The sequence below is a fragment of the Haliotis asinina genome, chromosome 2, assembly GCF_037392515.1.
Source record: "Haliotis asinina isolate JCU_RB_2024 chromosome 2, JCU_Hal_asi_v2, whole genome shotgun sequence".
Taxonomy (NCBI): Eukaryota; Metazoa; Mollusca; class Gastropoda; order Lepetellida; family Haliotidae; genus Haliotis; species Haliotis asinina.
The window spans coordinates 84,189,878-84,334,056 of NC_090281.1; the positions used below are offsets into that span (position 1 = coordinate 84,189,878).

The 144,179-nt window shown below is 37.9% G+C and overlaps 2 protein-coding genes across 6 annotated transcripts; both read left to right on the forward strand.

The window, feature by feature from the left end:
- The first annotated feature begins 8,812 nt into the window (after positions 1–8,812).
- Positions 8,813–106,309, forward strand: LOC137274468 (transient receptor potential-gamma protein-like). Of its 5 annotated transcripts, XM_067807669.1 has the most exons (13): positions 8,813–10,415; positions 37,671–38,099; positions 73,434–73,952; positions 74,514–74,748; positions 87,088–87,225; positions 87,535–87,674; positions 89,770–90,122; positions 93,122–93,323; positions 95,905–96,099; positions 97,359–97,400; positions 98,945–99,134; positions 104,101–104,710; positions 106,259–106,309. In XM_067807669.1, the coding sequence occupies exons 2-13, from the start codon at positions 37,686–37,688 to the stop codon at positions 106,275–106,277; spliced, it is 3,057 nt and encodes a 1,018-aa protein (XP_067663770.1). In that variant the 5' UTR covers positions 8,813–10,415; positions 37,671–37,685; the 3' UTR covers positions 106,278–106,309. The 5 variants fall into 5 exon arrangements, with proteins under 5 accessions (XP_067663770.1, XP_067663766.1, XP_067663768.1 ...); XM_067807665.1 differs by lacking the exon at positions 106,259–106,309 and having other exon boundaries at positions 104,101–105,347; XM_067807667.1 differs by lacking the exons at positions 93,122–93,323; positions 106,259–106,309 and adding an exon at positions 91,289–91,490 and having other exon boundaries at positions 9,635–10,415; positions 104,101–105,347.
- Positions 106,310–115,663: 9,354 nt separating this feature from the next.
- On the forward strand, positions 115,664–118,441 carry LOC137274469 (uncharacterized). The gene is made up of 4 exons (XM_067807670.1): positions 115,664–115,866; positions 116,369–116,505; positions 117,198–117,360; positions 118,229–118,441. The coding sequence occupies exons 1-4, from the start codon at positions 115,715–115,717 to the stop codon at positions 118,359–118,361; spliced, it is 585 nt and encodes a 194-aa protein (XP_067663771.1). The 5' UTR covers positions 115,664–115,714; the 3' UTR covers positions 118,362–118,441.
- The last annotated feature ends 25,738 nt before the right edge of the window (positions 118,442–144,179 follow it).

Below are 144,179 nucleotides of genomic sequence, written 5' to 3' on the forward strand. Positions count from 1 at the left end.
ATCAGAACACTGGAGTGTGAGCAGCAGCACTTCTAATGGTTCAGACTTATGCCCCTTGCCGATATGGATTTGCCAAGCAGTAACGTTCCAGATTTAACTGAATTTTAAACGTTTTTTTGAGAGATTTCTTCACACGAAATGTTAACACACTGTTATATGGTTTCACTGCAATCTTCCTTGAACTTGCCAGCATCAATTTCTGCAGTAATACAGTAAAATCTTTTTTGCAGGTTTACATATTTTATAGCCTATGAAATGATACTTCCATGTTGAGAAGATTCTGTAATAGAATTCTGAATTTAGATTGTCTTCATCCTGCTGCCCACTGGAATATGACCAGCGAAGCTATCCAAATGTTGTAATGTCTTTTTATGACATTTATCGCAAAATTAAATGTCTGTTTTCTGTTAAATGTATTGGGATTTTTGTAATATTGAATTTGACAGTTTTGCTGATGTCTGTAACATGGTGTCTTCTAGCACATATATTATTTCCTCTTATGTACAGTAACATTCTGTTCAGTAAACCCTCATTAGTCTGGACCCTGATGCTTAGAGACCTCTCCATCTGGGCTATTTTGAAAGGGCTGGGGATGTTTTAGAGGAAAGTGAGGTGAGGTGAAATGGTGTTTAATGTTCTAGGGAATATTTCACTCATGATGACATGCAAGTGTGTGTATCTGTGGTTGCTTGTACTAGCTGGTTTTATAGTGCTAGCTCACTGAGGCACCATGCTGCAGATAAGCCTGATTATCAGTCTGGCTTGCATATAACAGAGTGTCTCAGACAATCTTATCAAGACCATATCCTACATAGACACATCATACTGAATCTAAGACGACCAGTCCTTGTTATGCTCGTTAATGCCAAGCTCCAGGTAGGGACCAACAAGTACCAGATTTTACCATCTTTTAGTATGACATAGTGGGGGATCACACCCATGACTTTCCACTCTCTCGGTGACAGTCTAACCACTACACCACAGAGGTGTTCTCACCAGGGAAGTTGGAGGGAGTGCGAAATGTGATTAATGCACACACAAGGACAAGTTGTTTAAAAGTCTCCAACCTGCAATACATTCCCTTTTGCACAGCCCTTTTGGCAATGCTCAAGTGCTGAAATGAAACAAGTCTTTGTTATCCGCAGGTTCTGAATTTACCATACTAGGCCTCCTGTTCAGTTAAATGGAAGTATTATTTTCTATCAAAAATAATAATTTATTCAGAGACTGTGAATTAGTTGGAACTAGATGTAGCCAGCTACATTATGATACTGTTGGACTGTAATCCAATCTATGGGGTTTTATTTAAAAAGAATTATCAAAGCTATTTATATTCAGAAACCAAGCATAAGTCTGAAAGCAGTGCGAAATGTGATCATAGAATGGGTCAGAGGAGGCCACCATAGCTGAAGAAGATGCTTATAGAGTTACATTCACCTGGAGGGCTACCCAGGTAAATATATCACATTAGGGACCCACAAATGTACTCACAAAACTACTTAAGTACCTATTATGGCAGATACAATATGTTGAATCTTACACAAGCATATTGTGTGAATAGACTGGATCACCAAGAAACAAACAATCCTAAAAATGTTAATTGATTTGCTAATTGTGACAGGAACGTCATTGCCAGACCAAACAATCTTGTGCCAGACGTTCTTGGACATCTGCAAGAGATAACAGCAGCGATGGATGGAATCAGATTAGTTGCATGGTCAGCTATGATGTAATAGTGGTCCTGTTTGACCTGATACGGTTTACTCAATCATTATGGATTTTCTGCATGGGTGCGGCAGGAGACTAGACGAGCTGACAACTATTTGGACATACAAATGACTTAAATACTGGATTTTGGTAGACATAACAGCCTCTTTGCATGAGCAAGCATCAGACTGTAATTATGTCTATAATCATTAGTTTATAGGCTTGGCTTCATGGGAAAATTGCTGGAAGGAACTTACTTGTCTGTGCAGGGGGGAAAACTGTCTTGACCTTGTTCATGTATGTGGTGCCATACTGGGATTCTTACATTATGCTCTAATTGAGCAAATTGATACGATGCCACACCCATGTTACTTTGGAAACTCAGTACTGAAATGTGATATGCAATCATTTTTAATTCATTAAGATCTAAATATGTTTTCTTTTTCAGTCAGTCTGGTTGCCAGTGATTAATCATACCTAAATATGCAACACTATGGTAACAATAAGTACTCTTTGAATTGTAAATGGTATGTAAGGTATGGTACCTTTCTTCAAAAATTGTAAAAAGTGACTCATGATTGTAGCTCTTTGATAAAGGTTACAGAATTCAAGCCCTTAGTAAAGCTTTAAAAAATGTTTTGCATACGTAGTTGATATGTCTAGGATGTTTTCAATTTGAGGTGTGAATTACAAATCATATTAATGGCCTTCTTTCGATAAGGGGAATGCTCCACTCAGTGTTTAAAGAGAATTTTAATAGTTACTTTTATTATGTCATAGATTGATTATTATTAAAGATCTAAAAGGGCTTGCTTGAGGGGCATATTTTTGAAGTTGGAGGTAAATAGAATAAGTGTATATGGATGACAACTTCTTTAATTCTTTAAAAGGGGTTGAGACATCCTAAGAAAACGTTGTCTTTAAAATCCAAGGGGTCCATGCAGAATAAAAAACTTCAGATTAGGAGGATGTCACATAAGACAGTATTTTGGTGGCTGAGTGCTCATTTATGTCACAGTCAGTTCTTTGGAGTGGCCTAGTGGTCACTGGTCATACCAAAGATGCGGGTTCAATTCCCTCTGTGGGTAAAATGTGTGAAGCCCGTTTTTGTTGTCACCTTGCTCTGATATTGTGGGAATATTGCGCAAACCGGAGTAAAACCATACTCACTCACTTATTTACTTTGTCATAGTCCCTAAGTGACACTACTTTTTTCCCTTCACCTCGTCATTTATTCAGTGCAAAAGTCCAAATGAAGCAAATATAGATTTTCCTCAGATTCGGAATAGCCAGTCTAACTGGCACTCCTATATTTGTTCCTGTCCACTCAGGAAGTGCCTAATGGTTAAGACGTTTGCTTGTCATACCTAAGACCCAGGTTTGATTCCCTACATTGCTCAACATGCGAAACACATTTATTGCGTCCCCTCCTGTAATATTGATGGAATATTGTTAAAGCGGCATAAAACCAAAGTCACCCACTGTCTCACTTTGTACCAAATTTCTCTTTGGGAATCACTTCATGGATCGGTTATTTGGAAATGTTTTTCAGGATACATTTAAACCAGCAATACTTGTTCCTGATGCATATGATCATTGTTGACACTTTTAATCTCACCAAGAGAAACACTGATATTTAATTTCAGTTAAAGGGTGGGTTACAGGCCAATCTGTGGAAGCAGGTGTTGTACTGTTCAATGCTACACTGTTACACATTGCTATGAGCAAACACAGCTATTGACATGGTGATGTCAATCAATGTTGACATTGACTGGGATATATCTAAAGTGTTGTTTTTGGTAACAGCTGACCATTTTTTTTTCTTAAAATGAGCAAAATGAATATATTTTTGTTATTTGTTAATGTAACATTAGTTCATTAGCATACCAATTCATACAGTATTGATAATGTTGAGGGTAAAAGTAGGTATCCAAGTTACAGTATGCTGTGATGAAGGATTTATACTGAGGTGATAACTTAAGGTTTACAGCAAACATGAAGCTTACAAGCAGTGATTTAACTGGAATACTGAATACAGCAATGTTAAACCCACACTCACTCACTCACTCACTCTCTGCCCTCCCCCTCCCCCTCCCCCTCCTAAAACCTAACCACTGTTTCTTCTTGGTCAGTTTCCAGTCTCACTCACTCACTCAACCACCCACCCACCCATACTATTACACGTGAAAGGTCCATGTAGAAATGGCCTTCAGCAACCCATACCTGTCTTAAATGGGACTATGCTTGTCAACCAACAGGATCGGGTGGTCAGACTCGTTGACTTGGTAGGCACATGTCATCTGTTCCCAACTGCGCAGATCGATGCTCATGTCGTTGATCATTGGATTGTTTGGTCCAGAATCGATTATTTACAGACTGCCACCATATAGCTGGAATATTGCTGAGTGCAGCGTAAAACTCACTCATACTCACTGTGTTTTTTCTGCCAGTTTCCAATCTCTCTTTCTCTCACATACATGCACACACACACTCACACACACACTCACACAGCAGGAATACTAAACTATTATCAGCTACCCCCTTTTTACCTTTTTGTCAATCATGAAAACCATGCCGAGGCAGCATGACCTGGTGTTGAAAACCTAATTTGTAAAATAGCTTCGTTTTTTGATGCAATAGAACTGTCAGACATGAAATTACAGTTCAAGGTAGTTGAGGGAGAGATAGTCAGTATGTGCAATTCAGCGCTGCAAATATTTAATGCTTTGAAAACTGACAAAATATTTCACATTGTAATATTTTGTTCTCATTTATTCCCCAGGTCTTGATAGACCATCCATCACATTCTGTCACATCCACCAGAATTATCGTAAATATTTTGTCAGTGCACTGTGTAGAGTTCACTGTCCATTACCGAACTGAAATGTATGATTTGCTAAAATATTTATCTTAGCAAAACATTTTATGGAACCCTTTCAATGCTGAATAGTTTTGTTTGATTTATAAAAGGTGATTTTTTATGTTGTATTGATTGATATGGAGAATTCAAAAGTATTTAAGATTAGAGAATGAAATTGACCGATTTTTTTTTTCATATTGCACCTTCGCAAAGATCTTGTGATCTTCTCTTCAACATATCTCTCTCTTGAATCTTTGGACTGCCTGTGTAGTCCAGTTGGTGAAGTGTTTGATCAGACAGAAAAGGTTGGGTTTGAGCCCAGTCCCCATTCTACTTCTTGTTACCCTACATGACGATCAGCATTAAGGGATTGTAGCTAGCCTAATGGTTAAAGCATGCACGTATCACTCTGAAGACCCAGGTTCAATTCTCCATATGGGTTTAATGTGTGAGGACAATTTCTGTTGTCGAATGTTGTGATACCACTAGAATATTGCTAAAAAGGGCATAAAAATTCATTCTCTCACTCTGGTAACAGGTGACCTGCTGTGATATTGTTGGAATACTGCTAAAAATGTCATAAAACCATGCTCACTAATTCTTGCAGGGATAAAAGCACTGGTTGGATTGGCATATCTGTTGAGGTAGCCATATCAAGTTGTTCCTTAGCGGTTGAGCACTTTTAAACCAGTCTAGTACTAACAACCACACTCATCACTTTATACAAGTGCAGTAATTTTGAACGTGGCCTTACCCTCAATCACCATCTCACTTCTGTGGTCTTTAACTTTAGCTATAAATTACCTCTTTTGGTTTATTGGGTAATGATGGTAAGCTTCATGCTGTCAGCATCAATCCCAACCTCATTGTCAATATCATCTCTTTCAATGACCCATGACTTCCTTTAAGTTGGATGTTCTCCCCATTACTTCACAATTAATTCGCCATTAGATGTTCATTCAAATTTTACCAAAATGTATTGTATTAATAATTCATTGTTGTTTCTTTAATATTGCATTTGTTTGTTGTTTGTTAATTCAGGTTTTATTCATTTATTCATTCATTCATTCATTCATAATATAAAACTGTTTCAATTGGTAAGATTTGTCTGTTGAAAAAATAATGTTTTCCAAAAGTTTCTCTTTTGACTGTGTGAACATATGGATTAGAGAAATCATGAGACGTTTTTTGTGTTGGAAGCAAGGGATAAAGTTCTTATAATTTAGGTTTCTATTGTGGACTTTAAAGCACAATTTCAAGACATATGCCTCATTCAACTCAGGCTATCGAGTCCATCTTGTTTGGGGCGTTGTTGTATCCTAATGGTTAAAACATTTGCCTGCCATGCTGAAGACTTGGGTATGATTGCCCTCGTAGGTGCAATCGGTGAAGGCCATTTCTGACACAGCAGCCCATTGGTGATATTGGCTGCAATACTGACAACAGGAACAAATAAACATATCTTCTTATGAACATACCTATTTTTCTAGATATTACCCTACTGAAAAAGAGAAGGGCTTCAAAACTGTGAATGGTGAAGAAATCTCCCCCTCAGTTCTCCTCAGTTCCTGTTGATATGTCACATGCATTAAATATTTTTACACATGAAATAAATCTGACAAATAAGTAAACATTAATCAATATATCTGTACCATTATTGATTCTCCAGAGCAGTATTTTTCACTGTCATTTACAGCTTACAATCTAAGAACAATACAGACTTCCCACAATCAATAGCAATATACTGGAAACTCCTGTAGCGTGGATCTTGCCTGGGTGGGGCAGCAGTCTGAGATATTAAGTAGGCAATGACTACAATATAACTAGTATTTTAGCCAAGGTGAATACATGCATTATGTGGGCTTTATCAGCATGTGTGTTTTTTTTTGCCAATTATTTTCGCTTCATTGTGATTTACTGTATAAGCTGTTTTGGTCTTATAGAAATGTTCTGAGAGTAAATATATATAAACTGCTAGTGATTATGTGTCATTTTATTGACAATGCAATGTTTTTTTGTGTGTGCCTGAAACAGAATATTAGGCCACACCCACTTGCTATTGTTTAGTGATTGGCTGATAATACAATGGGTGGTGCTGGTATTGTGTTACTTCTGAGAAGGGTGAGTGTCACTGATGTCTGTATTGTATGTATTTTTGTGTGTTGCCGATTGATTTTTGTGTGTTAACAATTAAAGAAGCTGAGTGTGGAAGTATTGTATCTGACATAATGTCATTTTAAAAATTGTTTTCAATAGGGATTTATGTTTTGGAAACATGTCAAAGCCCCAGGTTTAATTCCCCAAACATGTACAATGTGTGAAGCCCATTCTTGTGTCCCCACCATGATATTACCGGAATATTGCTAAAGGCTGAGTAAATCCTATTCACTCACTAACTTTTATAGAGATATGAATATATACATAGTACCCACACTTTGTGTAAATCAGATACTAAGTTTGCTCATCTGTCTTTATGCATATTCTTCCAAAAGCTTCCAAATTCCTGATGTGGCACAATGTCCTGCTCACTCACTTCAGTGATTTATTGATGTCTTTCACCAATTCAAAAAGCATGAAATCATTATCTGATATGGATGCAAATGAGGTTAATGGATGCACTAATTTCAGTACAGCCTGAATATAGATGTAGGTTTACTTTCTTAGAAACTAGGGGCTGTGGGGTAGCCTTGAGGTTAAAGCGTTTCCTCATGATGCTAAAGACCTTGTTTCGATTCCCCATATGAGTACAATGTGTGAAGGCCATTGTGTGAAGGCCATTTCTGGTGTCCCTCACCATGATATTGCTGGAATATAGCTAAAAGTGGTGTACAACTATTACTCACTTACTCATTTGCAAAAACTGTTGTATGATAATTCCAAACTGATGGGATGTATGTTTCCTGTTGTTGGAGTTCTTATGTAAACAGCAGTGACAGGAACTCATTTAGCGCTGTTATGAATGTTTTAGTGTCTAATGGTTATTTCATTATATGATAATATATTCATGTTTCTTTATCATCAATATGATATTGATCTGTTATGAATAAAGAATATAATTTGGCTTGTTTTAAGGCTCTGATTACACCAAATTATGTTGTAAACATTCCCTCTAGATTATGGTTGCCTGACTCCGGTGGATTCCACAGACACATACAGAAAGGAAATGAAAATTTTAACATAGCACTCCCACGTTATACCATTTTAATCCAAATGTGTGATATTTAATTACAAAACAGTTGTTGAAATCATTGTCTCAATCTGACAAGGTGTCAGTGACCGGCACCCAGTGATGCATGAGAACTCCATCTTTCTCTCTACAGTTGACCGACAATGAGATCCTACATGTCAGAACAGATGCTGTGTAGAAAATCATGATTACATTGATTGGATGCTGAGATTATTTTCTTTCATTTTCTTATCATCATTTGTGTGGTTTGTGTAATTAAAAATATCCATCAAGATGTGATAATGACATCAAATGCTAACCATACAACATGCTATCAACATGTTTTCAAGTAATGTGTTGTTGTCAGGAAAGATAATAATTCATCTTAATAAGTGTTTTGTCAGTATTACATGCTGTCAGGAAGACATTACACAACTGTTTTTGCTTGGTCAGTAACGTTAACGTTATCAACATAGACCATATGTCTGTGCACAATCTCTGTTTTTAATGTTGAATACATTTTAAAATGTTAATATAATTGTTGTTGGGTGTTTTTAAAATATCCAAGTTTGAATCAAAACTCAGAAACACTGGAAAAACTTTAAAGAGCTTTTGCTGGTGAATAAGCTCTTGTTGTTGGAAAACACTGTCAAACCCTCAGCCATGCTGCTCACTGAGTTTGTCTCACTACAGTGGAAGAGAAAGGGGTTCTCACTCCATCAAATTCAATCAGCTGCTATTGTTCCTATGAAGACGTACTAATTGGCTGAAAACTTACTCCAGCATTGTCTTTGAAGACTAGCCACCAGGTGACATGACATTACCGGTCCAGCCTCTGTTCCCGTGCACAGAATCCACACATCTTCATTTATTTCATATCAGACTAAAATAATTCAATGGCTAAAAATGGTACTGAAATGCTTCAAGCATCAAGCTGTGTGAATCCACGTGGAGCCTGTATTAAGCATCCAGAATGGCTATATCCTCCTGTCGGGGGTTGAAATGTAAATGCAGATATTGACCTGTAATGATTGATTGGTCCACATGAATCACTCCAAACCTTCTGTACACATTGCTCAGTCTCTCTCGTGTTCGCAACAGGAGCGGAAGCATGTTGGCAGTGTAGCAGGATTTCCAGGCTGACCTAATTGGTCGTTGTTGTTCTTTTTTGTGTTTTTTGCTTGGATAAGTTGGTCTGGGGGGAATTATGTAAGCCTATTGTGATAATACGGAAATATGGACATGGCGTCTTTTGTCTTGGAAGCAGTATCTTTTTAGTGTGGTTGTTACATCAGAGAAGGCTTAGGCAGCAAAGACATTTTGTGGCAGCAGTGAAATGTTTGTTGACAACTGAAAAGTATTTGGAGAAAATTATAAATCGAAAGCTTTTTGTACATTTTTGCAATAAGTTAAGCTTTGTGAAATTGTAATAATAATTCAAGCTCTTGACAAAAGTGTAATGGTGGAACACAATAGATTTGTTTTTTAGATAAAATAGGACATATCAACAGCATTTGGCAGCATTAGTTTTTGGCCATTTGGTTCTTTTGAGAATTACATTGATTGTGTTGTGATCATCTTAGCAACAGCAAAATACCTACAGCTGTAGCAACAGTTACCATCATTATCAACAGGAAATAACGATCATGAAAGGAAAGAAAGGAGAGAATTAGCCTCCTAAGATGTACTTGAATCCAGACATATGGCTGCTTCATTAGAACATGTTCATTAGAGTGAATTGTCAGTGATGATACAGACGCATTGTGTTGGCCACTGCCGTGTGATATCATCAATACTGGCCTCTTGGCAGCAGAGCAACAGAAGCGAGAAGAGTCAGCTTGCCATGGCATGCATCAATACTTGTACCACCAGGGTATAACGCTGTGAGTAGCACCTCCGTTAGTTGAAGCAGTACACCTGTGGCAGCAGGACTGGTTCTGACGATCTACCACAGACTGCTACAACACCTGTCCTGGTACTGGAATACAATACATTGGTGTTGGATCGTTTGTTAATCCAGACTCCGAAACAACCTCTTGTTGAAAGAGGACACCTGTATGAGTCTCACAGAGGATACCGCTCAGACTGTTTAGAGCACAGATGCAGGATGAGAGCGGCTCCTTTCCCAGGAGAACAAGCTGGACACTGACTGCTTTTCACCTGACTGGGACATTCTTTGTGGCGGACTATTAAGGTTCATCACAGATGTATGCTGTAGTCAGTAGATGTCACAGCAGGAGTATTGCCTATGGGACATGTAAGGAACAACCGGTTTTCATTTCAAATGGAACAATTTGTGGAAGATCAAAATCAATGATGTTCTGGAACTGACTGTGAAATAGCAGTTGAATGGATAGAATAGTTTCCTAATTGGACCTCCATATTTCTATGGTGACACTTTGTCAGGAAATACATTTTAGTGGTGGACTTTTGAAGGACTCTTATCCCACCTTTCTGGTGAATGGAGTACGTAGATAAAGGGATTTAGATTCTCGGATACTAGTTTCCCTGTGTGTAGTTTGTCATCACGATTTAATGACATGGATGATATGTCAAGGCAACTGTGATACCACTGACAGCTTAAAATGACCTGAATAGATGGCTTTGTGGATTGCTCTTTGAAGACAGTGATAATTAGTAGACCAGGGTGGATATATCTTCTTACACATCAGACACAGTCCTGTAAGTTGATTTCATTTGCATTGACATTTTCCTTTGATTTATGCACAACCGTTGACAGGGTAGACATGGATGGTGAGCAACAGGCAATCAAGTCAAGTCCACTTTGTAACAGCTGGTAACATTTTTGATGATTTCATTTTCAGGTTATGGGCATGAGGACATTTTATTACAGTAAATCAACATTTGACTGGATCAATACTGTCTCTACTCACATAAATCACTTTTTTAGCTACATGAAATTTCATGTCATTTCGTGCCATGTCAAAACAATTGGTGAAACTATTTGGTGTTTCATATAGAGGTCTATAAACCTAACCAGAAATACATTCAAGCCTGTTACCTATAAATAAAATTTGAAAGGTTTAAATACTAATAACTGACAAACATTTACTCTCAGAAATTTATACATATATTTCTTAAATATCTATCTTCAAATTCCATAGATCCATACAATACAGTGCTATGTTTAGTTTCAGAGGAAACAACTAGAGAGTCTAATCTTTTGAAATCATTCTATACTTTGAGTTGGATTCACTTCTTGTGGGATACACATACAGAAATCTGCCCTATCAAGGACTTTAATGCTGATGTTTTAGCCCTGTATGATACATATCATCTTTGAGGAGAGATTAAATGGAAATATATTTTGTCATAAAATAATACAGAAAGTGAAGGTAGTTGCTTTAACAAAAAAAAATTACTTTTTTCCTTAAAAATCATTTTTTAAAATCTCATATTAATTTTTGATATTAAGTTCCATGACTCAGGATTAGATTGTGGTTTGATAAACTACTCCATTGTTTTTACAAGAATGATATTTTGCTTTCTATGACACACAAAAATGATTCCGATTGTCTGATTATTCCTATCATGGAGGAGTATACTTAAGACTACATGAAGGTTAAGTAAAGGAATATGAACAATGCTCTTCTTGTATTTGATTGAAATCTTTGCATTCTTTGAGGAAAGATTAAGACAGTTTGTATGAATCTTCCAGCCTTTTGCTTGGTCTTCAGTGTGTTCAATCTGCAACACTGTACAATGCCTCAGCAAACATGTTGCTAAATGACAAGGATTAATTAAGATTAGTGAACAAGATAACTCAGAGAATGTGATAAAATGGTTAATCAAGACATTGATCAAGATGGCTGATCAAGAAAACTGGTCAGGATTGTTTGTCAGACAGCTGGTAAAAATGCTTTGTGAAGAGGGTTGATCACAATGCTTTGTCAAAATTGTTGGCCAAAAAGATTCATAATGGCAGTTTATCCAAATACTAGTACTTGATTTGTGCTTGTTATCTGTGGCTATGAATGTACAAGGAGACCAGGACACAACCATGCTTTTAGTGAATAGAATTTTCTGTTTCAAATGTTTATCCCACACAATCAGGATGTATGATAAAAAAGTACATTAAGACTTTAGAAATCCTTTAATGGACATTAATTGGTCGGATTAAGCATGTACTGGAATGTCCCCAGATATTTATTGCAGTTGCATCAACACCTTAGTCACTGAATCCACAAATCTAGAAATGTAAATCACATTGTACCATCTTTTGAAACCTGTACCAAAGCCTTGAATGTTATAACCTCAATGAACAACTTTTGCATGAAAGTCTTGTAACATACCTTGAAATCTTTGAATGAAAGGTAAACTCTTATCATTCATAAATGAAACAGTATGTTTCTTATGATTGCTGCAAGATTTTTTTCTCTTCTCTTTCTAGAATAGTAACATTTGTCCATGCATGTTACATATAGCCAGGTATGTACAGCTTTCAGCCTCAAGTCACATCACTGAAGTATTGGACATTAGTCTGAGATATGTTTCATAGTATTGTTGGAGTAGCCTAGCGGTTAAAGCATTTGTTTGTCATGCTGAGAACCTGAGTTCAATTTGCTACATAAGTAAAATATGTGAAACTCATATCTGGTGTACCTAAAATCATTCTCTCAAATCACAGTGTATTGCTGAGGACAAATGTAAGATTAGAATTCGTCATGAGCATACTTTGCTGGACGAAGGAGGTGATCTAGTAGATGATGGTAGTTGTGAGACATGGTAGCTTGACCATACTCTGTCAGCTTGATGTGACACAATCGATTCTTACAGATTGTATCACTGGATTGTCTGGCCAAGATGAAATTATCTTTACATCATTATCATGTAGCTGGAATCATGTCGAGTGTGGTTTTAAACAATAAACACACACATAATGAAATTTAGATTTTCACAGCCTTTGAACTGCCATGTCTGAGAGCTGTAAATTGATTGGTTGGAATGTCACTCTCCACTTGCACTCACGTCACTAGGCTGTCATTGACTGTGGGTATTTCTGGAGCTGAATAGCTGTGGTACAGCACAAAGGGACAGGGTGTACAAGTGAAAATGCTGTCACTAGTAAGATAATGGGATTACAACTGATCTGCAGTCAGACGTTTAACAAATTAAAAATTGAAGCTGAAGGACTCAATTACATTCACAGTGATCTGAAATAACAAGATTTATCTGTGATGAAGCTCGCTTCACTATTTGTGTAGAACTCCAAGGATGAAAGAGATGATTTTGAGGTTGAGTTTAACACTGTAAACAGAAGGGACAGGAATCTGCCCACAGACCGAACCCACAGGGATGTTTCCAGACTCAGAGTTTACATTTTCAGCCAAGAATTGAGAAGTTTTTACCTCATGTATAAACCATCTAAATTAGAAACCCTTTCATACTAACCAGTGTTATTTGAGGTTGTGGGTTGATTCACATCATGGGAGTGAGTGAGAGAGTTTGGTTTTATAATGTCTTTTGCAATATTCCATCAATATCATGAAATGATCTTCACACATTGTACCTATTTTCCAAATCCAACCCGGCTTTTTAGTATTGTAAGCAGATGCTTTAACCACTGGGTTCCCTGACGGACTATCATAGGCTCAGAGGAGGCCTGACAATTCATATATGAAACATCTCAGCTTGTGTCACTTGAAAGTGCTACCTCTCGAAAGCTTACTTTGGATACAGATACTCTATTGTGTGAAAGAGAAACAGCAGGTTTAAACAGATGTTTCTGAATAACCTTGTCCCATCCTCAGCCATCAAAGGATGTAGAAGGTGAAAGAGTTCACAACGGGAGATGATTTTCCAGTCTATGCTGAACAGAATGCTGTAAGGGTCATGGATGTCTGAGGGATATTTTGTTTTGTACTTTTCAGTAATATTCTCTCATGAGAATATTCAGCATCCAAAGAAATATTTGTTCAGTGTATATCTAGGGTATATAATATTTCAGACAGAGGCTTGTGATAGTGAAAACAACCATCTAATCAACCAATTTGTTCTGAAAACAATTATCACTTCCATATAGCTTCAGCTTGAGTTATCTGAAAATGCATTTGCTCAGTGGAAGTAGAAGCCTGTACATGAATCATACTAGGAGAGGTATGTTTCTTTCAAAGTTGAAAGGATGTCATTTATCTTAACTGATCATATCAAATATTTAACATATATTCACAAAGAAATCAAAAGAAAATGTGTGTCTCATTGACAAATAAATGACTCTGTAAGTCATGAAGCCCCAAACACAGTTTAGAGAGGAAACAGTTACATATGAAGTGTTGCTTGTGTAGTATGTGTTTGCTTGTGTAGTGTGTGTTTGCTTGTGTAGTATGTGTTTGCTTGTGTAGTGTGTGTTTGCTTCTGTAGTATGTGTTTGCCTGTGTAGTATGTGTTTGCTTCTGTAGTATGTGTTTGCTTGTGTAGTGTATGCTTAAAGAGCTCCTTCAGTGTGAACTTGTGAGCCGGCTAGAAGGTTAAGTTTCTATCGGGTACCCAGTCACTGTAGAAAGAAATGTGTTTGACATCCCCAAATATGCACACTGACTTACTTGTCAGACAAATCGAAAAGGCCCTTTCTGCTTCTTCAGTATTCAACACCTATTGACACGAGTTAGTTTCTGGAAACAAAACTTCACCTTTAACATGTTCATCCCATTTCTTGATACAGCAAGTTTTATGACTGACCTAATCCAGAACTGTTTTCTCTTACGTAATGTAATGACAAGTACAAAGGTCAAACCACAACAAATCCTCATCATGAATCAAATGTTGTTACGATTGTGCATGCCATGCTGATCTGGAACGTCTCCAAGCAATGTCCTCCCTGCTCTGAAAAACAGCAACGTTATGAGGAACCATGAGATAAAATGTCCTAATGGCATATTCTGACATATTCCAGGGCCATGTGAGCCTGCGGCAGGAATGCTCAGCAATGCTGAGGCAAACACAACATTGCAAGTCAGTAATTGGTCATGTTGGCCATGTTTCAAATATATTTAAGAGGCAGTTTGGGTGAGGTAGGAATTTCAACATTGCTTTATGTCTTCTCTTGACATTCCATGTGAAATTACCTTGCCTTGCTATGATGTTTAGTATTGTCAAAGGTGGAGTAGAACCTCACTTACTTCACTAAGTCATATTTTATTGCATACATGGATCCAGATTTTGGACATGGGGATTATACATAAAACTGAAATCACAAGATTTGGCGAGGAATTCCTTCAGATCTTTCTGGTTCCATCAATGTATTATGGCTGCCCAGTGGTGCCAGAACTTGATTTGAATGGTGGTGATCTTGGTTTAGGTCCCATATTCCTTGATTATCATCCTTGATCAGTTGGTACTATGTCATTATTCTTGATTTTTACCATGGTTGAGTTGTTGATTCTATATATTTCCTGTATCTGTTTTGGTGTACTTCCAACAGTTTGCCAGTGTAGATTGCAGATAGAATTGGTCTTCATCAACACATAGGTCTTCAGCAATGCGCAGGTCTTCATCATCACATAGGTCTTCAGCAATGCATAGGTCTTCAGCAATGCATCGTTGTTAGATGCAACTGACATTATCAGGCTGTCAGGCATTTTGACTTATTTCAAGTCTTACAGTCACTGTTGTGTAAATAGATGCTCATGATGTCAATCACTGGATTTTCTGATTGTCTTGCTTATTAAGTGACTACTGGAATACTTGGAATATTTGCCTGGAATATTGCTGTTGCATTGAAGAACCAACATACAAATCACCGATGATGAAGCTAGTACAAATGCTGGGATTTGTATAATACAAGTTGCAATAAACCCATCTCACTCACTCACTCACTCACTCACTCACTCACTCACTCACTCACTCACTCACTCACTCACTCACTCACTGAACTATATCCTGATACCTTAACGGTATTTTAAGTCAGTTGGATGGGATCGTGGTAAGGGTGTTCACTCATCAAACCAGTTGCCAATTTTATTGTGTGACATTATCAACCTATGAGAAATATGCAGTTCTGAAAATGTCTGCCATATAAGTTATTACAGACACTTTAAACACTTTTCCAGAATGACAAAAACTTCGATTTCAAACAAATATCTTTACAATTTAATGAAAAAAGCCCTTAAAATTGATGTGGTGTATGCTTACTGTTTCTAGGTGGACATTTGCAGCTTCTTCACACTTTTTGTCCTCCAAGATGTCAATTATTGTTGATGTTTCACAAAACCGTATCCAGTCTTCTGATGGTTGGCTTTAGACTTGTCCAGTAGACTGATGCTTCTTGTGTCTTTCTAGCAGACAGTTTGGTAGTTTCTGAACCATATTATTTTCCCTGCTGCCAAGCTGTCTCTGCAAAGATAAGGCCCTAGAGCCCTAAAGTCTTGATTTTCTCGGATTCAGGAATTCAGCTTCAGAATCTCTGGTCTCCCTTGGGCTCCTTTTCAATTTATGTGGGGTTGTTTGCTACTGTCAAAATTGTATATGTTCAGAGACTAAACATAAGTCCAACAGTTCTGTCTTTTGACATATGCAGTCACCTTTCATTTATCTAGTAGACTGATGCTTTTTGAGACTAAAACTTATCCACTCTTTCTTCAGTTGGCTTTTCACCTGTCAAGTAGACTGCTTGTAGTGTCTTTAAAGCAGACATTTTGTTAGTTCTGTCTTTAACCCAGCACCTATTATGTCAGCCAATTATTTACATGACCTACCCATAAGAGGAGTACCTTCATGTCTAGAGGTAAATCATCTGTGTGTGGTCACAGGTCAATGCCTGGATATTCCTCTCATCTAGTTGTTAATTACTCCTGTGATGGTTTGCACAGATTTATGTTGTTGTAGCTAAGATGTTATGGGTAAAGCTGTTGGTGTTCTCACTGGGAGTCCATTTAGAGAGCTTTATCTGGTGTTTGTCTGTCAAATCTTACTTAGGTTTGTATAGATATGCAGTACCTTGGCCTCTTAAAGCAAACTCATTATTTTACAGTTGCATGTTTACATAATGAATTGCTCAGAAACTCAACTTTGTATGCTTTAAAAAGAGGTTTCTGGAAACTATAAGGTGTCTTCAGGCATTACAAAACGGAGAGAATGAAACCTTGAAGCAGTTTCAATGACATAATGCATTTTAGAGATGTTTCTTTAATTAAAAGAATAAACTTTACAAACAAAAATAATGCTTTCAAAATGTTGACTTGGTTTGACAAAATGTTTTTGAAATATATTGACCAAATTGGAAGAAAACATTCAGATGTTAAATGACTTTGCAATGGTGTGTGCAAGAAAAAAGTTACTTTTTTGTAACAGATGTAAGGATTGTTGTTGTAAGTTTACACATATTTAAACAGGACACACTTGATACGAAAATTTATAGACTCCTTCTCAAAGTTTTCAGACTATACTGTGGGGGGAAAGTAAGGGATCACATGAAGGGAGACATGTTTGTCCAGGTTTCTTCTCAAACTTTGCATTGCATAGTTTGCAAAACAGTTGGAAATAATAGGACACTTGTGCTTTTATGTGATCCCATATTTTTTCCCTCAGTATATTTCTACAGTTTGATAAGTGAAAGGGTTAACCCAATCACTTTTCATCTGTAACTGATCATTTAAAATCAAAGAGAATGTGATGTTTTATTGATACTTGGTGCAGATGTTCAAGGCAGGTACTCCAGGAAGATACCAGATCTAACTGGATGTATCATGGAGGAAAACACTAGAAGAGGGTTCAGTTATGGCACTAATTTGAGGAATTGAATTCTGGCCTACAATATGACCACATGGCTTTAAACACAAGGCTAACCCACTACCCCATGGCAAAAGTGATTGGGTAACAGTTTCTCTTGTGATAAGCTGTTGCATAGTCAAAAGCAGATGGACCATGTATGTCAGAAGCATGAACCTGTGTGTAAAACATTCTGAAAAACCGTCTTAGAGGCATAGATGACCAAATACTCAAATGTTACACCAGGCAGAGTTGCTTCCCTTTAACATGCCAGGATACACAGAATGTTTTCAAGTCATATAATTAAATCGAATAGTGATGGCTTGTTTAAAAACAAACAAATGAAAAAAAAAAACCAAAATGGCTATTTCAACCCCATTTACCTAACTAAGAACAAAATATTTAGCATTCACAACCTATAGAGCAGCTAACAGTGGTCAAGCACAATCAGTGTATTCAATATTTGTATTTACTCATCCTCAGGGCAGTGGGGTAATCTAGGAGTTTGCTTGTCATACTGAAGACCCTGGTTTGATTCCCCATATGGGTACAATGTGAAGCCAATTTCTGGTGTTCCCACCTTGATGTTGTTGGAATATTGCCCAGAGCAGTGTAATACTAATGTCACTGTTTGCTCATACTGAATTAGTTTCCTTAATTATGGAAAGGCCTAGGATCTTCACTGAACAAACCTGTCAGGAGCTGGTACCACCAAGCCATGGACACCATCTGAACACGTGGTGAAAAGATTCATACAGGTGATCAAGAGATAGCAAGCACTGTCTGTGTTGGTGCATCTGTGAATGACATTAAAGTGCCATCAACACACCACAGATAGATCATATTTGTGTACTGAGATCACCACAAGTGTCTGACAAATACATCATTAGAAAGACCAGAGGCTTTGGGAGGTGTTGATCCAGTAATCAACACAAAGACAGGCCCTTCCATGGTCTTCCTTCTGATCCCTATTGAATGCTGGCCATTTCATCTTGACCACTCATCATGGAAATACCAGGATACCTCAATGAATTCCTGAAGAACATCTGGCAGAGAGTTTATTTAAGTCGACCCAAACCAATTTATAACTGAAGTTATCAATAAAGCAGTAATTGATTTGTATGTGTGACTTGGAACTGGTTAATTGACCTATTGAATGCTGAAACTGTCCACCGGCACCTCTAGTGTGTGCCAGATGTTTCACTGGTGCCTTTACCACATTTGTCACCAGGATTAACCACTTTAAGATGGTACTGTTCAAGTGGTAGGTTATCATTACATGTCTTCAGTGTCATATCTCCTGGAACCATATATTCCTTTCTTCCCAGTTCTGTCTTAAATGTACAAGCATTAAGTGAAGCAAGTCTAGATTAACCTCAGTTTCTGAATCAGGGTTTCCTTTTTCAGTTTAATGAAGCTACTTGTTTCTGTCAAACTTTTGTGCAATTTTCAGTAGCAAAATAGCAATGTTTGCAATTGTTTGATGTGTAATTTTACATTGAATGATAACTTGATTGTTTTAATTCATGAACCGATATTCTTGGTTAGATTTGTAGACTAATGCTTGCAGGGAGGGATAGGCAGTAGGGAAAATGATGTGGTACAGGGACTGTGAGACAGACTGGTCAGTATGATGCTACTATTATTCAAGTTTCAATTTCTCTTTTTTTTTACCAGTTAAAATTCATCATGGTGTGTGTCTGCACTCACAGTTTCCAGTATGAATGAAAACATCCTCAGGTTGGAATTCACCAATATTGTGCAAACTGAACTGTTGAGTAAAAGGCATTTATAAATTCCCCCTGTCATGACATGATCAAGTTGTTAGTTTAATCAACAAAAACTGGCGCTGCAAACAACTTCCAGCACCATGTTACTGTCACCAATGCAATACTGCCTCCATCAGCCCTGCCCTCTGTCAACCTCAGCTGAGGTTTGCCTGAGAGAGGAAGGTTGTGTTTCAGTGCCTGTTCACATCATGCCAATGATTGGCAATTATCGCTTAAGGATAAACAAAATCTATTTGGCATGGAGTCAGTAAACTGCGTTTGAGTGAGATATCTATGTTAAACTGCTGCATGGTGTCTCAATTGGATAGTGCTGAAAACCAAATGTGATCAGACTTAGTTCAAACAGACTGACTCATACAAACCATAGTAGTGGGTAGTGGGGTAGCCTTGAGGTCAAAACATTTGTTCATCACCCTGAAGAACCAGGTTCTTTTCCCTACATGGGTACAATGTCTGAAGCCCATTTCTGATGTCCCTCGTCATGATATTGATGGAATATTACTAATGTAGCTAAAAACTAAAACTCACTATAGAAGTGAAATAACATGGAACGATTTATCAAACCCTAGTTCCTTTGTTCACCTCTCCCATGCTTGTCCTCAGCTTCCTGTAATGATGTGGCTGATGTATAACTTACATGACTTGGAATTGATTCACTGTATTCTTAGTTTCTATGGAGTGCTTTTGTTTAGCCTTGTGGTCTGTGCATTTGTTTGTTACTCTGAAGACAAACAGATGAAAAAGGATACTGTTCATCAGTACATCCACAAGGCTTACATTTACAGGGACCTAATCCTTTGAGATAAAAGTGGCCCAAAGTGAAAATTTGGCCCAGACATGAAAAATGATAGCTGATTAGTACTTCTGATGCAGTTTTTGCTAACGACCTATGTTTCAGAAGTGGAATATGATAGTTGATTAGTACATCCAGAAGGTTTGGATTGATAGGGGCCTAAGCCTCATAAGTGAAATATGATAGTTGATTAGTACATCCAGGAGGTTTGGATTGATAGGGGCCTAAGCCTCATAAGTGGAATATGATAGTTGATTAGTACATCCAGGAGGTTTGGATTGATAGGGGCCTAAGCCTCATAAGTGGAATATGATAGTTGATTAGTACATCCAGGAGGTTTGGATTGATAGGGGCCTAAGCCTCATAAGTGGAATATGATAGTTGATTAGTACATCCAGAAGGCATAGTCTACTAGCCCTTGATGAAAACTGGAAGTATATTAGTATATTGTGAAGAGTTTGGTAGTTAGTGACCTTAGCCTCAGAGATAAAAATGATAGTTCATTTGTAAGGTCAGCAGGTTTATACTGGATACTACTAAGAGGAATGTATGAAATGTTTTTTAGCAATTCATCACTTTGTATAATCATTCATGATCCAATTCTTCATGATGTCACATCATAAAGTAAACTTTTAAGAAAATTAAATTATTTCAGGATATTTTTGATCAACTGCAGGGTATATCAAATGATCTCCAGTTCACCATAGAAACTGTCGCTAGGTTTGGTTTTTGACTGCATTACATGTTTGGATGGCTGGTCAAAGAATTAGAATGTTCCGGCATCTTGGGTAAAAAATGTTTCCAGTACATGTGAGCTGACTCAATCAGATTAGGTTAGTGTTTGGGGCAGTAGTTGAAGATTCTTTCAAGCCAAAGAAAGAGAGAAAATGTCAGTTTTGAGTGAAGTTGAAACCATTTTGAAGCCACTGAGATAATTAATCCTTGCAGTTTGAACCAGCACGCAGTTTTTTTAGCTGCAGGGTACTGTATTCCTGAAGAAAAGATCCTTAACAGAGATTGGCTTGTCTTTCCAGCAACCTGTTTCATAATGCTCCACAACATTTAACTTGGGATTTGTTGATCTCTGAAATGCATTTGCTTTATTTCAGCTGTATGACCAGTTTTGCTGAACAGAATATAATCTGTGTCATGTTGCTTGTCTGTCCAGCAAACTGTCAAACTAAGCCATTTAATGTTTTTGAGGGATTCTTTGAACACTGAGTTGTTGGGTGTTTTCTTTTTTTTTAGTTGTATGAACAGACTTACCTTATCTGAAAATATCCTCTGTATTGATGTGCTAGTTAGGGATTGTACGCTATGTACGCTCACTATTACCAGATTAAAAGATTTGTGTAATAGTTTAATTCCTTATTCACAGGGTACTCACACTGCCAGGCTATAGTTTGTCTCATTTGAAATTGTAAATGTTGAAACCTGTCTTCTTTTATCATTTAATATTAGGCCAGACCAACTGTTTTTCTTGCTTTATCAGAGACCATATAACAGATTATTAGATGGTCTCTGATTTTATGGATCCATCAGTGGTATTTTTTCAAGAATGAAAAAATAAATATGAATTTTCCCTGCTAAAAAAATATAACCCTAATGTTCTTATTGACCAAAAATGTGAACTTATTAGAATTCATTTTTAGTTTTTCAATCATACATATTGTGAGATATGCTAGTATTGAAATTTGATAATTGCCTGCACTTGTCATGTCAAGCTAACCATTCAGTGCCAATACTTTCTATATTGTTGTTGGTGGTGGGGAAGCCTTGTGGTTATGGTATTTACTCATCACACTGAAGACCCTGGTTTGATTCCAGACATGGTTAGATTGTGTGAAGCCCATTTCTGGTGAACAACTATCTCCTAAATGTTTTCAATCAGCAAAAAGGTGTTGGTAACAGTACAATGCAAATTTTTAGGCTTGAAGATGACCCATTGAACGAAGGCAAAAGAATCTACCAATAGGGACTGCCGCTAAACAAATGTGTTATCAGTAATTATACTGAGAGACTGGGCATTGATCCATGAGGTCTCTGCAGGGTCTGGGGATTAGGGCCATTTTCTGGCACTGCATGTGTTTTATGGTTTTGTACATTTGGTTCATCCCCCCACCCCCACCGTGGAATGATGTGTTAGGACTACTGATGGATTGTGTTTTAGCAATTATTCTTTTCTACCATTACAGACACACCTCTGTGGATGAGAACATACATGAATATATCTTTAGCTCATAGTTTGACGCTGATTTTAAAGTCTGGGTATAAAAACGACACATGAAAATCAAAACTGACAGATTGACTATATTAACATTGAAATATCCATATGTTCTTGAACTCATTTGAGGCAGTGGGATATCTTAGTGCTAAGACCATTTTCTTGCCAAATGTGTACAATGTGTGAAACCCATTTCTGGTGCCTCCCCACCAGGATGTGGCTGAAATATTGCTGTAAGTGTCGTTTTAAAAAACTCACTCACACACTCACTCACTCACTCACTCACTCACTCACTCACTCACTCACTCACTCACTCACTCACTCACTCACTCACTCACTCACTCACTGTCATCTGAATGAATGTTGAATAAATTGAATCACCTGCAAGTTTACCTGCAAATCAATTCTTAATCTTTACCATTCATAGACGGTATTTGCATATGCCTGTAAATATCAACCTTTGATTTCTCAAAAGATACTAACTATAATTAATTGTAATAATGCAGCAGAATAAATTGAAATGTTGAAATGTTATCCAGCAAAACAAATAAGCAAATGTATTGACACGTTTAAGTAATGCTCTATGTCCTTTCTTGTACTATGACACCAGAAAACACATGAAGGGATTTAATCAGAAAGTCAATAACATTTTGTGCTCCCAGAAGCATACAAACTGGACTTGCATCTCCATTAAGGTTGTATAGCAAAAAGTCAGGACAAAGTATCTATTAATCTTTAATAAAGGAAACATTGTGTGGGACACAAGATGTAGTCATGAAAGTGTCACTGTGTCTGTATTCGTCAGCTTAACGGGATTGTTTTTTGTTTATGCATATTCAGGGCTTCTTTTTGTCATGGTTGAGCCCAGATCATGCAAATGATTTTTGAGTGTCAATTGAATGTTGAATTGGAGCCATAAATCATGACACTTTCATTGTTGATATTTCATTTTGTGTCACAAAGGGTCATCAATATCAGTTGACAAGGCACTTAAACTGGACAGAGTTCTCACATTTGAAAATATCTACTTGTTTGCATGTGTCATCTGTCTCGCTTTGTCAATTCACTACTGCTGATTTGATGGATATTGATTTCTCAGGTTTTAGTTCTCTCTATTATTTTCATTTCATTATTGTGCATGTCTTTGTCATTGTCAGCTGTTTTTTACCAAAAGCATAGGTCATTTTACCGTTTTTCTATCTTCAGTTCTTCTTTTCCTGGATGGAGCAGTGGGGAAGCCTAATGGTTAAACATGGCTCATTACACAAATGACCGGGGTTCGAACCCCACATGGACACAATTTATGAAGCCCATTTCTGGCCTCCCATTGCTGTGATATAACTGGAATCTTGCTAAAACCAGCATAAAACCATACTCACTCACTTACTCACTGACACTCATCCACTCTTCTTCATTCAGATGTGTACAGGCGATATGTTTTTCATCAGTGTTCATTCTCTGTTACGTATTCAGATTTTACTAAATCACTCATCAGTCTTTTCATCTTTATCTCTTGTTTACCTTCTTTAATTTCTAAAATAGATACAGAGTACACCTGTATATTGCTCCGTACCATGTAAACTGTAGTTTCTGCTAGAGTCATAATTCAGATGCTGCAGGAGAACTCTATACATAGAATTTGTGTCAGGCAAAAATTGATCTGATCACTGCACGAGTGACATTCTGTTACAAAGGCCAGTATAAAGACACCATACTAAGATAACTTTAGCGTGTAGTTGTCTCGATGTGAGATTGATCAGTGTGTAGACGTCAAGCTCACATAGTGTATGACATCATAGACAACTGTCATTGACGTACATCATACATGAAGTGGTGACCGAATTAAACTTTTAGAGAAAATAGAAACCAACATGATTGGTTGCTGACAAGATCACTAGCTAAATGTGTTCTAGATTCTGATAGGATGTGGTAGGAGACACTGAAATAACCCATAATGATACAAGAATATCAAAATTGCCTTGATCGAATGGAACAATGTATGCAAGGAAATTGTCAAGTGCGAAGGGCAAGGAAACTCTGTAGTACTGGAGGATAAGGATTATCTTTGCTGCCTCATTAGATGAGATTGATCTTGATAGAAGAGATGTCTACAAGCTGGAATAATTAAAATAGATGGCAAAAGAAGATTGAGACTGATTGGCATTGTAGATTGTTACTGGAAATTTTAAAGGTAATTGTTTTGTTTGTGACTCCTACAGTTATTTTTCATTGGATTTCCTATTTATCAGTGCTGTTTTTCTGAATCTAATTGGAAAATGGGTTAAAGTATGTTGTTAGCAGTCGAACTGAAAACCATAGAGATACAGAAGTAGACACAGTAGTGATGTGAAACAGAGCTGAATTCAGTTAATATAACAGCTAACACCATATCGTCAAAGAATTCATCAACCATGATTGATGGAAGGGTTATGCAAAAAAAATATTCTATAATTATGGAAGGAATATACTGGTACAATAGGAATCTACTATGATTGTGAAAGGATTATATGATATGAATATGTTAGAATTGTGGTAGGAACATACAAGAATATACGGAAATCATGGATGGAGTATATACATATGATAAAGCAGGACCCGGGAGCATTATGAAAAAGTAAGGATATTTTCCCAAAGGAAATGCCTGAGGGCCGTAGGCATTTCTCGAGGGAAAACACCCAAAGATATGCTTTAGATATAATTTCAATATTTGATATTTACTGTTGATATCAACTGGGATGAGACTTAAGCTGACTCTTACTCCTCGCCTTGCATGTGCAGTACACATGCTCTGCAAATGCTACTAGTGTCCAGCTTGTGCACTGTCTGCACTACCTGTCTTGTGAAGAACACAAGAAGTTTTGAAGTTCACACTGTCTAACAGTCTCATTCTTCACAGCGATCCTTCATAGCCTAGTGGACAATACCGCTATGCTAGTAGACGATTGGTCAGGGGGTTGAAACTGGGTGTCAGCATTACATGTTGGCAATTATCAATGACATCATGTTTTACGATCACATTCAGTGATGGCAAGACAAAGTTGTATCAGTATTTAAGAAAAGTAATAATTTAAAGTCAAGTGCTATTTCTCGGAATATTCAAGTAATATCCCACGGCAGAGTGACAATAATGAAGTAATTCCCCCTAATCAACTGGGCATTAGGGAATGACAAGAAATACTGCCTCGCTAGAACAATAGAGTGACGCCACTAGAGGTTTATTAAGTAGAAATATTCTATAATTTTGGAAAGAGTATTCAATAGGGATATGCCATGATTGGAAAATGAGTATGCATTATGAATATACTACAGTTGTAGAACTAGTCTAGTAACATTAGGAATAAACCGAAAACATGTAAAGTGTGTAATATTGTTTGGAATATACTATAATTGTCGGGGGGGGGGGGAGTATGCATTAGGAATATACCATCATTGTAGAATACAGTAGGAATGTGCCATAATTGTGGAAGGAATATACAATAGAAATATGCTATAATAATTGAAGGAATATACAATTTGATGTACTGTAATTGATGAAGGGGTATACAACAGGAATATGAGTATTTGATAGAATTATGTTGTAAGTAGCTCGAGACGCTACTTTGTAAACCACTGTACTTCTACTCTCAAATATTTCTCAGTGCAGATACCTAAACTGTAGATGTAGAAATATTGTTTATTGTCTGTAGATTATCCTTAAACAGTATAAGTGCCAGTGGGGAATGTTGCAGGAACACGGTCTGGAAGATGAAGGTAACCCTCCACAGAGAAAACCAGAAGTCTGCTGCCAGAGTCTGTTTACAATTCCCATCATTTGTGGAATGTTATAGTGAAGGAAACACCAGATGGACACTTGGTGGAATAAACATAAGATTGTTGGTGTAATGACCAAAGTTACCATTATGTAGAGTCTGTTAACTCAGGGAGTCAGCTGATGTACACTTCACACAAGTGGTGGATGTTGTTCCGATATTCATCTCTCATCCACCACCAACAGTGGAGGTGGTGTACAGTATCCGAGCAGGCATGCGTGGGATGGAGGGGGTGGGTGTTACTAATGATGGGAAGAGTGATGCTCAAATTGTCAGTTGACACACTGTTTGGGCTGAACGGAATAATATATATGTTAGGCATGTTGATTCGTTCAGGACTCGGTATGCACAGAGTTGTTAGGTATAATACAACCATCAGTGGAAAGTGCTTACTTAACTATTCTGATTCCATGCTTTGTACTGTTGTGACTCTTTCTTGGTGAAAATTATTACCCGAAATATAGTTCCAATGTTATTTTAGACATTACTTCCATGTCTGATTTGTCGAGGCATGATGTAAAAGAAAATATATTGAATTCAGGATTAAGTAATAATTTACTCAATAAGGATTTATCTTGATGATAACAGTTCTCAGATGTCCACCTTTCATATGTGGTCATCAGAACATCTGCTTGTTTCATTGGCCCAAGTCTCCTATGCATATCATAGTAAACAGAAATGTCTGAATAGCAGTGTTGCACAAATATAAGAAGTTGTTTTTTTACAGTGGTTTCAAACTTTGGCTCAACTGAAGTACTGATCTCGCTCATTGTATCCATTCTACCTTTGTAGTAATCGCTTTCAGCTGACAAGGAGATTTTATCAAAGGCTTTTTTAGCAAACCAAAAAAGAATACTAGTATGTTTTTCCTGGCACTTCATCAGTATTTGATTTTCAGTGTGTAATGGAAGGTGTTTGCTTGTTTTTTGTAACAAATTGTTTAACAGACTCCACTGTTCATGCCACCTTTCTGGTTAAATAATTGGTTTAAAATACTCCCAAGTGACAATGATGATTCTTCATAACAGCGTTTTAACCTTTGAGGCATATGTCAGTGACAGATAGACATTATGTGATGGCTTTTTGTGGTGGTAGCCCCACGAAGACTGTTCTCTAAACATTGCATCCAAGTGCCCTCAGGTTCAAAAGACCTTTAATTTACATCTGAAGTGCATTAAAAATGCATCACATCTTGACTGCTTTTGTACTGGTGATACAGTGAGTTCCAGACTCCTTTCACTGTCAGGGACTGACATGGATCTGGGCCTTGCTCATAGCTCTGTGTTTCACCTTTTGCAACTGATGTGTCACTGAACCTGATATGGATCCCTCCATCTGAGTAAAACCTCAAGATTTGTAAGGAACATGGAAACTTGGAAAATAAGACCATTCTTAATCATTGTTTGATCATCATTCTAGAAGTTGATGAGTCAAAAAGTGGAACTTACAACATAATGGATAACATCTTCTTATTTATTGCATTGATCAGTGTCAGACATATTACAGTTCTCAGTGCCAGAACAGGATGCACTGACCCTTGGCTAGTACCATCTGAAATTTGTTTAATAGTTTTTAGAAATAAGTTTCCTTAGTGTAATCAACAGTGTTGAAATCCTTTTCTTTGGAATGTTTACATTATTTTCAACAGTCCTGTTTTACAGATGGCCCTCTAATGGCTCATGTTCCTTTTTGTTAAGGCCTTCTACATTTACGTCCAGTGTAATATTTCTAATGAGTTTTGTAGACATTCAGACTTGAACTGCTTGTTGAAATAATTTTGGGGGTACTAAACATGTATTTCTTCATGGAGTCTGTATCACAGCTTCACCATCTATAGGCTCACTTCCCCCCTCTCAGCATAGAACCCTTCAACACCAAGTTGTTGAAAAAAGATCAATTTTGTGATTGGATCAGATTTTCAAAGAAACAGTGACTCCTTAAAGCTGGCAGCAGATGCGAGAACATTGAAGTACTGATTCCGCTGAGGGTCAGTTTCTCCAGCTAGCTGCAATGAGTTTCTTGCTGCTGAGGATATCAGCACCTGAATGCTTCTGTTAAACATGCCAGTGTAATGGTTTTACAGGATAATTGTACCATTCTCTAGAACCATGGTGCAAGTCCCTTGCTTATTCCAAGTTTGCATGTTTGTGGAAATCATCAGGAAATTACCATTTATGCTCGTATGGAATCGCCATGGCAAACGGGTCTAACTGTTCATAGTGCAGAAACGGTAAGTGACTTTCTCTGGCATTTGAAGGTGTGTTTTCATTGAAGAATATTTTCATTGAAGGATATTTGTATTTGTGATGTCTTTCATAATCATGATAATGATATTTGTTTTCTTATTGAAACCTTTACAACAACAGAAATTTATTGCAGAATCATACAGGCAAATGTTATATTGAGTGTGTGTTTCCGGTTTTGTTTATGTCTCCATAAACACTAATATGTTTACAGAATATAATGTTCAGTTAATTTGTCAATTCAACAAACATTATCTTTATATGGCCAAATTACAAGAAACATTTGATACTTTGTTCTAGTGCTTTTGTGATGACTTTGTTTTGTGAAAACCTGACATCAGAAAGATGTTCAGAAGACATCTTGCCAATATATGGAGACTTTTCATATAAAGAGAAACTTTATGGAAGTTAATTTTCTTTCTGTTGAGACATGGGTAGCTCAGCGGTCTAAGGTAAAAGAGTTTACTTTGAGGGTTGTGTCCCTTAGCTTTCAAAGGATATTCTCGATATTATTTTAATTCCAGAATTTTACGTATTATACTCCATTTTCAGTTGTAATTATGGTTTTAGTCAAAAATAATATTTCTTGATCATTTTGATGATGAGTACATGCTATGCATTAAGTTAAGGCCTCAGAGAGTGTGGTGAATGTGTTTTAAACTTATTTCTTTACTGTTAACATAGAGGAGTACGCAAGTGGTAGTATCTTATGTGATTACCTTATAACAGGTTTTTAGAGGTCTCCATTGAAAAATACAGTTGTTTCATTAATCAGACATCTTCTGTTTCACAGCAAATTGTTGGATTAGCAAGGATGCCAGACTAAATAAATGAGACTAAATTACATTTATTCAATTTGTTTACCAACATAAGTGTCACATAAAGCCGATTGTGGGATAAAACGAGGTCAGATTAATGAGACTTGGCTGTAGATGTGCCATATATGTCCATCAAGTTTTCACCAATATGAAAAATAAATTCACTGACAAAGCTGACACTCTATGGTATACTTGGAATACTGTTGAAAAGACCATTTAACCAAACTCACTCACTCACACTGGACTTGACCAATCACACTCACAGGTGTATACTATATTATATTATGCTTCACTTAGAAACAAAAATTTAGTGGGAAAAATCTTGTAGTTGTTGCAGAAATTGTTTTTAAAGTTATTTGGAAATCACATAACAGATACAGTTTACTGTATACAGTAAGGTATACAATACAGTGATGTTACATATTGAAGGTTAAAAAAAAGAAGGTTTGACTTCAAACTAAATATGTGGAAGTATCGCACCAGTCGAGAATTTCTTACATTCATTTGCCCCAGGTATTGTTCACAGATCAGATCTCTTTACATGAAGGAATATTTAGTTTCTTGAAACATCACATTGAATTAAGTAATAGTGATTGAGTTTAGTTTTCACTGCTTTCAACAATATTCTGTTAATGTTTCAGCTGTCTGTAAATAATAGACTCTCGACTAGACAATCTAGTGAACAACATCATGAGAATTGATCTGTAAAACTGGGATATGATTACATACGTCCGGCATCAGGAAGCCTGACCACCCAATAATGTTAGTCGCCTCTTATGGCAAGTATGGGTTGTATATGTTCTAACCAGGATCTTCACAGATAGAATTAAAGTAGTAAGTAGTGGAATGGATGTTCACCAGGACTCAAACAGGAAGCGCTTTATGAAACATTTCATTGAAACCTATGCAATATCTATCATCATAGTCGGATCGTGAGTCTGCCCAGAGTGAACAGGCTCCTGCTGTTTTGAAATCAGCAATCAATCTGTCAATAATATTCAACTCAGTAAATGTAAACTGGTTCATGGCCTGTATAGAGCCACAGATCTGTATACAGTCCAGATATGTGAAGAGTGTTTTTGGACTGGAAGACCTTCAGGCTTGGCTCACATTGTTAAATTTACATCTGGTGTCTTCTGAGGCAAATGACTTTGACAAAAATATACCTCTGGTCACCCAGCAGTGAATGGGAACCCAGAGGGATGTTATAGTACACAACTCAAATCTCATTTAGATTCCTCTTCAGGTTTCTAGATTACTGTTGTCTAGATGACCGAACCACGTTGAGCATATTCTCCAATACAGAGAGAGTAACATGTACCTGAATTGGGTTATATGTTGGTGCGTTGCCCAATACAGTCTTTGAACTCATGACTGTGTGTAAAAGCATTTGAAATGATGGATAAATTTTTTTATTCTAGTATTTTATCATAAAATAGCAGAAAAAATTCTTTGATTCAGATATATTTAGATTTCCCATGTGAAATTTGAAAATATATTAATTGCAATTTGGATAGATTTGATAGTGTCCTTTAGCATCCAAGTGTCTTAATGCATATAAAGTGGTGTAATATCTATCTTACGTGGTATTATCACATTATTGAACATGTGTCTGAGAAATTTAATCTGTGCCTTGGTGTGAGATAGCAGGATCTTTAGCCAGAGATAACAGCATGTTAAATAGCCAGAGATAGTATGTGCGTGGGATAAAAAGTCTACCTCCAAGGATCGGCAAATATTTGTTTATTGACATATTCTGACATATATCAATAAAACAGCTTTGTCTTGAACTATGGGAATGATGAATGAGGGAATTAATGAGTTATGTGGGCCATCTGGCATGAAAGAAGGAGTGACTATGAAAGGAAAAATAGACAAATGAGCTCTAAACGAGTGCGTGAAGATAAAAGAATTCAATGAATGGGATATTGATATGAGTGAGAGATGAAATCAGGAAACAATGAAAGTGATTGAGAGCATGCATAAGTTGAATGGGGAAGAATGAAAGAAAGGCTTGAGTAGGGATAGAAGAATAAAGAAGAGGAGGGTTTAAAGGCTGAATAAGAGAATAAGGATTCAGGGTATGGAGATAGGATTGAATGAAGTTGTGAGCAAATGAAGAAAAAAGCAATTGAGGAAAGAATTAAAATTTAAGGACCGATTAAAGTGAGGTGTGACTAAACTTTTAAAAGGATCAAATTTGGAAACTCTTTAATGAATATGTGGATGAGGGGATGAATGAAGGAAAGAATAAACACTGATGAAGGAAGTATATGTGAAAGACTTAAAGTGTGAATCAGCAATTTGTGAATTTGTAGTGTATCAACATGCATGAGTAGGACACAAGGTAAGAACATCAAATCACATTAAATCAATTACTTATTTCCAGCTGGAACAGTATCACTGACAAGTGTTTGCTGATTTGAAAGATATTGATTTTTCATGATATCCTTTTGATGACTCCTTTAATGCACTTCAAAGTTTCCAAAAGGAATGGTTGCCTTGACACTGAAGGGACAGCAGATCTTAGAGTTGACACTTGAGTGTGACAGAAGCCTGTGTGACAAGAGTGTGACAAGGTTCAAATCTTTGCATTATCCAGACTATATTTGTTGGCACCATGCACATGCAGTTCACTTCGGTTTAAACCCAAGCTCACCCATGTGGATGGGTTCTATGAAGAGTTTGATTCCTCACATGGGTACAGTGTGTGAACCCCATTCCTGGTGTCCGATACACTACCTTATGTTGCTGGAATATTGTTTGCTAAAGGCAGTGTAAAACTAAACTCATTTACTCATGGAAAGGTTCTCAATTGTGACTAAACTAAATTGTGAACTTGCTTATGTCACGAAAGAAAACAATTGTCACAATATCGGTACATGTATTCGTCATTAGTTATAACAAACGTGTATTGAAGAAAATGAAACTGTAAAGAAGAAAATGAAACTGTCAAGAAATATGAGTGAAAGTATGTAAAACGTAACATTAGTTGCACTGAATAGTTGGTTTAACAGCACATCAATAGGCTTTACCACGGGATCATTTAACATAACCTTGGAACAAATTATGTACACAATTTTAGTTAGAATGTACTTCATGCCTATTTACATTACATGATTGGCCACACACCTTAAAATGTTTAAAAGCTTGCGATTAAAGTGTTCAAGTGACTGTGTCAAGATTAATTTCGAAGGTCCAGTAGTAATCAGTTTCACATAAGCTGGCAACGAACCACATCTCCACATTAAAGCAATGTTTAACAAATGCTATGGTGAAGAGATAAGACATTAAGATAGTTTGATACGCATGTTGATCTACTGATGACTCCAGTAAAGTCTCCAGCTGCAGGCAATTAGGGCAGGATGCATGTTGCAACATAGTTGAGGCACAGTGTCCTGGAGTACAAAGCTGTGCACCAGTATATTACTTGGCACTATACTGCGCTATACTGAGTGCATTCAGTGGTGCAGTGAAGTACTCCATACCCTTTTGAGTGGCATCTTAGTAGAGATTTCTGATTTGTTTTGTCTATTGGCACTTGTCCTGTATATAATAAACAGTGGGATCTGTTCTCCAATTCAAGGATGTTCTCTTTATGACAAAATCTGAGATGTCTTCCTCAGTTCAGTTTTTTTCTGTTAATGATTAACAGTGCCATGCATATTCATCACAAAAGCACTAGTGATAAGAATAATGAATATTTAATTGTATGTAAATTATTTTGAAATCTTTTGACATTAGATTATTAATCATGAAGCATGAAGGAACACTGGCTGCCTGGGGGCTGAAATATTCACAGCTTCTTGTGCTCAGCAGCATTCCTCAAGGTTAAAAATGTCCCAGAAATAATCATCTCAAACACTCACTTAAACTCATCACAGACACTTATTTAAACTCATCTCAGACACTCACTTAAACTCTCCACAGACACTTATTTGAACTCATCTCAGACACTCACTTAAACCAGAGACCATACTATATGGTCTCTGCTTAAACTCACAGATTAGGCACTCATTCATGTCAAGACTTCAAGTTGGTTGTGAAAATGGGATGGTAGGGATGCCTACTTGATTAAAGCATTAGTACACCATATCAAGACTTCAAGTTGGTTGTGACAATGGGATGGAAGGGATGCCTACTTGGTTAAAGCATCAGTACATCATGTCAAAGACCTGGGTTCGATTCCCCACATGGGTACCATATGTGAAGCCAATTTTTGGTATCTCCTGCTCTGATGTTGCGGGAATATTGCTTAATCAGCATAAAACCAATCATGCGTATCCTGCCCCACAAGTGACACCAAAAACAGACTAAGACAAGTTAATTGTTCAGCTAAAACAAAATACAGTTGTGTTGTTTATGTGACATCATCCATTGCACAGCAAGCTGTCAGATTAACAAGGATGTTAGACTAAATAAATGAGACTAAGTTATGTTTATTCAGTTTGTTACCAACAAAAGCATCGGATAAAGCTAATTTTCAGATAAATGGAGGTTGGATTAAGGAGACTTGACTGTAGTAACAAAAGGGAATTGCATTGGGCATAATTATTGTCACTGTCAAATTTGCAAATGTCCCAAATATGTCTATCATAAACCATTTTGAAAGCTTTGCTAGACATAAAGAACTCAGTTCAAATTGGTCGTCAGGTACCTACTTTTGTTGATTGAGGCAACTAACAGGATCAGGTGGCCAGCTTCGCTGATCTGGTTGACACGTGTCATTGTATCTCAGTTACTTATGTCCATGCTCGTCAAGTTGATCACTGGATTATTAGGTTCAGATTCAACAATTTACAGACTGCCACCGTACAGCTTGAATGTAGCTGCGTAAGGCATACATCACCAAACAAAGCTTTACCGAGGCCTTTGGTATTGTAGCCATGATCAAACATCTTTTGAGCAAGAGAGGTAACGATATTATCCACTGGCTTCCATTAAACAGTAAAACAGTGATCGTGTATTGTGATATTAAAGCATCTGTTTCAGGCATCAACAACCCTACCACAATGAACAGTTCCGGTGAGAATGTGTGATTGAATATCGTTTGATGGTGATATGGAGTGACAGCTTACAATAACAATATTAATACAGTAACATGAGATATATAAAAATTGTAACAAATGCTGTCAACTTTTTATTTGAAAAATATCCCCCAAAATGGTAATGTTTCAGCTGTTATTCTTCTCACAATATTTCTTTTATCAAAAAGTGGACAATGATTGTCACAACATCTGGCATATATGCACACTAATGTCAGACAGCTTGCGATATTTTTTAAATGAAAAGTTTGATTTTCAGAAAAAAATATTGACAGTACTTTATTTTAGCTTTAGTTTATGGTCTTGAAAGTCACTGAATAAAAAAAATGTCCAACATAACTGAGTATGTATATTAAGTTGTGTTATTTGTTTGCCACACCTGATGTTAGTCCATGTTCAGTTATATAATTCATGTCATTCCAATGTAACTGAAAGTGGCAGCCATTCATTTTGTACTTGCTGGAATGGAGAACAAATAGATATCCTTGTATAAGCCCTGGTGTATCCAGAATAGAATGGTTGTCACCAAGGCAACACAATGAGCTGTGATCACTCAGTATGGCTACCTGGTATGGCTTTTTAATGTGTCTACTGAATATGACTCCTCAGTATGGATGCTAAAATTTGCCACTTACCATTCAGCCTAATTGTGCGTCACGTCTTAGTATGACTACCTAGTGAAGTTACACAGAATGACTACTCACATTAACATAACATTAACACTTAACTTATTTAAAAAATTTGGCATGATTACTTAGCATGGCTACTTAGCATGATTAAGTGACTTGAGCTGCATTCAGCAATATTCTACTTAGCATGACCTACTATGGCCACTTATTGTGACTTATTAGTACGGCATTTCTGGTGTCCATGATATTGCTGGAATATTACTGGAAGTGGTGTAAAACTAAACTTACTCACCCACTTACTATAGCATCATGGTTTTGCTGACCACTCAGCATGGTTTCTTAGTATGACTGACTACATTGTATGGCTGCTGCCTAATTGGCTGACAAACTTAGAAGGTAATCAGAGGTCCCATTTTGACACTGTTTTTTTCTGTTCAAGATGTAATTGTTTCCAACTTGTGTGGTGGCACTTTGCTATTGCAAATGACCTTATAAACCAGTGGTAACAGCTGAGGTCATATCTTACACATTTCTATATGAAACCTCTAAATATAAGTAGCAGCTTAAGTACATTCACCATTTTGCAATAAATTAGTGATGGTTTGCTATTTAACAGGGACCATAAACTTGTGCAGCAGTCAGTATTAACACAAGGTTTTGTTAGCAAGGAAGATTTTAGATATTCATAGTTTATATACTTGATACATCTTGCAAAAAATGTAATGATGAATACATTTGCCAATGCAATATGAAAATTCCTTTGACTAATGTCAGCTGATTTGTCTTGTATGACTAATGTTTGTGATAGCACATGTACAGAGACTAACAAAACAAACTCACATTTTGAAACACAGGGTCTATTTGTCATGCAGATATAAAGTGTTCAAACAGTGTTCAAACACTGCATGTGTGCATCATGCTCTAGTCATGTACAGATTTCATGATGTATCCTGACATGGATCCACGTGGAATGCACACCTATAATTTCATGCCTCATTCAAAGCAGAAGTTGTCGCTTCTTATGTACTGCACGCCATGCTCAATCATGATGTGCAGTACTTTAAGTCAAAGCTACAGAGCACACAGTTTATCACTGCTGATGTAATTCTGGATTACCGTGTCTACTATTAGAAATTCTGTTTTCATAAGTTGTTGGTGTCAGACTAAACAGGAAGTTTGAAACATGGACCATATATTTTCACTGATTTAAATTTCAGATACAAAATACAGGCACAACATTCAGTGGTCAAGGCGGGGACAAGCTGTGTGTGTGTGAGAGGGAAGGGGCAAGGTGTGGAAGATCTGTCAGTCTTCTGCACACCAGAATTTCTTTGTTAAAGTCAGTAGTAGCATGACTGATAGTGTAAACATCATTGCTTCAATTTTCATTTTCATTCGTTACAGTGATTGGTAGTGGGGTAGTCTAGTGATTAAAGCATTCGCTTGTCATGCAGAAGTCCTGGGTTTGATTCCTCACACGGGTCCAATGTGTGAGCGCCATTTGTGATGTGCTCCGCATCAATATTCCTGGAATATTGCTAAAAGTGGTGTAAAACTAAACTGTCTCACTCACTCATTGCAGTAGCTAAGTTTTACATATTACATCATTTATCCACATTATAACTTGAACCTAATGTTTATGTTGTTGTTTTTTTAAAATGAACAATTTAACCAGTCTTTGTATGTGTTTGTGACAGGTGTCAGCATCAGTTCGGCCAGAATATCTTTTTTCACTAATACCTATATCCTCACTTTTTAGAAGTGTTTTGTAACACATGTTCATCACAAATATGAAATCATCATCTTGTTTCTTATGATTGTGGAAATCATTTTATCGCCGTTATTTATTAATGGTGTTCGAGAGGAGTAACAGATGGCTGAATAGTCCATCGTTCATGCTCTATCTGTGTCAATACAGGTTTCATCAGCTCATAGCAACCCTTCAGCACAATAGATGAGGATGTTTATTCAACTCTGTTATTTTTCCATCCCCGGTCTAGCAGACATTTGTAACAATAAAAGGTTGGGCATCTCATAGCCAATCTAGTTTTCCATGGATACCAACTGAATATCAGGATTTGCGATCATTCAATCCATGATACAAAAACAAAAATGTATTGATACAATGTAGAACATTTGTTTAAGTACAATTTACAACATCTCACCAGTTCTTGTATTCCAGTGATGAGATCAGGTGTAAGGGCAAGGCTGGCCTGGTGGTTAAAGCGTTTACTTGTCATGCTGAAGACCCAGGTTTGGTTCCTACATGGGCAGAATGTGTGAAGCCCATTTTCTGGTGTCTCGTGGTGTGATATTGTTGGAATATTGAAAAATGAGGTGTTAACGAAACTCAGGCAACCAATCAGTCCTTGTGCTATTACGCTGTATTAATATTGTATTGCATTTGTATCACAGTGTACTAAATATTATGTCAGCTTTTGTATTCAAGGGTGAGTTGTTGTTTCAAGGTCTATGATCTTTTAATCCTTGTGAATGCACTGTATTAGCCCATTGTACAACATCTGTATCAATACAGTTTACAACATCTGTATCAATACAATGTACAATGCCAATTCTTATGTTCCAGGGATATATCAAGGGCATGAATCTGGATGTGGTTGTTGGTGTCTCATGAACCTGGGTGTGGTTGTGGGTGTGCCTTGAATCTATTTTAGGTTCTTGGTGTTTCATGAACATGGATGGGGCTGTGGGTATCTTATGAACCTGTTTGTGGTTCTGGGTGTGGCATGAATCTAAGGTTGGTTCTGGTTTCAGTCCTTGCAAGTGTGCAGCAGCAGAATATTGTATGTTTTTACGAATATTGTTATACAACAATCTCATGTCAACTCTTGTATTGCAGGGGTGAGGGGTCATCATGGACAAAGTTTACCTCAAGTACAAGGAGTCATTGATGAACTCACAACGCCTCATGGATGAACTTGGCATTGACCATGAGGGGGACAGTTTGGGGATGGGAATAATCCGAAAGGAGATGGACCTCAACAATGACGAAAAGCAGTACCTGTTGGCAGTGGAACGAGGCGACGTCCCGTCAACGAGGAACTTTCTCAACAACCTCTCCGTGAATGGCATCAACATCAACTGCGTGGATCCACTGGGTCGCACAGCCCTGCAGGTGGCCATTGAGAATGAGAATATTGAGATGATTGAACTGCTCCTGACGTTCAATGTGGAAGTGGGAGATGCTTTGTTACATGCAATAAATGAGGAGAACGTGGAAGCCGTGGAGTTGATACTAAACCATGAAGTCAATACCAAAGGTGAAGAGGTGAGTAGAAAGAAGACATTTTCTGCTCTGTGACATGTTATTTTAATAGATTTTAAAACAAACTACACGTGCCTTTGCTTTACCACAATGTATCTAACATCATATTATACAGGGACACTAGGATAGCCAAGCTGATAAAGTGTTTGCTTGTCATGCCAAAGGCATGGGTTCAATTCCTCACGTGTGTTAACCATGTGAAGACTTGGTCCAAGCTTTATTTACAGACCTCTACCATATAGCATTGTTGAATGCAGCAGTCGGACTACAAACAACACTTGCCCACTCCAATTATATCAACAATTCCTGATTCGTTTGGCAAAGTTCATTTGACAACAATGTTCTGTTGAGGTACAGTCAAATCCCAGTGAACCAAATCACTGTGGACCAAGTTATAAATTTGACTTATCAATGTATCCGAGACATAGGTATGTCTATGATGGTAAAAAAAAATGGACGGACTGAGAGGTACTTCGAGTTATGCATATTCAGGACGCTGGCATTCGACTCATCCACAATTGACTGTATTTTTTCTTTATTTTCTTGAAAATGCCTGTTACATGCTGAAATGATGAGTTCCTCCTCAGACTTCCATTTGCTTGCAGTGATTTAGTGAACTGCTTCCAGACAATGAGCCGTTATCTGGTACAGGAGTTCAAGGTTTAGAGCCGTGACCCATCTTTGATGCCATTAGTCTACCGTGCTGTCTGTAAGAACAGCTTAGATGATGAAGAATCCTGTCTTTATCAAAGACTTCTGTGGTTTACTTTTTAACCCAAACATATTGCTCTTATACCAGAGGTGCCTGAAAACAATATTAGTTGGCCTTCAAACATATGACCACGTCATTCTTGTGCACATTTGCAATATGTTCTGTTGAAGATGGCATTATTGACCTTTGGTTGATGGAATCTTGCAGAAGACATATTCCATTTACCACTTGTCACACTCTGCTTGCAATATTGATGATGTACTTTGTCAATGAGTATGATAACACCTAGTTCTATCAAAAGAATGTATTTCACCGAGAAATGAATGCTTTCAAAATTATGTTAAAAAATACAGTAGAAAGAAGGCAGAGACTTTCCTAATTTTCAGAAACTGTGGAAATGGACTCCTACGTGGGCTGCATTTAGGTATATTTGTTTAATTATTTGATGACAGGTCATCAAGTGAGGTCCAGTGTTTGAAGAATTATATATATATATATGACAACTGGAAACAAAACCTGTTCATGAAACATTCTGCAAAAGCTGCAACAAGGAAATGGGGAAATGTTTTACAGATCTCATTCCTGAAAGTTATGTGAGGTTTTCTACATTGTTTACAGTGATGGCAGGTACTTGCACCTGCTGTAAAATATGTATAAACTTCAAAGCCCAATTTCAGGCCTTTCAGAAAAACACCCCACCAGTATTAGAAATGAGATATATTATTGCTTCATAAACCTTTGAGAAAAAGGTTTTATTGGCTTTTAACCTGTGTTCATGACTTCTCAGATGAAATGAAATTATTTTTGATAGGTGCCCTCTGTCAGTTGGGGGCAAGTTTTTTGAGTATAGTTTATTGATTTTAAAGTTTTTCGTTGTGATTTGTTATGGCCATATCACTCAAAGCAATTTTACTAAACATTATTTGTCCTTTTAATTTTCCACTGCCACAGAAGTACATGGTCATTGATAAGCTTTTGTTCTATGACCCAGTATACCATACTATTCTTGACAAATAAACTGCTTGCACTTCTGTCATTGTCAGTAATACATTACACTGAACCTAGAAAACAATGGTGTAAGTATTGATATATTCTAAACAATTTTAAAAACAATTCACTTTTTCGTATTGTTCAGAATTTATCTTCTTTCATTTATACATGACAGTGCTTCATGTTTCTATTGTGAGAATTATTCAAATATTCATGAAACATATGGAAATAACTTTGTGTATTCTGGTATGTGGTGTTTAGTGATAATCTGTCCATATGCTTCTTTCCCATGAGTCATGAACACTGCATTTCAAGTGTGAAATCCAGTACCAAGTCAGCATGTTTGTGAAAGTCATGGGTATAAGATGGCGTTGACGAGAGATTTGGTTCCATTAAAAACATCATTCCTGGAATAATCACAACAGCATATATCTGTAAATCTAGCAAAAGTATTCATACTTTATGAAGAAACATTTATGTGAAATTTTCTTTAAGTGAAATTTTGTGAAACAATATGTATTTTTTATTCAATCATTCATGTGATGGTGACATGATGACAGCTTGGAATTGACATTTTTCAGTCCATAAAACAGTTAAAAACAATTATAGGTGTTTGGTATACACTTTAGATGTTGTTACATTTTCATGTTGATGATTTTAGGGAATGACATTTGCTTCATAGTGAAATAGTCAAAAGCCCTGCAACCAGAAGCAACCTTAGATTCATGCCACACCCAGAACCACAAACAGGTTCATGAGATGCCCACAGCCCCATTCATGTTCATGAAAAACCAAGAACCACAAATGGATTCAAGGCACACCCACAACCACACCCAGGTTCATGAGACACCAACAACCACACCCAGATTCATGCCACACCCACACCCAGACTTACGCCACACCCACAACCACACCCAGATTTTTGTCACATTCATACAAAGTTCATGCCATACCCACAGTCACATCTGTATTCGTATTGACACCAACATTCATGACCACATCCACCTCAATACCCAGATTTCCACCCATTCCCAAAGCATTTTCAAACCCACATTTACATCCACTAGCCATACTTACCCTAACCCACATTCACACCCCAACCCACATTCACGCCCTAACCCACATTCACACAATGCCCAAACACACCCAACACCCTACCACTATCGGCGCCAGCATCCTCTAAGATAAGGCATTCCAGATCCTCAGGTGTTGTGTTTTCCTGTAACTCAACATGACAAATCATGACAAATCCATGCTCAGTCACAATCAACACCTTCACACCTGCAAACATGTGCCTTTTAAGTGACAGATGTCATAAAGTAATCGACAACACTCGTTACAGCAGGAACTGCAATTACCAGGAATTAGTGTGACCATTATCAGTTATGTGAGACACTGATTGGTCTGTTATTGGATTGGAATAATGCCTTCTGACAACACAGAACATGGTTCTTAATAGAGGAAATAACTGGAACTCAAACATTGTCAGATTTGTCTTGTTGCTTTTTGTTGAAGTTGAACATGAGTTCAGTCATACTATGTTAGCATGGAAGGTATATCGAGATGTTAAGGCAGGGTCAGCTCTCTGAGATATTATGTCATAGTTTAATATGGAAATACCGATCAGATTCAAAGCTGTTTCTGACCTGACCTGTTGTTGTTCTATGACCTTTGGGGTGGTGGGGTAGCCCAGTGGTTAAAGTGTTCATTTGTTGCGCCAAAGGCCTGGGTCTGATTCTCCACATGGGTACAATGTGTGAATTAAGCCCATTTCTGTTGTGTCCTGTCATGATGTTCCAGAATTATTGCTAAGCGCAGCATTAAACCACATTCACATGCTCACCATAGCCTCAGTGCCACATTATGCTTGTCGTAAGAGGCGAGTAACGGGATCAGGTGGTCAGACTCGCTGACTTGGTTGGCACATGTCATCGTATCCCAATTGGCGATGCTCATGCTGTTGATCACTGGATTGTCTGGTCCAGATTCGATTAGTTTTATGCCGCACACAGCAATAACCTAGCTATATGGTGGCTATCTGTAAATAATATAGCTGGATTATTGCTTAGTGCTGTGTAAAACTAAACTCACTCACTCACTCAGTGCCACATACCAGGCAAGGTATCAAGAAGTACCAGAGATTAATATCTTGGTGTTTCATGGTTGGCTATCAAACCACTCTCAACATTCAGGTGAGACCCTGTACTGACTATGATCTCAGCTGCCGTCATGAATAAATAGTATGTATTAGTTTGGACATCATCAAACAAGAACAAATCTGTTTAAAAAAACTTTTGAGATGACAGGGAATGATTGATGAAATTTTCTCCTGTGTAACTTCAGAATCATGTCTGCATTTTTTGCCTCTTGTTTTTCATTCCTAATTCCATCCTTGAAACATCCTTTGAGAGACAAATCTTTAGTACCACCATGTATTCTAAGGACTGGCATAGTTTTGACTAAAATCTAATCTACAAAAATAAATGAAAACGTTTGCCTGTGATTGATGGAGTTTGGATTTGTTGAAAACTTGTAATCAGTAATAAGGAATGGATGATTTTAATGTTTTTCCCAGAAATCTTTCTTTGTATAAAGTCAGTCTGAAGGAAACTTTCATAATGTCGATCAGTTGAAGTTTTTGACCACTCAGCTATTTAAGACTAATTAGTTTGGTTTTGGATGTTGTAGAACGAAAAAAATGTGAAAGGTTTTGTAGTAATTATGCCTCATTTTTATGAAATGTTTTTCAGATCCCTTATTTGCAGAATTTGTGAATATCCTATCTCTGCTACTGAATAGCCATAAATGCTGTAGTTTAGTTTCGATGAAGCACTACCCTGACATCTTGTACATGTAAAAGCAGTGGGGTAGCCTAATGGTTAAGGGTTCCACTTGTTGTGCTGAAGACAAGAGATCGATTTCCAATGTGGTTTAACCAATCCCCACTTCAGTGAAATGTGTAAAGCCCATTTCTGGTGTTCCTCTTAATGCTATTACTGGAATATTGCTAAATGTAGCATAAAACCATACTCACTCACTCACTCAATCTTGTACATATGCAAGGTGGGAAACCTTCACCTTTTTGCAGTGTGAGTAAATGACAGCATCATAAAGATATGACCCCAACGCATTCTTGTTTTGAAGATTCTTGCAGAACAACACTTGATTTTCACACAATGTTAAATCACTAATTTGTGTGTCTGGTAATTGATGTATACTGCCTAAAACTGTCATTGTATTGACATTCCATCACTTCCAACCGAGGTTTGTCTTCAAAAGTAGATATAGAAGGTGACATCATGCACTCAAAAGATTCTGTCCAAACAACACAGCAATTACTGGAGGACTCTTCCCCCAAACTGTATTTATTTATGAATTAGCTGCTGTTGTCTGGGCACATTAGTTGTCTTTGTAAGAAGGAATGAATCAATGAATATACTTACCAATACATCTACATTTCTAAATGTACTGATTCTGAAGGGTCAGGATGGTATTCTCTTATCTCCTTAAGCCAGCAGTATAGGTAAGTCTGATAGATTACCGTTGCTGCCATACCAAAAGTCTTTCAGCGCTGATGTGGATATAACGAGCTTCTCCTTGATCTCTGAGGTGTTTACTATATACTTTTTATCTGATGGCACCAATTCCCAGAGGTCTAAAGTGCATCTATTTTTGGTATCGATCTGTGATCCCGCATCTTGCCATAGTCATGAGGTTGAATCTCAGACTTCTGCTAAAGTTTAAACCCTTGATCTCTCAGCAGTGTTCTCTATGGACCTTTTCCCCACATTTTGTTGACAAGCTGTAATAAAACTGAGAATTAATGGGGAATAAAACCTGGATTTATCATCAGATGCAAATTCACTCAGTACCACACATGTGAATCCAGAACAAGGTTCCAGGGAAGAAACACTGTGCCCCCTATCTTGAAGCATAACCAAGTTGTTTGATGACATATTTTCATTTGAAAAATCATAATTTGATGTAATTTGAGTTAACATTATTATTTATTTTTGTATATGGATTATTTCCAGTTATGTGACATGTTTGTGGTTTAACTGCTTCCCTTTTCAAGTTTTGGCTGATGGACAGAGGGTTTGCAAAGGGGGATGGAAGGTGTTAGTTCAGTCCTGGATTGAGTTCACTTCCTTTTCAAGTAGAGGCCAATGGATAGAGTGTCTGTATAGAGAGTGGACATTATCAGGTTTGATCATTGGCCACATCAGTACAAAAGACACGCGGTACAACATCTCTATGATACGCAGTATGGTGCTTGGCAACTGTTGCCATGGTGCAATGTTACTATATCACTCAGCATGATGGTTGATATGCACATAAATCATTCACTAGTATGTTGGAGTCAGTAGACCGTAGCTGAGTCAATTATTACTTCAATCCCTGTATGAACAGCAGCATGGTGTCTCAGTGGCCTGCAATGTATTGTTTAGTTTATAGAGGAAGAAGACTTTTTTTGTCATTGATTAGCAACAGTGAGTCACATGTCACTGATAGATGGCATTTTTGATGCCTCATGATGGATCGACTAAGAGTAAACTTGGTTGTTACCAGAAACCTGTAAGGTGCTGGAGTAGCCTTGTGGTTAAAGCATGTCATGCCAAAGGCTCATGTTTGATTCCCCATATGGATACAATGTGTGAAGTCCATTTCTGGTGTTCATTGCTGTGATATTGATGGAACATTGCTAAAAGCGGTCTAAGTCCCACCTCACTCACTCATTCATTGTCATCACAGTAGTGGTAGTATGGGTTACATGACCTCAAATAGTGTCATGAATTTTCAAAATCAGGCACTGAAACCCATTTCCAATATGTTCGCTATGATATTGCTAGAATATTGCTAAAAGCTGCATGAAACCCAACTCACACACTCACACAGTCAGTCAGTCACTCACTCACTGTTTGAAGTTCATCTTCAGGGTAGTAGTACAGTGAAATCCATTTCTGATGTTCCCCAGCGTGATATTTCTGGGATATTGCTGAAAGTGGCCACATTATTCAGTATAAGATATTCCTAAATCTGCCTTGTATTACTGCACTAACCTGCTCTCTCTGGGTGCAGACATACAGCCTCCAGACTATTGACTTCCACAACATTCAGGCTAATGTTTATTTCAGCAAGGATTGAATGTGAATTATTTGTTCTGCATAAAAATTTCATGATAATATTGAGCTGAAGATTGGATTCGCAAGAAATCAGAGTCCTACTTCTTATCCTTGTGGAACTCATTTCATTATTCAGTTTCAGTACAATATGGGTTTACACGGTTTCTCTGAATATAATATGTAGGCTACAAGGAACCAGCATCTCCAACTAGTGTTTTATGTCCCAGAGAATCCATCTGCATAATAAAGAGTTCTGCTTTTCTGTCATGAAATTCTGGAGGAGGTACTTACTGGTTGTCCAGAAGTCATTCCCTTGTATACAGCCTTGCTTGTCTGGCTTCCATCAGCATCAGCATCCCAACTCTCTCACATCATCGTCCACATGGATAACCACCCAAGTAATATCTATTAAATGGTGTACTATTATGTGCTATAGGTAGAGGCACTATGGAAACCTCATTCCCTGCTTATTGGTTGTACTTTACAGCCAAAGTAGCTGGCTTTGCAGAGCTGCAATCGCCTGTGAAACCAGGACTCTTTAAGGAACATCACTATGATTTGTAGGTGAGACTACACTTCAGAAATGCTGCAACTAAGTTAGAATTTGTTTTAGAATATATTGTTGAAAGGGACTCTGCAAATTTACAAAACATTTATCGTTGGGGCATTGATGAGATTTTAAGATCTGATACATCAGTGATGAAAATTATGTCAGTTGCTCTTCTATTTGACCACTTGTATTTTCCGTTCGAATGTTATTTTAAGGTGTACAAATGACTTTGAGATCACTTAAAATTATCTAAATTTGTCAAAGTTAATGTAAACAATATCAAATGAGATCAATATTATTGACTACAAAGATAAGACAGATTTATAATAAACATTTGATGTCAGTGTTATGATAGAATTAGATTGTGTACTTCAGGGTGAATTTGTTACCAGTTTGCCAGTATTACCAGCTTAATAGAGATAATTTCTATTAAAAAAATCATAAAATCTCAATGTAGACATGTGTTACGAGTATTCCTACTCTATACAAGTGTATATTTATGGGGAAAGTATACACCATACGCAAGAATACATTTTGTTAAAACCTCATCACTTCGTTAAAATTATTTTGTATAAATCATGATGCATGACATTTTAGGTGAACTACCTACCATAAGTACCTACCCAAGTTTCTTGCTCACAATGTAATGAGTCTTGGTACACTTTTTCCTCTCTTCTTTCATTTAAATTTTAACCTGCATCTTGGAATTTTGTCTTCAGTCAATTCCATTACAATGAGATATTAGAAAGGTCGGTGACAAACTGTCATGATTTAAAGAAGATCTATGTAGTTTTGAATGAAACCCATAACAAGACAAAATAAGCCCATCCCTAAACAGACACAATGATATCCCAGCCCATCATCAAACACATAGAGTGGTACTCAGCCCATAAAAAAGATTGCATTTGTTTCCAGCTCAAATTCCCAGGTCAACTTTAAAATTCTTGTGGCCATTTTGCTAACTATTCCCAAATCCAGTATTTCATCTGTTTGAGTATACTGATCTACTGATGTGAATTATAAATTTCTACAGATTTTTTATTATATTCAGTACATGTTTGCATTTGAATGTGAGTTTACTGTTATTATTTTCATACTGTAAGGTTATCATCTGTGCAATTTTCTCCTGAAGGAGCCAAATAATGTCGGTATAAATTATCTGGATGCACCAATTGAATCTGATGATGAAATGACAATGTGATATATTGGTCCCTGATCATCCCATGTCTTATAGACCAGGGAGTTGTTGTCTGTCAGTAGGTCAACCTACCATGTATTGTACTGGATGTTACAGGTCACTAGGTCCATACAAGGTCATTACAGGAATGGAATAAATCCAATTATCTACTGGTTTGGGATTTACAAACCAAGTTTTCAGATAATGAGACCTACAAACAGATTACAGTGTTTATACTGATGATAATGTCCAGAGACTATAGAAAGATAGCCCTGAGGCATCGTATAGGGTGTTTAATTACTGCCCTTAGTCTTGTCAGGATCTGTTGATCCTGGTTTGGATTCCTGAATCATGCCTGTCATGATCGTGAATTGTCAGGACTGTGTTTATTTCAAACACATCTTGTAAACATCTGAGGCCTGTGTTTTCCTTCTACATTGAACTGACATTTAGTGAAAGATATTTTTCAAAGCAGCTGAGAACTAAACTCAATGTTTATGATTCTTGTGCTGGCAAGACATAATTTGACTCTGCATTTTCCTGTAGAGATCACATTGCCATTTCAAATCATGAGTTTATGTCACTTTGGATTGTCTTCACACAACTGTAAATAGTGGCCACTAAGTCACATTCATTCAACTAACTTGCATTTCAACAAGGTATTAGCAGTATGATCTAGAGAACAGTCGGTCCCAACTATCCTGATTATCAACTGAAACTGATTCCATTGAGTGTAAAATTATAAATACTGATGAAACTTTCAATGAGTGATGACAAGGTGTTTGTGAAATACCAACTACAGCAGTGTCATTGCTGTGCATGAATGGGACAAACTTACTAAGGTGGTAGTGTTGTATTGCCTGTATACCACTCTACCTTCATACTATACTTGTAATAAAAGAACTATCAACTACTTTAGAATATGCTTGCTCTAGTGGAATTGCATGCTGCTTGATCTTCAGAACTATAATTACTTTGACTGAAGTTTTTCTCATCTGGCCTCCTACAAAGTGAAGAGGATATTCCGTGTTCAAGACTGACTTGGTTTTTTAAATGTTCGTAATGAGCAGGATGTGGTCTGTGGATGCCGTGATGGGAGGTGTGAGATTTGTTATGTAATGCATGGATGTTGTGTTGCACAGAACATTGACTTCATCTGGTGCGGCAGCTTTCTTATAGTTTCAGCAGCCTATACTCCTCCATGTCTCAGTTCTAGCTTATTCCTTCCTCAGCTCTAGCCATTATACTCCTCCATGTCTCAGTTCTAGCTTCTTCTTTCCTCTGCTCTAGCCATTATACTCCTCCATGTCTCAGTTCTAGCTTCTCCCCTCCTCTGCTCTAGCCATTATACTCCTCCATGTCTCAGTTCTAGCTTCTTCCCTCCTCTGCTCTAGCCATTATACTCCTCCATGTCTCAGTTCTAGCTTCTTCCTTCCTCTGCTCTAGCCATTATACTCCTCCATGTCTCAGTTCTAGCTTCTCCCCTCCTCTGCTCTAGCCATTATACTCCTCCATGTCTCAGTTCTAGCTTCTTCCTTCCTCTGCTGTAGCCATTATATTCCTCCATGTCTCAGATCTAGCTCCTTACTCCCTCTGCTCTAGTCATTATACTCCTCCATGTCTCAGTTCTAGCTTCTTCCTTCCTCTGCTGTAGCCATTATACCCCTCCATGTCTCATTTCTAGCTTCTTTCTTCCTCTGCTGTAGCCAACATACTCCTCCATGTCTCAGTTCTAGCTTCTCCCCTCCTCTGCTCTAGCCATTATACTCCTCCATGTCTCAGTTCTAGCTTCTCCTGCTGCTCTAGCCATTATACTCCTCCATGTCTCAGATCTAGCTCCTTACTCCCAATGCTCTAGCCATTATACTCCTCCATGTCTCAGTTCTGGCTTCTTTCTTCCTCTGCTCTAGCCATTATACTCCTCCATGTCTCAGTTCTTGCTTCTTACTTCCTCTGCTCTAGCCATTATACTCCTCCATGTCTCAGATCTAGCTTCTTTCTTCCTCTGCTGTAGCCATTATACTCCTCCATGTCTCAGATCTAGCTTCTTCCTTCCTCTGCTGTAGCCATTATACTCCTCCATGTCTCAGTTCTAGCTTCTTCCTTCTTCTGCTCTAGCCATTATACTCCTCCATGTCTCAGTTCTTGCTTCTTTCTTCCTCTGCTCTAGACATTATACTCCTCCATGTCTCAGATCTAGCTTCTTTCTTCCTCTGCTGTAGCCATTATACTCCTCCATGTCTCAGATCTAGCTTCTTCCTTCCTCTGCTGTAGCCATTATACTCCACCATGTCTCAGATCTTCTTCCTTCCTCTGCTCTAGCCATTATACTCCTCCATGTCTCAGTTCTGGCTTCTTTCTTCCTCTGCTCTAGCCATTATACTCCTCCATGTCTCAGATCTAGCTTCTTTCTTCCTCTGCTCTAGCCATTATACTCCTCCATGTCTCAGATCTTCTTCCTTCCTCTGCTCTAGCCATTATACTCCTCCATGTCTCAGTTCTTGCTTCTTCCTTCCTCCACTGTAGCCATTATACTCCTCCATGTCTCAGATCTAGCTTCTTTCTTCCTCTGCTCTAGCCATTATACTCCTCCATGTCTCAGATCTTCTTCCTTCCTCTGCTCTAGCCATTATACTCCTCCATGTCTCAGATCTTCTTCCTTCCTCTGCTCTAGCCATTATACTCCTCCATGTCTCAGATCTTCTTCCTTCCTCTGCTCTAGACATTATACTCCTCCATGTCTCAGATCTTCTTCCTTCCTCTGCTCTAGCCATTATACTCCTCCATGTCTCAGTTCTAGCAGCTAATACTCCTCCTTTTCTCATCTCTAGCAGCACATATTTTCTTAGTTCTTCATTACCAATAATTTAGAGAATTGAGAGTTCCCTAATCCACCATGATTCTGTTTAGAACTGCATGATAGTTTGAAAAAAGTTACCATTTCCGGGCAGATGTTAAAAAGTGTACAATATATTTCTTCACAAGACCTTCATCAGACCTTAGCAACCTGTACATGTGCCTTTTGACTGATAGGGATTTGTGTACAAAAATTATTTATCTTTACAGTTTCCATGACAAGTTTAATTTATTTATTCACTGCACGTTTACCATTTCAAGGCATGTCAAAGACTTTAATCGTTTGTACAATAGTCATGTAAGTCTATAGGAAACCATGTTTTTAATCTGTTTCTAACCCAAAAAATAATCACCATGAGACATGAGGTTTCCAGAATGTTCATAAAACCTGATATGAACATTTTTTTCAATCAATCAAATTGTGGCACATAATTGTTGTCCCTTCATTCTTACAGTAATCTTACATTGATTTTTCAACTGAATCACATATGAGACTGTCACCTGTACCTGCTGATGTCTATGATCAAGTTCAAGTGACCCCAACCTAACCTGCATTCTGGATGCTGATTGCCGGCCATCTAGCAAGAAACTAGTGTCAATGTAATTTGAGACTTACGGGAATTCAGGATGAGAATGTAGGTTCTCAGCAACTGATGCTTGTCAAAAAGGATGACTTGGATGATGTAGTGGAAAAATCACTGAAGTCTTTTGATTGTAGAAGAAGAATGAAAGAGTTCTCTCAGTGAATCTTATTCCAGAAGAAAATATTAGATTGACTTCTCTGACTTAAAACATGTACTGGTTGATATATAATTACTCCAGACTTGGCATAATGACCCATACTTTCATTGCACAGGTCTGACTGGCCCATGAATTCTTGGTAGGAAAGATTGGGTAGCCAAGTGGTTAAAGTGTTTGTTCATCATGCTGAAGACTAGGTTTTGATTCCCCCCATGGGTACTATCAGTGAAGCCCATTACTGATGTCCCCAGCTGTGATGTTGCTGGTTGTCACAGCCATCTTAACCTGATTGCTTACTGGTTCACTGTGCGAAATTGTACCACATTTGTGTCTAGGTTTCTGAACTCAATCCCAACGTTCACCAATGGTAGATATCTTAAATGTATGAACTTCATCCCATGTCGATCTGGCATGCCATGATACAACAAGAGAAGACCTGAACCTCTGCTATATCCTATCGTGCAGTTCATAATGACTGTTGTCTGTTATGTACATTTTAACTGTGATGTACAAGCAGCAGCTGAGAATGTTATGTTAATGTAATGTATGAAATGTGTTATATGTATTTTCACTAAATGTGGGGCAGTGGGGTAGCCTAGTGGTCAAAGCATTTGCCAGTCATGCTGAATACCCAAGTTTGAGTCCCCACATGGGTACAAACTGTGAAGTCAATTTCTGGTGTTACCACGTCAATGTTTGCTGAAATATTGCTAATACTGGCATAAAACCACACTCATTCACTCACTCACTCATTCACTTAAATAATATAAATTACTGTATGATGTAAACAATCATCACATCTTTCAGTTGAATAATGGTGCCCTTACCAAGGTGCCTGACAGTTCAGGCACTTGCAAGTGATTGATCAAATATAAAACTTTAGCATCCTTATACTAAAATTTGTTAGTGCCTTTATTCTGCTTTTGAACATTAAATATTATGTAACACTCAGAAAAAGAATCATTTCCGCTTGATTTGGCAATAAAATGTAAGTAGTGTAATCTTCATTTACAATGAATATAATCTTTAAGCAGGATATCCGGGCAGTTGTAGTTCAGATAAGTAGGTTTTACATTAGCAGAATGAGATGAAGAGCTGTGCATATAACAGACAATTCGTGTAACATAATCAACATGTACGGCAAACAAATAAACAACATTTGAAGTGACAGGGCATCCGTTGATTCTGTGCACCTGTTTAGCATCTGCAAGCATGGTAATGCTAAGTCGGACAGTAGCAACGCCCATGATATGATCTGCAACACTGCAGCCTCTCAAAACTGACTTCAGATTTAAAAATCAGCAACAGTTCCTTTGAATGACCTTGACGAGGTCATTCAGCTTTCCTAGGCTGGTTGTGAAACAGTAACTTGATCAAACAATAATTCTTCATCTGCATATGATGATGGCACCACCATAGATGATAAGAAATGTCCACAATATTAATGCCAGTTCCAAACAGCAGCTATTGACCAATTTGTAGCTCCATCTGCCAAGTAATCTTTGTAAGTGCTTGGTACTAGGGCATGACAGTATATATGTTTTCTGGGTTAACATACATTTTGTACAAGTAATACATCTGTGTTTAAACACATTACAGATGCAGACACTGGGTTTCTACTACTTTCCACAGAGTGAAACCATTACTGCATAACTGATGGAAGGAGCACACAAAAAATCACGTTGTCAAACTTGTTCTAATGAAGAACCTATTTTGTCTACTTTCTAAGCAGTGAAGGTCCTTAATAAGTTTTATTCCATAAATCCATTACAACATTTTATTTTAGGGAAAATTAATCATTTCATTTTTCACAGATTCTCACAACTTTTTATCAGGAAAAGACGTTTTCACAACTTTTAATCAAATTTTTGTAGGCACTTATTTGCATGAACTGTTTATGAATTCAATTCACATGAACTTTAGTTTAGGATGAAGTTTATGATGTACTTCTTCAAGTGAAGCAAGAATACTCCTCGAAGGGTACAATGAAATATTCAAATGTTTAAAGTGTTAGTATGTCATGCAGAAGACCTGAGTACAATGTGTGAAGCCAATTTCTGGTGTCCCCCACCATGATATTGTGGGAATATTGTTCAAAATTGCATAAATCCCAATTCAATCACTCATTCACAGTTTGGGTACAGCTTCTACTATCTGGATCAGACCTTGTGCTATGTGATGAAAAGTTTGTTTGTTTTAGTAGAAACATTTAATACGTGAAATACAGTTTCTCTTTTAGAATTTTAGTTTATGATGTAGAAAGCTATTAAAAGTAATTGGATGTTTTTGTATTAAATACTGCACAAAGAAAACACTTCTTAATTTTTCTACTTTATATTTTCCGCATATCACATGCAACAGAACAATAGATAGTACTGACACATAATAGAAAAAAATTATCAGATGCATGGAGAGACAACAAACAAGGACAACAGACTAGCTTGTCTTGTTCAGTGTTCTGGGGATGCCCAATGGCTAGCAGCATGACCTGCCCACACAATAGCTTCATGTTTCCATTACTGGGGTTGGTCATCCACTGACTGTAATGTACAGATTGTGTTGACATTCCCTAGGGCCCCATCTCAACTTATACCACAGCTCCATCTGCCATGTTTGTCAAGGTACTTAGCTGTTTTTCTGCCCACTCTTGCAAATATCAAGGTTGCTGAAAACTGTGTTCGGCCATACAAAATGCTGAAAAAAAATGCATCGGTGCATTTGATAGAAAATGTCATGAGAGTAAAGACATCATCGGTTGTGCAGTTAGAGTGATGAGTGAGAAGGTTAGACTATTTCCACCTGCTTGGCGTCAATGTTATTAAGTGGCTATGTGAGCAGGTTATCCATCGCTGACTCTGTTTATGAAAGCAACATGCAACTTGAGGTCGTTTGTGTCAGTTTTTCCGATGTGACTCTAATTTGAAGAAAATTGAGTAACTTGAGTAATTACCAGACAATCCAGTGATCAACAGCAGGAACATTGATCTATGCAGTTTGGATATGATGACCTCTGACAACCAATTCAGCAAACCTTACCACACAAGCCTCTTACGACAAGTATGCGTTACTGAAGACCAATTCTAACCAGGATCTTCAAATTTAAAATTTATAAATTTTTTTCCTTTCAAGTAAGAAGGGGTGCTGTTTCAGTCTGTAACACAAATTCAGAAAGTGTTCAAATCCCAGGAAATGTCCATTTGGGGTCCTCTCACATGATATTGCTGAAACTTTGCTGAACTATTGCTGAAATAACACATGATACCTCACAAAAGCACCTCAATTCAGGCCTTTGTGTGCATTCGGTACCAGTGTGCAATAACAGTGAGCATATACATATTACTCTCTGGAGAGATAGGGAATCCTGGTGCATAAAGCATTTCCTTGTCCTGAAACACTTCAGGTTTGACTGCACACATGGGTACAATTTATGTCCACATTTAGTTGAACCAACGCGATGTTACTGAGCTGTTGATGAAAGAGTCATAAAATTAAGTTTACATGTTCCTATAACCCGAGCACCTAAGCTGCGAAACAATACCTGTTTTTAATTGTGAAGTTCTATTTCATAGTTGTCATGGTTTGAGTGTCAGTAATTGGATTTCCATTTTGATGCTCTCTGAACAAAATCAATGATGTTTCTTTAGCTGCACTCTGGGAATCTCTCACTCCAATGGTGCTTGCTGGGAGTCATTAAGTTTGACAGTCTCATACCACCCCAGAACACATCACTGGAAACCTGATCTAGAAGACTTGGAACCTTAACCACATCTCTGGAAACCTACACCACATCACTGGAAACCTTTATCACATCACTGGAAACCTGATCTAGAAGACTTGGAACCTTAACCACATCTCTGGAAACCTACACCACATCACTGGAAACCTGATCTAGAAGACTTGGAACCTTAACCACATCTCTGGAAACCTACACCACATCACTGGAAACCTTTACCACATCACTGGAAACCTGATCTAGAAGACTTGGAACCTTAACCACATCTCTGGAAACCTACACCACATCACTGGAAACCTTTACCACATCACTGGAAACCTGATCTAGAAGACTTGGAACCTTAACCACATCTCTGGAAACCTACACCACATCACTGGAAACCTTTACCACATCACTGGAAACCTGATCTAGAAGACTTGGAACCTTAACCACATCTCTGGAAACCTACACCACATCACTGGAAACCTTTATCACATCACTGGAAACCTGATCTAGAAGACTTGGAACCTTAACCACATCTCTGGAAACCTACACCACATCACTGGAAACCTTTACTACATCTCTGGAAACCTTAACCACATTACTGGAAACTTTCACCACATCTCTGGAAACCTTAACCTCACCATTGGAAACCTTAACCTCATCATTGGAAACCTTAACCTCATGGCTGAAAATCCTAAACCCATCACAGGAAACCTTAATCATATTACTAGAAACCTTAACCATATCACTAGAAACCTTAACCACATCACTGGAAACATTGACCATGCAACTGAAAACCTTAACCACATCTGTGGAAACCTTAACTACGTCACTGGAAACCTTAGCCATGTCACTGGCAACCTTAGTCATGTCACTGGAAACCTTAGCCATGTGACTGGAAACCTTAACCACATCTGTGGAAATCTTCATCTTGTCACTATAAACCTTAACCACATTAATGGAAACCTTAACCACTACACTGGAAACCTTAACCACATCTGTGGAAATCTTAGCCACGTCACTGGAAACCTTAACCACATTACTGGAAACCCTAACCACATCACTGGAAACCTTTACCACATTACTGGAAACCTTTACTACATAATGTGGAAACCTTTACTACATTACTGGAAACATTTACTACATAATGTGGAAACCTTTACTACATTACTGGAAACCTTTATTATATCACTGGAAACCTTTACCATATCACTGGAAACCTCAACCATATCTGTGGAAATCTTAACCACATCACTGGAAACCTTAACGACATTACTGGAAACCTTAACCATGCCACTTGAAACCAAAACCGTATGATACATTGAGTCTGACAAATGTTTCTGAGTGCTTTACCCATATTAAAGTGTGGCATGGTACTATAAAACCATTACAAGACTCACACAAGCAGCCACCCACAACAGTGCAGGAACATCGCTGTCAAAGTGAAACAGTCTTGAACCTGACTTTAAACACCAATTTCCTCCTATGTGATAACATATCCATATCAGCCAAGTTTCATCAGTGTCTGGGCCCCTTTCAGCAACCTCTTGCCTGTATCAGCTTTATCTTACCCATGCGGTCGTCATGTTCGTCCATTGTAGACCCCACCCAAAATGATCCTCATTATCTTTGGCATTCTTCACTGATTGTACACCAACCCCACCCAAATCCAATACATTGGTTTGTCAGGTCTCATTCTTGCACCAAACATAGATTAATTTATATATGATATTTCATCAGTGTTTTGACTTAATGACCAGTGTGTCATCAAGAAGGACTATTCTCAGACGTTAATATTTTTGATTCAATAAATAGATTAACATGAAGGATTTTGGACTGGCATCATCACTGAATTTCAGAAATTCACTATCATAATTCTGTACAATAATTTGCCTTAATCAAAATGAATCTATTGAAGAAGATATTCAAGACCAATTACTCTCTGGCATTGAAATACTGAATTGTTTTACAGAGAATCCAGTGTTTGTTCTCTGTATTGAGTGAACATGGTCAGAGAGAGTAATGTAATTCCAGTTTTAATTACCATATCAATTACAGAATAAACTCACCTAATTGTTGAGAAAATTATTCTGTTGTCAGACAAAGAAAACAAGGTTTTATACTTTTTTCTGTGTCTCAGGAACCATTCAATCTGAAAACTGATAAATATGTCACAAAGCATTGTAAATAACACTGTAGTTCCTGCATCAGGCCACCGTCAGGAGTTTGTCAGTGCCGGTCTTCATTCACAGCTTTCATTGGTCTGCATCCTCTGGTGTTTGACCTCTAGCAAGATTGACTACGCATCTTTGATAAAACTGTAATGGAACATTATTTCACCATGTGGAAATAGTATGCTAATGTCTACAGAAGTTCATCTAGATGAGGAAATCAATGAAAATAGCACGTCATTTTAGTCATTCATTGAATGATATAGTCATAGGGTATTCATTTCGGTCAGTTCTTGAATGATTAGAACATTCTGTTTACATGCTGATTGGGCAGTAGATTTAGACCAAAGCTGGAAGTGAGCTTGATTTATTAGTGTGGTATATCCTAAGAGAATCCTTCAACCCAGTGGAGTCATTTTCTGGGTTATGTGGCCATTCAGTACCTACAGCAGAACTTCTATTTATTGATGACTGATAGCGCAATCTGTATTAGAATTATTCCCCTGTATTCATCAAAAATAGTGTAAGCCTTTGAATTTCTGTTTCACATTGCTCTCGTTTGTTGGAATGCAGTTTATATATATTTCAAAAAGGACTATCTATTGGGCAGATATGGTCATCCATTATTTCAATACTTGATGTCAATATTGCTATCTCAGTAAGTCATGAGTGTATATGTGAGAGTTTATTATCATCGTCCCAGGGTCTAATGTCTGTTGGAATTATCCGTCCTGGATTCCAATTGACAGGGTATGAATTTACTTCTGTGACATTGCTGATTAAATTGCTCCATATATATTCTTGTCATTCTGAGTACACACTCTGTCAAGCTATGATATTATTGACTCAGCTCCTTGCACAGAATTGGTGAGTCTCTCTATCAAATGTGCTTGTCCAGGGTGTCACGGAGAAGAATTGCTGACTCAATGTCACATCATTAGGATGCATAATTAACAGCTTGTTCAGATGATCATTGGCTCAGTGGAACCATCATGGCGTGGACAGAAGATTCTCAATGTCTGTTTGAAGGTTACAGGGAGAGAAGTGATTAAATTAAACTTTGATTCAGTCTTGAAAATTCTAAAAGCCTTAATTGGGTGTTAAGTGAGTATAAAACATCAATGCCCAAGAAATATTAGTCTCCATTATTGGAGAAAGCAATTCCTTTAGGTGCCATCGGCAAAATGCAATCATATGAATGGATCACTGAAGATGACACCAGGTGTTCAAAAATCATTAAAAAGATAAAATGTTTTTTTTGTTTGCCTGAGACTGTGTGGGAACCTAGCTTTGAAAGCATCAGTCTGTGAGTTTTCATTCCCAATATTGGTAAAACATTGGAATATGATTGTAGTCTAAACACATCACTGAGAAAAATATTCAAAAATATTAAGTACCAGATTCAATATGATCTTCCTAAACCTTCATAATGACAGTGTTGTAACCTAGTGGTTCAAGTGTTTCCTTGTCTCGTCAAAGACATGGGATCTATTCCTCACATGGGATCAGTGTGTGAAGCCCATTTCTGGTGTCCCCTGTTGTGATATTGCTGGAATATTGCTGGAATATTGCTACAAACATTGTAAAAATAAATGTACTGATGATGATGTATGATCAACGATCATCTAAATAGGCAGTTTAGAATAGATTAGGAGTTAGTTCAATGCCAGCTTATAGATTTTGATCATTGATGGTGATATGACCAAATACATTATGGAGTAAATTTGGGAAATGTCAGAAACTGTCCTCCAAATAATTACTGTTGGTGTTACTAGACTGTCAACATCTTCATATCATGACTCCAGAGTTACCATCCTTGAATTTCCATCTCTGAAGTCAAATGAATGTGTCAAATGGTTATATTTCCTTCAGATCCATGGTTTATTCTCAATCAAATTGTATGAATATCTGGATCAAATTTGTCAGATATGAGTTTGAAAGTGGAACGGGTCTGGGTTTTGTAATGTAATTGTGGAAGAAAAAATGAATGTACTTGAATCACGGGAATTAATGTCATAACATTTCAACAGCACTTGAATAATTGGATGGGTTTTAGGAATATGAACTCTTTAAAGTGAGGGATATTGATCTCAATAATGACTGGTATGGTTTTGGTAATGGAAAAATTAATTAAGTTCAAACAAACATCTATTTTTCAATGCATTACTTGTGTTGAAGCAAATCATGGAAAATTATAGGGACAAAGGTTGCCCAGTTGTCTGAAATGCTGCAATATGTTCTGCAGAGCAAACCATGAACTACTGATGATGGATTCTAATCCTGTTTCACAGCAGTAATGTATCATTGGTTTGCTCACTTCAATATCGTCATGGGTTTCTCCAAAGGACAATTGTCACTTAGGGTATGCAATACCAAGTGGTATATCTAGAATACTGTTCAAAACAACATTAAATACCTATCCCTACACTGCCTCTCCCAGCCCCACCCTTCTCTGTCACTTTCTCTCTCTGTTTCTGTCTCCTTCAGTCTCTGTCTCTCCCCCTCTGTCTCTCGTTCTTTCTTTCTTATTTTCTTTCTTTCTTATTTTCTTTATTTCTTTCTTCACACACACACACACACAAACGCCTCCCACAATGACTTGTACATTGGCCTTTAAGAAATGACACCATTTTATACAATTTTCTTCCAATTATGTAACACCTAAGAGAAAGAATATAATTATCTACGGTAAAATCTAGTGTAAAATTGTTCAAAGAGGATACTTACATACTTAACTAAATCTTCTAAAAAAACAAAACAACTAAAAAGACAAAAAAAATAACAAAAAACATGTTTGTGAAGGAAAAGTTCAAATGCAACTGAACAAGTTGGTCTTTAAAACTCTTCAATCAAATCCAGAAGTGTTTCTGTCTTTTTTCTTGGCATGTGCAAAATACACAACATGTTTATTGAAAACATAATTTATCTGTTTCAGACATCTTGACCATTTAATAAGTTGTTGGGAAAGAGTGTTTTCCCCATTCTTACCAGTAATTACTTAGGGTATTTGGTGATGATCATAGAACAATCAAGGCTCCACTCTGATTAGGTGGTCAGTGCTAGTATAAGTTAAACACAAAAAAATAACTTGGTGAGGAAACAATATTGTCAGCGAGAGCTATTTTAATTAGTGCCAAGCTGTGGTGCTCTGTTACTGAATAAGAGATTTTGTGTTAAATTATGGCAGTGTTTATGGTACATACACTCATGGGTAACAGCTGAGATGTTTGGAGGGTAATGATATCATCCTCACAACTAGCCTTGATTGTTTATGGCTTTCACGTCTTCAAAGGAACTATTTCCACTGATTTGTAATAAATCCAGATAGTTGCTGGGTGATATACTCCACCTGTGTACTTAGGAACCCCATGGATGGATCAAATGTCTGTTGTTTTTTTTGTTTCGGAGAAATGTTTGCAAATCTTTGTAATTTTGACATTCTAGGAGCTCCCATAGATTTTGGAAACATTTTTGAACAAAATAGGTGGTAATGATATGTAGTGCTACAACCATCAGGCAATTTATGAACCTGTTTATAGTACTGGAAATTACTTCAGACAACATGATTACAGTAGGGAAGTCAAGGTCAGTTTGGGATTGTATATATTGACATCAGCTGTACTGAACAAAGCAAGAAACAGGTTGTGACTATTTTGGGGATGTTTTTCTTAGAGCAGACTGAGCAGGCAATTTGATATAAATGTTTCCAGTTGATTTTGTACTGCATAAAATTACTTTTAGGAACACCCTTTTTCATATTCACATTCTTTTTAGCCTGTTTGTTACTTTAGTAAAAACTAAAATATGTATGAAACAGAAGTTATTTCTAGTAACACAGGAATACCATAGCTGCTTATATCTGATATTCAATGATTTTAATCTGAGATTTGCCCAGACAGTGAGTTTGGTCTTTTGATGCCATTCTGGCAGATATAATGGAGCCTGTTGATGTCTTTAGACTGATTCATTTTGGACTCTGACGTGATGCTTATGCTCATAAATAGACAGATAAAAACAGAAAGAGTGAAGTTAAGAATTCTATATTGTACTATTTCAAACAGTCACCACTGTGTACCAGAAAGCCATCCTCCTGAAAAAAAAAGTTGATGAGTACAGTTTTCCTTCTTCTTGTTGTTAGGAAAATATGAGATAAGAATAGTAGGGAATTTTATGAAAATGCTTAATCCAAGTGATCATTAATATCCCCTACCTTGACTCTAATAATGGAAAATAGAGCAAAGTCTGAGTCTCTTCCAAATTGCACTTTTGTGTGAGGAATATTAAAACCAGGCATTATTATAAGTCTTCCGAACAGACCATGCTTTCTAGAAATGCTGTATGGGTGCAGTCCTTGTGCTACAAGTGATAATGGCTTGTGTAATGTATATATGTACTTGTTGCCTTTATCATAAAGCAGGAAAGCTGCACACATAAGAGCACCATAAAAATAATTATGTGTGTGTTAGAGAAATAAAGCCCATACCAAAGTGTGCACAACATGGAGATGAATGTACTTATCTATTGATAAAGCTGATTACAGTGTTCTCCCAGTAAAACTGATGTTTGCAATACTGCTGACAGGAGCTTACAGATAACACTTTGATAACGTCATACAGACATTTGAATGGATAGAGTTTTGATCCATTCATGTTTTTCAGAGCAATTTGTGTTTGGAGTTTTAGTTGGACTTCATCACCTAAACTGTATCTGGATAATTTCTTCTGTATGTACATAATTACCAAAGTATTACTAATTTGTTGAAGCAAAACTTTGGAACTAATAACTACAGTATTCAGCCCAGTTTTCTGCATGTACATCTTGAGACGATCATTATAATAGTTTAATGAGATTATGCTGAAATCTCCTGCTCTTTTGGTTGCAGTCCTTCATTCTAATGGCTTTGACATGACACATATGTCTTTAAATGTTCGCAGTTGTGTTTGATTCCTTTCTAGCTTTTAAACATGCAGGCCATGTGATTGTAATGGTGGTTTTGGGATCATCTATATTGAATTCTAGACTGCATGTGCAAAAGCTCAAGTTGGTTTGGAGAACAGTCGGACATGAACCATTGACTCTAAAGTTTCTGATATTGAGCACTGGTCTAGACAGTCTACCTGAGATTATTCAGATGTCTGTGAAAAGCACTTCAGACCGTTGAACTGATTACTTTGGACTGGATTGCCTCTCTGCATGGTTGAAGTTAACCAGGTGGAGATTTTGAGAAGACCCTTCAGAGATGGTCAATTTCTGTGTTTGTATGTACCTTGGTGTCCTCATCTGTTTGTAGGTCACTATGACCTTTTGCAGAGTCATGTAGGCTGCTTCTAGCTCTGAAGAACAGTCATATAATTTCCCGTGAGATCTGAGGCATGATTTCTTAGAGATATTGGCAGACAAAGTTTTCTTTGGCATACCGGCATACTTCCATTTGAAGTCGAAAGTACCATAGTTATGTCATTTTGACAAGACATGGTACTAAATCATTTTGTCTTATTCAAATGCCAAACATTGAGTGCCAAACATTGGCTCCAGACTCAGAAGAATGATCATATAATTTCCCTGGAGAGTCCCATTAATCGTATCTTTGTGATATTGGCAGAGATAGTTGTCCATGAGTTGAAATGCAGGCATCCTTCGTTTTGAAGTGGAAAGTCACTAAGTCATTGGTTTATGCCTATAAGATATGTTGCTTAATAATTTTATTGCATTAAAATGCCAAATATCAACTGTGAAAAATTTGGCAAAAAGAGTTGTCAAGAGATGCTGACACTCTGACATTGCAACAGCACAGTATTCAGACTTACTTGAAGTATCAACTGACAGTGTTGCCCGTCATCAACCTTTGAGTAAGTCCATACTTCACCCCGTCACCACCTTTGTCCCTTTGTGTTTGCTGAGTCTTGTCATAGAATGAAAACTAATCAAAGTCATCTATAAACTTCTTACATATGCATACACAAAGAAGAAAACCATACATTATTATGGTAAGTGTATCAGTGTTCCTCAGTTGCTGTCCTTGTTGACTGTGAGGTGCCAGAAGGTTTAAGCAATCTCATTGCCAGTACATCAATATCCTGCTGAGTGAACTGGGGCAATTTTTCCTTAAATCACTTTATTAAGGCACAATAAGTCATGTGTTAGGTCTTCATTTCTCTTTTTTTTCAATTTTTTGGGACAAGGTATGTTTTGTATTTTATTTCAGTATATTTAACTAATATGTCAATGGATTTGAGTATTTCTTGAATTTTTGTTTCATTGCGAAGACTTTAATTTTCAAATGGCAAACAAGGAAATTGTAAACATTAATATTAAATAAAATTTCCTATATTAATTGAATAAAATTTAATATAAGAAATTAAATATCCCAAAATGAAACCAATGACTTGTATTCCAACCTTGCATAGCTTGAGGGCTCCTTCCATGGCTTTGTGAGGAGGAATGTCGTTAATGTGTTTTGTGTTTAACGCCACACTCAGCCGTATTCCAGCTATATGTCTGCAGTCCGTCAGTAATCGAGTCTGGACCAGACAATCCAGTGATCAAAGGTATTTGCATTGATCAACAAACTCAGGATCCTATTAGTTGTCTCTTATGACAACATTGGTTGTGGAAGACCAAATCTAAGCCAGATCTTGATGGGTTTCACTGTTTTGATCTGTGATCACAGTAAAAGTGAAAATCATGCTTGATGCTGTCCATAGAACAGTGGAAAAACAGTTTAATACTGCTAAAAGTAGCACAGAACTACACTCATCCACTCAGTCAGGTGACAGAAATAGATAGTTTTCACTATTTTCGTGAAAAGAAAATGATGATCCTCAAGTAAGTCATAATTTTTAGGAAATGCCAGCTAATGTCTTGCAGTGGAGTGAGTCAGTGGAATGACCATATGTAATCAGAATTTGCACCTTGCTTCTTTGAAAGTCTTTGGCTCAACTTCACCCACAGCACAAACTCATTTATAGATTGCATCTATAATCTATTTCATTATCTACATAACAAAAAGAACACACAGCCAGTTTGTTCATCTTTGTGACAATACACTAGCTTGTGGTGGTGTTTGCTGCAGAGGGGAAGAAAGTCTAATAATATGCTTGAGTCTCTCTGAAAACATGCACACTATCAGTACGTATTTCATATTCTTGCAGCATAATTGGGTACGAGGGACCTATCTACATTAGTTTCAGTTTCCTCAACTGTGATGGATTATGGCATCAGGAATGTTTGCTGGGTAATAATTGATTCAGTCTGGGCAATGAGACTTTAAATTTTCTCAGATACATACCTCTGTTGAGGCATTTCTCTGTCTGCAATGTGAAACTACAGAGGCAGTTACTTGAGTTACCATGGATCTAATTCTCTGACATTAAGCATACCGATTTTTCACGATGGAATCTATGTGCGTAGTCTTTATCACTGTATTCACTGTCATTGGCAATAGATGTTTATCGAAATGACCATTGATTGTACCATAGTGACATTATGTGCACTAAGGTTGTAGGTTAGCGAGACTTACTGAAACTGATTTGGCAATTGCTCTGGCTGGATCTGCCTCTAGATATGGACACTTAACCAAATGACCATTGATTCCAGGCGAGTAATGGACTCTGGCATCAAATGTGGTCACTTACTGACCATACAAAGATGCTAGACACCAGCTCGTGGTCAATTGTGGCTTAGATCTGAGATAAGTGTCTCAATTAAAGAGTCACTATCAAGGGCTGTGTCCTGGAGAAAATTATGACAGATTTTCCCAAAGAATTGTAATAACTTAGATTAAGATGTCTGAGTAGTGGGTTGGTGATGCTCAGCAAAATTCAGAAAAGTATAATCAGGGACGTCTTTGTGGAAACATCCAACATGGTGGTTAGATGTTGGTACATTCCTTGTTAACATGTGATGGCATTTCTGTTGTTCATGTTGTTTCTTGTTGCCCACTACATGGTAGAAATATATATATTCATCTGAAAATACATATTTGTTTTTTCAGAATCTGAAGAATATGTTTAGGAACATATGGAATTCAGTGACCACTGGAAAGTAAAAAATCCACTGACAAGCAATTGAAATTTCATCAGTAGTGCCCATCACTTCATTGCACTGTTTAAATTGAAAATGTAGAACAAGAAGGAATATGACCCATGTGACCGATGCAAGGACAATCCCATTATGGGTTTGAATCCCTTTATTTATTCATATTTTGTCACCATTCTTCTTTCTTTGATCAGTACCAGAGAACAGAATTTAAGAAAATTAATATTGGTAATCTAAGTACAATGAAGTAATTAATTTTAGTTACCATTTTAGAAATATCCTAAGCTGGCATTTATAAAGCTGTAGTATCCATTAAGAATGTGCTGAATATGTCCCCGACTGTGACATAACTGGACTGTTATGCTAAAAGTGGTGTAGAGCTAACCTCATTCACTCTCTGTACAGGCAGTGCTATCAAGCAAGTTAAAGTAAGATGAAACTCACAGATGCACTTGATAATGATATAATGATCCAGCTATCATGTGTATGTGTACCATTGTAGGGGACTGTTGTCTTACAGGCTTTGAACACTTGTGTAGGTGCAGCAGAATCACCTCAGTAAGGTTGGTCGGCAACCCTGCTTATGGGGCCACCAAAGTTGAAGTCATACAATACCTGCACAACTGTGAGATTTTCAGTTTCGTGCTCGCTCGCTCCCTCACTCACTCACTCACTCAAATTGTATTTGTAGGATTGTTTTCATTCAGCCCATGCTTGTGGTTCCACGTTAGTAGAGCATTACTTTTGTTTCTCACACATGTCAGGCAGTGAAGCTACAAGAAAAGCTTACAAAACATTATGTAATCAAACAAGCTCAGTCACTCTAAAACACTGCATAAACTCAAATGCACTACAACTGACATTTAACTCCTATTTATCCAGTACATCATCCTTTTATTCACCTCTTTTAACTCTGTGTGTCAGTCAGTGTTTCCTTTCTAGTAGACAACAAATATTTTTTTCTGGAAAAAGGTGCATGTCATTTTTCTTCACAATTTTCTTCACAATGTGCACATTATTTCGTAAATATATTTTAAGGATACAGGTTATGTCATTAACAAGATTTGCTCATAATTTTGTAGTTATAATGATTTAAGAGGATTATATGGGTGATGATATCTTACTTTCGACGCATGTATATTTTGCTGTTAATTTCACTGACAATTTGCTGGTGTAGTTGCTTTGAAGTTGAAAATGAGCATGGTTGGAAGAACTTAGAAGACTGAAAAAAGGTGGAAATGAAATTTGGAAATGTCAGTTAATGTTTATGGAGCACCACTTTTGTTCTTAGTTGAACTATATTAATGTCCCTAAATTCAGATTCTTTACCTCTCTTGGAGACAGGAAGATGCCAAAATGAAATTCTAGCAAAGTTTCTCATACACTCTATCCCACAATAATGTAGAATTTTATACCCTTGTGTTTTTGCTGGAAGATGTTCAGGTGCTTGAAGCATGTGTTGAAGCTCCACTGAATGGAGTTGATGTCAATGTTCAGCATACGTTTTAGTAAAAATTGACCCTGTGACCAGAGAAAAAAGTGCAGGCTGACCTTCTGTTGAAGCTTCAGTGAAGCTGCAGATGTGGACCTTTTGTAGATGTTTTAGTGAATTCGGCAAAAGTCCACTTTTTGGTAAAGTTTTATTGAAGCCAGACCTTGTAAAGATGCCTCTGTAAAGGCCACATGCACATAGGTACAAGGTGTGAAGCCCATTTCTGGTCTCCCATGCCCTGATAATGCAGGAATATTGCTAAATGTGGCATCAAAAGTCACATATTTTCTCTGATGGCAGACCACCTTTACATATGAACTATGACAGTTTGACATTCTCTCACAATACATATGAAAATCATGTCTTTTTCTGACCCTACTCCCAAATGGCACACACAACCCCAAACCAATGATCTCGCTTCTGTTTTCATCCATCACATAGGAAAACAAATGTTCGGGACAACTGTCTGGAGCAATAGGTTTATACCAGCTCCATCAAACAAACTATTAACGTGTGAGTGTAATTTCCAGTTCTATTGTTGTCATATATGACTCTTGTAAACATTGATACAGTGAGAGAAATGGCAGAGAGGATCTTGACACCATGCATTACCTGAAGGATTAGATGAATGTTATTCAATTATTATACTCCTGGCCAGTAAGTCCTCCCTGAAGATCGCAGTGACCAATAACAGTCTGCAGTGAAGGTGTATCAGTATTGACTAAGGGAACTGAGTTGATTGTGTTTTGTCTGCTTGTGAGTAGGGGACTATGGATGTGAGCCTGACTGAGGGTCAAGGACTGATGTGTGTTGGCTAACTTCATTTGCGTTAAGCTGTGTATCCATTACAGCTGCCTGAGGTGGAAAACTCTCCTTGCCTGGAACCTTCAGTTAGGAAAGCAGCTGAACTGAAGGAGATTGATGAAGAACTGTGATGGAATTGATAAAAATGGTTTAATTTTTGGCTTTCATATTGGCATTTCAGCATGTCATAGCGGAGGACACCAGAAATTGTTTTTACACATTGTACCCATGTGAGGAATTGAACTCTGGTAATCAGGATGACGAGCAAAAACGCTGTAACCAATAGAATACAGACAACCCACATATATAAGAAGTCATGCTACACAAACATTGCCATTGACATTTTATGCCTACATTTTGAAATAAACCAAACAATTTTCTTGATGTCATTCAGCATTTGAAATAATCGCAGGCCAGGATGGGAAGCCCAGCGCTAGTTGCTGTTGCATCGAGCCAGCAGTTACAAATATTTGCAGGCCCTTTTGGCCTTCAGCAAATTATCTGTCATATTTTTTCACACAGAATCTTTCTGATATTTTTTTGTTTTTTAATGTTTGAAAACCATCCATCATTCCTCATGTTTAATTGCTTATAGTTCCACTTCATGGTATGTCCATGCATTGTGCAGAAGAATGGTAAAACCAGATTCTCTCTGCGCCATAGTCTTCGCTGTAGAAACCGTGTGAAACTGTGTACAGTGTAGTATATTTTGTTTTTATTGGTATGACTTAAAGAAACTGGGCCTGCAGATTTCGTTCAGGGCCTGGAGTTTTCAAAGCCTGCAGGCAGCAAAAGGCCCTGATGGTCAACTGACACAAAGAAGAAGTGTTGCAAACACTGTATCTATGTGTGATATGCAGACAGTTCAAGATGGACAGACACTTGCCAGACACACAGGAAGTCTTCTTTGTTACCTCTTGTCCAAGAACAGAGACCAATGACATGGTGCATCCATCATTCAACTGGCTAGCCAATCAAGGCCCTAGACTTCTAGAAGGAACATTTGTTCTAATCATTTCACATGCTGGAATGGACATTACCATGAATGAAGGGAATATGTCAAGAACTTGACAATGCTCATCTAGTTTGGTCAGATTAATATGAAGAATTAGAGGCAATTACTGGATGCATCTTCTCTAGTTTTCAAAGAATTAGAGACCAATATTATATCAAAAATAGAATTTAGGGAGGTCAGACACATATGTTTTAATTTCCTTGTCAGTATCTGTAATAAAGGTAAAATATTCTTCCAATCTGCATGTTGACTAGATATTGAAGGATAGTTGGAAGAAATTGTACTTACATTTTTCAGACTAGATGCAACCAGCATGTTTTATGAAGGCAGTAGCAGATTTGGTCTTGTCCTCTTGTTTGATGGACAAGACTGGTAATTGAGTGAGTGAATTTAGTTTTACATTGCTTTTAGCAATATTCCAGCAATATCACGGTGGGAGATAACAGGAATTAGCTTCACACATTGTTCCTATGTGGGGTGTTCAACCCAGATCATTGACATGACAAACAAACAGTTTAACCACCAGACTGCCTCACTGCCCCTCTGACCCTCAGACTGGTCAGGATGGGAAAGGATTGGGATGGAGCAATAGAAGTTGGCGTGAAATGGTGACCAATTCTAACGTTATTGGTTTGGCAAAGCCTTACTTATGTAGTTAGTTGTGGACAAACATTACATGTTGATGTTCTTTGAACCTCATCCCTTACTCTTTACTGGAACTCTGTTTCACCAAACTTCAGTTTTGTGCTAAGTTGTGGATGAACAAAAGATGTTGATGTTCTTTCAACCTCATCCTATAGTCTTTGCTGGAACTGTTTCATCTGGCCAACAAACTTACCTCAGCATATGACACTGCATTCAATTTGTTATAGACAATTTCTTCAAATCTAGACCAGTAATTTCTAGCCTGAAATTCTAATCTGGCTGTTGTATTGTATGACTGTAATGGTCAACAGGTTTCACTTAGAGAATTAAACCCAAACCATGTGTATGCAACATGATTGCCATTAACCTCTGGGCCACAATTTAGATTTGATCTTGTCAAATTCTGTGATTGAAGACACCAGAATTAACAAATTTTCTAATCAGAATGTGACATTTGAAACGTTTGTGTGTCATGTTTGTGTTTATTGCAGAAAAGCATGATGTGAAGTGTGGTAACAAGATATGAAAGCTGAAATTCAGGCTTGGTAATTAGTTAAAAATATCCGTTACGGTGTGTCAGTGGAGACTCCATCTCTGTGAGAACTACCACAGGAGGCAAGGGAAATTAGATATGTGAAGTCAAGTTTTGCCATGTTCGCAATGAAATGTCACATTGATTAAAAGCATTGATCAGTAAATTACAAGCCTGTGTATATAAATGCCAGGGATAGCTTGCCTAGATGGAGACAGAGGGCCATGATAAGAAATACTGTCCCCAAATTAGACACTGCCCACGTCATCAGGAGATAAAGTTAGATCAGTAACGGTTTCAATCTTCGGGGCCTTTTGGATTGGTGGATTTTTGTGGCTTTGTGACATTTTTTTGTGATTGTATCATGATTAAGGTCAGTGGTTGAGTTCCAAGTTTGGAAACTTCGATAGTGTGTCAATACCCACATTACATTTGAAAATGTTTCGGCTATATCAAGAATTCTTAAAAAGCTTTTATGAAGGGTGACAAACATTTTGTGTACCTAACCATATTTACTTTGTTTTAGGATTTGATTTGCTATTTTAAATTTTCAACTTAAACTCTTAACAATAAGGCCGTATGGTCAGAATTTTGAAAGAATTACTAAATTATCATAGTTTCATAAAATACTTTTTGTCAATTTTTCCTATTGTTTGCAGTTTCAGCCACTTCACACACACTCCCCACTGGAATATTGCTTTGCAGCGTAAAACACAACTCACTCACATAGGCAAGACTTGTCGCAGATATTGTCCCAGTCGAACTACACTTGCAGCAAAGCTGTTTCATGCAACTTAAGATTTCAAAACCAGGAATAACATTAATTAGATGCTTGCGGAGATGATTTTTTTAAAATCCATTTGTGGATTTTATCTCAAGTGTTCTTTCTCCATAGGCTCAGAGATGGAATAAGTTAAGATGTTTGAATATTCATGCAATGTGACCAACACTAGAAAAATGTAGGCTTGATTTATGGCTTCTCCATGTCAGGAATGTCAAACAGTAGAATTCCATCATGTTGAAAGTCCTCATAAGAACAAATAAATTGAGTTATTCATTATCCAAAAAAGGATCAAGTGCAGATAAATTAGATTTGTATACAGTGCAAAAAAGGCATGGCAATAAAGAGCAGTTGTGTTGGAAGTAATATGTTGTATACCTATACTGTTCTCATAAACATACACTTCCATACTTACTGTTTGGGTGTTTTTGTTGAAGTTTCTATTCATTGTAGACCAGGTCTGTGGACCTGTGGTTAGAGAGCCTGTCCAAAGAGTGAAGGGATTGCGGTTTGAACTTCTGATTACATCAGAAGATATCAAATCATGGAACCTGCTGTTATCCTGCCCCCTCTGCATTTGGGTGAAAAATAGGATTTGTCAGTGTTAAGTCATAGGCAAATATTGTCATTCACAAGAATGAGAGTGGCTTCTTCTTTAAACCATCACACATAGCACTTGGAGGCAAGGCATGAGTTTGCTAGAGTTTGACTTGTGTTTTGTGTTTCTCTTCAAGTTACTACATTTGGCTTGGATTTAGCATTTGTATGGTGTATTCATGGTAAATTGAAGCTTGGATTTTCAGGGAACTAGCACTATGACACTTGCTCCAGTCTGGACTAAAAGTTCACACAGATGCAAAGATACAGGCAAGCATTCATCCAAGTCACCATAAAAGTACATTAAATGTTTAAAGTGCCCACAAATCTATTTCACCTGACCTTTAACAAGCCCAACAAACTTCCTAACTCAACAAGCCACCTTTCACAAACCTGCAACCTTCAAGAACTTTACAGACAATTACAAAAGAACATGATGGTTGGCAAAATTCTCACCAATTTGTCTGCTGTATCTCAGCTCATGGTCTTGATCTGTAAAGATAAAATTTTTTAGCAGCAACCATAAAAAACATTTACCTTAATAGAATCATGAACTTCTCAGTAAACCTATGCTAAAATAATTGTGTAGACAGGACCTGAATAGCGTAAGCATTCTACTCAATCTTTTGGGAGACTTTCACAACGGCAAAATTGGGCAAGGTGACCTGAATGGTGCCATTATATGGTTTACCTTTCTTTCATGCTTCCACTTTTGTTAATGAAATTGGAATGAAGAAAATGAAAATGGAATGAAGAGGATGTTGAAATACGTGAACTCAAGTGTTTGAATGTATATTCCACTGAAATGTAGACACTTCATCCATTGTCAGAGCCATCAAATGTATTGGAGTCTGTTAATGTCGGCAGTCATATTACATCTAAACTTGACTGCTAGATGTCTCCTTGGAGTTAATAACATAGAAATGTCTCCATAGATGTGTCTTGAAGGAAGGTATATGGCTGATTGATGTACCAAAATGTGTTGTTGGCTATTGTGTAGCTGGAAGCAGACAAACCAGAGAAATTAATTTACAGGGATTACTGTTAACATGGGAAGAACTTCTACATGGATGATATTACTAGCTATCTGAAAGACAGATAGAGTCACCATGGAGCTCACCTACAGAGGCAGACGCAGCTATTTATAATGTTCGATGTACCTGCCTACTTGACCACCTGGGAGGGGTTATTTTCAACATGGACAGCCACATTCTCAAATTCACCTGCCTGATGGTTGCGTTAAAATTTAGACTTGAAGATATTTATAATATTTCAGGATGATAGTCATAATAAATTTACTCATAAATATAAATGATGCATTCCAATTGGACATTAAACTATGTTGCTTGTCAACCCTAAATTATTTGCAAGCAGGTAAGATTTGATCAGGGCTGGCAAGTTTTACTTCTAACCAGCCTTGTGATCTGGCAGAAATTTTTGGGAGTTTCATACCCTGCTAATTTACTTAAGAGTTGTGTTCCTGAAATATTCTGACTGCCTTTGTGGTCAAGTGACGTGAGTGTCTGTCTGGAGATTGGTAGGTTGGCTTCTAGTCAGGCTATAACAAAAGACATTGGTCGATGGTACTTATTGCTGCCCTTCCTCGCACTATTAAAGGGAATAAAACATAGGGTATTTGAATCAGAGTCAGAAGTTTTTTGAAGTTTCATGTTAAATTCTTGATGATATCTGCATGGGCCTGCACTGTCTGGAAATGTGACAGGTGAGACTCTCTACCCTCTCGATCTCACTCTTGCCCAGGGGCAATAGGGTAGCCTAGCTTGTAACGCCGAAAACCCAGGTTTGATTCTCTTGCTACAATATTTTCTATGAATGAAGATTCCTTAGAAGTTGATGATTGTCTTAGACACCACACTGTATTGAACTTAATCCTCAAAAACAATAGTCATGTGCGTTAAGAATATCCCTGTCTGTCAGGGAATATCATTGTTTCAGTGTTATATCTCAAACAAATCTCTCTTGTGAATCAGAAAATAGCACAAGGTATTACTGTCTGTACTGAAACTGGGAGAAAATATTCCAGATTTCACATGTTATGGTCTGGAGTGCACTGCTGGGAACATATAAGCATAATTTTTCTGCCTAGTTGATGTCGTTGAAGCATTCAGTCATCATGCTGGAGGCCTAGGTTTGATTCCAGACATAAGTACAATGTATGAAGCCCATTTCTGGAGTTGTCCTACCATGATATTGCCAGAATATTGCTAAATGTGACATAAAACAAAACTCACACACTTAATCATGTGGCCTTTGCAGTTTGAATCACTGCTACAGGTATCTTGAAGCTGCATATTTGTCCTGGCATGGAAGTGCTTATTTATCTTTGATATTGATGGTTGATTAGTTCTGTCATTGGATTACACCAAGGTACATTTCTCACCTTGTCGATAATAAAATTTGACAGGATGTTATTTTCATGTTGCTTGTCATTTAGACATTGCTGGTTATTCTCCCATTGATTTGATCTGGCTGGTGTTCGAGGGATGAGTTTGTTTGTATGACTGCATGGCATGAGTTGGTGGTGTTGCCAAGCTGCAATATATGACCTTGACCTTCAACATGAGGAAATACTACCACTAGGTAAACAACCAAATGACTTTCTTAACCAGTCAGTGTTAGTTTCAGTATGTAATTTGTCATGATTGTTGACTTGATTGTGATTTTACATGATATGAATATTAAAAACTCCTCATTTATTGACATATATGTTTTTAGATATCTGCATGGGCATGAAGATATTGGTAAAACTAGTTTTCAGTTCCTACACTTCTTGTTTGAGCTGACTGATGGTGCAGGTGATCAGAGTACCTGATTGGTTGATGTGTCATATCCAAAATCCATAGATTAATGCTCATGATATCAGTCACTATAGTCTGTTTGCAGTGAAAACATACCAATGAATTTCACTTTAAACAAAAAAGTAAATAAAATAAAGTGAAATTATGCTAAGTGAAATTTTACCATGCCAAGTGAACATATAAATTCAATAATTTTATTCAAGTTCGGATAAGGGTTGTAAAACTAAATGATTATAGTTTCAAATCACTATTATTGGTTTGTATTACAATGTACATTAAATGAAACACATTGAACTGGTAGGGTTTGTCTTAGTTTAGGCTCATGATGCACCACTTACGCATTTGTTTCACTGTTCCAACTACAGCTCTTGTCCCCTTGTTATACAAACAAATTTTAAATGTTTAATTGGCAAGGTAAAATTATGAGGATCTGCAATCTTAATTTCACATTATTTATTTTACGTTTTTGTTTAAAGTGAAATTCCAGTATGTTTTCACTAGAAAAGACTATATATTCTCTGAATACAAGAACCACTTTGCCATCAGTTCGGCTTTTGATGTTATACATTCTCTGTTTCAGGCCTTACATCAGTTATATCCCTCCAGCTCATTCAGTCCTGACATCACACCGATCATTCTGGCAGGTCATCGGGACAATTATGAAATTATCAAAATCCTCCTGGATAGAGGGTTCCGCATTCCCAAACCTCATGATGTTCGGTGTAGTTGCAAGGATTGTTTAACAGAAAGTGAAGAAGACAGTTTGCGTCACAGTCGTTCTCGGATTAATGCCTACAAGGCATTAGTGAGTCCTTCACTGATTGCACTCTCAAGCAAGGATCCCATTCTGACATCCTTTGAACTGAGCAGAGAGTTGAAGCGCCTTAGCAAGATGGAGAATGAGTTTAAGGTGGACTATGAGAAACTAGCCACTAGGTGTCAGGACTTTGCTGTGGACCTCCTGGAGCAGACGCGAGGATCACGTGAGCTGCAGATCATCCTCAACCACGACACATCGAGTGCAGCGACAGATGAACAAGGAGCAGAAAAAACGAAACTGAGCAGGTTGAAACTGGCCATTAAATACAAACAGAAGAGGGTAAGAATTAGACCAGAGCCAGTCTATGGAAAGTTTAGAATGATTTTGTTTATTTTGGGGGATTATTTTTACAGACATAATGCTTTTCTTTACTGGGAACATATGCTATGAAAGCTGACTTACGTCCCTAAAAGGAACTGTGGTTTTGCCAAGTGGTTGAAGTGTTGGCTCTTCTTGCTGAAGATGCAGGTTCAATTCTTCACAGGGTACAGTGTGTGAAGCCCACTCTTGGTGTTCCCTGCAGTGATATTGCTGAAATATAGCTGAAATATTGCAGCATAAAACCATGCTCACTCACTTTTACCTGAATCACATTGTTTTAGCATATCCAATGGAAAATTAGTTTTGGATTATTTTCAGGGAAAATTTCTTTTTGTCGAGATTTTCTTCATTGAATATGACCACTTTCCTTCCACCTGGAGTATCAAAATAGACAGGATGTTACAGCTGCCAACATTATATGTCAGTATCCTAGTGCTGAGGCTACTTTGTCGAATAAGCAGATGAACAGCTTGCATCCTGATGGAACAGTTTGCTTTTGAGATTTCTTTTCCATTTCAGTTTGTGTCGCATCCGAACTGCCAACAGCTTCTAGCCTCACTATGGTATGAGGGGTTACCTGGGTTCCGCAGGCGGAATATCGTATCCAAGCTGATGATCACGCAAACGATTGGCATAATGTTCCCTGTGATGTCTCTGATTTATCTCATAGCTCCTAAGTGTTCCATTGGAGAACTCATACGCAAGCCCTTTATCAAGTTTATCGTCCATAGTGCGTCATATCTCACATTTCTGTGTAAGTATCATTTTATTTTAAACTTGCTCAGCAGGTCCAAACCTTCAAGAGGGTACCTGTCTTGCCTGCTTGTCTATGAACAAATGTGATATTTCACCATCTGCCATCCACACCAAGTTTGGCCAATAGCATACATGTATCAAATCCTGTTGTCACAAGATATGCACATGAAGTGTTTTCTGACAAAAGTACTTTGGATGGCTTTTGCGTTAGCATTGTGTATTTCAAATGAATCAGGATCAAAAATAAGTTTTTTTGTGGGTGGGTCCCGGGCATTTGTTTTTGTCCAGGTGTTTTTGTTGTATTTTTCAGTTTGATGTGTACAAGATAACTTTCCTTTTCATTTGGGCTTCTCTTGGTCTTTGTACATCAGAAATCTTTACTGTCAGTGGTGACATTCTGATTTCTTTTTTTCATTTTATTTTTCAATTTTTAAAGGTGCAAGAATGTGGCCTAGTGGTTATAGCATTTACACCTCATGCTGAATACACAGGTTAGATTCTCCCACATGGATACAATGTGTCAAGCCCATTTCTGGTGTGCACAGATGGAATATTGGTGGATCAAAGCTGTAAACTTGGCACAAAAGAGCATGGTTATTGTGCTCTTTGTAATCAAAGGTGGTTCGGTCTAATGTAATGACAGGGAGATTACACATTGATGTGGTGGTATGTTTGTTGTGTATTTAATAATCATTCATAGGCTTAAACAAACATGAAACCTAAGTTGCCAATAATACCATTCATGGTACCATGACTTTGTACCATTGTGTTCAAAGCCCTTCCCACCCACCAACTCCACAAATATATCTGTTATACCACAATCACTTCAACCCCAATCACTTCAAACGTCTTTTTCTGACAATTTACTGTACCCCTCGATATCACCTCTTCCCCTGCGAAATACAATGAAGAAAAGTTTTAAATGCCTTCTCTATCCCTTGACATCACTTCTTCCGCTCCAAATACAATGTACAAAACTTTGAAATGCCTACTCTATCCCTTCACATCACCTCTTCCGCTCCAAACACAATGAAGAAAAGTTTTAAATGCCTACTCTATCCCTTGATATCACCTCTTCCCCTGCAAAATACAATGAAGAAAAGTTTTAAATGCCTTCTCTATCCCTTGACATCACTTCTTCCTCTCCAAATACAATGTACAAAACTTTGAAATGCCTACTCTATCCCTTGACATCACTTCTTCCCCTCCAAACACAATGAAGAAAAGTTCTAATTGCCTACTCTGTCACTTGACATCACTTGACATCACTTGACAACACTTCTTCCCCTCCAAATACAATGAAGAAAAGTTTTAAATGCCCACTCTATCCCTTGACATCACCTCTTCCCCTCCAACATAATGAAGAAATACTGTAATTACACACTGTACCCTTCAACATCACTCCTTCCCCTCAAAACACACTGAAGGAAAATTGTCCGTACCTTTTTTCTCCTTGAAATCACCTCACTCCAAACACAAGGAAAAAAGTTGTCAATGCCACCCTTGATGTCGACTTTTCCTCTTCAAACTGTATGAAGAAAAGCTGTTAAAACCGACTGAGACCTTGATGTTATGAAGAAATGCTATCAGTACTCACTGTACCCATGACTATCAACTCTTACCCTCCAAAACTCCATGACGAAACACTGACAGTACCTTCTCTGCCCCTCAAGGCTTTCATTAAATTTCATTTGAACAAAGAAACAATCCCACAGCAATTGAATATTCTTCACTTCAAAATGCCGAACATGTTTCATTCAATCAAATATAGATAGGATTCGTTTGGGCAGGGAGGTTATGAAAGATGCATTGTGGCTGTTCTTTGTTAAATAAAACTTCAAAGCTCTTTGAGTTTCTCAACCATGCATTGGGTATTTCTTCAAAGACACTGTCCTTGGATGACAGTTTGAGATTGTTTTGATGAAGGGAAATTGAGTCCAGTGTCTGAACAGGCCTTAATTATATGAGGGTTATAGCACAGATTTCTTGTATTAATTGACATGACATGAAGTTTCACCTTGTCTGACAGGAATACCCTTTGAACTTCAGTCATAATGCATCATCTGTCACCGTCATCTGAAACCCTTTGCATCTGCCACTTTTGCCCAGTAACTGATTGAGAACTGAATCAGAGGCAGTGAAATGATTCCATCAAGAAGCACAGTTCGCTTAGATTCTAAGATAGTCTCACTTGAAGAACTATTTTTGGATATTCTTGTGTGTTTATTGGAGGACAGTTATTCACTGTGATGTTGTGTCCTAAAAGTGTACCAGAATCCTTAGTTGAGGGATTTGAATCCCAGTTTTACTTGCTTTTAGGATGTCAGTTTGATAGCAATTCTTCTCAAGATTCAGTGCTCAGAATTCAGTATGGTACGACCATGTTTGTAAGGATTTCTTGTACAAGATGAACTTCAGTCCTACCAATTCCTCTGCACCTAATCTTTCAAACCTGATGTTTTTGCCTTTAGAGTGACCTGCCCTTTATTTTGATGAAATGGAAATTGGACAACATAATATCAGAAATTTTCAGACAATAGCTGCCTCTCTCCCCTGTCTGTCACTCATTAGCTCAATACATATAGAATTTAAATCATTCGTTGATATATTTGATGAATGACAATTGTTTGTACCATTTTATATGCAAATCCATTAAAAAAGCTGCATCACTGCTTCCCCTGCCAAGGTATCATCTCTAATTGCCTGCATAGTTGTAAAAATATTCAAACATTGTTAGTGTCAAACCTTCACTAAAGTAGGTTAACCAAACCTTGATATTTTTGGGGCAATTGATAAAAAGCTAAACAGCTATCCTGTCACTTATCTAAGGAGAAGAAAACAATTTTTACAGACTTTGATAGGCATGCATGCATTTCCTGTTGTTGGTCGTGAGTTGGATGAATCATTGAGACAAGTTATTGCTCTAGGCTTGATAGCAAAACATTCAATTTTCCGAGAAAAACATGTAACCATGGTAATAGCAGAAATAACAATATGGGTTTTACTGTGTGAATATGACAGGAAACATTAGCCACTACACATCAAATGCTCCAGGATGCGAGTGAGATGATGTTTCATATTTCATATTTTGTGCACACACAACGGAGCTATTACGAATGAGGATGATTATTAAGAGTTGGAATTATATATTGATACTGATCTAAATCAACATGAAAAAGATGGATGAGAGAACATTCGGAAGTTCAACCTGAATTTATTGTCAGTGGCCATTTCTTGGCCAAACTGTATTTAGTACAGTCCTGATGAATAATTAGTGAGTGTGATAGGCTATACCCAGCCACAAGGTGGTGTGTACAACAGGGCAATGTGATTGAGGCCAATTTTAGCCAGTTTGTCATTTGTCAAAACCCATATGAAAGAGTGGGTGGGTTTTTACTCAAATTCAGACCTATTGTAGCTGGTGAAATATTTCTGAATACTGAGCGAGTGAGCGAGTTTTAATCCAAATTTTAACCATGTTGTGGTTTGTACAATGCATTTGAATGTTTAGTGAGTGAGTTTAGTTTTACGCCGCACTCAGCAATATTCCCGATATATGGTGACGGCTTGTAAATAATCAAGTCTGGACCAGGCAGTCGAGTGATCAACAGCATGAACATCGGTCTGAGCAATTGGAAACTGATGACATGTGTCAAACATGTCAGCAAGCTCGACCACCCAATCCCTTTGGTTGAAATTTACAATAAGCATGGGTTACTGAAGGCCATTTGTAACCTGGACCTCACAGGTACATCTGAATGATAGCTTTAAAAGCTAGGGAGTGTTTTTAGGGTTTTTTAGCCAATTATAGACATGTTTTAGCTTCTGAATAATGAACAAGTGATATAGTGTTAGATGTCATATACCCATATGGTAATAGATGCTACACTTGTGAGTGTTGTGAGTGAGTGAGTTAAAATACTGCCTTGAACACTAATGAAGTATTGTTCTCACAAAGAAACACTAACAGGGACATTTCTGTCAAGCCTTATGGACTTGAACATTGAATTACAGCCACCTGTGCAATCTCAGCATGTCTAAATGAACAGCAAGGCATCTTCATGCTAATGATTAGGAGCTATAAGATATATAGAGAGCAGTTTACGCTTCAGGCATCCAGGGCCGATTTTACTGTGTTGAATTCAGGAATTATCTTGCTTTCTTCTTTATAAGATAGGAATAGCAGGTAAATGATAACCATTTTCTTGTGTGGTTGGTTGACTGGTTCCAGAAATGAGTGGTCTTTGTTTCAGTTTCATATGGAAAGAAATGTGATGAAATCCAGTTGTCCATTCCTGGCAGGTTTTCCTGTGCATGTGATCCTGGGCAATGTTGTATCCTATCATCTCATCTTTGTCTTTCCATCACATGTACGACATTTATAATTATTTTCTTATTTGCATTCATGATTAATTAATCATCCATTGCCTTTTCCAATAAATGAATGATGTTGTACATGCAAGCAATTCTCAGCCAACTAAGAGAAATTTTTATTACTGTTGCATTTGGCAGCTTGAATACAAGATTGATTTCTTTGACCTTGGTTATTCTTGAAGATCATGACTAGAATTGGTGTTCTTGTTGGTTGGGATTGGGAGATAAGACTCACTGGCTTGGTGTTGATGCATGTCATTGTATCATGATGGTGTAAATCGATTCATGTAAGCGATGGAATGATGTCAAATACTGGATTTTCATTTCTAGACGTTATTACAGAATATTACAACTAAAACATTGTTGAGTTTGGTGTTACAGATCATCATCATCATCATCATCATCATCATCATCATCATTTAAAGGGGTTACAAAGTTCTATTCAAGTTATACATTTAACTTGTCAACAAAATTTTGATCATGGATATTAAGCTCACCTGGATAATAAATGGTTCCGTTCCCCAGTTTAACATGACTCTAAGTACAGTATCTCCCTTGTAGTGGAAAGGAGCATTAGACCCAGGAATATTACCCTTCTTTCACCATGACCCCAGTTTGAAGAGATAGAACAGCTTTCTTTGACATTTCCTGAGTAGCTTTTATGTGATGATTCCTGTCAAAATTCAAATAAATTCTGGAAGTGATGATTGAAGCAAGTGGATTCTTTTCATGTTTTCTTTGAAGTGTACAGCATAGAAGAGCAATCAGTGCTCCCTACATCTTTCATTACTTGTTCCATTAAAGTGACAACCCACATTTTTTTAAAATTTGAGAATAAACTTTATGCTTTAAAACCAGTTGGTCCTCTCAAAAGGAAGTGCAAAAGTGTAAATTGGGATAATGAAATACACTTCAAAGTATGTCTACAGGAAATTATCAGTCTCTTATGTCAGTGACAATAAATGTTTAAATTGTTTAAAGCTTTTTTTTATAAATTCTAAATATAATGTTCTGTATGTTACCTTGTATAAGCTGAATTTTGAGGACCATAAAAATGTAGTCAGCAGCATGGGGTCTTCTTATCTATGTGAGTTGACCGCGACCATACTTACGTGTTGCATCCAAAACTGTAACTGCCAGATGTCTTTTGGTGTGAGTTGAACTGCAACCCATCGTAGGGATTGGAATATGCACGAAACACACCATTTTGACAATGATTTTAGGGGTCAAGTTAGGGGTCATCTTCCCTATGGGGTCGGCTTATACATGGTAATATAAAGTAAGTGAAAATTTTGCCACCAAGCTATACCTGGAATGTGAAGAAAAGTACAATACAGGTTTACAAAGAATATACTCCTGTCCTTTAGCGAGTTCCAAGTTTTCTGTCAAAATGAATACTAAGAATTACTGAGCCAGACCATGCTCATTAAAGGCTCTGTGCTATCCATGTTCACATCCAAGATTTATATTAATTAGGAAAGCATTCCAAGTCAGATGGCACTGAGGATTTAATCATGGGAATTATAGATACCACAGATGATGCTAAATATGTTTGATTACCAGGCTGAGGAAACAAGTCATTTCATTACAAGCATGACAGTCACTCACTCTGTTGTTTTTGTTGAGGCTCAAGCCCAGTGTATGGCCATTTGTCCAAGCATTGACCACCAAGTAACAGTACCATTGGTGTGTCTGATTATATTTACCGACCTGCTCAGTGCAGTAAAAACCCACAGATCTCACTTAATGCTTCTGATTTACATGTCATTATATACACTTAGCGCGGAAGCTGAGAATGTCTGCCAAATGGACCTCCTCTGAGGTAGAGGAAGTGGTTTCTTGCGTCTCTGATTGTTGCTTAGTCAGAAAATCTGGAAACGAAACTTCTTTGGCAATTATAGCATCATTGACTGTCTTTTTCATGAGAAACCTTTTGCAATTTCTTGGAATTAATTGTGTATGAACAATGGATGTGCTATGCCTCTTTAGCATATAAATGGATGTTTTGATTTGTGTGTGTCTTCCGTCAACAATATTAAAGGGCAGATTGTGTTATTATTCAGGGCAACGTACTGCCTGAAATTGTTACTGGCCCCCCATGGGATGTTGATTATAATCACAGGGTGCTTGATGGATGTGTTTTGGTGTCCCACTAACTTAAGATGTTTCTGTTGTGATTTGATTTGATATTTTGAATATGTAGGTAATCTTCGATGCAGTCTTTATTACTGGACCTCAGGCCAGGGTGATGAGGTGTTGAAGGTCACAAACGTTAGTGTTTGTCATGCTCACTGCTGTGCTTACCAGAACTGTACCTCTTATTGGTAGTCAGTTTTACTGGTAGAGTCATACTCACTGCCATGATTCATGGTATTGTCTTGCTCACTGTTGAGACACTGTACTTGTGTTGCCATGCTCAGTGAAAGGCATGTTGATATTGTCATGCTCCATGACATTCTTCCTTATACTGTCATGCAGACTGGTATTGCCATGCTCACTGGTACTGATGTGCATTCTTGTATTGTCTTGCTCCTTGAAATACTTGGGGCAGTGGTTTAGTCTAGTGATTAAAGCATTTGCTTGTCAAGCCAAAGACCTAGGACTGATTCCCCACATGGGTAGGTTGTATGAAGCCCATTTCTTGTGTCTAGTGCCATCATATTTTTGCTGGAATATTCATAAAATTATCATAAAACTATACTCACACGTTCACTTACATGCTTTGTGGTATTGTCTTGCTTGAGGTTACTGTCATGCTCAGTCATGTTTATGCCCTATGTGGCCTGTTGTCATCCTTTAACTGTCCACAGATAGAAACATCCTTTCCGCCTACACAAAGTGAGTGCTCCACATCATAATATCGTACAGGACTCAAACCAGTCTGTTAATCCCAGAATGTACATGATTCAGGAAGTGAATGACTCTGTAAGCCTGTAAATTAGTCCAGGTTTAAATCTTTTCACTTTTTCTAAATGAAGGGACTATTTCTTTTCTCCTTGTCATCAGGACTGGGTCTTGTAGACTTGTTCAGACCAAGCACTGCCCCAAGGCGTTCGTAAATGTCAGTGTCGTCCCACTGATAGATGAAATTAGGGATAATAAAGAAACATTATGGGCTGGTCTGAGCTTCATTTAAAGCCTGGTATGGAGGGGAACTGACAAGGAATAAGAGGACAAGAGAGCGTTCAGTGATGTCGTTATGTTCTCAGTAATTGCCCTCTCAAAAACGTGTTAAGTTCTCTCTTTGGACAAGATCTGGTGACTAAGTGGTTCTCAGAAGGGCCAGCCGAAACAGGGGTTGATAGGGCTTGTTATCACTCAACTCAGTTCCAGGTCTGAATGTGTTGCTCAAGAATTGTGTAGTATTCATTCAGTCCCAGCCCAATTGCCTTCTAGCCTTCCAGTAATGAATCTGTCAGTTATATTTTCTTCAGCAATTCACTGTCAAACAGATAGATCCTTTGAATCTTTTAAGTATGCAGTGGTACATTTGGGATCATTTTCTGACTGAGCGGATAATGTTCATGGTTGTAGGTCAAGGACCCTCAAGACCCTGTCAGATTTATGTCATTCACAGTAATTTGTAAAATGTTGTAACCTGGTACCAGGAATTCTTTTAACAGTTGCTCTTGGAAATGGAACATACCAGTAAACAAATCCAGTACCATGAGACTGAAACACGCAAGATTGTCAGTTATGTAGAAATCTGTTTCAGATTAAGAATGTGCCCATTACATTTTTATTGCATTTTCTTTTGGCATTATACAACATAAGAGTTGATTTTGTTGTGCAGTTCCATTTATATTCAGCATTGCTCTAGAATAGCAACAGTAATTGCAACTGACAAAATAGTTCAGATGAAACAGGTTTTCTAGAAACTAGCATAAATATAACAGAAGGTGCTTCTGCAGAATGTTATGTGAAATATGAAATTAATTGTTCCACCATTGTGCCACTGTCAGTATCCTCAGAAGAAGGGATTATTTTCCTTAGATGGTTGATATCAGATGTACTATTCCATCTACTACTTGACTAATCATCCATGTTTTACAGATTACAACAAATTAAACAGTTTTTCCCAATCACATGCTAAACATACAGTTTTATCAAATATTTTGATGAAATGGAAAAATCAAAGGCCAGACAGGAAATGAAAGTCGTTAATCAGACGGGAGTGAATTGTAGGACGGCTGTCTTTTGCAAGAGATTGTGGGCATTATTGTGTTTATGGCACAATGTGTAAAGCAGATGCCACAGCCAACAGGCTCCAACAGGTTCCAACAGGCTGTAACATATGCCAACCATTAACATGATGAGGAAGTTTGTGGCTATCAGGACAGAGGAAGACAATGAAGTCTGTCTGTTCTACATTTACTTCTGAGAGATATAGGTCTGTGGGTGTTAAACTGACCGTGCTATAACTACTTATTGCACAGTATATAAACAGTGATAATTTGACTCTTGTAAATTTGGATAGTATTTTTAACATGTTTATTGTAACTGACACAAAAAAGATAAAATACACAAGTGGAGTTAAGGATTGAATTTGAATAAAACAAAACAATTGTGTTGTCCAGACAGTGTTGAATGCACTCACTAAATTCATTTTGTGTAAGTGAGAAGTGTGTACACCTGATCACCATTTGGTTTGATCACCTGCGAAGATCCAGATAAGGAATGGTTTTCAGCAGCTCATGATTTTTATAAGAGTAAACTGATGGGATCAATTGATCATCCTATCCTGAATTATGTAGATTGATGTCCATGAAAGAGTGAGTGAGTTTACTTTTATGCTGCACTCAGCAGTATTCCAGCTATATGGCGGCTGTCTGTAAATAATCCAGTGATCAACAACATGAGCATTGATCTTCGCAATTGGGAACCAAGGACATTTGTCAACCAAGTCAGCAAGCCTGACCACCCGATCCCATTAGTCGCCTCGTACGACGAGCATAGTTGTCTTTTATGGCAAGCATGGGTTGCTGAGGGCCTGTTCTATCTCAGAACCTTCAGGGGTCTTGATGTTCATGATGTTGGTCACTACATTGTCAGGTTCAGGTATTTTTTACCTTTGAATTATGTTTAATGTGTACTTAGCTTTGATAACATGTCGACACATCATTTTGAAAATAACAAATACTTCAAAACACATTATCTGAATAACATTATGATTAATATGTTTGCAAATAAACTAATTATAAAATAACATTTTGCACTTTTCAGAGTTTTCCCACATTTGAAGTCTTTATGGTCAATATATCAGTGAACAACCAAACTGATCCCACCTTTTGCTAATTAAACTTTTTAGCCAATTTTGAGTACTAATGTGAGTAATGAACTAGACCAATAAACAAATATTCTGTGGAGATAAAAATTCAGTTGTTGCAATTGACTAAGCAAAGGAAATTTAGTCCTTTTCCATCAGAACATATGTACAGGTCTTTATCATTTCACAAATATATGGGGGGGTGACGGTGGGGTAGCCTAGTGGATAAAGCGTTCGCTCGTCACGCCGAAGACCCGGGTTCAATTCTCCACATGGGTACAATGTGTGAGGCCCATTTTCTGGTGTCCCCCGCCATGATATCGCTGGAATATTGCTAAACGCAGCGTAAAACCAAACTCACTCACTCACTCAGAAATATATGACAAATGTTTACCTAGATAAAAATAATCACTACTTCCCTTTGGAATGTCCAAAGACGATTTTCCTTTGAAATCACGAAAATATAAACCACACTGGTGAAGAAGGTGAAGAAAAACAACTTTTTTCTTGTATCTAATTTGAAAGAGCTATTCAATTTCCTGGGAAATTAAGATCCAAGAACATTTCACCCAGGGAGTTAGAATCCATTATGTAATATTGTTGTGTGGAGGTGGAGAAAGTTGGGGTACACTGGATACATTTTTTTTCAGGAAATGTGGTGATCATGGAATATCTTAAAGGTAGAAAACATGTTATGGATGTCAACTCCTATTATATGAGAAACATAACATTTCGGAGTATATTCTTACTCCATCCAGCTGAGGGGTATCCTGGTTCATATTGTTCATTTTTCATGCTGAAGACCTGGGTTCAATTCCCTACATGGGCCTGTTCAACAGAATCAGTATTTTGGTTATATTGATTGTGGGAATACATCTGCAAGGGGGACATCTATATTCCCATATTTACATTTAATCAGTGTTTTTCATGTGTACGCCATGTTCTGTGACGTCCAGCAAGATGTGGGACTATTGTTCTCCAGCTAACAGCACATTGTCCACCATTATAGATTGTTTTCCCAGAACAACAATGGCTGCATAAGCAGAAAAATCAATTTGGCTACATTGTATAAGCAGAATTACCTGACCCAAGGCATCATGTGAACTTCGGTCGCCACTGCTGATGAAATGGTTCCAATCAATGCGGCATGTTAACACAAGTCCCACAGCTAGTGTCGTAACCCATTGATTGGCTCGTTCCGTAGTTCTTTGATATTATTTTCTTGAAGTGTTTACATTGCTGATTCCATATTGCATGATTAATGGATCTTACCAAACCTGTATTACTTGCTCTGGTTGATTGTGATATGAAGGAGCTGATAATACGATACATGCGTGGCTTGTATTGTGGAAATATTGTTGAACATAATGGTTATCAGTACCGTCCATGTAGCATGGATCATTAGACATGCTGACACTGGCCGATGGGATAGAACTTTTTATGACTAGATTAATTGAAAACCGATACATTTGTTAGTGATTTTGCATTATTTGTCAGTATTTGGATCTCACTCCATTTGAATGCATCATATTTAATATTCTACCATGACATTGAAGAAAACTTGAATCTGATTGGTCAAATTCCATTTGATATGTATAAATTACCAAGCCTTTTCAATCAAGAAACAATAGGTATGACTGTATTGATCTACTAATAGCCTACACTTAACAATGGTTGTCAATACCACAAAAGAACAACATATGAGAGGACATTAAAGGATCTTTAAAATGATCTGTTCCAAATTTGGGGACCCGTGAAGTTTCCGGGGTAGAATAGGCCTTCAGCAACCCATGCTTGCTAAAAATGGCGACTCTGCTTGTCGTAAGAGGCGACTAACGGGATCGGGTGGTAAGGCTTGCTGACTTAGTTGACACATGTCATTGATCCCCAGTTGTGCAGATCGGTGCTCATGTTGTTGCTGACTGGATTGTCTGGTCCAGATTCAATATTTACAGACTGCTGCCATATAGCTGGGATATTGCTGAGTGCGGTGTAAAACTAAACTCACTCACTCACTACATATTTGAGATAGATGTATCAAATGTTTAGTTTCATCTAAAACTCAGTGATTCTTATTCTGTCTTACATGTTTGATAATTCTTAAACAAATTAAACTGACATCATATATCAGTGGGCTTTAGTGTCCAAAGTAGTATTACCTTTCTGTTCTACAATCAAAGGAATAAAGCTAAAACTGTACAGAAATGCTTGCCCACAGGCCAATGACTTGTGAAAACACTGCTGTTGCTCTCAGTGAGATTTTGTTTGCTTGCTTTACACATTCACAATTGAATTGAAGGGAAATCAACAAGTTTATTTACTCACAATACTTCAAATACCTGTAATATCTTTTCATGTTAGAAAAAAAAGGACCAGGGTAATTTCGTACTTAAATATAATTTGTCATGCTCATGCTGTATGTTATGATATTGCTGGATTATTACAAGAAGTCTCATAGTTTATCTCTCACTTGACCAAATAAGGAGTGTGTGTCCACAATGATTAGTGAAATCTGAATTGAAATGTTTAGGACCTTGTTGAATTTTGTATTTCATAAAGGTTCTTAAATCGTTTGACTTGCGCTCATATTTTGTTCACTTCTGTTCATCAATCTTCATGCACCTTTTACTTATATATAATTACCTACCTTCTGTCTCATTCACTCACTCACTCACTTTCTGGCCATCTGTTTTTCAGTTCTGTTGATCCTTGTGTCTCAACGGGTAGAGATACTGTCTGAAAGTGACAGTGGTAACCATGACGACAAAGTGAAGCGGGAACTCCGTGGGGCACCTGCCACGACCATTGAGTGGATGATCTTAGCCTATGTTGCTGGTGGGTGATTTTTTAAGATGGATAACCTTTTGAGAGCATGGTCAGTTTGTCGAGAGAACAGCAAGTGCAAAAAAGTTCTGCAACTCGAGGACTGTGTCTGTTCAACCTAACTCCATCATATTTCAAGAGAATATGTATGTTATCCCATACTTGAACATAATATTAGTTTGTGTTTGACCATTATGTTATTGCATATTTGGCGATTATATTGTTCCATGTTTCACATCATCTTACATTGTGTTATTCCATGTTTTCCATCTCTGTATTATATTTCAAATACTGTATTATATTGTGAAGCTACTTCTACAGGTTTGATGTGGACTGAGATCAAACAACTATGGGACGATGGTGCCAAGGAATACGTTCATGATATGTGGAATATTCTGGATTTTGTGACCAACTCTTTGTACATAGCAACATTTACACTCAGACTCCTTGCGTACTTACAGGTGAGTGTGTCAGTAACAGAGATACTGATACATCTGGATCACAACATACGGAATGGGTTGATTATAAGAAATGTACGATAAAACCCTAAAATATCATCCCACTTCAGAAGCATTGACAACATCAGGTTTTCACAAGTGAATGTTCTTCCTGCTCCAGGCGATCAATGCAATGATTAACTTGGCTGAAGTGGTGTATGACTGTCCCCAAGAGGTCTAGAAGGAAATGACAAATGCTGGAACCACTAAATTTCTGCTAGCGCCATTCCTCAGAATGATAAATAGAGATTACATTGCACTCTAAATTGTCTTGTGTTTGGAAGATACGGTAATCAAGATATCACAATTAGCAAGTGATAATTAAATATTAATGGCTTAATAAATTAAACTGAATTGTTGAAAATATTTTCAGTTAGGACTATTCTGACCCAGAGTCAAAGAGACAAAAGTTCAGCAGCTTTAGTCAGTGAAGTTCCAGGAACAATGAGAGGACATTACTGAAAAACTGATAACCAAGGCATCGAAAAGAAACAACCTAATAGAAATTTCTGGGCTTTTTTTAATGCGCACTGAAAATGAAAATATTCATCTCAAATATTCAACTCTGTTGATCAAGGATACCAAACTCAGTAACACAATGTGTGTTCTCTGTTTGATTGGCATATTTTAGAAGTATCATACTTCTAAAGTAATATACTTTTATAATGTGTGTACTCACTTAAACAATAGAACACACAGCATGCTCCTTAGTAACTTAACACAACATGAAAACAAATCGGATTGCAGGGCTGTAATAGATTGACTGTTCTATGTTCCTTCTCCTATCTCTTTCTCTTACCAGGAATATTGCTGAATGCAGCTGTAAATTACAAACAAATTGAAATATCTTCTTTGCCTACTGACCAAGTCAACTACAATATATATTTGTACAAAGTTTTCCCATATCTCCTTGCTTTGTGTCTATAAGGGGCAGTGGGGTAGCCTAGTGATTAAAGTGTAACCACACCTGAAGGTATAGACCTGGGTTCAGTTCACCATATGAGTACAATTTGTGAAGCCCATTTCTGGTGTCCTTGGTCATGATAAAATTGATAACAATTCTCACTCTCTTATGTGAATTACATTCATTTCTCAGCTGACAATAAAGATGCCATGACAATTTGTATAAAAAGTAGAACAAAGTCATCTGCATGAAAATCCAATAGATGATTGAGTATGGCCTGGAGATGTTGCCTTCCTGGAGAATACATGTTCCTAGCACAATGTTACAAGCATCCTTCATCATGTCCTAGAATCTATTGAGTTGCACAAAACGTGCTACAGTTCTTTTGCATGTGTTGAGCTGTAATTTTTTTTCTGGCAAATCAAAGGCTTTGTACCATTAGCATGTCATGTGATCACTTGTCCAACTGAAACACTTGTGATGAGGCTCGCTTCCTGTGCGATTTGAGAGAGATGCGTGAGGAATATAAATCATCACCACCAAGAATTGCTGTAAAAGCTGACTGATCACGTACACATCCAAATAATCAATATCCTGTCATGTGACCAGAATCATAATGGCATGTTGTAAGTTTGTACTCTTTGGAGTTTGACTTTCATGACATATACACTGTTTGACATGTAAAATTGTCATTTGTTAGTTCAGAATTGAGTGTTTTCAAATAACAGAGATGCTGGTGGTGTTTAAAACCACAAAATACTTTTGCTTGCATGGTCTCAATCTCTGTGACTTGTTTTGTTGAGAAATGACAGAATTGTGGACAGAAATAGTGATTAAATACTTATTTTTTGCATGATTAGTTGATTGCCTTCATAAAAAGTATTTAGATGTTTTAGAATTGTAGTGTGCTGTCCTGTTTGGTCCTTGGTAAATGTCATTCCTCCAAAGCCAGATAATAATCAGCTGAATTTTTGAAAATTTTCCTTCTACAATTTCCTTTGGACAATTTTTAATCTGATTTCTGTACACTTAAAATTGTTTGGACAATTGTCATTCAAGCATTGAAATTTGACCTTTCACCTGACATACCAATTGCTTGACCATTCCTACATGCGTGTGTGTGATACAATAAACATTCATTCATTCATATTTCAGGTTCAAGAGGAAAGGAAGAACAATGACCCGGCAGCCCTAAAACAACGTAAAGCTTGGGATGCCTACGATCCCAATCTCATCGCAGAAGCTCTTTTTGCTGCAGCTAATATCTTCAGTTCCTTAAAACTCATATATATATTCACAGTCAATCCTCATTTGGGGCCCTTACAGATATCCCTAGGGCGAATGATCATGGATATTATGAAGTTTGGATGTGTATATTTTCTCGTGTTGTTTTCCTTTGCGTGTGGACTAAACCATCTCTACTGGTACTATGCAACTGTTCATGCTGACGAGTGTGCTGCAGACAGTAAGAGCACATCCTGTGATAGAAAATTCCGCAGTTTTGCAAAGTAAGTTTTGTCATCTTCTTATGAGTTGATTAATATTGCGAAAAGGCAAACCAATCAATTATATGGGATAGGACCCATGAAGATCTTCAGTCACTCATGCTTGTTGTAAGAGGCGACTTGGGTGGTCAGGCTCATTGACTTCTTGTCATTGTATTCCATTTGCTTAGACTGAAGCTCATGCTGTTGATCACTGGATTGTCTAGTCCAGACGTGATTTGTTACAGACCACCACCATATGGTTGGAATCTTGCTGAGTCAGGTGGATAGACTGAAAACAAACATATTTTGGTTAAAGAAACAAAACAAAATATTTTAAAATTCATTTGAGATCAAATGTAATTGCCAGTCTGAGAACTGATAATTTGAACAATGTATTCTTACTAGCTAACCTTGATATGAATCAACATGCCTTGTCACGGTATCAGTGACAACATTAACAGAAAAAAATACTTGATTTGGCTGAAATCAGGTTACTTTGTATAAGAAACGCAACCCTGAAAATCTCAAAAACAATGATACAAATGAAACGGTGCTTTAACACCAGACTATGTTTGTGTTTTAAAGCCCTGTGAAGATTCACGTCTTCAGCAAGCCAGCTTCTCGTAAGAGGTGACTTATAGGGATCAAGCTCCCTGACTTGATGCAAGCCATCTTATCCCATTTGGATTGATAATGCTAATGATATCAGTCATGGCTCAGATATTTAAAGACCAAAGTCATACTGTAGTATAATATTCTTAACTGCAGTGTTCAGCAACAGTAATTCAAACAACCACACAAATTTGAGAGACTTTAAGCCTACTAAAATAGACAATGAATGAATCTATAATATTTGAATCATTTGTAACTGTAGTTATAATCTGTACCTAATAATTTTTTCAGACTCACTGGCCTAAAACTATACTGCTCAAGCAAAGTTAAGGCTCACTTGATTCTTTCACGTAAATATAGTTGACATGGCATGACAGGTAAATTGTAGCAAAATGACAGATTTGGTTATTTTTGGTACTACATGTAACCCAGAACAAAACATTGGTGTTGTCATATGATAAAAAATGTTTTCTTTGTAACCACTCTACTTTTCAGGCTTATTTGCAGTATGATATTGCTGTGTGATATAACAATGTGATATTGCTGATGTAACTCTTGTCTTGGGGTATTTGCAGTTTATTTGACATACTACAGACTTTGTACTGGTCGGTGTATGGCCTGGTGGATCTGGAGCATGCAGAGCTCCAGCCCAAGTTTAACCATCAGTTTACAGAATTTGTGGGCAAACTGACATTTGGGACGTATAGCTGGATTGCCTTCATTGTGCTCCTCAATATGCTGATCGCTATGATGAGCAACTCATATCAGATGATCTATGTGAGTACCTGTGACTGCAGTTTTTGGTAAGGGCACCTGTTGAGGCTGCTGGGACTTGTCCTCAAGGATGAGCAGACTCTGGGGATAGCAGAACTTTGGTACAACAGAACCTTGGTATATGCCAAGACTTGGTTTTGTTTGCATGGAGAACTGCAGTGTTCAAGATGAGGATACTTGGTGTTACGGGTCCTCAGCATTGCAGAAACTTTGTATAGCATATCTGCATTATATATCTGATGTTTAATATTTAAGTTATAAACAGCAGAACATTGCAGATATTGATAATAGCAGCACCTCAGTGTGGCAAGGTTTTAATTATCCTCTTCAGTCCAACAAATCTTGTCATTATTTCATTTTATCTTAAGAGAACATATTAAAAAAATTAATATGCGTAATTCATTCATGTACATAAGAAAAAAATCAAACTTTTGCTGAAGTCCCAGTATTAAGGTAAATATTATTCGATAGGCTTGATGAAAAATATCTACCCAAATATGAATGAATCTGAAATTAAAAATGCATTTATTCAAACTTTTCTGTAATTTGCTTATTTTTTGCATATTGATTAGAACTGTAAATTTTGAGAAGAAGTTGGCATTTTCATGGATATGTTTTTCTTGATTAGTCAAATGCCAGAGTTCATGTTTCTGTAAGCCTCGTAGAACCATCTGTCCTCATGTATAATCCTTGGAGCCAGTTAGTGCAATGAGTGATGATGATGCCAAGATTACTGGATTCCAACATATGTCATGGATATAAGTCTCCTTTCAGATCAGATTAAGGCTGTCGAGCTGCACTGCTCAGGCTGTCTCAAACAGGGACATTAGCTGATGATCCTTCTAATTCCTTCATGGTGTTGTCTGGAGGCAGTTTATGTTATCCTTTTAAAAACATAAAAAACCAAACTAAATCAAATATGATCTTAGAAAAAGACATGGATTAAATACTTACATTGGTCGCAAAGCTCATGCTTGTCCGGGAAAAAGTTTGCTGTGATGACAATTAAATATCCAATAATTGTAGACTGTATTGATGAATCTGAAAATAATTTTTACACTTTTAAGTCTATGAGTAATTAATTTTCAGTGACTGGCCACATTGTCATAATTAGTACTCCCGTGGAGTTTTCTATTTTAAAAAACGATCTGAAATAGATATACACCAAGAATATGTTCAAGGACTCAGCTTTTGCTGGGGTAACCACTTTATAGGCCATTTCCTTTTTGCAACAAGGTTTGGGTTTCATTTGTCAGATGGATACAATTAGTGTGGCCCATTCATCATCATTTTGTTGATATTTAATAGATACCCTTTCAATATTGTGGTCATATCATGGGGCAGACTGACAGTGAAGAAAAACACACTTGATATAAAGGAAATAAATAGAAAATAACAAAATTATTTGAAATTAAATACTAATCACATGCACACAATCTTTGTCATATATTGGCCCACAGTTTTACTTGACTTGAGGTAGAATGACAAGAAGATTGAAATTTGGAAAGGCAAGATTACTGGTGTCAAAGCTCTGCATCCTGTTCTGCTTATCCTGTTGAACCATCACCAGCACCTTCTCCAGCTGCCCTAGATCTTTGACCAAATCTTATTTATGTCCTTGTCTTTTTTTCCAGTCTATTTGAGATACTGCAGACATTGTACTGGTCCGTATTTGGTTTGGTGGATCTTGATCATGCTGAACTTCGGCCAAAGTTCAATCATGAGTATACTGAACTGATTGGGAAACTGATGTTTGGGGTGTATAGTTGGATTGCTCTGGTAGTCCTTCTCAACATGCTCATTGCTATGATGAGCAATTCATACCAGATTATATATGTGAGTAACTAGGAGAGGTCAAGGTCACTGGCAGGTCAACTCTTGAAGGTCACATCCCCTATGTTCACACATATCCAATGTGCACTTGTCTTTCAATCCAGACTGAATTGTACTTGCACTCTTTGTTTATGGTTTGTGGCTAAAACATATTTGGTAATGGAAAATTTGCAAAAAATTCAATATCTTTAACAATGAAATTGTCATTTTACTTTAAATGTGTTTTCCAAAAGATGTGAAAAAACATGGGATTGAATTGGTTTGGCAGGAAAGACTGAGGTATGTTAAATACATTTGTTGTCCAAAATTGGCTTCCCCAATGAAATCATGCAACCTCTCTTGGAAGACATGACACTAATGAAATTGTGACACAATGCTCTGCAGATCATTGTGACACCACCTGTTATCATGATTTCAAAATCAGATGACATCAATGATTGTTTGTTACTGAAGTTGGGTATCTCTGCCTTCAAGACCATGACGACAATGATGGTTATTGCTGACAAAGTGAAAACATGTGAAAAATGATTTTGGAGGATAAACTGAATCACACTTGTGTGTTTTGACATCAAATATATCAAAACAAGTCAATAGAAGTTTAATCCCTCAGCATGCCACAGAATTTAAATTTGTATCGACTCATGCTGAAGAATTAATTGTTTACTAAGATGAGATTTTCTCTCAGTATATGTTACAGCAAAGGCTACTCAGGATGTGTTCATGCTGAAATATGACAGTTGTCTGATTGTGATCAAAATCAAGCTTAGAATCAGCACTGGTATAATTTAGTGGTACATACACATGTATGCATGCGTGCAGTCAGTATGTCCTGCACTTTTGGTGGACGAGAAACACTTACACATCCCAGTATATATATTCACAACTGCCAGAGAAAGTGACCTTTGACCTTATAATAGAAGCTGTCTCTTCTCCAAATAGATTGTCAATCACAGTGTTTGACACTTCATAAGAGTCATTTATCAATTCATTATTGTGTGTTGCCATGGCATTTGAACATAAAGAAAATGAGCGTTTTAATTTTGGAACCAGCTTGTAGTGCCTGCACACCAATATGTGATAGAATTCACATGAAAGACACCAATTGAGTATTTAATATTGGCATGCTAGTTTCCAATAAACTGAATCATACATTCAAGTTTTATTGACTTGGAAATCAAACCTTTATATAGTGTTGGTGACTGTTAATATCAGCAGGATTCAACCATAGCATTTCAAAACAAATATGAAAGAAATTTCTAATTTAGTTACCCTTCATCAATGTATCTTTTGCATCTTATGAATGGTGAAACACTTGTATGGGTGGTAACATGCACTATAGGTGGATGGGCAACCTACTTTCTCTCTATTGTAGGCAGTCCTCTGCTTTGTAATCTCTCTGCAAGTACTGTTCAGAGTTACTCTCACATGTTGGATTCAAATACATGTATCTTTGATGTCTGAAGAAGTTCAATTTACTTACTCCATTTTCAAATTAATTGATCATCATATGTTTTAAGAAAATAAAGACTTCTAAATTTTTAATGAACCTATCATCTGCTTGTAATTCATTTTGTTGTTCTTTATATCTTTGTAATGACACCTGTAGAATGTCTCAATATATCCCCAGTAAACACATACATTATATAAGCACATGTTTCACTGCAAATGCTATTTCATACATTATATAAGCACATGTTTCACTGCAAATGGTATTTCAAATATTTGTTAATTTTTGTTCATGTTTTATTGAATTATTCTTATCTATGATTTTAAGGACATTTGTGTCATTTAAACTTTTATCTGCTATAAATGTTATCTTTATGATATTCTTATCATGTAATTTCTTCATGGCTTTTCCTGATTTTTCACGTAGATTTTTTATTTTAACAATGCTTTATAATTTTTATTAAATACACATCTAACTTCATGAATAATTGTAATATTTCACATTTAAATATTTACTAATTTGTGCATCAGCTGTAATGCATAGTATAATCATTTTTCATGTTAATGTTCTTTCTGCGTGAAGTAGCCTCAGTGGCACTTATTAATTTTAAAATATACACAAAATGGAAATGATTTACTATTTGTTTCTGTATGTATTTTTATGTAAAAATTCCCCACAGAGCTCTGAGAATACCTGAGATGCTTCAGCTTTGTGGTGATATTTACCCAACCTGAATGACACCAATACCACTATGTTAAAGACTTCTTTTATTTGATCTTCATATACATGTATATTTATAAGTTATACATATTTTAACCTTTTCGTGAAAGACATCCATTCAGTTAAAAAATAACTGGAAGTTGAGAACATTCCTTAAAACAATTTGAGAAAAAGGTTGAGAATGTGAACGTGTTTGAAGCACCTGTAAAATATCACAGTAATGCTTTATTGCAGATGTGAAGGTAAAGGCTGAGAACTGTATCACAGGGGATTCAACACAAAGTACTGACAGTATACCTTGTATCTCCTTACACTACATACACATGTAAATATGTAAGGAATAGACCATTGATTTTTATAAATAAGCAAGACTATGTAGATATCATGTATTGATAAGACGATGTGCACCTATTTCAGAGCCAAGCAGATGAGGAGTGGAAGTTTGCCCGTTCCAAGCTGTGGATCAGCTACTTCGAGGACAGTGGCACATTGCCTGCTCCCTTCAATATCATTCCCAGTCCCAAGACCTTCTATTACATTCTTGTGTGGTTCAAGAATAAACTGTGTGCATGCTCCAAGAAGCAGAAGAGAAACCGATGGCAGAGTATCAAGGTGAGCATGAGCCCTCAGTGCTGAGGGCACCCCAGCTGATAGATACATTGTTCATGAGAGACACTGATCATGACAGATACATTGTTCACGACAGGCGTATTGAAGTCAGACTTAGTGTGGAGACAATGTTTAGATAACACCATATTCATGATAGACACATTGCTAATGACAGACATGCTGTTAATGATACACGACGGGCGTATTGAAGTCAGACTTCGTGTGGAGACAATGTTTAGATAACACCATTTTCATCATAGACACATTGTTCATGGTGGGCCTTTTGAAGTCAGACTTGGTGTTATCTAAAGATTGTCTCAACACGACATGATAGACACTTTATTCATGAGTATTCCAAGTCAGACTTAGTGTTGAAACAATGTTCATTATAGATGATGTTGAGATAACACTATGTTCTTGTTAGACACAATGTTCATGACAGACAATAGTCAGATCAGACCATAAAGGCATGATAGACACTTTATTCATGAGTATTCCAAGTCAGACTTAGTGTTGAAACAATGTTCATTATAGATGATGTTGAGATAACACTATGTTCTTGTTAGACACAATGTTCATGACCGACAATAGTCAGATCAGACCATAAAGGCATGATAGACACTCATATGTGTCGAGAGAATGTTCACAGTAGAGACTTAAATCTTCATAAAACACAGTGGTAAATTATTTTTACAATGGATGGAGTGTTATGCTGAAACAATAAGACATATTAATAAGCGATGCATATGACTGACACATGACGAGACACAGTGTTCTATAGAGATACTGTTGTGGCAAAGGACATAATGATAAAACATGTTCGGGACAAAGAAATGTTCCATTTTGACTAAAACCAGTAAAGGACACAGTGTCCATGAGGAATATTAATACAGCAACAGAACACAACACATGTAGGTAATTCAGTATTGATATAGGTGTTTTGTTGCAAAGATCTGGATTAAACTGGTCTTCAGCAACTAATTCTTCTTGTAAGTATGTCTGATGTGATTGACTCACCAGGTTCACTGACAGAAGTCAGTGTATCCTGAATGTAGTGATCAATACTCAGAATGCCAATCAGTGGTCCAAACTTGAGTATCTACATTCTTCAGTCATATTGCTGGTGTCAGCATTACACAACAAACATGTACATTGTGCTGCATTGAAACTATGTCTTTACTGTGCTTCCGATGAAACAAAGTAGCAATCCATTAATTAGTATGTTTTAGTTAACTAATATTATTCCTATTTTCTTTTTTCAGAAAATTGTAAAGAAGATCAATGAAAGAGAAATAAAATATCAGGTAACCAGTGACATGGAACTTCAGCCTTGGGGTACAAAAGTGTATAAAACCTATTTTTCTATAAATACAGTTTACAATAGAGAGTTAATGTCTAATATTTGGATGCATACTTTGGATATCCTGGAGCAGACACTCATCATTGATGTCATGACTGACAGACTGATTGCTGCCCACATTATGAACCAGTCACAGACTTTTCCAGTCAGAGTGAGACCAGTGGCTGCTCTGTGATGACACCATGATGAATGATTTGCTTGCCACAAATCAACAACAACAGCAAAACGCAAGCAATTATCTTCCAGTGGTTTGTCTGTTTCTCACTTGTGTATGATGGGATAAATATCACGTCATGGTGACACCACATAGTTGTTGTGCAGGGTGATGAACTAGATCCGGTGGTCAAGCTCACTCCGTTGGTTGCATCCCAGTAGTACTGACTGATGCTGGTGATGTAATCCAGATCTGATTATGATGGGCATTACATAGCTGGAATAAAGGGTAATCAACAACCAACTCAACAAACATGGAATTTGCCTTGCCCCTCGGTACTACAATGTAACTAGTCTGTCTCACAGCCCCTGAAACATATTATTTTCCCTTCTGCCCATCCCTTTCTGAAATGAAAAAGCTCTGAATAATGCAAGGCAAGTTTTCCTCAGGTCCTGAATCATCCAGCACACTGGGACTTCTTTCAAATTTAAAAGGAATTATTCGTATATATCAAAATTATATATATTCAGAGGCTTAGCATTGGTCTACAGTGTACAATGAACACAATGGTCTACAGTGTACAATGAACACATTGGTGTCCCAGTGATTCAAATCTTGGTGGACAGATATCCCTTACTAATCCTTGATAAAATCAATGATTGTTTCTGATAACTTGATATGATAAGAAATACTTTAAGTTTCAGAATTAAAGACACCTGTGCATTATTATCTGAATCACAATGCTTTTTCCTCTGAAATGAAACACTCCTTTACATGTTTAACCTTTATGCAAGCTCTACTTGTATTACTGATTTTCATTGATCCATTCATATATATGCTGTTTTACCTGTTATGCCAAATGAAATCTGTTTTATAACAGAGACTAATTATTCTCATGTGTTGAGGCTTTACATCTGACACGTTAAAGACTGCATTGACAGTGTATTATTTTGTGTTTAGATCCAGGCGGTGATATTAAGGATGGTTGTCAAAATGTGACACAATGTGTTATTAGGATAATGATTTTGGATGTTTCATAAATATGCAGTTGGAAAGTCTGCTTCAAATGACATGAATTAGCTAGGGTTGGCCATTTCCCAGGACCATGTATATAATTGGTATAGGAATGGCAGGACAGAACATTCCATTTCTCTGTTGTCATAGAGTTGTGCAAAGACTTTATTGTTTTTAATAAATGAGTCATTTCTTATTAATTATAATTAAAACATGTTGTTTCAAGAGATTTACCTCATTAATCTGAGTGCTTAGTGCCCAAAGCTCCTCGCTGCAATCCCAAGTATGGTATATATTTACATTTTTGGTGTCCTCGCCAGGCTGTGATGCGGGACCTCATCAAGCGGTACATCATGCAAAAACAGCGCGGACCACAAAGAGGGGAAGGAGTCACAGAGGATGATGTCAATGAGCTCAAACAAGACATATCCTCCTTCCGCTTTGAACTGCTTGAGATTCTGCGCAGCAATGGGATGAAGACTCCAAATCCCAACCAACCCAAGCCCACAAGTAAGAAGATGAGATACTGGAAGTCTCTGGTTGGCAGCCTTAATATTGATGCCAGGAAGAGTGAAGATCATGACTAATTCTTCCTTTCAAGCACTGTATAAGTGTTTGGCGATTGGTTATACAGTGAATTCAATAAATGAAATATTGTGGCATTAATTCTGAAATAGAAATGCTGGAACTAATACTTGGTCACATGGGCTCTATAGTTTAGATTCCTTTCTATGTGTTTCCTTTTGGTCACGGACTTTGTTTATTCCATGATTGTTTGTGAACTTGCATAAGTTATTGGTTCTGTGTATGGTTTCAAGGTGTTGATCGCCTTCTGACTGTCTGCTTTTGTACTGTTTGATTCTTCCAATTTCTGTTCTTCCTGTCAGTATTGCTTCCATGCATTTACTAACAGACCTTTGTCCAGAACAAGACACATGTTGTCAGCATGGCCAGACGTTTTTGTCATCTGCTCTATTCTTCCTTGTTCATGAAGCGTTTAATTGTGTTCTCCCTCACATGAATACAATTGAGGTGTGATTACAACCACTGACTCCTGGAAAGTGTCTGATTTTGCAAAAGTGAAGATTGTTTTACAAGCCCATGTTGGGAGATGTTTATGAAACTGTACAATTTCTGAAATCTTTTATTACAAACATGTCTGTTTTTTAGCAAAATAGAACTTTAGCTGTTGTACTTTGATATAATTTCTATTTTGATTGTGTTTTTTGAGGGGGAGATGAAAATCCTGTTGTTGAAAGTGAATGTGTTAGATGACAGTATTTATTTGTTCAATCATGTAAATATGGTGTTGATAGTTCAAACCGTGCCTCCAATCCACTTTTCCAAGAAAGTTGACGTTGTCTTGTTTTGTCAAATGTTCTATTACTTGCAATACAATTCTCATAGTATGTAAATGTAGATCATTAGGACATGTACAACTAACATAGTTCAAACTGTGATGTATATAACAAACTCTGAAAATTTATATCATTAACCTTGTGTATTATAACATTGCTTTTATTCCAGAGTTTGAAAACAGAATGAAATTTTCCAAAGAAAAGTGACTTCGAATGAATGTGATGTTTTATTGTATGACTTGTTAATACTTAATAACTGTTGTATTTGTATGCATTCAAATTTGAATGTTGTATTTTATTGTCATGGACATGTACGTGGAAGCTGGCTTGACAAAGAGGGACATTTGGTTCTACCAAACCCTACTCCCTAAGACTGTAAAAAAAAAACTGTTAGAGACACATGGAATTATATTTCCTAGACTTCTAGTCTTGTTTTAGAAAAAAAGAAAGCATTCTTCCCAAATCTCAGGTGGAAAATATCATTTACTGAACACTGAAGATATTAAGTAAAATTTACGCCAAATTTTCCCACAACAATTTCTTTTACCTCTCAGTTTGTATTATCATATAAATTACTATGAATCTACTGTGAATTCACATTTCAGCCTTCCATAAAAAAATGAAAACATTTTCTGGCTTGTCCAAATTATATAAATGCTGTTGAAGAATGAATACAGAATTTGTGTATGTAAGATATATCATTTAAATATCATAAAGAGAAAATTATCATTCACATCAAAAAATCATTTTTACCTTCCCTCCAATGAAATCCATATTGGATGCAAAAGAGTACATGTGTACTGACTGTTGTGACAGTATCTAACATGCTGGTACTAAATAACAAAATAACAACATGTATTTTCAATGTATGTACAGTTTTGATTGTGAGTGTTATATGATAGGCTATGTAATAGTTTAGGTACAAGCAAATATCAAAACTGAAGGTATGACCTGAATGTGAACTTTCAACCAACTGCACAATCAATCCAAGAACTGATCTTCCTATTATACAGTCACTATTCAATAGTGGTTTGTCGAACCCATATATCGATGGAAGTAGTAATGGTTAGCTCCTGGCTGTATGAACCAGCTCCAGTGTTTTCTATCTCCTCATTCAGACTTGTACAGGAACATTAATGCATTACAAATTACTGATGTTTATTTATTTATGAGGCCACACTCTTTTTTACTTGACTTACAGATTATTTTACATGAAGATATCTTCATGATTATACTGATGCAAAATGTGTTATTGTGAATTCTTAGGTAGAAAAAAAAATGGGTGCAGTGTACTATCTGCTTATTGTTGGAATGAAAAAGGGACATTCAAACATTTTCTCTATTTCAACAGATTTGAAGGGCAAGTGAAAAATAATGGTTTGGCCTAATGACTCAAGCCAGCTTATTTGATCCATTGCCCTTGCTAACATAGCATCTCAGGTTGAAGACTGTTAATATGTTTATTGCGTGGCAAATTGTATTTGCTGAAATACTTGGAAAGAGTGAATTAATCACATTTCAAAAATCTGATAACTTCACTAGATCCAACTATTTTGTGACTGGACCATCTGGAAATTTGGAGTTTTTTCCATTGATAATTTTCCTTGTCTTGCCAATAAAGAAATGCTGTGTTATAAAGGGAGATAACTATGGACATTTGTACTGAACTGAAGTTCTTATTTTGAATATTGGTTTTGTTGTGTCAGTTTGTTTGATGTTCTGTTTGTAGCTACTGTTTTTTTTCCTCATTGGTCACAATCTTCTACTATTTCAGTCACTAGCGATCACGTTTTCATGATTTCAAACTGAGGCATTGTTTTTATGTCTACTACATTGTGTGATATTGTATTTAATGTTTTTATAATGCATTTAATTAACCATAGGAATTATGCCTCAGATTGAAGAATTTTTACTCACTCATAAATCTGTTCATTTAGATTCATAACTTCAGTTTCTTCTTGGGAAGCAGTTTTATATTTTGTTGCTCTTTTAGACTTATTCACCCTTGGCTCAAGTTTTTATCATAAAATCTCTTTCTGGAAACAATATAACTGTATACCATCTGTACCCTCACTGATATTGCAATCATAATTTTGATTTTGTCCTTACATAGAGGGAATAGATTTATAAAAAAAATGAAAAAAAAAAAATAATTGTAAGAGTTGCACTGAATGCCGAGGGTGAAGAATGACTAGTTGCCTGCCACAGTACAAGATTCAGCTGCACGTTTACTCACAAGACACGCCTGTTCCGAGCACTCTTTCTCAGCTGCAGTCACGTGGACATTGGTTGGCTATCCCTCTCGTCCTCCTCCTCCAGTCTCCCCAGTGTGCGTCTATGTCGCCTGCAGTCTGTGCTACCTGCAACCTGTCCGTCAATCCATCAGTCCATCAGTTGGCCAGTCAGTTGCCTGCTTTGCATCTCCTCAGGTTAGAATCTGCCTGTCTGGTGTTTCGTCAGCCCGCCCCTGATTGCGTGTGCGCATATTGGGTTAATGCTCGTGTGTAAGCTCATTGTCGGTTTCATGGGGATATATTCTTGCACTTCTTTGGCATTGAATTCATTGTCATACTGGATCAAAAAATGTTTTAAAAGTTTCATCAAAGTTTCTGAATTTCTTCACAAATGATTTTTTCATAACAAGCATTCGGTAGTAACATTTCTTACTTTGTTTTAAGTAAGTCACAATTTAATCATTTATCAGTTGAGTCACAGTGTGATCAAATGATCCAGTATATGTCAATGATGTTAGCCCAAAAGACTTTGGCATGGTGTGGATATCGTAATGGCTCACTGTTTTTGTTATCACTATTCATGAATGCATTCTTAGCAATAACACAATATAATCTCATTAACCCCATGTGTTTATTCATAACCATCTAATCAAGCTCTGCATTCCATTTTCCAACAGTGTTCATCCCAACATGCAGTCATCCAAATCCAAACTATACTACTCAAAACAAATAGAGTTTTTGGGTAGTGCGGTTGACCTCCCTTTCAGTCATCGTAATTCTGGTAGATTACACCCAATATCCCTACTAACTAGCCTTCTTTATCGTTATTTTCCCGTTTTTATACTTAACACAAAATAAGAGCACAAAAATTATATAATCCTATTTCACACGTCCTTCCTATTTTGTCTGGCATCAATAGATCAAGGGAGATAAGTCTTGTAAGCCTACTTGTGCTTTTGTAGATATTTTACCCATGTTTCCTTGATTTGACTGAGAAATCTTCAACCACTGATTTAGATAGGTGTTTTGGCCATAATTTTGGTTCATAGGAAACATGGCAATAGAAAGAAAACAAAATCTGCACAATGTCAAAAAGACAATGTACAAAAAGTCCTGATAATCAAAAAGGCAATGAAATATCAAGCAGAGAAACAAAGGCATGGCAATTTTCTTTGGTATTAAAGGGGGAAAACTCTTGTAGGTTTATTACAAAAACAGCAATTACCATATAAATAAATGATGAAAATGGTGAGCCAGTTCAAATCCAAGATGAGCTTGAATTTGTAGTTGAGAATAACCCTCAAAATGAGCCAGTTTTGATATTTTATGAGGATATCATGCAAAATCCCTCATTCCTGTTTAATCACTGATCATGAAAACTGTATACCAATATATCTAATGCATGTTCCCTGGAAGACCCATAATAATGGATTTTTCCCTGTTATACCCTCATCTAGACTATATCTGTCCAAGCCATATTTAACTAAACTGTTTGGTAATGATAAATGAAAATCAAACCATTTCACCTATACTTCAGTTTTCATGAGAAATTGGTCATATGAATACAAATAGAAAAGAAATAGGTTGAGCAATATTTCCAATCAAAATGAATTTGTTCGTATTCTTGTCAAAAGAATGTAACGAACAGCCAAATTTGGAAGGCTGTGTTTTGAAATTTCAAACAAACAGGACTATCATGGGAAAATAAGCTTTTCAGTAACTTCTTTTGAGTGGTATATTTGCATTTGAGGCCAAGGATTAAATGATCACTGTAAGGTAAAATGGAGGCTAAAGGGACTAGAGGAACAGAACAGAAACGGAATAAAAACTGGAGTTGAAAATGTCTCTTGCACAAGGGTTTAATAATTGTTTTTATGTTTTCAGATCGCAGATTATCCCGAAAACGAAGTCAGATGTCATTGGACCGTCTGAAACGATCTCTATCAATGGAGCCTTTACATGAGCTGTCAACATCAGCTGGTGCTGCTAATCAGACATGGAAGTCGAGTTCATTCAAACGGGATACGTTAAGCGTTGACATGGCCATTTCTCAGACTCCTGTTCATGTTCCTTCAGTGGAAGTGACCTCCTCACGGATAATAGCAGAAACTATTCCCGAGGAAATAGAGCGGAAACGTAGAGAGTCAATGAAACCAGCACCAGGAGAATTCAGTGAATTTGTGGTGGGTGCTGATGAGATTAAAATCGAGACTCATCTTGCATCGCCACTGGAGGAGGAGGAGGATCATGGGAGACTGACTGGACTGGAGGACAAGGTTCATCTCCGCGATGACAGACCAAACTCAACTGAGAGTGTCATGTCCGCACATCGCAAGGATGAGGGACTAGGGGAGTCCTTTGACCAGTACTCGGAGGTCAGTGATTCTTTGTCAAGGAATGGCAACTTGAACACAGACACGGTTCCTCACACCGATGATGGGATGCAGCCTGTGATGCTGTCCCCAACAGACTCCCCTTCCAACTCCCCAGCCAGGTTAGGCCCCACAGCTAGTGAAGTGCTGGCAACCATTTGCTCAAGTAAAAGAGTTACCTTTATGTAATGTGATGGTGTAGACTGATGTGATTAGCGATAGAAATGACAACACAACATTGTCTACATCAGCAACAAATCTAACAAAACTGCTTCAAATAATTCCTAACATTATACAGATTTGTCATTTCATATATTGTGCCTTGTGGCAGTTTATTTAACTTAGTATGGAAAGTAAAAACACAACTTGTAGCTTCAGTACCCATTTCAACATTGTAACTCCCAAATAAGGAGTTACTTTCCTTGAATCCAGAATGAATTCACTGCCCAATGTTTAGAGAGTAAACCCGAGTGAGTTGAGGTGCATCTCATTTTTAAAGTTTCTTATTGGGTTTTATTTTGCTTATAGCAATATTCCAGCAATATCATGGTACGGGACCCACCACCCGTTGTACCCATGTGAAGAAGCCCCATGTCCTGACGTTGACCAGGCTTCTGCAGGTTTGAAGTGACTTCATCACAAAGTAAAATGATTCCAAACCATGAGATAGGGGCACTATTAATAAATCATACTTGATGTCCAGCAAATACATTTACATGACAGACACTCATCATAGCTTTACAGTATTTATAGAAAAAATATTAATACCACTTGTTCCAGGTTGTACAAATAGAGTAAGCATGTTCTGCCCTATCAGCACGTTTGGTCATGGGTCACTGAAACAGTTTGTTGTTTTGTGGTTGTTGTAGCATTCTCTGAATTGTCATTTCCCTCGCTTCGACATCAACAATGTATGTTTACATATGATATTAAGTATTTCTCTAGACTTGCATCATTCCACGCAGGTAAATTATTAGAGTATTAATCCTATATTTATGGGGCTGTATGTTATTATATATGTGTATAATTTACCTGCCTCGTCATCATCATAGTCATCATCATTAACTGCATTTATTCAATCCTGAAGGTGAGTATATGTTCATTCATAGTTTATTAGATCATGTTATTATTTACATGGTAGTTTTCAACTTAAAATGACAAAGTATCAGTTACCCTGTCAGAGAAGACATTGGTTGTTTTTTGGGGGTTCATTTCAAGTCATCATCAATATCCATTGTGAGGGCTGGTAAGTGAGACGGCATAGCCCTTTCAATGGATTATCATTATCATCCATGTGTGACCCTAACAATGCATTGTGGAAAGATCAAACGGTGTATGCTCATCTTGGGCCAGTGAATAAGATAGCTCTGCCCAATTTGATTATATTTTACCAAACGTAAAGGTACATTATGCTGACTTGGGGCTGGTAAGTGAGACAGCTTAGCCTTGAATAAGTATAATGTATTTGCCATGTTCCTCCATCAATGCATTTCAAAGGTTATCCGTAATATGCTCATTCTGGGCTGGTAGTTATGTAAGAAAAGTTTCAGATGGGTATAATGATAACCAGCCTTGGTTGTTTAACAGATGTCCATGTAATGATGTAGTTACTGATCGCTTATTCCATATCATTATATATGCCTTCAACTAGGATGATTCTCTGATTTCAGATTAATGAATCGTAATTGAACACAAATACACAAGGTAAAGCTTTTCTAATGCCAAAATCTGTTAGTCTTTTCACAAACCTTTCTTGTTCAGTTTTGTAATCTTTACAAACCAGAGTGACCTTTCCCGCTTCAAACAACATTGCTCTACTTGTGTTACTTTCCAGAATTGAGAACAAGACAAACACTAGTGATACCTTTCATTGCACCGATGTTAACATATTATACATGCACAGAGAAATATGTACCTCCTCCACAATCCATGAGTTGAGATACTTCTTGCAAGTCATCAGATGTGTTTGCACTCAGAATATAATTATCTACTCTAGTGTAATCAACAGTTTAACAATCCTTTCCACAAGCATGCAATGATTGTGTAACAATCCTTTATCAATCTGCTCAAACAGAAACCCTTTCTTCACAATGATAGTGTTCCAATCCTTTCTCAAGTGTGTACCATTTGTGCTGCAGTCATCTATACTGCACACTGATGGCTTGTGTTGTAATGCTCAGTTTCACACTGGATAGTTTCCGTGGATTGCATGGGCTCAAATGTTGAGGCTAGGTTTCCCAAAATGTTTACCTTTAAATTGTTAAATTTGATGAAATGGACAGATGTTTGTGATAAATGAAACCTTATGTATATTTACATAAACTCCGCATTTGTTAATAATGCACATATATATTATAAGAACTATAGTTATAGCTGTTGTGCTTTTTTGTAGTCAAACTAATTTGGTATTTTTTGTATCTTTTAGTAGCATTGTATGATTTCAGCCTTCATTGATTGTGTGTGCATTCCTATCAGTTGTCAGTGTGTTCTATTTAATGTTACAAATGCTATGTATATCGACTGATAGTCACAATAAATATATTTAACCAACAGATTTCCATTGGCACAAAGTTGTAGGTGACAAAGTTTATTTTTCTTTCATGAATGAAAACGTTTTTAGATTTATTGTAACATTCACTGTATGCTTATGACTTTAATAGTAATGATTGTTTATTGTATAAATCTATATATTGCATATGAGCATAACCAGTTAAAACACACCCATTTAAGAGTGTCCTTATCCTTATCCTTACTGATTATGTTTTTAGATGCAGACTGGGTAATCACTTCAAATAAATTTGAGATATTGTTTTAAAACAACAGAAGTTTTAAACTTAACACCATTATTATTAGTATGACTCTTTTATGGTAGACAGTCTTCAGTCATTGATAGATGATATGCCATTTACCTGGGGGAACCTAATCAGCTAATGAAGTCTGATGAGGCAGTGGAGTAGCCAAATGGTTAAAGGGTCTGCTTGTCAGGCTGAAGGCCTGGGTTCGATTCCTTGATTGGGTGAGGCACATTTCTGGTGTCCCATGTCATGATATAGCTGAAATATTGCTAAAAGTGGCATGAAACTAACTCACTATAGGAAGTCTGACAACATAATCAAACCAGTCAGGATCTTAAATTCAACAGATGCATACAGATACCATACAAATGATACATTCATTCAAAAAACAAATCATGAAGTCGTAGATATTGTAAACTGATGACATGCCAGACAGGACTAATGACACATGAAGAGATCTCAGCTTGTGAAGAGTGTTTATATAGTTTATCATAGATGATAAACAGTATATTTTTAAACATACACAAAATATGTAACTTATATGCCTTCAGCAAATTCAATGAATTTGGTGTAAAAGTATGGTTTTTAGTTTTCCATTTTCATTACTCATCTGTTTTGCATGATATCCATGTAACCGAAATTTCATTTTGTATTATTCCAATTAAACAGGACCTGAAATTATGGTACATATGTACCTGACCTTGATGCATCTGATAAAAGAAGCAAATCAGTAACCAAGAGTTGACCCCTCCCTGAACAAAAAGTTTAGCAGAGCAAGAAAAATACTACACAAATACTGATAATGTACATGAAAAACCAACTGACTACACTGTCAATGTGATATGAGGTTTGATTCATTTTCTTTTCATTTGTCATCCATATTTTGTAGATCTTTGATCAATTTACACTTTTTGTTGTTTTGTTAGTTTAGATGTGTTGCTTTGTCCCTTTGACAAGACTGTGATTTACGTATGTGAAAGAGAAGAGCCTGTGATTTGACATTGTAAATGTGGCCTGTTGTTCACCTCTAGGGCAAAACCAACTGGTCATTGACTACATATATATATGTGCATTAAAAATATGTAAGCAATCATAATTTTATACTGATTGAGAACAGAAGACCTCCAAACATTTATTAATTTGTGTACACTGTCAATATTATGATGAGGTACCTGCATTGCATTCAGGTTTTGATCATTGACATTAACTGAGAGATAACTCAAACATTATCAGAAAAGTATATGATACATACTTTGATTTTTGCCAGTGGTTTTTACAGATGAAGTCATTGTTTGTGAAAAAAATAGGTTTTGCCCTGATCGTGTTTAAGCTTCACTTGTATGTTGTGGACATGTTATTACCTTTTTATTCATACAGTTCAAGTTAAAGAAGACCCCATGCTTTCATATTACTTTGTTAATCTGCCATGATTGATGACTACATTATGAAAGAATTGGGTATTCTTTTACTTCTTGTGAGTTGTACATAGGCTTTTGTGTAATTTCTTTTCATTCTTAACCCATCCTATTTTCATATTCATTTTCTTTCAATTTTCACAATTTCCCTGTGTATTTTCATCAGTATTATTTGTTTTAAAAATGAAGTTAATATATGCAACAGAGCCAAGATCGAACACACAAGGGTAACTAAGGTATACTTTCAAAAATTGTCAGTTCAGTTATTAACACATTCTCTTCCCACAGAGGTTACTTGTCATACCCTCCAATGAACCTCTGTTCTAATAAGACTCTTTCATGGGGCAAGTGTTCAGGATTCATGATTGGTTGCAATCAGAATTACTTGTGCAATCAGCAACGTGGTTTCAAACGTGATCATTCACAAAGCCTCAGTAATTTTCATATGCTTCAGGAAACTAGAACCTGCTCAAGGTTGAGATGCACAACTCTGGACAGAACTCAGTCGTGTAATAGCGGGTCAATGGCGTTTCCATTGCCCTCAGGAAACTAGAACCTGCTTCAGGAAACTAGAACCTGCTCTAGGTTGAGATGCACAACTCTGGACAGAACTCAGTCGTGTAATAGCGGATCAGTGGAGTCTCCATTGCCCTCATTGACAACAGATAAGCTAGCCATTATGCGTCACATCAACACAAGTCTCTGGAAGAGGAAGGATATTTGTGGCCCCACATTTGCATGTATTTGTCAATTTAGATCTAAGTTGATGTAACATGTGTTCTGATTGGATGGAAAGAAGGGAGATAATTCATTTGACAAGGTTTAGCCACTAGGCAATTTCACGAAAATGGGGAAATATAGCTGTATTAGAACAGAGATTCAAGGAAGGTATGACAAGTAACCTCTGTGGGAAGAGAATGTTGTTAACATTTCATTTTAAAAATTAAAATTTATCAACTTTATTCAAAATATGAGATGGCTAGTTGAACACACAGTTAATTATAATACTTTGTGAATACAGAAATATTTGTTTCTTCAACAGGGTGAAATTTTATTTCAGCTTTGAACATTTTTCCTGCTTATGTGAAAAGTATTATGAACCGTCAAGAAGAGATATTTGACAGTTTTAGGACTCTTTGTATCTGTTTTTGTGTCATCTTGTCTTTAAGGTGCTACTCATTTTGTTAAGGTCATTACATCTTGTAGGCTTGAAAATCTTAATACTGTATTGGCAGGAGATTTCATTTAGGAAATGTATTTGCTTCAAAATTCCAACAGCTCTGTTTTTTGACCGGAGAAATGTTGATACTTCTGACCATTTGCAGAGGAAAACACCTTTGAGTAAAAATGACTATGTTGTTCCTCAGTAAATGCTGAGAATTGTGGCATTAAGTATTGGAAAGTGTTGTTTTATAATGTTGGCTACTTTTAATTACTTTTGAAGTAAATCTAAGTAGATTCTGTGGTACTTATTGAGAAAAAATAAATTTCCATTTTGTTAACTTTTTTTATAATTACAATGTTGTTGTTCTGCTCAAATCTGGAGATTGTTTAGAAGACAGACTATGTACATCTTGTATAAATGGACTGTTTAGTCAAGGTTTGCAATTTATTCTTTTTCTTGTTTCCATGATTTGTCAAGATGTGTAGTATAACTTTCAACGAATTGTTTCTTGGTTTCCAATAGTATTTGTTCAAGCGAAGACTCTTGACCACTGATCGTGAGGTGTCCACTGTTTTGTCAACCTCATTGTAATGGTTATGTTATTAAAACACCAGTTTCCCAGCTGCAGCTGATTACAGCTTTGTTTGTTGTGACATAGAAACATGACATCCAAGATGGTGGGACATTGCAGCAGCTGGTTACAGCTTTGTTTGTTGTGACATAGAAACACAACACCCACAAGGTGGTGGGACACTGCAGCAGCTCATTACAGCTTTGTTGTGAGATAGAAACAAGGTGGTGGGACACTGCAGCAGCTCATTACAGCTTTGTTGTGAGATAGAAACAAGGTGGTGGGACACTGCAGCAGCTCATTACAGCTTTGTTGTGAGATAGAAACAAGGTGGTGGGACACTGCAGCAGCTCATTACAGCTTTGTTGTGAGATAGAAACAAGGTGGTGGGACACTGCAGCAGCTCATTACAGCTTTGTTGTGAGATAGAAACAAGGTGGTGGAGCATTCAACAATGACTGGTTTGCTGAGGCCAGATTTGAAAACATTCCATGGTAACCATCAGGGAGTGAGAGTTTGGTTTTAAGCTGCTTTTAGAAATATGTTGGTTCACATAAGAATTGGGCTTCAGATAGGAAACTGAGCTTAGGTCCTTGGCATGATAACACTCGGTTATCCCACCCACACATGTTGTAATGGAGGGGTGTGAATTATTCAGAGACTGTTTGCCTGTCCAGCAATATGAAGTGCTGGCAAGTCCATGTTCAGTTCCTGTAATGCTGTAGATGATGCTTTCTGAGGGTGATCTTCCTTCAATATTGCAGCACAAAAGAAGTCCCACTGTTTACTATCCTCAGAAAATGATTACATATGGTCTAAAGGGAGAAGTAGTTAAGAAAATTGTGCCAATAGACTGCCGAAAACTAAGTGCTTAAAAGGGTAAACATGTCATATGGGACTGCTTGTTGAGCCAGACTGGGACAGTGGGTCAAGATGAAAATGGACTGTACAACATTTACAATGAAACACTGGGCATGTTGGCAGTTAAACCACCAGCATTCACAAATGCATAGTTTGAATCAAGAGGAATAACCAACAAAGCAATGAAGTGCTAATTGTGAATACACACCATTTGTTCATAGATGAAACACTATGCTGACGCTGTATTTTCTTTTATTTGATATGTCTTCATAAGCTATAGCTGAGTGTAGTGCGTATGATCTTCGATGTCTTAGTCATTTCTTTTCTTTGTTTACCCCACACCAGCTTTTCAATTAGTTTGGACCCCTCAATGTCCGTGAAACTCCTTCCATTCAACCACAGCCTGTAAACAAACTAGAGACAATCAAGTGATCATCAAGGTCAAACAGCTAGTAACTCGACACATCCTGCCCACATGATTTGAAATGTTATTCGAGAAAATGTAGCCTTGACTGCAGGACTGGGACAGGTCCAACTGTCTAGCCGAGCTACCCGTTATAACACTAATTGCGAGTTATTTGCCTTAAATGAAATCAATCCTGCCCAAGATTAAGAGCGTCGTTTTAAAATATTTCGAATCGATGGCATCTTGCCTAAAACCAGGGATACTCTATAACTCTCTATATAGGCTCCCTGCTAAAACGAAAGTGCAAATTGAGCTCAGTGCAGCTAAGTCGAAAAGGAGCTCGAGGGGTTACGACATCAAGATGGAAAAATCTAAACAGTCACTCGTAAGACACCAGGAGCTACAATCAACTGTTTTAACGACCTACAGGATAAATACAACTGGAGGTATTACTAAAAAGTTTAAACCATTAAACTTTCAGGTAACAATGTCATGTAAGGCAGTACTGCACAATGCACGCCGTGATAATAATGATCTCATTTTCTTACTCCTTGGAAAGTATACTGGATTAAACACAGAAAGTAATGTTGACATCAAAATCACACTCCTGATTATCGGATAATGTAATTTTTTTATTCCTAGTTATATTGCTTTATCTATATTGTCAGGAAAGACGTTGGTATAGTTATAAAAAAAATCACAAAATTTCAAAGAAATACACTTTTTGAGACAACCGTAGTTACTGACTGAACCTACAGAGCATTTCTGAAGGAGGATTTTAAAACAGATCAATGGTCTCCTTCCACTTTATCGGTATTCAAGAACCTTATTAAATAAACCAATAGTACAACTCTGTTTCTGGCAGACGGACAAAAGCCCCACAGGACAGAAGCCCCATAGCAGGGAAAAAAAAGACAAAATAACAAGTGACAAGTACCAGTATCAGGTTTGATCTGACAAGTAGTGCTGCTCTGACGTGTTCAAATGCAGTGATGATATTTTATATTAAGATATAAAGAAACCCTCTTAAATCTGAATTGTTTCCGTATATATTATCTGGGTCTGTGTTTTGGGGCTTTTGTCAGGCAATCCTATTTCCAGGACCAACAGTACTCATGTGCAGTATGCGAAATAGCCACTGGCCCGATAGCCCATGCCCAGTCAAAATCTAGTCGGGCCATTGAATTTCTACAGTCACTGGCCCGACTGGCTTGTGTATTTTCATGGTATCATTTTGTACATGTATCACTCTCTCCAACTTGTTAAGTTATAATACACTTTAAAACTATGCAATATATTATCTCTACTGATGATGGTTAAAACATGCCAGTTTCCGTTGAAGTAAAATGTTTGTAATGTGAAAGCAGATGCAACTCTTCACAGTTCAACTAATGTGTTGTGTAAGCTTCAAGGTGATGTAACTGTACCGTTCACAAATCTTTAAGAATGAATATACTTCTGGCCTTAGTTGGACACACCATTCAGCTATTCCCGTCAATCAAGATAGAGCGAATTTTTTTTAAAAAAAAAAAAAAAAAAAAAAAGCATAATAGTTACAGAAAATTGACACGTTTAATATGCTCCAGCACACCCTTGTGAAACGGACGCAATACTGAGAATGACCTTGACTTGTATTTCTCTTATTTTTTTAGTTCAAACACCAGGAAATGTAGACGTGTTTTCATTTTTTTCCCAAACAGCCTTATGAAACGGCCCTACTACATAAGTCAGACTTCCCTGCTGTAAAATTAAACTGTGCAAACCTAATATTCTGCATCCATTAAAACATTAAAGAATACAGAGACTTTAACATAGTTACGTTTTCAGATATTACATATGCAAATATTTATGTGTTTGTGTTTGGTACCAGTTGCAGTTTAATGACTGGTTGGTTTCAATTCCCTTGACTGATATACATCTGATTAATCATGAAAGGGAATGACAATTTGAGACTTTAATTCTGATCCAATATGTAGGCATTACAGGTTAGCAGGTCTGACGTCACAATATTCATGAACTGTACGTTCATCAAACCCAGCTTCGACATTGAACAAATATGTAATGAATAACGAATTCAAAATAATCGCAATCCCATGGGAAATCATTTCTTGCACTTACTTAGAAGAGAGTGAAGAACTGATGAATCATCAAATGTGACAAACATAGGGAATTTAGCACTGAAGGGCTCAACAAGAAACACAGTCTCTCCACATGTGCTGAGGTTGCAATCGTAACGGAGTGAAGAGTTAAGCCGAGGTCACTATGTCACATTTCATAAACAGGTGCGAGACGCGCGGACGTGAGAGAAGCCAGCCTGACCGTGATACTTGGGTCACGTGCCCCCAAGTCACGTCGCCGCGCTGTTTGAACGTGCTTTTCTTTCCGTCAAGCTTATTTGCATCATTGGAATACATTTGGATAGGAAACGTCAGTACAAATAAGGAATTATTTGCAAACAATAAAATACATCTGAAACACATCTTTAACACACGAAAAAATATAGCAAGACGTTTTTCTGCAATTTAGAGCCACATTTTAATTTGTTCAGCTGTCCCTAAGTGGACACACGCCGAGATTTTTAAAACATATTTTCCACACAGTTTAAGTGTGGATTATCTTCCATACAATTAAGCAAGAAGCAAATTTGAAAATTCAGAAGAACTTGAAGAAATCATCAAGGAGTTTATGTCACAAACAGGTAATGACAACGGTTCACGTGTGTAAGAATATCCACAGGCAGTGTTAAGGAAGCTTAGCAGGTTCAGTGAGATTAGAGGGGGGTGACATCCCCACGCTACCGACACGACCAACCAGCGCTAACTTCCGACTTGGGACACCTTGTGCCGTTCGCAGTTTGGAAGTTATAAAAAGCGGGCAAAAACACACAGTGTCATTTCGAGTTGAGTTTCAACTATAGCACTATCATTCGAACCAGGCTTTCGGATATTACTTACACCGAATCATCATGAAGACTTTCATAGGACTGATGGCTGGTAAGTGTTCGAAATACCAAAACATTTACGACTTAAACCAGACTATACCACAAATTGTAACTTTAACTACACGTTTTGTTATTATTGAGATACAAGGGAGTTTTATTTCTAGGAAAATAAATCAACCCTTGTATTTTAGTGAGTTTGAGAGTAATTTTGCCAATTAGTCAGGCGTTTTAAGTTACAACGTTACAAACAATGTTGAGTGAAATCGAGGACACCAAGGTATATCTATACAGTGGAGCTTTCCTATATCTTCTGTTACGTTATCTTGGAAATGTCGGAGGGAATAGAACAATAGGGATGACGTAACAATATACTTTAGCAGGAGCTGCGTCTGAACAATTGATCCAGACTCGATTATTCAAACCCTCAGATGAACGGACATGCTCAGTTATGCATAAATACACTGCTGGTGCTCCCATTCTATTATGCGTAATCATACAAAATGTTTTGCCATTAATGGAAAAAAAACTGACTACGCTTACTAACAGACTATTGTTTCCTGACTTGCCATAACAGAATGGTTAATGTTGCTGTAACGGCTAAACGATGTCACGGAATTTGTATGGTCTCTACATGTTATTAATAAACACCCAATTATGTGAGGTTATTACGATGACGTATGACTCTCTTTACGTGTTGTGTTAATGATTAAATAAGCTGTCTGTGACATTATTGTGATGATGGATTTATTCAAAAGGAGTGACTAATGGGTGTTTTAGGAGTTATATACTTGAAAGGCACTTTACACACTGTGTAATTACAAAGGGCAGATTTAACACTTCGGTCTTACGTAAATACCGGTACATCCCAAAATATATTCAGTTCAATGTTGAACGTCACACATTTGGTAATCAATATGTAAAGTCATTCCTTATAAAGTGTGTTTCTGCCTTCTGGCAGTTTTGTTCCTGTCCATGGTCTATGGCGATGAAGAAGTTGACGTCATGGGTGGGGGTGTGGTCAGGTGTCTTTCGATGATTGCCAACGATACCGAGTTCGAAGCTCCACCAGTCGATGAACCAGTCTCGAAAAACTTTACCCAAAAGGCCTTCAAATCCATCTGCAAGTAAGTTACCTATTAAACATACATATTCCACTTGCCATAATACTATACACTCAGTGACCAGTGAAGGTCCCGGGGTAGAACAGGCCTTCAGCAACCCATGCTTGCCATAAAAGGTGACTGCTTGTCGTAAGAAGCGACTAACGGGATCGCGTGGTCAGGCTCGCTGACTTGGTTCACACATGTCATCTGTTCCCAATTGCGCAGATCGATGCTCATGTTGTTGATCACTGGATTGTCTGGTCTAGACTCGATTATTTCCAGACCGCCGCCATATAGCTGGAATATTGCTGAGTGCGGCGTAAACCTAAACTCACTCACTCACTATACACTCAGTTATGTTTTACATTATGCTCTCAGCAGAATGACGAACAAAAGAAATAACTGCATAAGCCTAAGTGTGAGGCTTATTCTTTCTACAAAGTACGGTACTCCTCTAGTGGATGTAATTCCGTTCCCGATATTGGTAAACGCAGAGTAGAAGTTCAATCACTCTCTCGTCTAGGGCCAAGGACAAGTTTGTCAAGTGTATCGACGAGAACCTCAGCTCCTCCGAAAACGAGATCTCCACAGTCTTCCGTCCATTGTTCGACAAGTCAACCGTCAGCGAGGCCTACGCCGGACTTTGCGACAACCTCACACGTAAGTCGATGTAGAATTAGAAAAGTGATCGAACCGTTTTCATAATCATACAAAATTCTGCTAGAAAGGTGAGTACGCGCTGCTTAAAGCCGCATCATCAATTTTGCACTTGCTAGAAAACTGCTATGTACAGTGGACTCTGCAGAATCTGGCAGTTGTCCAATCCAGCAAGTTGTCAACACCGGCATAAAATCTCAGTCCCATCCATGGCTAGCACATTTATCATCATTTAAAAGCTGAGCATTTCGTCAACTGTATGCGTATGCCATGAGCATGTGTGTACGACACAGGAGGTAGTGAGTATACCAGTTGTTTAAAAGTAAACACATTCTGGACCGTCACGATTGCATGCAACGGCAAGTCAATTAATCTAAAATATACACAGCAACATATGATTTAAGATAACATATTGAACCGCATCGGACATGATATAGGTCACTAGTAGTTTATGTTTGGAAATGTTCTCCACAAGTCCACAATAAACCTGTATTTTATGAAATCGTTGGACAGTATTTGAAATCATAAGATATACCATGAAAAGACTGCCAGTAAACTAATATCAAGTAAGCTAGTATAAATGAAAACAGATCTTGTGAAAATACACTCACCTTTACAATACTGTCATGATAAAACCCGGTGTCGTGTAACCGTTAAACACAACACAGAGACAGATGTGACGGTTTCTCCTTCAGTTATCGAGGATGATGATGACCTCTCCTGTCTGATGAACACCACCAGCCTGATGCCATGCTACTCCCAGTACAACACTTATATCGGCTACCTCTCCGTTGTCATCCGTTTCGGCAGCAAGGAAAGACAACTCTCCAACAGTGTTACCAAAACCCTCGTCTGCGCGTAAGTGTACATTGCTACAAGCATCCATAATCATCTGATTTTGCTGTTATCTTGTTATTGATATCAATAATATATTCTTTTAAAAAAACAAAAAGCACCAATAATATGTGTCAAATTATTTGTATCCCTGTAACTCCTCTTACAAAGTGAGTGAGAGATTTTGGTATTGTTCTGCACTACATATCGGTCAAGGATGGGTGTCCCATGCTGCTCTGAAAAGCCCAGGGTGAGTGGTCAGGTTCGACTATGTGGAGTTGACTTTCATCGTTGTCCGATGGTATCGATCACTGCTCATACTCTCTGTCACCTGGTCCACGTCGATCATGTACAGGTGCCTGTGGCAAACATAGACTTTTGCTGACTGTGGGGTTAACCGTAAATTATACACCCACATGACGTCACGACAGTCATCTTACGGCTAATACCACGTTCGGCTAAAGCGTAGTCAGAGACCGACGGTCCATTTCGTCTCTTATGGCATGCAGTGACTAAAGGGCCCATTCTAACCCACATCTTCAGGTGGAATCTCCATTGATATAATCCCTAATGTGAGCAACTGTAAAGATGCAAAGATATGCACCATTCCTCTCGACCTGCCCTTAACTTTCTCACCTTACCGATATGTATCGGGATCTGTGTAAATTGGTTTTTCTTTAATACAGAAAACACGCTAACATCTGCTGATAATACGACTGTTTTCTCTGAGGTCCGCGTGTTTTTGAGCGCCGATATTCCACTGAACTATAACACTTCTATGCGATGCCAGGTTGTTCCGAATGTACGCGTCGCGATGCATTGTAAAGTAAAATTTTATACAGCAACCTGTTGTTCACATATTGTTCTTACATTGATCATTCTTATGTTCTAGTCTGGCCGAAAGACGTACCCAGTGCGAGGTGGAGGTACTGAGAAGGTGCAGCCAGACAATAGGAGACATCATGTCGGCTTTCTACGAGAAGAGTCTTCCCTCCGTTTGCCGCGAGGGCACTGAGGCAAACTAGACCCCCTCACCTTCTAAGTGGGGGATACGCGTTCTTGCCTGTGTCTCTGTTGGTTGGGGAGGGGCTGCAGCGCAGAGACGGGCAATAATTTGGGGACTGTTTTCAATCTGTTTTCTAATCAGTGTTGTTAGGCTTCAAATGTACAAACAATTAAACAGGGGTTATAGAGCATGGCAAAACCATGCCATACCACACATAATTATTGATTCTATATGAATTTGAAAAAGAAACCCTGCCTGTTGAGCAAGTCGGTTTCATCCACTTCATGTGTTCAAACATTTGATCAGGTATTTTTTTTCAAGTTTATAAAGAATTATTAGATTTCATGACAGAAACATCCTTTGCTTTCTCTGCGTTGTGGCCAGTCCTCTTGCTATGGACATGTATATATAACCGCTTACATCTTAACATCGTCTCCGAGAAGCGTGTCAACGGAATAGAGGTCGTTTCGTCTGACAAAGCAGTTTTGATACTGAGATTATGAACCATTTTATATTTGTGTAAATACTTCAATAAAGAATGTTTCTTTAAAGAGGAGTCCTTTTTCGTTCATTATATACACCGTGAATGTGACAGTAAATGTGGTTAAGCTTTATTGTTGCAATGTAAGGGTGGGGGAATACTACACATTTGAGGAATTAAACCTGGGTTCTAAGACGTGATGTGAGTCAAACGTTGTAACCGCGAGGCTTCAAGCTTAGACACGTCGATGGTCAATGTTGGTGTAGAAACAATGCGAGGCTTTACGGTGCGAGTGACACCAAGAACGCATCTGTTGTACAGATATGGGGGTGTTCGACCAACCCAACACTGAACTGAGATGTGATGATTCCCGAGATCCGAATTCACAACGAAATGGGTAAAGACGCCTTAAACTGAGACAAGTTTAGTTACTGTTACAGTACTCCTGTGTGTTTCAAGTGAGAGTAAACTGCAAGGTCCTTGGCGTAATTGGGGGTATGGTGAAACCCCAAACAAGCCTAGAAACCATAGTTTGTGCCAATTTGATGCCTAAACCAACCTGTTTGCCCGTTCCCCCACCTGTAATGAGTGAGTCCCCAGGACTGGCGTTAGCATAAGGTACCACACTAGTGAGTGAGTTATGTTGTATGCCAATTATTGCATTATTCCAACAATATCCTCACATGAGACACCAGAAATGGGTTTGCATATTTCACTCCTGTGGGGAATCGAACCAAGGTATTCGACGGACAAACGCTTTCACCACGGGACTACACCACCGCCCCGTTATTCGACTGAATCTCCCCGGAGAGCTGAGCTTCCTTGCCTGTCCTACTTCAAGTGCCTGATCAGTCACGTCTTACAGATCTTGAGGAGATACATTCCAGAATCTCTACGTATCCCGACGGCAACGGTACCGTCGAGAGTACAGGGTGAAAGAAGACCGATCGATCGTTTATTTGCTGTTTTAACGCCGTAATAGTCCATATGTATGGCGGCGGTCTGTTAATAATAGGTTCTGGACCAGTCATCATGAGCATCGATCTACGTAACTGCATGGGAAAAAAAATGACAAGTATCAACCACGTGCGCAAGCCTAACTTTGTGTTCGTTAGTCGCATCACACGACAAGGACGGATAGTTGAAGACCAATTTTAACCAGCATCTTCACGGATCAGGGGCTCCTTTCACGAAGCAACCTTTACTAAGGTTTACTTTAACTACCATTCTCTAACACTGCACTAAAGTTACCTTAGTGACTTACGATCACCTTAGCGCTTTGTGAAAGGAGGCCCTGGGCCTAGACTTACGATCACCTTAGTGCTTTGTGAAAGGAGGCCCTGGGCCTAGACTTACGATCACCTTAGTGCTTTGTGAAAGGAGGCCCTGGGCCTAGACGTACGATCACCTTAGTGCTTTGTGGAAGGAGGCCCTGGGGCAAGACGTACGATCACCTTAGTGCTTTGTGAAAGGAGGCCCTGGGCCTAGACTTACGATCACCTTAGTGCTTTGTGAAAGGAGGCCCTGGGCCTAGATTTTCGAAGTTCACTTATCGTTAAGATAGTTGTAACTTAATGTTAACGTATGGCACTTACGAATATCTTAGCGCTAAGAGAGCTTCGAAAATCTAGACCCTGGTCATTAGTACACAAAAAAACAACTGAGAGTGAGTATTGTTTTACACCGCTTTCAAGACAGGGAATATAGTTTACAAGGATTGCATTCATGAGGAGAACCTATACCGACTATCAGCATACCACGGACCAAGGAAACTGTGATTCAGTTGTTTTATTGTCAACCAACCTTGACAGCGTAGACAGTTGTACATAATTCATCTGGCTCAAGCTTAAATGTTTACAGATTAAACCACTTTTATTCACTATCCTAACCGTGCATAAATGCTTCCAAGAAAACCATACACAATTAAATATTTTGAGCAATGCCATGAAACTCTTTTACAGAACATAATGACACTGTCTCTTGACTTCATGAGGCGGCTGGGTAGCCGAGTGGTCAAAGAGTCCACTCATCACACCGAAAGTCCTGGTTCGATTCCCCACATGGGTACAATATATGAAGCCCATTTCTGGTGTCCCCTTGCCTTGATATTGCTGGAGTATTTATAACAGCCTGTATGATAATGGACGAAAGAACCAACGGGACCAATGTGGCTTAACACTTAAGTTACGTCTCTAAGGGGTTGCGCGTTACAAGTCGGTGTGGCGCCACTAACGAGCAACGTTACCGTCTCGATACTTACAAATAGCTGACAGGTCTTCAGTGCTTATGCTTACACATGTCGCCCTAATACACCTCAACTGGGACTTTGTCATATTGTACCGACTTCTTAACACATTTCATTGACTACGCTTTCAACTATGCATTGTATGCCCTTCTACAAATTTTCGGCATTTTTCTGTGGCCTTTTTGTCCCCATGGGCGTTGCCAGCTCTATGCCCATTTAAAATATTTAGTGAGTGAATAGCATTACAAAATTCTGAATGAGTTCAATTGGTTGTGATCGTGCAAAATAAAATCAGACAATTATTCGTGCAGATATATGTAAGTGTTAAAATACGGAACGTTCTTTTCTGGGGTGTAGTTCAGTGGAGACGTTCGATTCGGAGCAGTCAGCTGTAGACAGACAGGTACAGTATAATCTATTTTCTATACTATATTGTCAATAATGACAAAGAATTAATATTGTTCCTACTATTGGTATAAGGGGTGAAATGGGAGTTCATGTGGCGTTTTTTGTACTGGTCTGGACTAATGTCCGTTTACATTGGTAGATAACTGCGTTAACATGTCATAGTGTAACATGGCTACCCAAATCAGATACAGTATACGAACTCCGAGTCGATCGGTCGTTCATTGAAATAAATGGTGGTGCGTATAACATGTGCAATCCTCTGATGCCTTTTCGTATGGGTGAGTGGGTGAATGAGTGAGGTGGGTTTAGCTCTGCTTTCACAATTAGTCAACAAAATATGGCTTGGGACACCAGAAATGTTCTATTACATTGTATCCATTTGGGGAATCGAACCCGGGTCTTTGGTGTGATAGCGCTTTAATCACAAGTTACCATACTAACCTGTTTTGTTATGACGGTCTCGGGGATGAAACCATCGTCCTCCAGCTCAGTACTCCAGGCAGACACATTGTTCACCAGACCATGGAGACACCCTACGACTCCGATAAGGAATGGATACTTTAGATTGTAACTTGAATTTCTATTTAAATTTCGAGAACAGTGCTTGGTTTGAAACCAGTCCCTACGAACTAACAAAGTTTAACTATATGTGGCTGGTGCAGTTATTTTGTTTCGGTTTCTTAAAAGTGTGCACATTACATTATACGTTGGGCTTTTCAAACCACCATGTTTGACGGAACGCACACAAGCACGCATACACGTGTCTGGAATCTATTTATGTGTGTTAAAGACTCTCTGGTAGGAGGCACGTGTAGATCTGGGTTAGAACTGATCTTCAGTAAACCATGCTTGTCGTAAGACAATCGTAATCGGGTTAACACATGCCATCGAATCCCAATTGCTTAGATCGATGTTCATGCTGTTGATCATTGCTATGTCTGGTCCAGACGCGATTATTTACAGACCGCCGCCACACAGCTGGATGAAACTAAACTAACTCAGTCTGGTGTGACGATTAAGTTTTCAGTTTATTCATATGATGTGTCCGTTATGTCAATGATGTCATTTGAAGTTTGCCGCACTTCACGTTCAACACTGGCAACTGTTTCTAACCCTTATATAGTACTTTATAGCTTCAGACTCGATAAAACACGAACCCATACGTAATGACACATTTGGAAACTGATATTGTCAGGAAAATAACTCAACCGTAAAATTAGTTACCCCCAAGTACCTCATGTCAAGAAATAAAATATAAAAACGTGACGGTTTATACCATGTTCTTCCTCGACATACCGTGTTGAGATTGCATTTTGTTAAAGTAGTATATTTTGCATGTTATACTTTTGAACGCAAATTAGATCTACAGTCAGCTTTTTTCAGAAGTAATGGTGGTGGCGTAACTTCTTGTCTAATGTTATGTACAGCGTGAACACAATAATCATTTAGAACGCTTACTTTTATGAGATTTCATTTTTTCGAAACTTGCGTTTGTTTTGCTGTCAGTATATTGCGGGATACTTGATTATCAGTGTCAAGCCACAATCTCATAATCAATGAGATACAACAGAACTACAGTTAACGACGGTGTTCAAGTCTCATTCACTTCATTTAAATGCAACCTACCATACATTGGCAGAGAACCCTCAGCATGGCACTAAGTGCCATTTAGTGTCCAATACGCCGAAAGGCAGCAAACCAAAGGTTTTAACACATTTAGGTTTTCACAATGCGAAGATTTATTTTGAGAAAAGCTGTTGTTTGGGTTAACATATTATATGGATTCAGGCCTTCTGTGGAATTTTGGAGTTAATTGTAGCTGTAATCCAACATCTGGTGTATTAATTGCAATTGTATCTGTTTCATGCAGTGCACTGACCACTTAAAATCATTCATATCACTACGCAGCGGACAAACACTATTTACAATGACGCTGTACCCGACCATGCACAGCATGCAATGGCCTTGAGAATATCCCTAGCAGCGGCAGCTTGATGATTCAAAGTTACCAATGTGTGTCGGCCAGTTACGTGGTCCGCAAGTGGAGAACTTGATGAAGAATATAAGAATGTTTTCTGATTGTTGAATGAAATATTGATGTAAATACGGAAGTTACTATTGAAATATGATCACCCTAATTATGGACTAATTTTGGTGACTTTAAGACTATGACAAAATCACGAACTGATGGTAGAGATAACCTACTGGTGAAAAGAATGCAATCTGTAGGCAGTTATCTGTCTCGTATCGACCGGCATGTTTCATTTGCCCTTTATATTCTCCAGTACTCATTAAGAACCAAACCGTCAGACCTAAGCCTGGCTTGAGATATGCAGGTGAATCGAGAGCAAAGACCCCTCCTACTTTCTTCGAAGTTTATCCGCACAGATTTAACCGTCACTCGTATCAAAATAACGAGTGGCTTAGAAGATGTCGCGTATGTACAGCAATCAAATCAAATCGACAAAACCATAATCATACCAAATCCCTACTGTTAGCAGCCCCCGGTATGATTCCAACAATGCTATTACCATAAATCTGTGAATCATTATCTTATGGCGTATCAAAACAGTTCAATGTATTCTTGACGTGTGTTTGGCTTAATCTGAAAGTGACAGGTAGGAAGAATTATTATTGTAACTACGAGTTCAAGCTGTACTCTGTGGTTTAAAGTGCATCACTGAAATATTAATTTGTATCATCGCAAGCTGAACCAAGTTTAGCACAACTTCAAACTTGGACTCATTGAACAGCAACACTGACTGTCCATGTCTTGTCACCTAAGTGAGTGAGAATGGTTTTACGCCGCTTTTAGCAATATTCCAGCAATATCAACTTGGGGACACCAAGAATGGGTTTTGATGTACATGTGGTGTGACATGAACCTTTCGGCGTGCCGAGCGAACGCTTTACCCACCAAGCTACCCCACTGTCCCTTTTGTGGGAAGAACGCTGATAACTTTCAATACTCCTGGCTAAAGTTCCTAAGAGCAAGACATGCCACAAGTCAAGGTGAATTCATATCCACTGGTCAGCTCGGTTGCAACACAGGTCGATGTAAATACCACTGTGACTGTACTATTTCCCAAGGAGCTGTCAAGAAGTCATATATTTCGAACCGACACCTTTAAGGTACATTTGTACACTGTTCTTATGGGAGCCATAACCAGCCATTCACTGATGGTATGTGTTTGTTTGGTATGTGACTATGGCGTAGGGTTATCGCATTTCAAAATAAAGGGAGGCAACTCCATAGTCGTGATTCCATTGCACGATTCAGACTATACCATGGGCATGCGTGACCTGGTGAGCTAAATTTTTAACATTGTCGTGACCATGAAAGCTATATGAACCACTATGAAAAAAGCGATGACAGGGTTCGCGGAAAGGTCAGCAGTTGTTTATCAGAAAAGAATATCACGTAAAGATATAGCAGTCGTCAAAACAGGACATCAAACGTCATTACTGTCACTGGAAATGTCAAACTGTTATTTGAAAATATCTTTCACATGTCTGTCATCAAGATTTTTGAAATTTTCATGCCAGGCTTTATGTGAATACGGCCTGGGGTTCTCTTCGTACTCGACTACCAGGCAATACAACGTTAAATAATATATTGAGGCAAAAAAGAAACTTAACAAAATGTAATTTTTAAAAATAAGGAATAATATTTCTCTGATGATACATCTACGTATCCGAAATGGGATCCCTATCTTTCGACTCTAGAAAAACGTTAGCAAAACTCACTCAAACCCATCCATTCGTCGCGCAAACGACGTTAGTGTGCCAAATCAGAGTTTACCACTTCTGATCGACCAAGGTCGGGTCACCCCCGTGTGACGTCACGAGTAGAAGACCGTCAAATCGTCCTACGTCACCTACGTGACAGATTTCTGCCGGCTACACGAACCAGGACTGAGATGTTTAGAGGTCGACTGTCCTCATAGACCATTCGAAATCGGTTGCGGGCTGCCAATCTCCATTCTCGACGTCCATATTGTGACTTGACATTCTGCATACCCATGTTTTGGAACGGGTGTAGCCAAATGGATCTGATTGTGGCACTGTCAGTATATCGAGTACATCACACAGATCTCAGCAATGAAATAATAACAATTTAACCATCTTACCCTCTCTTGTTCTTTTATAGTGCCCTGAAGAAAGAATGTGAAGTTTTCTTTTTTGATTCAGTATATCTTAAACCTTTAATGGTAACACACCCCTCTCCCCCCCCCCACCCCTGGTGCAACGTTTACCGAGAACGCCTTTATTATTCACTATCTGGGTTATGTCTAAGTCATTTTCACTTAGCGAGTCTGAACCTTTAACTTGGCCACGATTCCCAATTTCGTACCTCCCTGAAGGACTATGTATCTTCATGCCAACCTCCCGCATCAATCCAAATCTTTAACCATACTCCACTCCAACACTGGTCTTCGTACCCATAGAACCCTTACATATTCGCCACTGTTTTCGGGTAATCTCCAAGACAACCCCTCATGAAACCTACTTTAAAAGGGATTTCTCCTTCATCTTCCACCCTACATTGGTTCCCTGCGATGCATCCTACCCCCATCACCTACTCGACCAACACCACCTTCCATATATATAGTTGTCTAATAGCTCCGGTGCTAGCTCGACCCTCTTCAACGCCCATCATTCATTCTGTAACTGTAGACGTGAGTGCCCGGCCCACCATGATTCAACCCACCTATCTCCTCCACAGACAGGATAGCCCCAGACTGAGCTAGCTCTAAGGCCTACTCACTGATTGCGATTTAAAAGATAACAGGTGTTAACCTGGTGTCGAGTACATCGAAAGGTGCCCCGACCCCCCGGGGCTGACCTTCGGCTAATTTATATCTCTACCAGAGGGTAAGGAGATAACGAGCGACAGATGGAACATTCTCCGTGTGTCACAAATAGTATCACATTATATCGCACCGTATACTGTGCTTTATACCACGGGTGCCAATATGAACTTACATTCTTCGTATTTCCTTCCTGAAATATACTGAGGGAAAAATAAGTGATTAAATGAAACCACAAGTATTCCTTCATGTTTTCAAGGTTTCTTTACAAGCCTATTAAGCACAGCTAACGAAGCAACTTGATACAAACTATCGGAACACTTGTGCTTTCATGTAATTCCTTATTTTTTCCGTCAGTATTGTAGTTCCCATCATCACCACCATGTCTCCCATAACGTCTTTGCATTCTGTTAGGCAATTGTTTGCGTACCGGAAGCCACTCGTATTTCGCTAACAGCAGGTGTCATCACTCATTTCTCCGATCCATTCGTATAACTTTTCACCTCTATTTTGCCTATCACGTCCATGTATTTCTTTCGTCAGATAGACGAGACTGGTTATTCTCTGGCCTTGGCCTACATAAGTAAGAAAAAATGTAACTGTGAATCATTTAAAGCGGTCTAAATGTGTTTTTGTTTAAACAGCAAAGGGCTGCTGACAACCAAAAGTCATTTACGGCCCCGTTTAAAGGATTATTAACGAGACGCACTAGCTGGCATTTGCAAAGGCTACAATGTGATTCTTCTGGAGGTGAATTGCTAGTAAATATTGCTGGGGAAAGTCTTTAGTAACTTGTGCTACCACCTAAAAACACCGTCTGCACTCCCACTAGTTTTTTACATTTACACTGTCCATGTCTGTAGCGACCAGAACATATAGATCGCATTAAGTTTAAGAGCTAACCTGGAGCAGTACTGCAGATAATAGGGTTTTACGAAATTGTTGACTGTTTATCCCAGTTCTGGTTGCTGCACGTCTTGTTATCTGAACCTCATACGCTGTCAAAATCAATCTCGGCCCATTGTCCCAGGCTGAACTCCCTCAACCGGTTGGACATAGTTCGCAAATGATTGCTATTAACACAAGAAATGCTCGATTTGTTAACGAGGCTGTTTGGTATCAGATATGGTTATATGTGTCGTAATTTAAGAAATTTATATAGAGTAACCTCATCACTCTGATATCATATTCTGTATCAGTGATGCCTAAAAAAAACCAACGAATCGCGATCGATATTCAAGCGCCTTTTTAAGTGTACTTCACTCCACATGTTTAGTTCCTCATACCCATCATCTACTGTCGTTCTGTGAATTCCTTTGTCATATAAACTTTAAAGCTACTGTCAATAAGCGATTTGGTTACAGCATAATCCACATCATATCCCAAAGCAGTGTATCAGAACTACAAACAGTGAAGAATGTGCACTTATGTCTGGAGGGAATCATTGGATGCAGTTCCATTACCGTGGTTCAACTTAGACGATATAACCCTCGGGTTGTCGCCACTCCAAGACTTGCGATGGTCGTTGTAATTGGATCACCAAATGATTGAATCCCAATTCACATCGGAAGCAAGAGTAATTCACAATTGGTCAGAATGTATGATCTGGTCGATGTTCGATCACTGCAACATTGATCGTTGGTTGTACTCTCAACAAAGCAGTCGTGATATATTTATCGGTGGTATAGCTAACTGAATGTAAACAAACCACGTGGCAATGGCGAGCTGGTGTGAAAGGGACAAAACCTGTCCACAGTCACAAGAAATAACTGTTCAAGACAATGTCAGTTGTACGATTCTCTCTGTATTACAAGCATGTTTTCATTAATCGCTAACAGACCTTCCTATGGTTTGGTGAAAAGGTTCTTGCTACGGGACATTTGTTACATCCGTGTGATGCGATGAGTTGTTTTGCTTCAATTAAGACATACTCAAGTAAGTATACTCAATATCAAAAGAAACGCAATTCTGACTTGTTGTCAAGGTATTAAATAGAAGACATACACATGAACACTTACTTTTATGAGATTTCATTTTTTCGAAACTTGCCTTTCCGTTAATGTTCCATATACCCGGTAGATACCCGGTGAGATAAAGTCCTGTATGACTATAACCTTCTAGCGCCTAAGAGGCAGTTTGGGTTATCCGAGGTAATGATAATCAGATTCTGATTACAGAGTGCAGTGAGCAACTAGTCAGATGGATACTAAACGCTATATAAGTGAATTATTATCATTATCATTATACTTTCAAGAGACTTTTTCAAGGATCCATCATCGTCAAACTATTAAAGATGTTCGCCAAAGGGTGAGAGTAAATTGCCCAGTAGCAATCTTCACAAAGTCGTGTAAAATGAATGAAAAACAACCGGAAACAATACTTTATGTGTCTGGTGACGTTAATTATTCTGAGGTATTTCAGTCTACCAATCTATATATCCGTTATGCATACAGATGTTACTTTAACACTAGACATGTCATGCCACCTAGAAGCATTCCCCACCAGACATGCGACCTATACGTTTCTATTTGAAGAACTGGTCTTCAGCAACCCATGCTTGTTGTAAGAGGCAACTAAAAGTATCTGATGGTTAGATTTGCCGACTTGGTTGACACATTCCATCGTATCCCATTGCGTAGATCGATGTTTATGCTGTTAATCACTGGATTTGCAGGTCCCGACTCGAATTTATAGGCCGCTGCCATATAACTGGAATAGCGTTAAGTGCGGTGTTAAGCAACAAGCAAACGAACGTTAGAAATATAACTATTTCGACATTGTAATCATCAATATGTCAAGAAACAGTTACAAGACCCTTACACCTGTTATTTTCATCATGACCAAGAAATATGTACACCTGGCTAGCTATTCTGAAAATGTTCGTAGCCCTACGAAAGTCTTAAGCCCATTCTTAGCACATAGGCTTCGATCAAAAGATTTCTTAGGGCTACGAACGCTTTGAGAATAGCCAGCCAGATGCTAGACGACGCAGGCCGGACTAGTTATGGGATAATTTCCGGTTGACATCAGTTGCAGCGATGCTGCATCGAAGACCCATCAATCAGTGTGAATTATTTATTCTGATGAGGAGTTGTAGGTCTCCTTATAAGAAGTTCCCGACGCTGACTGATTACGTTTACTCAGGTATCCTTACATTGAAAAGGCAATTGTTTCCTGAAGGTAGGATATTTGAACACCTTTAATGGTGATAGGTTTCTGTGGAAGACGGCGTTGTCTTTATTGTATCAAATGTCTGTTGGTATTATCGGTCTGTAACATATTAATCAGTTTGTGTTTCAAATCAATGTTAGACTGGCATTTAACAAGACGCCTTGGTGTGAATCCAAATATGACTGCAGGTGCTTGTACAATTTACGATGTTGATTGATATATAACTTTGAATACTTTAGTATGAAGTATTTGAACACAACGTAAGAGTTAAACATGAAAAGTGGGGAGAAGGCATGTGTGCATGCGCGTGTGCATGCGCGTGTGCATGTGTACGTGCGTGTGGGTGTGCCTGTAGGGAATGTTAGGAGCGCATGTGTTCACTCACATAACGAAATCCCCACTTCGTCACAAACCAATTACTCACTTCATAAACAGTAAACAACTCACAAGACCTCACAGCAAATCTAAGTGAGCGAAATGAATGTGTTCAGTCTCAGTTATTATTTCAGTTGTATGGGCGGAACGCGTTCAGTTGTCACTTCATAAATTTCATTATAAGTGAGTGTGTGAGCATGGTTTTATGTCGCTTTTAGCAATATTCCAGCAATTTCTAGACGGTGGACAGCAGATATTGGCTTCACACATTGTACCCATATGGAGAATCGAACAGTTTAAGTGCACTTAGACTCAGAGTCCATGCTCGAGTATTTTCTGTGATGCCAGGATGGTTTATTCGTGTGTTCGATTCCCAAATCATACGGATTATGGTTCTTGGTAATCGTCTGAGACTTAAATCACTTTAGACTTTCCTCACCCACACACAGTCATAACTGGAAAACTGGCCAAAGCGCTGCTGAGCCAAACTCGCATACATTACTCGCGTTCTGCTGATATGTCTTCATGTGAGGAAACAGCTTCAATTTGTTGTTAAGGTGTGATTACTAAAACCGATTTACCTTTCTTCAAACGAAAACGTCCTTCTGTTCTATTCACATTACATTGAGTGAGTATCCTATATACTGGCAATGCAAGTCGGTATAATCAAAAAGCAAACTAATACATCTGATCCGAAATCGGAATCAATAAAGGTATGTATTTCGTAAATACAGCAAATGTCAACAATGGGTACGCGGTCAATAAATATCATTGATATCTTTCATATGTCGCCAACCTGCGAACACAAATCAAAGACTGATATCGACTGGCTAAAGGTCTAATGCGGAAGACACCACATGTGTTGAGTGGATTGGGGAAGGGGAGGTGGGGGGATAAAGGAATGTCCGTCTCATTCACATGCGTTTTAATAAACTCCTGACAACGACTACCACAGATGAATCGAACTGTTTACTATATATACGGTGGGGTTATGGAGTCCGACTTCTACAGATGCTGTTGTTGTTTGTGTTGTTTACGTGCACACAGACTGGTAAATACTCTGTCGGCTTTTGAGTGTTTAAAAAGGATTTACTATGTGTAGATCTGCGGAGCATGGGGGACACACCGGAATGGGCGGATCAGGAGCTCCCCGGTATGGATAACTCGACATGTGACCCGGATACTGAATACTGGTAAGTTACAGTTTTCAGTTTATATACCAGTCTAAATCACACACTGCCAACGTCTGTGTCAGGGATGAGTTTGGTACTTCCGGGGCAAGGCCGTGGAACCGATTTTCAGTCCTGGGGCACTCCGTTGAGTGGCTAAGTGTTTGTAGCAAGTTTGCATGTAAAATCGAAACACTAAAACTGTACAGCTCTTTGCTCTATACTTTTTTCGTTCGATCATTATATCTTTCATGTTTCTGTTTCAAATGATATCAAATGCGTCAGTTTCAAACTGTCGTACATGCTGCAGAGATTTTATCATTCAACATACAGACCCCTAGCCGTTATTCATTGTCGCGGGTATGTTTCTGATTCCATGACCCAATTCGACGCCCATATAATTATGGGTCCTTGACTGGAGGAATCTGCCCCTATGGCTGTTTCAAATGATTTCTTGTTACAATGTAACCAGGAGTGTTTGTGTCTATACAATCAATAATCTCATTCGATGTACTTCTATACAACTGTGAAAGAAAACCTGTCAACAATCTTAGAAAGTACAGTCAATGATAAAGTAAAGAATAAACACAACATATGATTCACCGTCTACGTCTAAGCTCATCAATGTTAAAGATTTTGGAGGAAAAGTGTAACATCAAGACGTTGCTTCAAGATTGATAACTTTACTTCGTAATAATAATTCTAGAATACTAAACGTAACCTGATTATATAAGAGCTTATCTCTAATATCACCCAACCCAAATATTCCCGAGAAACAATGGCCAATGTCCAACTTATTCAACATAGTTCCGCGGGTCCCAGTCCAATGCAATGTTCCATTCATGTTAGTATTTGGGCATTAATATCCCAATGGCAATGCAGCATTTCTGCCGGTTCTACAAAAGGCAGAACGTAAATCAATTGCGTCCAATCTTCTGCGGGCATATCGCGTTATTCCATCACCATCTACAGTTACCACACTGTTCTATAACCCATTAGTGTCCATGAATCATATTGACTTCATCTGTTTTGAAAAATGTAAAATGTCAGGGGATACATCCATTGTTTAACAGGAACATTTATAAACACTATTGGTTATTCTAGCATTGCGTCATTCAGCTCTCGGACTGAACCCACAGTTCTGGTGCGGTGAAAACTAGAATCATGATCAAGACGACCTGGAGTCCAACCCACAACTATAGAATTGTAAGCTCAGAGCAAATAGTATTGGGTGAAAGAGTTCAGTTTTATGTAGCATTTTAGAAATGTTATATAATTATAATAAATATATAGAAATAAGAGGACGCACACGCACACGCGCGTTAATGGCCATAATTATAATGTTTATTGATAATCGTTTTCCAAGGACATTACCATCCTTTGTTTGTTGCACTGTGTGTGTGTGTGTGTGTGTGTGTAGTTTGCCATATTTCTCGTTCACAGTAGTTACCCTTTAGATCCTACTTTGATATCTCTCACAACTAACTGCCAAACCACAGAAAAAGGACTACGTGATATAACGACTGAGCTTCGTACCTGCAAAATCATCTATACCTATCTGTCATATTTGTACAGGTTAATAAACCCACGGTACATCCACTAGTCAACTCAAGTGGTGTCATGTGCTGTTCAATCACCGGAATATGTGTTTGTGATCGCCTTCAATCCGGCAATAGCGAACTACCCAACTCAATAAATAAACTATCACTAGCTGTAGATTGAAATGCAAAAGGATTATATAGTATTACCTTCTAAGCTTTGAGTTGTCCATGCCTCTTTCACTTCACCACTTCACATTTAAAATATCACATACACTTCGGTTTGCAATGATAGGAATCTTTTGTGGAGCTTCTGCTAATGCAACTACTATAGAAGATAAGTGCTCAGGTAGACGAAATACCTTTCCTGTTGTGTACACAGGTAAATTGATATCACGTCATAGTTACTAGAAAAACAGTATGTAAACGGACAGTATGGTCGTGTGTACGAACAGAAGTAATTCATGAATTTAAAGGCTTGTACCGCGTGTTCCGCATTCGGATTTTTGTGGTAAAAACAGGAAAGATATTTCCACATTTGATCAACTCGTGACCAAAATGGTCTTTCGAAATGCGCTATATGTTCATATGTATTTTAGGTGAACATTTGACTTACTCAAGCATGTGTTTAAGACTGCCTACTCCGTTGGGTTGGGATCCACTTGTCTCTGTGCAGCAACTTTGTATGGTTATTTGATTTGCAGCATTAACACCTGTTTGTGACAGAGTCGGACTCGAAAATTTCTTGTAATGATGTCTTATGAGACCAGAGAAAATGTTGTTATACTTTCCCTAGTTTAAACAAATCTCATGTACATAACTTCTCAGATTTGCAAGCAAATATACAAAATAAGAATAATTTGACTCATTGTTAAAATATCGTGAGAAAAAATGCTTACATCACCAGGAAACAAGGGTGTAATTTTTATTTAAATTCAACTTTGCAAACAGGGACCGTTTCCAGTCTAAGCGTAGTAAAGTTAGTTATATTACAAGGGACAGTCCAGTGAGTGTGTATTGTTTTAATGGTAGTTCACTTGAACAACGTTCAGACTGGTTGGCTGTCCCATCACGACAGCCTATTAATAATCGGTTGCGGACCTACCACTGGTCGATTTCATGAAAATACAGTCAAACTATTTGGCTACAGAGTGGTCTGTGATTTTAGAGAAAATTCATTTAAAATTACTAAGACTCATTACAGGATTAAGAAATTCAACCCCTCGTTTCATGCTGTATGGGGAACTAGGAAGATTTCCTACAAAAAAATATGATATATGAACGTTTATTAAACTTTTGGCACAAGTTAACTTACCAAGAAGGTGTTTTTAAGTTTACCAACTTAATTTACAAGTACCCATCATTCCAAAGAAGAACAAATAAAAAATATAATCCCTGGCTACAGCACGTTAAAAATATATTAGACACTACTGGACTCCCTTATGGTTTTGAAAATCCGTCACCTTGCACAACCCAGTGGTTGGTCTCAAAAGTTGAATATATTCTTAAGGATCAGTTTATCCAAAACTGGCACAATGACATTATTTCTAGTCCCAGGGGAACTTCCTGTCAACATCTAAAGCCGTTTGATAATTGTGATGAGTATCTCTTCCTCCCAAAACGTATTTCACTGCCACTGTTGAGATTTAGAACATGTAACCGTAATTTACCTATTGAGACGGGCCGCTGGTATGATATTCCAATGGACGAGAGAACGTGCTAGTCACCATCTAGGTAGAGTGAGTGAGGATACCTCAGCGCCCGACGAAATAAACTGGGCGTTAACGGCAAATTGCATGAATGAATTGCTACCCCTCCGCTTACTGCTTAACAAACGATCATTCGTAGATACAAGATATATCTTTCAGCTAAACGACGTGGAGGAGCGTGTTATGTCGTCCCTATCTTAGCGTCCACTCCAAATATTGACCTGCTGGTTAGGGGCAGTGTTTAGACACATCTTGAGTTATGGCAGGCGTAACAAGTCTCTTAGCTTCTCACATAGCTCCCTCTAGACGTACATCCAGTTTGTTAGTCAGGGCATTATAAAGACAACCTCCTAAGATGTACTCAGTTCTTTGCTGACTTCAACCATATGATGATGTACAGCTGTTGATTCCCAGAGAACACTGATGCTGATGCTTCCTTCTGTAAATGTTTAACATGCTGATCTCACAAGAATATCACAAGTTCACATACGTGATGAGTTACTGGCAATCATTACAGTGGATGTTGTGACGTGAAAGTGTGGCCAGTGTCGTGTTCTTGTTCGCACTAATGCCGTTGTCGCAGTTCTATCCCACTGATGTGCCATCCCTCAGTTTCAACCTTACTGCCCTACTCAGCCACAGGACACTGAACCCGAACGGACCAATACCGTGCCCTGTACTGCTGAGTGACAAGCAGCGTGATGAGCACCAGCTTATGTTGTCTTTTGGCTTGGGATCGAACCACCGTTCCTTCCCTTTCTGGAGGGACACTGCACCTTGAGGCCAAGGAGCCGGTCATTGGCTAAAGGTTGATTACTTAGGCTTGTAAAATTAGGCTTTTGATGATATCTGCAACTTTTAATAGAACATTGAGCTCACCACAGTAAATTACACCACACGCTAGCCCAAATTTACTTTTTTTCAGATAATTCTAATGATTGTGATACAGGTTTAGAGCAATTCAGCTTCATTTGCATGTATAGTTCATACTTTAAGTGTGCAAAACAAACTGCCTTTCAACAAATCCTCTGTGGTACTCACCGCGCTGTCCAGTTCATCGAACGGCCATGATGTATAGTCTTTGTGTAAGGCCATAAATAACGCAAGCGCCCGAGATTGAAACAGACAACTCGGTGTGAGGCAAAACTGTACGAATGGATCCCTGAAAATCAGCGTCGACACCTACCCGTAAAGTAGTTCGGGCTAGAATATTGGCTTTCAGTAACCCAAATTTGACAAACAGGATCGGGTGGTCAGGCTCCTTGATTTGGCTGCCATCATGTCATCAGCTCCCAAATGCACAGATCGAAGCTCATGCTGTTGATCACTAGACTGTCTGGTCCAGACTTGATTATTTGCAGGCCGCCGCCGTCATATAGCTGAGTGTGGCGTAAAACTACACTAACTCAGTGTCAACACCAGGTGTTGGGTAACAATAAGTACAATGCTAACTAGAATGGCATTATTTATTCTGCGATATACGCATGGTGATACCGGTCACGGTCCTAACTGGTGTATTAGACCACGTGTCACTTTAGATCTTCTGACTTTTGGTAAATCACAATGACTATCGTGACCCCTTCTACGACTCGCGACAAAGATGTAAACATTATGTTTATAATTCGTTAATTCGACAAATTGTTCATGACAGGAAATTGCTTTGCCTTAAAATCAGTTATTCACAGGATAGCTATTTTCGAATCAGTTCGACGAGTTGACAGGTTTTGTGGCCTGGCGGTATGAGTGTTATTGCACCCCGATGGTGTGGGGCATTGACAAACCACTGGTTTCTTTGGCCTAGACTTGATTATTTACTGAGTCATGATACCGGCAGAATATCGCTATCTCAACACAACACAATCACAACTGTAAAAAAAACAAACCCGAGCAAAATGACGGCGACAGGCCTCACATTATGGATTCATTATTATCTGAAGTGACACCATGTCGTGTGTAAAGGTGAAGGTCAAGTAATTTGTGGATAAGCGTTATTTTTCATAACAACTGCAGTGTCGAGACTAGGGCATGCACAGGTGTCTGCAATGGTACTTGAAGGGAGACTTTCAGTCGGAGGTATGTAAAATATTGATCATGTCACCAATCCCATATTTATTAAAAACGTATCTATGAGACCTGACGTCAAACTCGACCGGCTAAGCACGAGTTAATTTGATCAAGGAGCAATGCAGACGTACTCAAACACAACAAACAAGCCTGGTACCTGTTCAGAGACAATATCCCCGCAAACGTTATTGCGTGAGAGCCACTGGTGTCGTCTGCTCGGTTTAACGGGCGCTGAGGGAGATGTTTAGGAGAATAGACACATCAGGGGAACAAAACCTACATTAAACACTTGTACTCGTGTTTGCAATTGATCGTTCCGTTGTTCTGTGAAGTTGTTTACCCGCTGCCACCAGCGGGGAAGGGTAGCTCACCTTTGTGAGGGCAGGACACGGCTCCCTTTGCTTGAACACCTGGTTTAATCACTTTTTGACAGTGATTCATAAACACATACTCCTGATACAGAGGAGATTGTAATTTGGACTCTGCTTTCAGAACAGATTTGTCAAGATTATGGTGAAGGTTTATGTCCCTTTAATTTACAGTAGGGTGCTAGTGTTCGTGTAAAACGAAATGTATCTACAGGACTGGTCACCTCAGACCAGAAAATTTCATACACATGGTGACTTTACCCAGTTCGGTTCTGCGTTGACTCTGTGGGTCTGAGGATGGACGGCCATTTGACTAGCTTTATGGATGTGATTTCCTGAAACCTGCTGTATGAAGATCTTGGAGATTCAACTTTGTACTTGTTGACAACACTTGGGTTTGAGAAAACTGCGTGGGCTGTTTACAGAAGGTACGCGGTTTGATAATTACATGGACAGTGCTTGCTTACTGGATCTTTTATTAAGACATTACAGTTTAAGAATAGTACAACATTATCATTCTGAATCTGTAATTGTTTAATGTTATTTTTTCTGGATGTGATTGATCACAATTGCTGTATATCAGATTCGCGCTGTCAAAGCTAAATGAAATCTTTTTCAAAGGTAGCATTGTTACTTTTGTGGAGTATGTGACGTAACGGAGTATATGAATAACCAGTAGGCAGTTCGGGCTTTAGTTCGTTCCAACACATGCTTTAATATTCCGTGGTACCTTAGAGGACAGACGCCCTGACGTGACAACTCTCTGTAACGGGCCAGCAGGCACAAAGCAAGAGTCCACAAGTCACATTAATCATGGAAAACATGCATGTGCAACAAAGACACTGCATTTACAGATTTGCATTTGAAAGGACATTCGTTATCCACTTCTTTTATCCACGGGCACAGTGATACCACAGAATAAATTGCAGCACGGATTGGATTCTTGATCCTTGAAATGTCGTCTGCCGCCTTCTCCGTGACAACTTTCATACATAATTACAAACTGACCGCCGATCAAACAAGATCAACCAGGTAATGATTGTACCCGGGTCAAACAGACTAACACGCAATATGTGGATCATGCCGTGATCAAAATGACTTATCCAGATATTGTTGTCTGCTCAGCACGTGCTGTGACGCCTCTTCACTGTGGTCTGCTGTCTTATCATGGCGGCGACGTCAGTGGCGTGATCACAATTCATTGAGGATTTCTGATCAGTAAATCTTTATATCAAGCTAAGGACTTTGAATTAAGGACTAGTGAGTTACCTGAATATTTATTTGACCGACAGGGCAGAAGAACGATGAGGTCTATGGGGGTAAGTAAACTTTAACTTTACTTTCAAAAAACATGTAATGAAAACGAAAATGCTTGCTGTATTTAGGAGCGTAGGTTATTTAATAAATAAAGTAATATATTAGTCTATAGAAGTTAAACAATACCGCATATCTATGATAGATTGATTAACTGTTGTCGGATATTTTCATTTATTGGCGGTGTTATATGTCAGTGACATTTCATGTGAAACTGATGGCTCCATTTCTATTTGAATGACAAAGTATTGTGTTTGAACGATTTTAGAAATATTTGCGCGCATCGTACCTGTGATGAATCGAGCTGTGGCCTCGGCGTAAAGGTGTAATATGCGCACCTCCCGAGTACTATTCCCCATTGCTCTCGGTGCCATAGGTTTGGTACCTCTCAATATATTGGCTGACAGCGGGATAGAACACGGGTTATGCAGCAAGCGACGCAACCCTTTGGCACTTTTGGTAATACAAATATAGCCTCACTGTTGAAGGGTCGTTACATTGTTCAAAAAGTTCATGGTGGGTTCCTGGGAGAAATCCCATCTGGTGCCTGGGCTGCTTCTTAAAGGGGACGGGGGCCGAGATAGTGCTGAGCCCGACTGATCACTCAAACCCTCTTTTCTACCAATGTCTTAATCTGTAGAATAACTAAAATAATTTGGTAATTTCAAAGAAATATCTTCTCATATTAAGCAGATCGAACCTCGTCTTCGACGTGACGAACGTTGAAACCTCTGGGCTAACCCAACATGGTCGAAAACCAGTGATGATAAAAAGTCGTTGAGTGAACCGTCGATGTAGCCTTATTACAGTACTATGAAATCAACTTTCACCAATTCAAACACACACGAATTACCTCTCTTATGTAAATTTACATAGGTTCTACGGGAGCACACAGGAAGATATATATCCCTTTTGATATGTTATTGACACAAGTACTCCTGAGTCCCCTCCACGTCAAGTTTTATTTTCATCCAAATCTTGGTCGTTTGTTACGAGAAATACTGGCCAGGAAATACAATGGCCGGAATAAACATTATAAAACCTACCACTGTTACAAAGACATCACAGTCATAAATAAAAGATCGGTGCAAACGTAACTTGTGGTGTGACGTACGTGAAGTGCGTGTAGTATAGAGGGACTTATAAACTGCCTGTAGGCATTAAAGGCACACGTTGAGTATGCTGTATTGTATCCTTTTACCACTATCAAAGAGGTGGGCACCAGAAAGGGGCTTGGCGCATTCTAACCATGTGGGGAATTGGCCAGAGTCTTCATGATGACAAACTAACGCTTTAGACACTAGGCTACCCTACCTCAGGTATTGTTGTTGAATCTTTATGAGATCAATATGTTTGTATAATGTGTTATTGCGTCTAGGTGTGATAAAATGGATACGGTGTTTGATCGGCACTCTCGTTAGTTGACCCGTGCTTTTTAGATGAGAAATTGACTTGCCTTTGCATATGTTTGTGATGGGTGTGACCAGTTGTGCAGTACATGCTCGCCTCCTTACTATATAGTATTGATTTATAAACGTATGTTTATGAGTAGTCGGAATAAATTGACTCTTTTTTCAGAGATTTGTTGAGATTCTGGACAGGTGTTTGCGGATCTGATCACGTAACGAATGGTTTACAAGTTTGCTGTGATGAAGTTGAACTCTTATTGGGGAGAATATAACTAGAATGTTATTTTCAGAACAATTTCTACTTTCGTACTAGGTGGTGAAACGTATGCAGTATGAACTGACCGTGATCAATTTATGCTTCCTCATACGTAGATACTAAATGGAAGTAAACGCTACCTTCTGACAGAACTTTTAATGTTTGTCATAGATCTTTTATCTTCTATAGTTAGATAGTTATATATATTTAAAGGAAACAAATCGATTTATCAGGACAATAGGTGTGACTTGAGAAGTGAGTCAAGTGAGGTGACGTGAGGTTAGGCACTGTCATATTACACAGGTGATAAACGCTGTCTATGATCAACCGGAAGCTGGTCGTAGTCAACTACCATTTTCCCGATAGACAGTCAATCCAAGAAGAGAGTGAGTCCCAAACTTTATAAACTTTTGTGAATATCTTAATTTGTATGTATTGACAGGAGCTCAAATCTTGAAACAATGGCTACATAACCTTATTTTGCGTAAAAAAGCAAAATACGTGAAATGATTTCAATTGATAATGGTGTGAATACGTCGAAAGTGGTCGATTTCTCGGCCTTTCCTATTCGCGCCTACAGATGTGTCAAGAAATGCTTAAATTGTCAATGACATATAATATGCCATGACCAAATGAAATAGGGGTTATAATCCAGGACCATTCAGTTTATCAGGCAAGCCGATTTCATGAACCTTTGCTAATGGGAAATATCAAAATATTATAAAGTGTGGAACTCTCTTCTCGGATTGAGTGTCTATCTAGGAAGTGGTGGTTGACGACGGTCAACTTCCGGTTGAGCACAGACAGCGTTTACCCCCTGTGTATGATGTAAACAACAGCAGATACCGAATACCTTGTAACAACCTCGTAATAACCTCCCTGTCCGATACTGAATAATAACAAACTCATAATAAAGTCGGGATAAAGTACTGTCGGAAATGGAAAATAAAACTGTTTGGGGCTGGACATTCAGTGGGATGCGTAATAGGATATTCAGAAGAGCACGTTTACTCGTAAAATCACGCAAAACCTACAAAAAATAAGAATAGCTGGTGAAAACAACAGATCAGACTATAGTTCGCGTTATGGCCGTTCAGCCAGGTATGACGACGGACCATCGACTCACCTGGCATGAAATGCATGTGCTACCTTCGGGCACAAAGGAGTCATCTCAAAGATATTTTGTGCCTTTCCGTGTGTGTCTTTGTCTCATATGTGGATGACTATCTTACGGGTCTTTCTTCATAAAGATCATGTTGAGATACACAAAAGTGTATGTTACCCACTGAAAAGCTGAATCTTATTAAATGTTTCAAAATATATAGGTGGCATGACCACCCGATGGACTGGATAGTATTTGTAAATTGTTACGATATGCCGTTTGTTTCCTCAGTTTAATTCCCCTAAAGGATTATCTTTTCTCAGCTGATATCTCTATCCCCTAGCCCGACCATAATCACCGTTTGTGACACCCCGTCCTGACACCCTCCTACCTGTTTCCTTTTACAGTAATAGAGACTCATCGGTGGCTACATCCTTAACAGTTTCAGTATTAAGTTATTATTTTTACGCCAGCTATCGTTTATAATGAAACTAAGTTCAATTTTAGAATGCTCATTTTTATACAATATCATCGCACACTAATTTGCATAAAGTGTGCATAAAGTCTGTTCCAGATACGTCGCTTTGAAAAAAAAAGATATCGCTCATTTCTGCACTAATCTCTCCTCAGAGAGGGGTCCTTTTTGTACGTTCCTTCCCTATCTCCTTACCTATCAGACTGTAGTTAGGCCGAACTTTGTTTAACAGATGTCACATTTACACATATTAACTATAAATTGTAGATATAAATGCGAAAAACAGTTGCTGTTTTTCGATTTCCGACAGTTACTTTAGTATGATCAATTTGTGTGTTTGTTTCTGAACATGGAAGTGTTTTGTCAATTTCATTGAAACGAAGGCTAAACGTGGTACATCGCCTTTAACAGAAAGTGTGTGAGTGAGTTAATATTTAACGTCACATCGGCAATATTGCAGCTACATCGTGATAAGACCGATTAATTGTAAAAAAAGGCCTTAACAGAAAGGATTTTTATTGAGTTAGAAAGTTAACTATTGAAATCTTTATGGATAAAGGCATGATACTGATAAACTTTATGGATAAAAACGTACTGTATTTGGCGAGTGTGACATCTCGATACAGGCTCCTGTACTGTTGTGAAGCAGGGCCCCGTTCCTCAAAGCGATCGTAAGACTAGGACGATCTTAACTCCCATACTTTAACATAGAATTACGACTGTCGAAGTGCTACTGTCGCTTTGACGAACGGGGCCCTGTCCCTAGATTTTTGGACTTCTGTTAGCGCTTAGACAGTCGTAAAATAATTTTAATGTATGGCACTTACAATTATCTTAGCGCTAAGAGAGCTTCGAAAATCTATCCCAGATATTCCATCATTATCGACTGCAGGATGTCTCGAATCTGGTTCATGACCTGACAAATGCAGCGCCACATATAAATAACGGAACGGTTATGTGTAACATTCCGCTGAAGGCCTTCAGCGTGGATCACATATGTGTCTGGATAAACATATCGTGACAAGAAAGTACATGTTTTACTCACCAATATCTCCTGATCCATAAATCCACAAACACAACTTTTACTTCAAAGGTTTCTGTATATTGACCTAAATTAATATATAATCTCTGCGTTCCAATGCAAAACATATTTTTCATCTTACCTGTATTAAATTTATGACATTTAAAAAGCAATAGGTGTTTGTCGGCACAAAGGGTGTGGGCCTTTCGACTATTTCTCTTTATGTGGTTAAACAGTACATGTTTAACCACAGTTTAACTATCAATCATCTGAAAGAAATTTTATCAACTCCAACTAAATGTTCCATAGAACACAACTGTTGCTAAAAGTCGTACATATTAAAAAAATATTTTTGATTACAAATTGATTTTGTTCGTCAAGCATTAGGTTCGGGTTCGAATCTTCACATGGGTATAATGCGTGTCTAGTTCTACTCTCTCTAGTTCTACGCATACTCTCTCACTCAGAAACAGAAAACGTTGATCAAATTTCACGCTTTGTGGCCGGTGTCTGGAACGGCCTGTGTGTGTCTCCACGGGACATACAGACGTCAGGAACTATGTTTTGTCCTCCATGAATTTACATATACCTGTAACTATTCACCATCCGAACGAACCATGTTATTGTAACTGCCGCGAGACATACATACATGTCATGTCATAGTGAAAGGAGTAACCAAGAAATGTGTCGTACCCTTTGTTCCAGAGTTTTCAGTGTCAGGAAAACGACTGATTTGCCATTGAAAATGTTTCTGATGATACCAGGGGCATGATACGCTACGTGAACACCTGAAAATGTCATTATTGGACAGTGAGTGAGTGAGTGAGTGAGTATGGTTTTATGCCACTTTAAGCAATATTCCAGCAAATGCACAACAGGGCACACCATAAATAGGCTTCACACAATCTACCCATGAGGGGGAATCTAACCCAGGTCTTCAGATTGACGAGCGAACGCTTTAACCACTAGGCTACCCCACCGCCTCTATTTGACAGCGATTCGTAAACTCATGAGTGAGTGAGTGAGTTTAGTTTTACGCCACACTCAGCAATATCCCAGCTATATGACGGCGGTCTGTAAATAATTGAGTCTAACATTCCAGTGATCAACATCATGAGCATCGATCTGTGCAATTGGGAACCGATGACATGTGTCAACCAAGTCAGCGATGCTGACCACGCGATCCCGTTATTCGCCTCTTACGACAAACATAGTCGCCTTTTGTGGCAGGCATGGGTTGCTGAAGGCCTATTCTACCCCGGGACCTTCACGGGTCCATAAACTCATGATCATGTAATTTTCGAAATAGTGTCTTGGGCAATACATGTTCACAACAGATTGTACTTTGGAACATCTAAGGTATCAATTTGTTTTGTAAAATATGTTGGCAAATGCTTATTTCTCTACTCTTAACAATCTTGTTTTCCGATAAAATGAAATATCTGAAAGGGTTATACACCTCAGATACATTTTGAACGCATCTCTCTGTATCAAGTACACATCGACAATAACTACCCTCTATATTAGCATAGCATTGTGGGAGTGAGTGAGTTAGAATATTTAGCAATATTCCAGCAATATCATGGCGGGGAACAGCAGAAATTGGCATCACAGAATGTATCCATGTGAGGAATCGAACCCGAGTCTTCCGCGCATCGAGCGAACGCTTAACCACTAGACTACCGCCTCGAGCACTGTGGGAAAGTACGGTAGTCGAACAAAGAGAATTCTTTCTCCGAATTCGTTTATGTCACCTGTATCTTTTGTTCTACATCTCTCAAATTCACCAGTGACATGTTAATACCAGTAAAATAAGCAACAGCAAGAGATTATCAGCCTAACCTGTTTATTAAAACACTAAGTTGTCGTTATTGATTCCCAGTTCACGGCGTGGTTACCAAGACATGCGACACCTGTAGAC

What these genes read in the sequence shown, in the direction of transcription:
- LOC137274468 (XM_067807665.1), top strand. Translation starts at nt 37,686, where the DNA reads ATGGACAAAGTTTACCTCAAGTACAAGGAGTCATTGATGAACTCACAA. An exon ending in TTAAATACAAACAGAAGAGG is followed by an intron (nt 73,953 to 74,513) that starts GTAAGAATTAGA and finishes TTTCCATTTCAG; the next exon opens with TTTGTGTCGCATCCGAACTG. An exon ending in GTCATATCTCACATTTCTGT is followed by an intron (nt 74,749 to 87,087) that starts GTAAGTATCATT and finishes TCTGTTTTTCAG; the next exon opens with TTCTGTTGATCCTTGTGTCT.
- LOC137274469 (XM_067807670.1), top strand. Translation starts at nt 115,715, where the DNA reads ATGGTCTATGGCGATGAAGAAGTTGACGTCATGGGTGGGGGTGTGGTC. An exon ending in GCCTTCAAATCCATCTGCAA is followed by an intron (nt 115,867 to 116,368) that starts GTAAGTTACCTA and finishes TCTCTCGTCTAG; the next exon opens with GGCCAAGGACAAGTTTGTCA. An exon ending in ACTTTGCGACAACCTCACAC is followed by an intron (nt 116,506 to 117,197) that starts GTAAGTCGATGT and finishes TTTCTCCTTCAG; the next exon opens with TTATCGAGGATGATGATGAC.